The sequence below is a fragment of the Sturnira hondurensis genome, unplaced genomic scaffold (genome assembly GCF_014824575.4).
Source record: "Sturnira hondurensis isolate 20B ecotype Veracruz unplaced genomic scaffold, ASM1482457v3 Scaffold0014615, whole genome shotgun sequence".
Lineage (NCBI taxonomy): Eukaryota > Metazoa > Chordata > Mammalia > Chiroptera > Phyllostomidae > Sturnira > Sturnira hondurensis.
In genome coordinates this window covers 1,166,175-1,306,832 of record NW_028087246.1, presented here as the reverse complement: position 1 = coordinate 1,306,832, position 140,658 = coordinate 1,166,175, and the positions used below count along the sequence as shown (strand labels likewise).

The window sequence follows — 140,658 nt, the reverse complement described above, 5'->3', positions numbered from 1 at the left end:
AGGGCTCTCCTCGAACCTGGGGCCGGCCCCTACCTTGGGAAGCCATCCTGCAGGCCTCATCTTTGCCAGGGGTACATCTCGGGCAAAGCCATCGCTAATGGGCATAAGAGAATATACAAAATGGTGTACAAAGTTCGAGAGACTATCAGGTCGGAAATAGATCTCTTCACTTAACACAGACAGATGACACCGTCAGTTCGTTTGTTGAGGGACCAACAGGAGGAGAATGGACCCTCAGGAGGGCAGGTAGCTCAGAGGTGATGCCCCTGTGTTGACAAGTCAGCCCACCCAGCTTAAAGGGGGGCAGGGGTTGGACACCTAGAACGTAAGAAGATTTGGAGTGTCAAAGCCACAGCCAGTAAAGGAACGAGGCTCCCTGGGCAGGGCGCAGTCTCTGGGTGCGCTCCTCCGCCCTGCCCTCAGGATAGGGGTTTGGGATCATGAGCAGGTATATGTTTCAGAACACCCTTTGGGATGGGAGAAATGCAACTTTTCTTCTTTGTGGAGTTCAGAACTGAACAATTCTCAAAGGGATCCACTCACATCAGGGTGGACGTGCCTCATTCATTTAGGCTGAGGGACAGTAATGCAGAAGCCTCCACCCCTCCCTCTGTGGAGGGTCCCCACGCATTCCAGGGCTTTCTGTGGGGGCAGCGGGGAGCTCCAGAACAGAACCGGCCGGGGAAACTCTTCTAGGGCCAGTGCAAAGGAACCAGCATGGGGCAGAAGGCAGAGGGGAAATCCACAGAGAGGGAATCTGGGGAGGGGGTGCCCCTCGGAGCACAGAGGTCCTGGGTGGATTTATCAGTCAAAGTCAAGATGAAGGAAAGGCCCAGCTGCATAAACATCAAGAAAAAATCGGGCCCTGGCTAGTGTAGCTCAGTGGATTGAGCACGGGCGGCGAACCAAAGGGTCACCGGTTTGATTCCCAGTCAGGGCACATGCCTGGGTTGCAGGTCCCAGGTAAGAGGTTCGGGGTGAGGTAACCACACACTGATTTTTCTCTCCCTCTCTCCTTCCCTTCCTCTCTCTCTAAAAATAAATAAATAAAATCTTTAAAAAAGACAGATAAAAAATTGGGAGCAGAACAGATCGACTGGAAAACATGCAAGAAAAGTCATTTTTTAAAAATAGTAAATCTGAAAAATGCCAGATGCTGGTGAGGATGTGGGGGGAAATGGATACTTTTAGGCACTGTGGTTGGGAAGTACTTCGGGACCACTGGCTGGCTGCCTCCCACTGAAGTGCTGGCACAGGTGTTCCAGAAAACAAGTACAAAGATGTTTATTGACATAAACAAAGAAACAAACAACAAGTGTTGGAGAGGTTGTGGGGAAAAGGGGACTCTAGTTCACTGTTGGTGGGATTACAGACTGGTACAACCACTATGGAAAACAGTATGGAATTTTCTAAGAAAACTAAAAATGGACGTGCCTTTTGACCCAGCAATTCCACTGCTAGGAGTATATCCTAAGAACCCTGAAACACCAATCCAAAAGAACCTATGTACTCCGATGTTCATAGCAGCACAATTTACAATAGCCAAGAGTTGGAAGCAACCTAGATGCTCATCAGTCAATGACCGGATCAAAAAACTATGGCACATTTACACAATGGAATTCTATACTGCAGAAAGGAAGAAGGAGCTCCTACCCTTTGCAACATCATGGATGGAACTGGAAAGCATTATGCTGAGCGAAATAAGCCAGGCGGTGAAAGACAAATACCATATGATATCACCTTAAACAGGAATCTAAACAACAAAACAAACAAGCAAGCAAAATGTAACCAAAGACACTGAAATACAGAACGTGCTGACAGGGTCCAGAGGGGAGAGGGGAGAGAATCACAGGGGAAAAGGGGAAGGACTCACATGAACAAGTATAAAGGATACATGAACAATAACTAAGGTGGGGGGCGGAGATGGGAGGGAGGTGGGGAGCACTGGGGGGGGCAGGGCTGGGAATACAAGACAGAAAACTGTACTTGAACAAGAGTTAAATAAAAAAATAAAAATAATAAAAAAAGATGTTTATTGAAGCACAATTTGTAACAGAAAAAAGAGTGGAAACAAAGGAAGGACAAAATTAACTCTGACTTGCTCAGAAGGCAGCCTACACTGCAGTTCGAAGGAACAGGCTGGATCTTCCAGGAGTCACACGGATAAACGTATGACAGATAAGCCTCAAAAACGTAGTTGTAAAAGCAGGTTGCAAAATGGTTCACATGGTGATTCCTTTCACATAAAGTCTCAAAACAGCCCTGGCTGGTGTAGCTCAGTGGTTTGAGCGCGGGCCTGCGAACCACACGATCGAGGTTCGATTCCCACCCAGTCAGGGCACATGCCTGGGTTGCAGGCCAGTTCCCGGTAGGGGACACACCAGAGGCAACCATACATTGATACTTCTCTCCTTCTCTCCTTCCCTTACCCTCTAAAGATAAATAAATAAATAATTTTTTTAAAGTCTCAAAACACACAAAATGCTATTCTGTTTAGAGATGCATTTATAATTGGTAGTAAAGAACAAACACGCATGGGGGTTATTTTCACCAGCCTCAGAGGAATGGCTACCACTGAGGACTAAGGAGGAGGGAAAAGCGACACAGAACTTCAGCCATTGCTATAAAGCTTTACTTTAAAAAAATTGAAGAAAATAAGACAAAGTATTAGCAGCTATCGGATGGTGGTGGTAGGTACAGACGCCAACTCCTATTCCATCTTATCCTGCGGGCTGCAGATCAATGCTCCCCCCGCTACCCCCGGCCCCAAGACGTCCATCCGGGTCCCAATCACCGGAACCTGTGAATATGCTGCCTTATGGGGTGAGAGGACTTGCAGATATGATTCATTTAAGGATCTTGAAAGGGGGAGATTATTCTGGATTATCTGAAAGACCTAATGTGATCACAAGGGTCCAAGTAAGAAGGAGGCAGGAAGGTCAGGGTCAGAGAGAGGACGCAGGACAATGCAGTAGAAGTTACAGAGATGCACTTTGAAGACAGAAGGGGTCACCAGCCAAGGAACGCAGAATGTCCTTAGAAGCTGGAAAAGGTACTTCCAACCTCAAAGAACAAATCTGTGGGGGGTTCTTTTGTTGTTGTTTTGTAAAGATTATTTAGTTAGTTAGTTTTAGAGAGGAGGGAGGGATGGAGAAAAAAAGGAAACATCAATGTGTGGTTGCCTCTCTTGCACCCCCCACCAGACCTGGCCCTCAACCCAGGCATGTGCCCTGACTGGGACTCAAACCAGCGACCCTTTGGTGCACAGGTCCGTGCTCAATCCACTAGCCACAGGAGTCAAGGTCTAGCTTGTTTTAAGTCACTAATTTGGTGGCAATTTGGTACAGCAGCAACAGGCAACTAATGTAGTACTTTTTAAAGACTGTTCATAATTTTAAGGTGTTTGCTTTTATTTTATGCCATTAAGTTAGGAGAATGACGGTAAGGCCTATGGCCCGTCTTCCCGTCTATTCCCCTCCTTCAGAGGAATACTGCTCTCAGCCACCACTGTACTGAGAAGGCCGCACCTTGTGCCCAGCTCCAGCGGGCCCCGGGATTCTGGGAGCCCTGGTTGCTAGAGCATGTCCTGGCTGTTGGGGTGACCCATGCCCAGGAGAACCTCTGGAGCTGGTTTCTGCTCTCTGGTAGGTAAAGCTGCCAGAAGATCATGGAAGTCTGAGGGTGACGGCAGAGACAGAGTGGAGACACGTGAGGGGCTCCTCTAAGGACACTTCTCACCCCTCCGGCCACCTCCTCAAGAGGCCAGAGAGACTGCCTGGGGGCTTAGCCCAGGCAGGGAGAGTCCAGGTGCTGGGTGGCCAGGCCCTCTTCCAAGGCCAGAGCGCCTACGAGACAGGGAGGGGCAGCCCTCTGCTGGGCTTCTGGAGCCCGGACCTGAGTGGGTGGCCTCCCGGTGAGGATCATGGGGGGGGGGGGGGGGGGGGCAGGGAGGGCCGGGGAGGAGCCGGAGATCGGAGCTTGTTGCAGGTGGGGAGTGTCCAGGAAGGGAGCCCATTCGTTCAAGAAACTGGGTGTGNCCTCCTCAAGAGGCCAGAGAGACTGCCTGGGGGCTTAGCCCAGGCAGGGAGAGTCCAGGTGCTGGGTGGCCAGGCCCTCTTCCAAGGCCAGAGCGCCTACGAGACAGGGAGGGGCAGCCCTCTGCTGGGCTTCTGGAGCCCGGACCTGAGCGGGTGGCCTCCCGGTGAGGATCATGGGGGGGGGGGGGAGGGGCCAGGGGAGGGCCGGGGAGGAGCCGGAGAGCGGAGCTTGTTGCAGGTGGGGAGTGTCCAGGAAGGGAGCCCATTCGTTCAAGAAACTGGGTGTGAAAGGAAGGAGACCGACAGGACAGGAGGGTAAAAGGCATCTAAGGATCCTGAGAGAGGTCTTTAAAAAAAAAAGAAATACCTGTGTGTTTGTGTGTGTTTGTGCACGGGCCCGCAGACGATGCACACTCACGGGCCCCAGGTGAAGGGCTGTGCCCGGGAGGGAAGCTGGAGAGAGGAGTGACCCAAGCCACAGGCTGTGGAAGAGGCTGCAGGGCCCAGAACTCTGCCCAGGCAGAGAGGAGTGGTCTGGGGCAGGAGGAGAGCCGGTTCTTCTCTTTCCAGACCTGGCAGGAGATAGAGAGACCACCTGCCCTGGAGTCCCCACTGTGGGAGTCGGGGACAAGGGAGAAGGAAGGGGCTTCGCCCCACCTGGGTCAGCAGTTCTACATGAGCAGTGTATTCCCACATTACTTGTGAAATTAAAAACGGACTCCAGTCTACCAGCCCCTATGAGCAGCGCTGACAGTAGGTGCTGCTCGAGGTCCTCTGCGAAGGCCCAGGCAGGTGTGGGGCTCAACCGGTGAGGGGGCAGGTCAGGGAAGAGCTGAGGGGTAAAGGGAAGGGGTGGCAGGTCTTGAAGGTGCAGAGACCCCCCGTGGCCAGAGTGAGCCCCACTGGGGAGGAAGTGGCAGCTGCGGAGAGGCAGACCAGCTGCCTCAGAGCCTCTGGGAGTCCTGTTGAAAGCCCAACACCCCCCACCCCCCTCCTGCCCCGCCCCCGCCCCCAAGTGTGAGTCAGGAGGCCTGCAGGAGGCTCTGGAGATCTCTGGAGCTTCAAGCTCCCCAGATGATTCTGTTGGGTAACCAGGTAACGGGTCCACCTCAGGAAGGATTCTGTGGGGGCTGGCGTGGGGTGGGGAGGAAGGTTGCCATGTGAGGAGGGGACCTGAGGCCTCACCCCCCTCCAACCAAGGCAGCTCAGTGTTGATGTTGTGCCTGGGAGCAGCCAACACCTGAGTCAGTCGTTGAAAAGATAAAGTGTGAACCCCCCTAGACTAGAATAAGAGAACGGAAGTGATGTCACTTCTAAGGAAATGGGGCCATACCTGGCATGACCAGGCTCCTGATCAGCCAGGCAGCTCTCGAGGCCCCGGGATGAGGAGGAAGAGAGTGGGAAAGAAATGTCAGGGCCAGGAGACGTGTTAGGAGGAGTCTGAGGACAGGACTGACTCCAGGGGCGGCGCAAAGGGGAGAAGGAGAACCACCCCTAGGCCTGCACCCCACCCCAGCGGGGCTTGGTCACGGGGACCTGGGGTGCTGCAGAGGCAGCCACATTGCAGAAAGGGTTCCCAGGCAGAGGTGACAGCCAGGGTCAATCTGCTTTCATGGCTGCTTTCATGGTGCCCTGCTGGGGAGGGGACTGGAGAGCCCTGCGCCATCTGACAGGGGACTCTGGGAGGAGACGAAGGGAAGGAATAAGCTCAGTGAATTGACGGAGGAAAGTTCTAGTGAGGGGGCAGCTTCCTCACAAAAGTATATGCTCCGGGTCACCTTTCCTCGTGGCAATGGTGTGGGACAGCACAGCGCCAGGGTGCCAGCAGGGTAGGTGATGGGGGAGGCAGAGCAGTCTGTTGGCCCGGTCCCCTCCTGTAAAGGACTTCTCACCCCAGACATATGGCTCAGCATCTGGGCTCTAGTTACCTGTAACCCAACCTCCCAGCCACTCCCCGGGAGCCTGCCGCCTGTCCCTCTGCCAACTTTTCTCCACTATGTCCTTGCCCATCTCCCGGCCTCACCCATCCCGGGTCCCACACAACTCAGAGCGGGGGACTGACGGTGAAGGAGGGCCCTTTCTGGGGGTCACACGGCTGGGGAGGGGCCGAATTAACTCACCCCAGGACTCAGCTCAGCTCAGAGTAGTTCTTATCACTGCAGTTTTTTATTAAGGTACTGAAGTACAAAATAACATTCTGGCACAGTGTGCTGAGAATTTAAATAAATATAACATAAAACAGGTCCAGCCCTGGCTGGTGTGGCTCAGTGTATTGAATGCCAGCCTGTGAATTGAGAGGTCGTTGCTGGTTCGGTTCCCAGTCAGGGCACACACCTGGGTTCTAGGCCAGGTCCCTGGGTGGGGGCATGTGAGAGGCAACCAATATCTCACACAACGAAATTTGTCTCCCTCTCTTCCCCTATAAAAATAGAGAAATAAAATCTTAAAAAACAACAAAACAAAAAAAAAAGATAAACACAACAGGCCCAGAAGAATTGGGTATATTCTCAAGAAAGAGAGGGAAAAATTAGAAATGCATTTTTTCTTTTTGTTTTATCAACAGTAATGCAAAGGACATTTTTATAGCTACTTTGGACACCTTAAAGATTCCTTTTAGTAACTTCTAGATGTGAAATTGACAGGCCAAAAAGTACTGGTAATTTTTCCTGGCTGGTGTAGCTCTGTGGATTGAGCACAAGCCTGCAAACCAAAGGGTTGCCAGTTCGATTCCCAGTCAGGGCACATGGCTGGGTTTTGGGCCAGGTCCCCCACGCACATGCCTGGGTTGTGGTGAGAGGCAATCACATATTGATGTTTCTCTCCCTCTCTTTCTCCCTCCCTTCCTCCTCTGTCTAAAAATAAATAAATAACATCTTTAAAAAAACCCACAATACTCTATTTTTTAAAAAGTGCTAGTAATTTTAATGCTTAATTTTCTTCCAAAAGGCTCTCCTGACTGTTGTGCATTCCTGGAAGGAATTAACGAAGAACTCTGTCCCACACTAGGTGTTCAGTTGCCGGTCCGATAGGCAGTAAGAGGAAACCTGATCTCCGATGGCTGTGTTTGGCCTTGCTTCTCATATTAGGGACGTGGAAGTTTTCTCCTTATTGACCCCATGTTTCGTTGTGTTGCTTCACCTGCCACCTTTCTCTTCAGTGCGCTGTGCTTTGCAAAAGCCCCTTGACACCGAGCACATCTGCCTCTGCTGCTGCCTCTGTCTGGAAAACGCATTATATCTCCCATGCTTGTCTTCTGCCTTTTCGATTAGTTTTGTGTGTGGTTTTTGACATGTAGACATTTTATATTCAAAATATTGGATCTAGTAGGCTGTTTTTGTTTATTTCTGTCTTGGGTGAGGCACCCATTAATCTTTTCAGGCATAAACAGTAAGAAAAGAGGAATTTTGGAGGGGGCGGGGGATTTAAGCCCTGGGAGGACAGGCTGAGCATGGGAGGCCCCGGCTCGCTGAAGGTGACTGGCCCCGTTTTACACTGGAGTCCCCGTTGGGGGCGGAGGGGAGGGAAAATGGACACAGGGCAGAAGGACCTGCACAGCCAGCGAGGGCCTGGCCGAACCCCAGATGTAGAAGGAAGAAATCTCTACATGGGTCCTGTCAGGTGAGGGTACTGGAGAGCAGCCTGCCATGGCCAGGGAGACCAGGTTATCTCATCCAAAAACTGCACACTGTCTGAAACGCCTGGAGAAGGGGACAGAAGTGACACAAAGGAGCTGTCCTTGGACTCGACTGAGGTCCCAGCTGTCCACTAGACGGGTAGCCTGAACACCACGCCGGGAGTTCTGCTGACTCCCAAATGAAGTCAGAGATACCAGGTCCAGTCTATCCCCACTTCTAGGAACTGAGGGCTGCTGTGGGGCGGGGGGCGGGGGGGCACGGGGAGAGTCGGTTCCTGATGTTCAGGCCACGCTGCCAAAGACTCCGAAGTTGCTGTGGCTGTTGACCTTGCTGGAATTTTGAGAATCATGGAATGGTTGATCGACTTGCCTTTCTCCTACATCAAAAGTGGAAAACTCCTCCAGCGTGGTGTGTCCCTGAAATTTTAAAATGCCCCTGCAGTTTTCAGTTGTGTGTTTACTGTTTGCGTACTGAATTGGAAGACAAAGGTCAGAGGCATCCTTGGTAACTTAACTTTGGACATTTCAAAAGAGCGCTCTCTGGCTGATACTCAGAAGTTACAGAAATAGACTGTTAGGTCACTGGCTGACTGCGATGGAAACGCAGAGGTTTTCCGAGAGGAAACAAAGGGAGGTAGGGAGTCTAGACTGACTGTTAGAGAGTGAGTGTGTCACTGAGCCGCCTCGGCACCAGACGGGAAGTTCGGGGGGCTTGCCTAGGCGCTGAAGCCGGGTGAGCAGGCGCCTGAACGACACAGCTGTTTTGACACGAGGGCTTTTCCTGCCGGGCCTGTTTGCACAAGGAGAGGGTCTGCACTGAGCTGCCTGGTGTGGGCCCGGCATTCGGTGGTGGGGCAACCCGGTGTGTCTGGGTGTGTCTCCTAGTGCTCTCTCTCTTGCTGGTGTTTCTGAGTCTGGGCTGTGTGCTGACTTCTGAGTGGTGACTGTGCCCACGTGATCAGGGCCGTGCCAGTCCCTGGCCTTGGGCTCCGCGAACACACACACAGACACACCCGTGCGAACGTCGCTGGGGTTCTCCCAGACTTCTTCCTTGGGAGGCCGNCGGGTGAGCAGGCGCCTGAACGACACAGCTGTTTTGACACGAGGGCTTTTCCTGCCGGGCCTGTTTGCACAAGGAGAGGGTCTGCACTGAGCTGCCTGGTGTGGGCCCGGCATTCGGTGGTGGGGCAACCCGGTGTGTCTGGGTGTGTCTCCTAGTGCTCTCTCTCTTGCTGGTGTTTCTGAGTCTGGGCTGTGTGCTGACTTCTGAGTGGTGACCGTGCCCACGTGATCAGGGCCGTGCCAGTCCCTGGCCTTGGGCTCCGCGAACACACACACAGACGCACCCGTGCGAACGTCGCTGGGGTTCTCCCAGACTTCTTCCTTGGGAGGCCCTAGCTGAAACTGAAGTTTCCATTTGGCGGATGGTGTGCAGGCCCCTCTGTGCCTAAGTGTTGGACTATTTAAGGCTCTAGCAGGACCCTGCCTGTGGCTGAGGGTTTAGAGAGGGGAACTGGCCCCTCCAGGAGCTGCACGCCTCTCTCTGGGGGCCGGCCTCTCTCTGGGGGCTGGCCTTGGACATCCGGTGGCTCAGCAGTAGTGATGACACCTGCCTGACACACTAGACACAGTCCTCACAGGACTCTTGTGAACGGGCTATTCGGAACCAGCCTGCAGTATCCTGGCACCAAGGACAGGGACCCTCTGGGCAGGAGGGGAATGTCTGGGGCTGCAATAAGGCCACCTTGTGACACTAAAAGGGGATTCTCAAAAAAACATTTTTTAATATTTCAAATAATGAAAGCATCTTTGAAATAGAGAACTTTCCAGGGCGACTCCTTTAGAGTTCTGTTTGGATTCTTAAGAGACGTACTTTAACATCGGAAAGGTGAGGAAATGGGTTATTAACGGAGATACTTGCTCAGGCCTCTGCACTGGGAGGTGGAGACACCAAGACAAACCTGGGACCAGAACCGGCTCCCCAGGCCCCGGGAGTTTTCCTGGCCTGTTTGTGTTTCTGTTGACATCTGCGTGTCTAAGGGCGTTTCCCCCCTGCAGCCTGCACAGGCCAGCTCTAGGTGTGTCCGGGTGGCTCGCAGTGGGTATTTCTCCACCGCAGGGAAATTCCAGGGGCAGATCCTGCAGTGAGACAGTGTTTCCTTGGGAGGGAACCAGCTCTCAGAGCCCAGGGCCAACCAGTTTCCACTCCTGGTGCTTTGAGGGAGGAGGCAGGAGGGAGCAGGGGGGAGGCTGGGGGAAGGAAAAGGGAGGAAGGAGGAAGGTGGAGCTCTCCTCGGAGAGAGCCCCCTGCAAGGGAGCCGCCCCAGGGCCCATAGTCCCGGGCGCCCTGAAACCTTCAGACACAGTTTAAATTTAGACCTTCTATTCTCATCCTCGCAGCTTGGCCTCACCCTGTTGTAGCCAGTCAGCCTGCCACTTAACCCAGACACAACTCTTCCTGGATCTCGGGGGACCTGGGGGTAGAATGTGGAGTCGGTTTTTCTCCCAGGGGTAAATTGTACCCTAAAAATTGTTTTGTGTGGCTGTGGAATTGTGATATAGAGAGGTCTGGAAGAAAGATCAAAGCCAGAAAAATCCACCACCCTAACTCACATTTCCAAACCGGAGACCTCCCCTCCCTATCCCCACACCCTGAAATGCACCTCTCCTGCAGGTGTCCGGACACCACTGCAGCAACTGCGATGGGACCCACGCAGCCCCATTCACCGAGTGGAAATTCAGACAGGAGACTGGTTACATGGTGGGGAAGGTGCTGTGGAGGGTGCGTGCCAGAGGGCAGGGGGCTGGGAAGCTGGGCGAAAAGGCGAAGGGATGAAGAACTAGAACTCGCGGTCACAACATAGTCCTGAGGACGTCAAGTACAGCACAGGGAATGACACTGTAATAACGATGTCAGTGCTGGGTGGGCACTGGAAATATCAGGGGGACCACTCTGTAAATCAGATCATTGTCTAACCACTATGTGGTACACCTGAAACTAATACAAAATAATACCGAATGTAAACTGTAGTTGAAAAATAAAATTTAAAAAGAGGTTAAAATGAAAAGGAAAGAAAACACTCTGGGGATGTGCAGGCAGAACATCAACACACTGTAACCCTAATAATTCTGTGGAAAGGGGGGCCCGGAAGCTCAGGACCGAGGCGGGGCCCGCTGCCGCGTTCCCCTGCCAAGAGCCGGGAGAGAGGCTGGCTGTATTAACTGAACACTCACTACGTACCAGGGACTATACCCAGTCAGTGCTTTAAATGCATTATCGAATCTTACCCTCACCCGCTGAGTTACATTTTTCTGTGAACTCCCATGCATGTATGTGAATGAAACATCCATCTTTTCTCTGGCTAATCTGCATTTTGCCAGGTAATTTGCAGGCCCCCAAGTACTGCACTTAAGAGGGTGGAGAAAAAGGTGTCCCCCAAAGTCTGGAGGGAGAAGCACTGGTGGTGCCACCCTCCAGGTGGGGGGGGGACCTGACCGGTTGGTGGTGGGCAAGACGGATTTGTGCTGGTTTTTTCTCTACCTGGTCACTGTCTGAGGACACTGTAATTCTGCAACTGAGTTTCTTTTACATGAAGCGAACATGTACTGGAAACTGCTCCCTTAGCCTCGTCAACATGCTTCCAGCTGAAAGAAGGGCCCCACCAGGAAGGGCCATGGCCCAAGCAGTGGCTTGGCTGGCCTTAGGGGGCAAGTGGGGGTGCTTACTCTGGGGAATGCACCGTGGCCCACAGTGCTGCCCTGTGCTCCGTGGGCCAGAGGGGATCCCTGTGGGCAGGACTGACTCACATTACACACACCCATCAAGCCCCGATGTAAAAACCAGCAGGCTCTTTTTGTATTTTACAGAGGAGCCTGTCTGGCCAACCAGATACTCATGCTGGCGGGACAGTGTCTGTCCTGGTGTGTGAGTCCAGAAGGAAACTACACTCTAGTGGGAAGGTTGCTGGGTGGGCTCAGCCTTCGTTGGTGTATCTTGGTGGTCCAAAGTGATGAAGGGTTGGAGTTCCATGACAAGAAAGCCCTTACTTGCCCTGTAGATTGTTAGTACAAAGCACATGTCCTTCAGCTCAAAGCTAAATAATGATAAACTCGGAACTGCTCTGAGTGGGGGGAGAGGGAAGCCTGCCCACCCAGCCCACTCAGGGGGCTCCAGGGTGCAGTCTTAGCATTATTCTTCTCATTTTCTTTTTTTTCAAAATAAAAATTTTATTTATTTATTTTAGAGACACAGGAAGGGAGGGGGAAAGAGAGGGAGAGAAACATCGATACATGAGAGATACATCTGTTGCCTCTCACATGCCCCCAGCCAGAAACCTGGCCCAGAACCCAGACACGTGCCCTGACCAGGAACTGAACTGGTGACCTTTCGGTCTGCAGGCCAGCACTCAATCCACTGAGCCACGCCATTATGTGGGCTTAGCATCATTCTGAGGTTTCCCGGGCCAATGTCTGCTGCCCTGCCCAACACAGCTCCTGAGAGAAGCTGGGAGGAGAGCTGCTTGGTTGCAGGAGGGTTCAGTATTAAGAAGGTGACGTTTTTTAAAGAGACCTCAGGTTAGCTTGGGAGGGTAAGGTGGACATCCAGCTCTGGATAGACAGAGATCCTGGAACCCTAACACCTGGGTTAGGGGACACCACAGATCAAGTCTTCTAGCCAAAGGCCAATCTGTCTCTGATTCCCCTGCCCAAAATTCTACCACGTAGTCATTTTTGGGATTCAGGTACTATAGTTCTGTGGGGCCCCCTCTGAAATGCACACCCAGCTTAAGAGGAAGTGGAACTCTCCTATCCTAGTAACTTTTTCTATCCCAGTAACCCTGCAATTTTGGAGGTGAGTGAATCCAAGCGTTATCCTGAAATTTCTGGCTGTGTCTGGGTGCTCCTGTTTCTCTGGAGAGGCATTCTTTTTCAACAAATTGCTTGGAAATGACCAGAGAAATAAATATAAGGAACAGTAGGAGGGTGAAGTTATTTATATGTAGATAAGGAGCAATTTCCAAGACAGTACTGTTACATTAAAAAAGCCAGGCGCAGACCAGGTGCCTAGTATCTTAGTGTTTAAGTAACAAAGGCGGTGCTCTGGTGCACCTTCGGTTTGGCTGTAAGTGCCGTGCACAGCTCCGGAAGGACAGAGACTCTGGCCAAGTTTGAGGCTGAGGGACAGGGAGGGAGAGAACTCTCTCAACATGTTCTCTTTTCAACTTCTCAGTGTTGTCCCAGATGCTCATTTATCAATCCAAGGGAAAATTGGTTTTCCTGCTCCAAAAATCCACTCAACTGGTTGTCCTCAGAGAGAGGGCGCCTCAGACACTAAGCTGATAAGAACAGATACTACATTTGATCTGGGCCAAAAGGCTGATAACAACTTGTTTTTAAAAATGCATTTGGTCTGATAAGAAACTGCAGATGTTCCGCCTTTAGCTCAACCCAGTTCTCTGCTCTGCCACCGCCCTGCTCCTGGGTACTTGTCATGGGCCGGGCAGAACCGCATGGCCACGGCCTGGGGACCAAAGGACTCTGGCAGGGGCAGGTGCCTGTGGGTGGCATACAGGGTCCTCTGGCAAGAGTCTAAGGCGCTATCAACAGCCTCATTTACACCCCATAATGGCCAGAAGAAATAGAAGGACCACAGCCTTGACCCAGCAGATGGTGCCAGCCACACATGGCACACCAGGAGAGGCCTGCAGGGCCACAGTGAAGGTTCCAAGTGCCCTGGGCAGGCCCAGGAAGGCCCATTCACCCTCCCTGTGCCAGGCCCCTCCAGGCCCCTCTGGAGTCTGGTGAGGCCTCGGGACTCTTCAGAGAGATTTTTTTTTTTAATTTTTATTTATTGATTTGAGAGAGAGAGAGAGAGAGAGAAGGGAGAGACAGGAAGGTGGATGTGCTGTTGCACTCGTTCATGCATGCACTGGGTGGTTCTTGTGTGTGTCCGGACAGGAGATCCTACCTGCAGCCTTGGCGCATGGGGACCGTGCTCTAGTCAACTGAGCTGCCCAGCCAGGGCTCTGAGGGCAAGGTTTCAGGTGCATGCAGCAAAATGCCCAGGATTACAAAGGAAGCAAATTATACTGGAACACAATTGCCATGTATGATTGGTAACTCTTTTTTAGTGAATTAAATCAGGACCAGATCTGGTAACAGGCCTGATAATTACTGATTTTGAAATCACGGTGAGTAACAGAAAGCAGAGTTTACCACCCCCAAATACGCCTTTTAGAATACTGATTATTTGAAGATATTATTTTCAAGAAACAGGAAGAACCTTTGACGTCCCCCCACCTGCCTAAAAGAATTTAGATGGAGGACCTGCTCCAGGAGGGGAGCTCTCATCACAAGTAACTGCAGTTTAATGGGAGCTAGTGTGTGACAGGCAGGAAGGAGCCTAGCAAGGGCCCTCTGATCGAAGTCCTCCTGGTGTCCCCTTGTTAAAGATGGCCCAGCAAACATTTGATTACCAAGCATTTGCTTTTCCTTCTCCATGTGAATTGCTTTCTACCTTTCGAAGTCCCAAACCACACCCCCAACCCCTGTTTCTTCTTGGCTCAAGGGGGCTTGTAAGCCCCAACTGCTAGATTTGTCCTAGGGTCTCACATTCCTATGGAACCCCCATATGTACATACGTAACAAATTTGGACATTTTCTATTGTCAACTTGTCTCACATGAATTTGAATCATTAGACAAGCCAGAATCATTTGCCTTCTATAGAGGAATAAAAAGAAAATTATTTTTCCTCCCCAACAGGAGAATAAATGAGATTTAAAATATCTGCCACAACTGAGGTGTGACATGAAGACAGTTGTGACTTCTGTTGGTGACTAAGTCCCAGGAACCACCTGTGACACTGTGGGGCGAAGCGTATGCGTACAGCAGAAGAAAATGTCCGACTTTGCCGAAAGACTGGGGAAGACAGACGTCAATGCTTCCCATCCAAGTTCACCAACCCCTGGAACCTTAACAGCAGGCAAAGAACCTATGGAGTGAATGTTTGAAGCGGCACCGGATTTCCAGGCCATCCCCGCAAACCAGCATTTACTTTTTCCGTCCACGTGTATCAGACACCTGCAGCGGGGAGCAGGGGCAGGGGGCGCAGGGAGACCTGGGGGCTGGTCTCGGACACTCTGCCCTGGGAGGAAGGCCTTTCACAGGAAGGGGGAGGAGATGTTTGGGAAACACAGGCTGTCCTGTTATGCAGGTGAGTTTCTCAGGTACAAAGGTATCTCTGGTAACAGCTCTCTTCCGGCTCCCTTTCCCATGTGAGTTTAGACAGACGAGCCTCTCCTGAACCTGCTGGGTTTGGGTGGCCTTTAGCGCAAATGATTCTCATACCAAAGTGACATATTTTGAAGGGTAAGTTCTGTTCCCCTTCAGATCCTGCATTTCAGGTGTGCCTCCCCCATCTGTGGAACAAACCAGCCTGTCAGGAATTGAAAACAGGGATAAGTGTGGTGGGAGGTACACGGGGAACCATACTCTTCTGGTTTTCTGTATGTTGAAAATTTACTTAAATTTAAAAAAATTGAAGCAGCTTGTTCTCAAGGTAATGATCCGAAAAGTACACGTATTGAAAGAGTCCCTAGTTCGTCATCACAAACATGGGGAAGTCTGCCGAACTACAAAGCCCTAAATGCCCAAGAAAGGCATAGAAACCACCATTTCAATTCATTCCCTCTGAGTCAGACCTGATTGTAATCTCCAGTTTTAGGAAGTACCCATGCAGGCACTGGAAGATTCTAGAATAAAGGTCAGTGTGCTCACTAAGAAGTCAATAGGGGGGTCTGCATCTGCTGGCCCTTCTCTTCCTCTGCAGTGACAACTGGACCCTGACCAGGCACTCCTCCAAGCCCTTTAAATATATTAGTTCATTCACTCATCAATCCTAGAGAATTACTACTACTGTCCCCATTCATGAGAGGACAATATGAGGGGTGAAGAAAGTGACCTGCCTGGTTGCACAGACCGTGACGGCAGAGCCAGGTCGCCTGTGGGCATTGGAAGCTCAGAGCTTCTCACACCATGACCAGACCCTGGGCACACTCCCCTCACAGGGATGGAACTTGTGCTTGTTGGAGTCTGAGACTCTCACACAGTGGAATGTTATTCAGTCACAGAAAGGAATGGAAAACCGATACATGCTACGACCTTGAACCTGGCAGCATGGCTCGGTCGGTGGCAGCGTTGTCCTGTACATCAAAAGGCTACAGGTTCGATTCTCAGTATCGACACATACCTAAATTATGGGTTCCATTCCCAGTTGGGGTGCATATGGGAGGCAACTAATGGATGTTTCTCTCTCACATTGGCATTTCTCTCTCTCTCTCTGAAAATCAATAAAAACATGGCCTCGGATGAGGATTAAAAAACACGTGAAGTTTCCTGTGGATTCCATTCATAACAACATACTGTGGAGTCCAGAATAAGCAAATCTGCAGGGGCAGAAGACAGTGGAGCTGGGGAGAGGGACGGATGAGGAGTGACTGCTGCTGAGTTCTAAGTTTCTCTTTGGGGGTGCTGGAATGTTCCGGAATTTATGCTGGTGGTGGCTCAATTTCATGAATATGTGAAAAACTATTGAGTTACATACTTTTAAAAAAAGATTTTATTTATTTATCTTTAGAGGGGAAGGGAAGGAGAGAGGGAGAGAAATATCAATGTACAGTTACCTCTCTTGGGTCCCCTGCTGGAAACTGGCCTGCAACCCAGGCATGTGCCCTGACTGGGAATCGAACCGCGATCCTCTGGTTCGCAGGCCTGTGCTCAATCCACTGAGCTACACCAGCCAGGGCTATTTATTCTTAAATGTTAAAATTTCAGTCACCTTCAAAGTACTCTCCATTTGATGCAATACACATATCAAGATGTTTTTTCCACTGTTCAAAGCAGTTTTTGTACTTGTTAATTCTGATGCCTTTTAGTTCTTCTGCCATTTTTTGTCTCATGTCTTCCTCATTAGCAAAATGTTCCCCTTTGAGGATTTCGTTCATCTGGGGAAACAAAAAAACGTCGCTCGGGCAAAAGATCATGTGAACAAGGAAGGCTGGGACATGGGGTCGTGCTGTTTTTGGTCACAGACTGCTGAGGACTCAGCGCTGTCTGGGTGGGTGTGCTCATAAATCACCCATCATGAAATGGGCAAACACACTGAAGGAGTCTTCAAAAAAACATTATCCCCAGCTGGTGTAGCTCAGTGGATTGAGCTTGGGCCTGTGAACTAAAGGATCATGGTTTGATTCCCAGTCAGGGCACATGCCAGGGTTGCAGGTCAGTTCCCAGCACAAGGCAACCATACCTTGATATTTCTCTCCCTCTCTCCTTCCTTTCCTTTCTAAAAATAAATAAATAATCTTTTAAAAAATTCACTGAAGCAGAACGCAGCCTCTCACACCACCGGCTGGTACGCTGACACAGATGGGTTGCTCGAATGCTCACCTAGTGTGGGAACCCTGCACTACATACAGGAGGCCTGCCCTCCAAGGATAATTCCAGGTCTTTGGGGGCGGGTTCCCCCTTGCATTGAGCGCAAGTTCTAACCACCCCTTTGAGTTACTCATCACTGGGTGCTCCCACATGTGATGCACACTTAAATGAACAGTTCTGTTTATGTGTCTCTTAGCAATCTGTCTTTTGTTGGTTTAATTTATAGGGATCCAATCAGAGAACCCAGGATGGGGAATTTTTTTTCTTCTCCTGCTACACTCCTAGAGAAATCTCCATGGTGGGGCTCCTTTCTGTATCTCAGCTCCTGTCTCTTTTGCGACTGAGGTCCCATGCCCAGACTTTTTGGACTTCAGTTTCTCAACTTTAATATACCTTTCCCTCTTCAGAGTCTGAGAGAATGCTGGGCTGAGCCAAAGCATCACCACCTTCAGGAAGCCTCCCTGATCTTCTGCCTGAGTCAAGGCCACTGCCACCTTGTGTAGCACCCCACAATCCGACACTCATCAGCCTGGTCATTTCCTCAGAGTCTGGCTTCCTGAGTAAGCTCCAGGCTCCCTGAGGGCAGGGATGGACTGTTTCACTCACTCTTTATCCCCACCACCAGCATCCAAACAGAAGTGGCACTTACAGATCCACTGAACAGGGCACACAGGGCCCTGTGGCTTTCAGGGAGCCCTGCAGCTTTGGGAGGGCAGGGCTCCTTCCCTCTCCAGGTCCCTTCGGACATCCAGCCCCAGCCTTCAGGCCCTTTCAAAGACGGGAGGGCCCCCTGCATGGGGCCAGTTCACACAAGCCCCTTACTCTTTGCTCCAGATCATGGCTGGGCCTGATGTATCAAACAAGCATGTGGCTTGTTTTCTGAAATAAATCCCAAAGCTGCTCTTTCCTTGATTAAAGTTGTAAGCAGTCCTGGGTGTTGTTTGGAGTGTAAGTGGGCACACAGTTGTGATCTGAAAGGGGCTGCACTGATGTTTTTTAAGGCAACCAGCTGCTGGCTCTGCTAGTTTGGAAATGTAGACTAGCAACTTGGGCGGGGGTGGAGGTGGGGTGTGGAGCAGAGGGGCCACACACTAAACCTGACAAGCTCCGGAGAAGCTGGCATGGCAGCCTTACAGACTTAGGGATTGAAATTAAGCACAAAGGATTGTCTGAAACAAAAACTTTCTGACTAAAAGCAGGTCGTGGCAGGTAGTCCTGTCCTCGGAGGTATCTTGCCAGACAAAGGTCAATCTTAACTGAACCTGCTCATTGTCTTCTTGCATCTACATAACAAACCTTTGGAACAAACTGCCAGGGTAATTTCCTTTATTCAGACCCCTTAGGGCACACCCACTTCACAGGAGCGGAAAAGCCCCTCATTGTTCTGGTGTTAATTGTTAACTGTTAACTCCTCTACCCACCAAGGTAAAAGAAGTCTATTTCGGTTTACTCTGTATCCAATCCCAGAGATTTCTCAGCTTTGCTTTCCCCCCGCCTCCCTAATCTATCACCAATGGATTTCAAGTAACCTCCTCTACCTCCTTCAATGGTTATGTATAAAACGAGGTGCAAAAGTGCCACTTTTCTGGAGTATTTTTTCAGTCCCTTGAGATTTTGTTTCCTGTTAATTGTCGTCAGTTTAGCTCAAATAAACTGATAAAAATTCCCTACAGGTCTGAATCTGAGGTTGACAAGCCAAAAACAATTGCTGACACTTATTTATAGAGCACCTACTATGGTCTGCAGTCCTGCACTTGACAAAAATCATCCTCAAACTCCCCACTTCTGCCCTACTACCAGGACACATTTTTTTATCCACAATTTACAGATGAGAAGACAGGATCAGGAGTTAAGTAACTTGACAAAGCTAGTAAGTGTTCAAGGACGCTCTTTTATAAAATGTAGGAAAAGGCAATTATCTAGAAAGTTTGTCACAGTTGCTGGGACTTCTTTGCTTATTAAAAATTTGTGATTCAATAAGTAGAACAGGGTGTCAGTGTGTGAGATCTAAAGTCATATTCTAGTTTCATTTCTTACATTATCCACCTGTAAAAATTAAAAGCACTTGTTTTCCCACCCTGGCAAGGTAGCTCAGTTGGTTAGAGCAGCATCCCAATATGCCCAAGTTGTGGGTTTGATCCCCAGTCATGCAAGAATCAAGCAACAAATGCATAAACAGTAACACATCAGTGTTTTTCTCTCACTCTAAAATCAGTAACCTTAAAAAATTAAATACGAATAAAAACACTCACTTTTTTCTTCATTAATGAAGTAATAATAAAATAGGTGACTAATTGGTAAAGAGAAAATTCATATTGCAATAAAATAATCAAAGGACAGGTGATTTAATAAGTAAATTAAAAAATGGATAAAAACAGTTTTGATAAACAGATGAAGCCTTAAAGGATTAAGAAGGGGAGTGAGGACCCTGGCTGGGTAGCTCAGTTGGTTAGCACATCATGCCAGTACTTCAGGGTTGTGGGTTCGATCCTTGGTCAGGACACATATAAGAAGCAACCAATGACTGCATGGATGGGTGGAACAACAAAAAAAGTTCACATCTCTCTCTCTCTTAATCTCCCTCTTTCTCCCTAAAACCCATAAGCTAATAATTTTTTAAAAGAGAATGAGGGTGAGGAATATGCTGGCTGCATACTCCTCTCCTGTTTAGAACCAATGCTCTTTCAGCACACAAGAGAAAAGCACCTACAATTTATCAGCTAAGCTTTGGGATCGCCATCTAGTTAAAGTTTAAACTTCAAAAACCAAGCAAGCACGAACATAATTACAGATCCTACGGAAGCCAAGGACTTGGAGACTGAGGTTGCTAGGCAGCCGCCTCAGCTTGGATAAAGCACCCCTGCTCCACTGTTAATGGATGAACTTGGCCCAGACATATCCCTACATCTCAGCCGCTTCACCTGTGCATATGAGCAACCACTGCGCTGCGCACTCTACCTCGAACTGACTTGACCCTGATCTGTGAAAATGAGCTCCTCAGAGGCCCAAACTGAGCTTAGGCAACTGAAGGCGGTAATAGCCCGAGAATGTGCTATAGTAGGGGAAAAAGAAAAAAGGAGAAAGGCAGGAGGCGGCTCTTCCTCCCATCCCCCAGGAGGGATCGCGGGAGTCGCGAGAACTCTCCGGGATCACTAGAGGCCACCCCGAGAGCAGAGGGCGCCCCCAGCAGTCGCTCTCCGCGCGAGCCACGCGGCCGGGAACCGCGCTTCCGGGCGGCTCCGCGCCCGCTGGCTGCTGGGTCCGCGCAACCACTGCCGCCCCGCGCCCTCCCCCCCACGCACGGTCCCCCAGCAACGCCCCGGGTTACAGCAGTGGTGTGAACCCAGTTTCTTCCCGCACGGTAGACGCTGGCTGCAGCCAGGCCGGCCTAATAGTGGTTGTCTGGCAAGGTCGGCCCCCCGCCGTTTTCTTACTTTCCTGTACTTTTTACTAGTTTTGTGTACTGAACCTTTTGGGACTTCAGTTTCTCCATCTGTACCTGGTTATAAAAATTAAAGCCCTTTAAAAAGGGCCTGGCATATAAGTATTCAGGGAACGTCACTTATTTCTTGCCAAACTGTCTACCAAGAACACGTATGAAAAAAATGTATTATTGCTTTTAACGAACGTCTCTTTAGTGAAGGGGAAAAAACCCACTTTTTTTCCATCAGTGACCTCCCCCGTATCCTAAATCCACATTCCCAATTTGAAGTACCAAGTTGCAAGATGTAATAGTAAATTTGCGGCGTCTGCATTTTCTTTATAAAATCTCTGGAAATCACATTAAAAAACTTCCTAAGGAGCTGCGTCACTCTGCTTCCCAAGCGCTCACACGAAAGACTTTGGAAGAAGGCCTCCGCCTTTCGCAGAGGTAGCCCTTCGCTCCGTAACAGGAAAAAGATCCGCCATCAGGGTGCGCGAGGGAAAATGGAGGGATCCGGCTCTCCGGCGCCGGAGAGCGGGGCGGCCGCCTTATCCGCCCCATCCCATCCGCCCCGCCCCACCCACCCACGCCCGCGAGGCAGTTACGGCGGTTGAAGAAGGGCGAGGGGAGGGGAAAGAGCGCCGCTCCACGCCCCACCCGACGCCGGAGCGCGTGGTTCTGGCGAGCCCGGCTCCAGCCCCAGGACTCCGGTCCAGACCGCTCCGGGCCGCTAGCCGCTCCGCAGGCGCTGGCCGCGCTCCGCGCTTTCCCTCCAGCCCTTTGTGTCCTGGCGCGCTTCGGGGCGGGGGGGGAACGCGGGGACGCGCGCCGCGGCCTGCGCCTGCGCCTGCGCGGGGAGGCAGGGGGCCGCTCCCGGACAGAGTCTGGAGTGGGCGCTGTTCCGGGCCACCCCGCCCTAGCCCCGCCCCTCGTCCGCCATTTCGTGCTCCGGCGCGCAGGGCCTCAGCGTGATGGACGTCCGGAAGCCCAGACAACAAAGGCCCCAGCGCAGAGGCTGAGTGACTGCTGGTCTTTCCGTTGCCCGAGGAAGGAAGATGGCGCCCAGAGAGTGCAGCTGTGCCCGAGTATGGCGGGAAATGGGCGCCTCTACCTTCTCAGAATGGGCCTGCGACCTTGCACACGCTCTAATATATCCAAACTCGAGTTTGTATCTGGTATGCACGAATCCGTGGACTTACACGGATTTCTGTGTGCACGACCTCGAGGATGTTCTTACACTTGAGAGTGTGCGCTCTTGTGTTTGCCCTGCTTACCTTATGCAAATCTGGTGTGCATGGACGCATGTTTGCAAGAACTTACCATGTGCACAGATACATGTGTTCACGAATCTGGTGTATGCACTAACCTGTGCCTGCCTGGGGATGTGCGCCGACCTGGAGTACAAGCTCTGCTTTCCCACGTCTGGGGCACCTGCGAAAACCATCCCGTTGTGGCTTGTTTTGGATTCATTCTCACTCGCCTAGTTTACGTGCAAAGCATAACTATCAGCCCATTATCCTGGGCTATTCTTACCCTTGCTTCTATCCTTTCCTCCTGCTCACTGGATGCCTGCTGTGGCCCCAGCTTTGCACTGGCTGCAAAGGTGACCCTCCGTGGGTGAGGGAACAGACCAAGAACATCGCAGTTAAGGACATAATGATGCAGCTGTGAACCAGGAGTCTGGCCAGTAAAGGTCAAGGAAAGCTTCCTGGAGAAAGCTATGAGCCAAGGCCAGAGTAGGTGGCCTCAGAGAGATTCAGGCTTCAGAGAGAATCAGGGATCAAGCCTGAGAACTTGGTTCTAGAAGGCACTTACACAGGTGCCACCAAATTCACGTTTGTGGAAGGACAAGGATTGAAGCAGAGGGAGCAGATGAGGGGGAGGAAGGCATGTGGGGAAAGGAGGCCTGTTCTGTCAGGCCTGGGGGGGCAAAAGACCTCGGGGAACAGGTTTAGGGGGAAGTGGCCTCCCGAGGGAGGGAAGGGGGAAGAAAAGCTGGATGGGGAACTGTGGTCGGTCCAGCTGTTTACACCTCGGTCTGCTTCTGGTTTTTCTATGTGGCAAGCACTCCTCTCCCCAGGAGAGGGAGACAGACTTAAGCCCTAGCTCTGCCCTTTACCAGCTGGGTGTCTGGGCGAGCACCTAACATCAGCAGGGGTGGAGGGAGGTGCTGCCGGGGCAGAACAGCCAGGGCACGGAGTTAGCATTTGAGCTGGACTGGCTTTAGAAGTTCCCTTGTCTGGCTCTCCTTCCCCTTCCATCAAAACCTCATCTGGCCCTGGCTAGTGTAGCTCAGTGGATTGAGTCCTGGCCTGTGAACCAAAGGGTTCCAGGTAGGGTCCTGGGTTGGATCCTGGTCAGGGCACATGCCTGGGTTGTGGGCCAGGTCCCCGGTAGGGGGCACGTGAGAGGCAACCACACGTTGATGTTTCTCTTTTCCCTCTCCCCCCCAAATATAAATAAATAAAATCTAATAAAAAAGCCCCTCGTCATCTGTGTCCTTTTCATCTCCTTATGGATACCCTCTTGTTAAGCTAGCCCCTTCTAAGTACATTTTAAGGGCGTAAAATTAACCTCTATTCCCACTGAGACCACATTACCATGTCCCCAATATATTGCCAATGACCCTCCATTTGAATATGTCTCATGATGGAGAACTGCCCACTTCACAGGTCAGTCTTACGAACTTAGGATGTGAAGTTTATCTTATTTGGTCCAGATCTTTGCAGTCTGAAATGAAGACTTTTAGAAATTTTTGTCACCAAAAGATATTTTCTGAGCATATGCTTTGTGCTAGGCTTGGGAGGTAGCAGCCAGACGCATCTCCTGCCTCTAGGAGTTTTTAGATCCCAATTGCAAGACATCAGGGTCCAAGAGCAGAAAATAGCTCCGTACTTGATACCATGGTGCCGAAAGTTGATGCACTGTCTTGAATTAAAACTGTAGGGCCTCTGGGGGTGAGACTGGATTTGGGTGCATGGCCCCCTGCCCACATGGGGTGTGACCTTTGTCAAGCACAGCCTAGCTCTCCATCCTTTCCACAGTGGCCCCAGGCTTGGGCACGTCGAAGTCCATGCCCCTGGGGATGGGTGGAGCTGAGCCTCCTATTGGGAAGCACCAGCCACTTTTTGCAGAAAGGACTGTGGGCACGGAGGATGCCCAGAGCTGTCCTTAGGGGTGAGGGATCCTGTGGATGAACCCTGTCAGCAACCACTTCTGGGCAGCCCTGCCTGCCTGGGAGGTGGGGCCTTGAGGGTAAGTAGCCACCCTTTTCTTCCTGTGTCACTCTGGAGCTTCCCAGGAAACAGCCTGAGGTTAATCTAAATCCAGTCTGCGTGACCTGGAAGCTGGGGAGGTGGTCCCACTTTCCCTCCTGCCAAACAGGTGCAGTTGTGCTGGGTCACTGCTGTGCTTGTCGCCCTTTCCCAAAGGCCCTGGGATCGGTGTGACATCATCCTCAAGGGCCGTTTCAAGGAGTCTGTGCTCCGAGCTGAGCAGGGAGCCAGAGCTGCCCCCTCTGACTTCCGGCACTGGGTTTGGGATCCCTGTCCAGGGATTACCTGGTGGGGAATTTCTCTGGCTCCCAAGAGTAAACCACGGGGACCTAGAAGGCCTCACCCTAAGGCAGCTTCTTCCCTCCAAAGAGTTACAGTTAAAAGAGGAGGGATCCCTGGAGAAATGAGACTGTTTGCAGAAGAGTAAATGCCACCTTGTGCCTGCTGATTTCCTGCAGAGTCTGCGGGCTTGTTCAGGGCCTGTGTAAATAATTTAATGGAAAACTCCAGAAGACGGGAAGCCCATGTGAGCCTGACCTTGCCTGCCGCCAGCAGGCAGGTTATAAAATGTTTCCTCTCTGAGCAGTGGCTGGAGAGGATCAGGATACTTCAGTCACAACCCAGAGAAATGAGAGGTTGCTCTGGGCCCCCCAGGAGGACAGCTGGGCAGGCGGGACTTCTTCAGGGAGACCATGTCTCCACAGTCCTGGCCTTAGACTCCAGAACGCAGTGCCCCTGGGACAGCAAAGCCAGGGTCCAGGCTGCCTCAGAAGTGTCCTGCCTGTCCCCCACATGGCAACTGGGCCACAGAAGCGGGGGCTGGGGGGAGCAGCTTGCTGGGGGTAAGGGCGGGGAGAAGGTTTCCAGCTGGCTCCTGCCAAGCCGGGCAGGATGTCCCCCTTGCACAGCATGACAGAAGGACCTCAGAGCACGACCCCTGCCCACCCACTTCCCAGCCCAACCTCGCCCCGCCTCCCTGCCTTCCTGCCAGGCTCAGGGCAGTTGCTCCTGGGTCCAACCGCCCCAGTCTGGCCAGTCAGGGAGGAGGGAGGAGGGGTGGAGCGAGAGGGGAGCCACTGCCCAGACAGCGCTTCGGAAGCACAAACATTTCCTTATGTGGTGGCTCTGAGGGCCCAAGGCTAGGGCGGCGCCCTGGGGGCTGTTGGACACGCCCTGGGTGAAGGGGCCACCCTGGCTCACCCAGGCAGGGCTGCTGTCCAGTGGGATCTCAGCCTCATCATGTGGACTAGACAAAAAGTAAAGCCCCCTGCCCTGTTCTTTGTACCCTGGAGTGTGTCCCACGGGCCGCAGGAGGAAGTGGCCATTGCTTCTCAGCCAGACCCTTTCTCTCCCCAGCATTTGTGGGAAAGTGTCTCTGAGATCTGAGGCTCAGGCAGAGACCTCAGGCCTGGGCTGGGTAGGGGAGGAGGGGTGGGCTGCCTGGGCTCCTAGCCTGGGCCACCATCCTGGCCCCTCAGGGGCCCTTTCCAAGGATGCAGCCTCTTGGTTTGCCTTGGAGCTATATTTGGCTGTGGGGAGAACAGGATGACTCATAGGAGGGACAGCCCCGGGTGGGGTGGACCGAGCTGTGCTCTGGAAAGGCAGCTGTTTGCTGCTCCAGCCCAGCTTCAGGCCCTTGCCCCTCGAGAGAGCTGGACAAGAAAAGGCCAACCAGGCTACAGTGGGGGGCTGCCTTTCAGGGCTCCGGCACCTCCGGGTGCCAGGTGGTGGTGCCCTGCACAGATGTCAGAGCTTCCCAGAGACTGATTAGTGCAGCCTCTGCCTTGACACCCACCTATCGAGGTTCTGGGGTATCTGCTCTGACCCCATGAACGATACCCTAAACTTGGGGGCTGATATCTCGCTTCTCCAATATTACAGCCTTTTAGCAGAATTTAATACCTGATAGGGCGGGTTTCCCTATGGGATGTTTGTAAGTGGGGCTATTAGCAAGCTATTTGCTCACTGGATGAGTCTCCTAATTGCTTTCATTTCAGGGAGCATCACTTGAGGCTGCGTCTTGGAGAGAACTCCTGTCTGGGAGGCTGATGAATGCAGCAGCCCCCCGGCCGGCAGGAGAAGGACTCCCTGTGCCTGGCCCCTGGTCCTCCCCACCAGCTTCCCGGTGGCACCCATTCCTCCTTCTATGGCCTTGGCTCCCCGGCTCCCTGGGGTCTGCTCCTGAGCCACAGGACACTTGTCCAAGCCACCTTCCCCTGTCACTGCCCTTGCTGCCCAACACGGAAAATCACACCCAGCCTCAGCGACCCCCTGGGCTCCCGGTGCACGGTGCACGTGCCTCATCCCGGCTCAGTGGGGAGCAGGTAGCACTCACGTCCCACAGTTAAACCACTCCTCTGTGAGACGCATGGCCCGGGAAGTCCAGAATCCTGTCAGCAAAATGACAGTGGTTGTCCTTGTCCAGAGCACTAAAACATCAGTGGGTAGACCCTCCAGTTTTAAGATTTCTTGTTTCACACTGGGGAGAAGTCCCCAAGGAACCAGAAGAAGGGGGATAGGGAAATGGACCCTCGAAAGCATGAGGCAGTCTGTGACCTGTACACTGACAGACAGTCCTGGTGGCATCCCATTCACCCTGCCGCTGAGAGCAGAACTCTCTTCTCCTGCACGATTCCTGGACTGCTCCAAGTGGCAGGGACGCACTATGGGGATGTGCTGTGTCTTATATGGAATAGAAATCTGCCTCCTTGGACATCCATCCTCACAGCCCTGGTCCGAGAGCCCTTGTTCTCTGAAGGCAGGGTCCCACCGAGTTCTGCTGCCGTCCCACAGCGGTGTTCAGCGAAGGTGGGGCCAGGATGAGTAACAAAGCAATGTTAAACGTTTGCCAAAGTACCTCCTCAAAGCTGTCAGCTCTGGGCCAGACTACACCAGCTTTTCCCACAATCCCACAGGTGATATGGTGTCCTGAACACTCTTCATCCTTCCCACCTGGACACGGCACCCAGGTGGCACTGTTTCTTCTGAGCAGTGGCTCCGAAGCACACTGCAGTCCCCAGATGTGCCCAGCCCAGCCTGGGAGTGGGGCGGGGCACTGTCCCTCGCTGCCTGCTCTGTGCTGTCGTCCCCGAGGCCTGGCCCTGCCCAGCCTTATTTTTAGCATCCTGCTGTGGCTGCAGCTCTAAGCCCCAGGCTGGTCCTTTGTGTGGCACAGCTGTGACTTTAACTGTCACAGTTCTCACAAATAGAAGGGCTCGCAGCGTGTGGCAATGGTGCCTTGCCTTGGGATGGGCCCCAGCTGGCCTCACAGGGGGCCAGGCTGGGGAGTGGGCAGGCCCAGTCCTCTGAGGGGGCTCCTGCTCTTGGGGCCAGGACTCTGGCCGTGGGCAAAGAAGATACCCGAGTGTGCCCTTTGCTCAGGAAGCAAAACCTGCCTTTGCAGCTCTCCCCAAGGCCCAAGCTAAGAGCCACAACTGGGCAATCAGGTGCCTGACCATCTTAGGGCCCTGGTACTCCCAGATGCTGTGGCTCAGCCTTACCTTCCGAACACCGAACAGGCTTGGGGCAGCTGTGAACACACAGCTGTGGGTTAATGTGTTCGTGGGTAAGGGGTGGGGAGTGATCCCAGGGGTGTCCACACCCTGGATACCTGCTTCTTCTGTCCCCTCTGCAGCTTGGGGCCAGGGCAGACCGGCCCCTCTGGCCCTCAGCGAGTGGGCCTGGTGCAGTGTGGCGAGAGGAGGTGCTGGCGCTGAAGCTGCCTCAGGCAGACCAGGAGTCTGGAGGGGACCAGGCCTGGCCTGGCCTGCAGCCCAAAGGCAGGTGGGGAGTAAAGTCCACGAAGTGCCCCCAGGAAGGACAGAGGGGCTCTGCCCAGAGGGCTGTCCTCCCTGAAGGGCTCTGTGCCACACCGAGTGGCCCCCTTCTAGAATGACGTCATCAGCCAGGGAGGGGACAGACATGCTTCCAGGTCAAAGCAACTGATGGTTCAGGGAACACAAGGTGGGAAGAGGCAGGACCCTTGCTCCCACTGAGTCCCACTGCAGATCATTGTGACAAAGAGGAAACCCCAGAAACCAATGAGGCCAGTGCAGGGCAACTGAAAGGAAGATAAAGTTCGCCCGCAGCTGAGAGGAAAAGAGGGCTGTGGAGAGGCCCCTGGGGGGCTCCGATGTGCCAAGGAGAGCAAGAGCCCACACCCAGACCCCACAGTCCCGTCTCTCGCCTTCCACCCAGCTCCTAACACACCTCTGCTATTCCTGCCCCCCCACTGTGGTGACGCTGAGTGGGGGCAGGTGCCTCCCTCCCTGACACTGGTGGGGATCTGAAGACATGCTCAGGCCCAAACCCTTGGGGGCTGTCCCAGGACTTGGGGACCCTAAGAGAGCCCCCTGGAGCCCTGCACCATCTGTCTAAGGCAGAGGCAGGCTGCACGTGTAGGGAAAGAACGCTGGATGGGCTATTCGGGCCAGAGTGAGGTCCAGCTCTGACCCTAGCTGGCTGGACGGCCTTGGGCAGATCCCAGTTCTGCTGGTCATCTTTGTCATTTTCAGAGTGTGGGCCATTTGAGCTGTCCCTGAGTAGGAAAGAGCAGGGAGGAGAAGGCCCAAGCCAGAGCCTGAAAGTGAAATGCAAATGAGAACCCAAAATGTAAATCAGTCAAAATTTGTTCCTTTTCTTCTGACAAGGCCCACTGTGACCCAGATGTCACCTCAAAATTGCTTGTGACCTGGTGCCTGAGTATCCTCACAGAGGTGCGGTCTGCACACTGGGGGCGCCCAGGGGCACTGGCCTGCTGGGGACAGGGGCCCAGATGCAAGCCAGCACTCTGTGGCCAGAGCCCGGGGCCCTTGGTACCCCTGTCCAATGCAGTGCACAGCATTCTGCCCCTTCTGCTTGTCACTTGTGTCCTGTGTCAAAGACAGACTGTCGGAGGAGTCTGTCCCCCAGGCTCAGAGCGGAATGTCTCTCACTCTGGGGCTGAGTGGGCCCTGTGGGTCTGGAGACGAACGCAGCAAAGACCTGTGGGGGGCACCCACTGTATAAAGAGCAGCTGTGGCTTTCAGTGAGGGGGGTCTCTCTGTAGGCCACGCCCCCGAGGTTTTTTCTGCCATGAATACCTTGGGATGGGAGGTATTTATTCTGTCAAGAACGGCTTGTGGCCAAGCTTGGGACCCTACCTCACAGGACACCAGGCACTCAGAGGGTGCTGGGCAGGGTGGCACCGGCACTGGAGGGAGGGGTGGCTGTTGCCTGAGGCTGCGGGCCAGGCAGCAGCTGGGCCACTGGGGCCCTGGGGAGACCCAGATGTTGTCTCTTTTCAGCTCGTTGCTCCCCAAAGTGGAGGGGGGCTGCTGGAGAGGCCACAAAGAGGAGCCAAGGGGTCCCCAGGGCTTACTGAGGAGCAGTCAAGGAGGGAGAGTGGGGGACATCTGTTCCCCAGGCTGCAGGTTGCAGGGACTAGACTGGGCCCTGGGGGGGGGCCTTCACAGCAACAGCATTCGGGCCTCCAGGACTGGGCTCCAGGGGGCCCTGATGGGGGTCAGGTGGGTTGAGGAAGAGGTGGGTTCCAAGACCCCTGCAAGAGTGAGCCCCAGTCAGACCCTGGGATTTGTTGTGGGGGACATGAAAGCAGGGTAAGCCCCCAACGGCAGACAGAGCGTCCACCCCCAGTTCCTTCTGTCCCCTTGACTGCTGGAGGTCCCAGATGAGGCCAGAGGCCCCCATTTTACTGGAACTTTCATTTTTCACCCAAATCAATGAGCCTCAGGTCTTGAGGGTCCTTAGAATCCCCCTGAAGAGCTGGGTAAGGAAGAAAGAGGCATGGGGCTGGGGCTATGAACCTGGGAGGCCATCTCTGGGCACTGTCCCCCCCAAGGTCTGAGCCAGCTGGAAGCTCTTCCCTCCCCTTCTTCCACCCCTCCCTCTCCCTACTCTCCAAGTTCCAAGAAAAGAGAGCCCCTCCCCGCAGGGCAGCCTGCTTCCTGCCTCAGTCACCTGCAAACAGCTCAGATCCCTGTTCCAAATGAGGAAGCAGCGTGGCTTGGGCACTGTGGTGGCTGCCACCCACCCTGGGTCCAGGGCCCCTGACTCCACATTGCTCCTAAATGTTGGGTCCTTCCCATCAACACTGAGACCACCAAGTCCCCTGAGCACCCCCTCCGTCTTGGCTCCCTTTCATCACAGACACCCTCTTGAAAGAGATGTCCCTTCCCCACTTCCTCCTCACTGCTCATTCCTCAGCCCATGGGCCTGAAACTGCTCAAAGGCCTATCTCGGCAGTGCTGTGCCCAGCTCCCCTCCCCTCCAGCCCTTCCTTTCCTCCCTGCAGGTCCTTCTGTCTGCCTGGGTCTCCGTGCTGGAATTCCCTCTCTCCGAGTGGCAGAGGGCAGGGGAGAGGTTGGGCTGGACAAGGGTACTAGCATCAGATGCCCTGGGTTCAAAGAGGCTTCCCTGCCTACCAGCTGGTAGCCGGGGGCAAGTTCCTTCACACTCTGGGCCTCAGTTTCTGCTGCTGTAAAGAGGGGCCACCTCCCCGGCTGTGAAGATTTAGAGCATGCCCTCTGGCAGCCTGGCTGTCGCAGGGCAGCTTCACAGAGGAGCCAGAGGGAGTCTGGTTCTGAGCCCTGCCTGGTGGGCCCTGGCACTGCTGCTCTCTGACAGCAGTGGGTCGTAACCAAGGCCAAGGGCTTCGGGGGGCTCCGGCGGGCTGCAGGCAGCTGGGCTGATGGGAGAAGTTACAATACACACTCTCCCACACCCTGGGTGGTTACTCTTCCTGAACACATTTTGAGGGGCTCGGTCAATTGCAAGGAATACCATGTTTCTGTCCTCTGCTACCAGTGCCCCCAAGGATATCCACCTGGCCCCCCACCATTGGCATCTTCATCCGAACTAGAGGTCCCTGGGGCATAAAGAGTGGAGGTTGGCAACTGATGGGTTAACTCCTGGCCTGGCTCCTGAAAGGGACCGCTTCTTAAGGCACCTCCCCCCTCCACTTCTGGCCTTTCTCTGGTCCCCAGGGTGGTTAGCTCTCCTCCCCTCTTCACAAGTCCCCCTCCTCTCTCTCTGATTGAAGGGGACAGAGGGCTCCCCCAGGTGGCCAAACATGCCAAGGCCAGGAGCTGGGGAGTCTGCCAGGACCCGTTTCAAACCTTTCTCCCTTCAGCCTCATGAGTCTATCTGCCTGGTCAGACCAGGTGATCCAGTGTGGGGTTTGGAAAAGCAGGTCACCTGCGTAGGCATTCATGTCTGAATGCAAGGGGCAACATGTGCGCCTGGTGCTGCACAGTGCACTGAGCCAGGCTGCGGGGAATTGCTGGCAACAGTGCTGACCGCTGGTGGAGGGAGGACTGTCTGCAGGGCCTGGCCTGACACTGCCTGTGTCATGGGTCGCAGGACGTAGAGACATGGGGACAGGAAGCACAGCGCAGAGGCCCAACTAGGAGCCAAAAACACAACAGCACCAGTAATCATCACCATCTATCACATGTCTTCTGTGTGCCCGTCACCCAGTGCCAGGCTTTCTAGTCTTTGTTTACTTCTCACAGCAATGTAGGAAAGAGGCAGTATTATAATCCCCATTTAGCAGTTGAGGAAACTGAGGCTCAGTGAAATTAAATCCCTTGTCTAAAATCATACAGCTAGGTGAGCCTGAATTTGAACTCAAACATGTCTGACTCCAAATTCCTTCCCCTTGCGCAAGCCTGCCAAAGCACAGGAAGGTGATTCGGCACTATAACGAGGAGAGACACGAGCACATGCATGCGATGCTCGTGAATGAAGATCCTTCCTGCCCCAGGAGCACACTTGGGAGGTGCTCTGCAGAAGCCAGTGGGATGATGGCTGGACAGTTGCAGGCACCAGGAACACACACGTGTGAGAGAAAGGGAGAGGCAAACCAGCAGCCCTCCAAGGTGCACACCCAGGCCCAGACACCCACTGATGCGTACAGATTGGGTGTTAGTTCTACAACACAAACATCTGGACAGCACCAAGTTCCAGCAATGGGCTGTAGCTCGCCCTCGGCTCATTGGCAGGCTGAGGCCCAGCTTTCTCAACCCTGATGAGTTCTAGTGACAGCCACACACACACTCAGACACGTGGGCTCGACCACACGTTCCCCACCACACACACATCTTCTGAAAGCAATGTGCCGCCTGCCGTGTGATCTGCGCAGACACGGTTGAACCCTAGGCATTGTGGCTGCACAGCGCAGCTGACACAGAGACACACGGCTCTCAGAAGAAAAAGAAGGCCGAGCTGGCTGGGGGGGCTGAAAATCCCTGCAGCCCCCTAGACACATGGGGGCTGAATCCTGGATTCAGTGTCTGACCTCAGGGAGAAGTCTGCCCTTGAAACTATAGTGTCCAGGCTTCAGATAACAATGCAGCGCCGTCTAATTTCAATTTGATATATGCAGAATTCTTTCTTTTCCAATGTCAAATCCTGAGTGAAACATGCAATAACAATTACCGCCTGGAAAAAAAAGAATGTCTCTCACTTTCCCAGGAAGGGCCTGGGATTGTCTTCACCCTCCCATTCTAAAGGTTGGACCAAGGCCTGAAATGCCCATGATGGCCACCAGGGGGCGCGTGAGCATCGAATAATCCCTCTAGCCCAGCTTCTTCCCCGCAAACCTCATCCATTCATTCTTGTCTGTATTAAATCCCCAATCTGTGCCAGGTGATAGGACACAGAAAGGCCAGAAGTCTGGGGAGGGGAGGGGACAAGAGCGGTGGTTAGGACAGGTGAAGAGGCACGTACCAACGTTTCAGTGAGACTGGAGGTTAGTTGGGGGAAGGTGTTGGTAGGATGGGCTGGGTCAAAAATACCAGCTAGAATGTACTGATCGCCAGCTGTGTCCAAGCTTTTCTAGATTTTGATATGAACTAACTCATTTAATCATAGCTGTATGCACTAGGTACTCGCTCCTATTATTCTATTTTTATTGTGGGTATTGTGGGTACACAGTAAAGCAGGCATAACGAGTTATTTACTTCAGAGTTGTCGTAAGGACTAAATGGATCCATGATTATGTGCAAAGCACTTGGAACACTGCTCAGTCATTATCATCACCCCCTTTCTACAGGCGAGGAAATCAAGGCACAATCAGCAGCATCAGCTCCAGGATTTGAGTGCCAGCAGGCTGGTTCCAGAGTGTGGGCCTACCCAGGTACTAGACACTCTGACAGATCCGATCGGTGGGCAGTGGGGAGCCACTGAAGAACTTTAGCTGGAAGGGACAAAACCTAGTTTGTGTTTCATGCTGTCACTGCGGTACAGCTGTGGCCAGGATGGCAGTGGAGGAGTAGAGAAGACAGATCAGAAAGACATTGAGAAAGCAGTGTGGAGGGTCTTGGTGCTCAATTTCATGCCAGAGCTGGGGAAGGGAGGAGGCAGAAAACCTGTAGATGGTGAAGCCAGTGAGATGGTAGGGGCATGTGAGGCGTCAGAGGTGAGAAATCTGAGGACCTCCAACCTGCCCTCTGGCCTTCACGTGGGAGATGGCTTCAGCTCCTCACCCTACTAGGGCTGAAGATAAAGGGAAAGCAGCCCCCGGTTCCTCTGCCTGCCTGTCTTTCCTGGAAATCCTGGCGTGGTGTGAGGGCCAGGAACCCTAAGCTCTGGTTCCCCTCTGTTCAGGGCCTGCGGGGCTCTGGGCTCCACGGGGAGTGGCACTGCACTAGTCTCTCCTGTCCTGCCTGACACCCTGGCCCTTGCCCACCAGGGCAGGAGTCCTACCCACCCTCTCTGGCTGTCCCCAGCACTGGGACAGAGTGATAATATGCCCTCCCCTCCCACACACCCCATGAAGGCTTCAGTCTCATAAAACCTCATCTGCAGGATCATTTTTAACCCTCACAGCCGCCTGGCAGTAGGCCCTTCTGATCTGTTTCACAGCTGTAGGAGTGGCCTTTGGGGTAAGGGCTTGCTCTGGGTCACACAGCTTGTGCCTGGACCAGCCCTCTGCCAGGACTTTGCTGCAAATCATGGGCTCTTACCCACTTCACTCCCAGCATATCAGACCCTTGGTGGCCATCTTGGGGAGATGGGGGCAGCTGTGCTCTGCTACGCGTCTCTACAGAGCTGAGAATAGGGCTGAAAGAGGGGCATGGTTTGGAGTCACTGGGGCACTTAGGCAGAACCAGGGTCTGTCCCAGCTAAGGGAACCAAGAGAGAAGGGGAACCAGCTGGGTAGGGCAAGGTCCTCCGAAGGGTGGGGGTGGGGTGGGACACGCCTGAGCAGGCAAGTGGGGACAAAGAGGACGCAGCACACCTGGCAGCCCAGCAGCTGAACCCGCCAGCCCAGATTCAAAGCTGAGCTGAGGCTGTGATTGGTGGTCCGGGTCCCTTGCTCCACCCCTTCTCTCTCACCTCCCAGGCCGCTGGGAAAGAGGGATGGAGTTGAGACGGGTCTTCACTCATCCTAAATCCTTAAGCACTAGCAGTGGCTTGGCTGGCAGAGAGTTCAGTTAACTCCCTCTCTGCCCCAAGCCCTGCAGGGACCCTGTCTGGCATTCGAGCGTAGCTATGGCCCAGGGACTCCGCAAGTTGCGAGGCTTGAGTGGCCCAGGCCTCAGGTCATCCAACCACTTACTCTGGGATGTCCTTCAGCCCGCGCCCTTCTCCGCTCGTTACACCTTCAGCCATTCTCCTGAGTATCCCCTGTTCTCTGACCCCCTCTCCCAGTCTAGCCATGAGGCCCTGGCCAGACTCCCGGAAGGGGCCCTAGGTCCTTTCCATTTGGGCATCCTGGCCCTCCCTTGCCTGGGAATCCTGCCCTTCGGGCCTCCCTACCCGGGCTCTGGGGCACCCCACGAGCAGCCGGGGTGGCGGCGAGGAGATTTGGGTGCACAGGTCACCGGGCTCCACAGCAGGCTAAGCGAGGGGGGCTGGGCAGGAACCCGACTCCGGCCTGCGCCCCGCCCCGGGGGCAGATGGCGGGGGCGCGGGCGGGTCCTGGGCCGCCGTTTCGGGCTCGGGTTTCGGCCGTGAGGGGCGGGGCAGGCTCGAGGGGCCCCGCTGAGGTCGCAGCCAATCATCGCCAGGCCGAGACTTCTAGCCGCCAATCACAGCCCGGCTCTGTTGCCCCGGCCCCACCAAGTCCTTTGTTCCCTGTCACCCTGACGGTCCTCGGCGCGGCTCCCACGGCCCGGCTCCCCACCTCGGGTCCTGTGACTTCCGGCCCGTACTGACCGGGTTGTGTGCTAGCGATCCTGTACTTGGTGTGTGCACTCGCGAGTGTGCAGGTCCCACCCCTCCTCTTCCCGGGGCGTTCGCGGCCTGCCACCAGGCACAGGCCTGCCCTTGGCCTTGCATACTCGAATGCTTGCCCCGGCCTCAGGGACCCCGAGAACCTATCCAAAGCCCCCAAAACGCTATTTTAAGAGGCTGAACTTTGAGCACCAGGACCCGGGCAGTGGCCCAGCTCAGGCCCCACCTTTCCTTCCTGGGCTGCAGTTTTCCTCCCTCTCTGGCGCTTCCTCGCCTTTGCTCAGGCTCTTTCCCGGCCAGCTGCCTTGCGGATACATTCACCTAGTGAGGCCGGGTTTTTCCTTCCAGACCTACCTTGGGGGTTGTATCCTCTGCGACGCCCTTGCGGGTCACAGGGACCTGCCTCAGGTGTTCCCCTACCGCCACTCACCTAGCACGTGGTTTCTGTAGGCTGGGTTTGGGCGTGTCGGCAGGGAAGGGAGGCCCTGAGGGACTTGGTCACCCCAGCTCCTGGCGGTGTGTGAGGCTCCATCATTGTCTACTCCAGAGACAGCCACAAGCTCTCAGCCCAGACACTTTGGCCGACACACAGCACCTTCATGCCTAAACTCCGTTGCACCTGAGACAGGCTTGTCCTAGGCCTGTTACAGGATTAAAAGAGCTAAAACCTGTGAAGGACAGAGTGCGTGCCTGGTGAGGAGCCACGTGCCCACACAGGTCACGGCCCCTTCCTCTTCCAAATTCACAAATCCAGTGGACAGTCCTCCTGCTGTCCCTCCCACTCCTTGCAGTCCCCTCCCTTGACCTCTGAGCCCACTGAGGATGTCATCCTCAGCCTCTTCTCCCCGTATTTTCTCCACTTTCCATGAGCTCACCTACTCCCAGACCTCCTATGCCTGGCCCCGGCCTGCCTCCCCGACCCCCTGGAGACTGCAGCCCAAACACCCCTCCAGTATCTCATACCCAGTGTGTCTCAAGCTCAAGGTCCTCACCCTGCGACTCCAGCTTCTGTACCTGTAGAGGACTCCCATCCTCACCGTTGCCCAAGCCAAAACCTGGACGTCATCCTCATGCCCCTTACTGCCCATCCGCAGTGGCCAAGTCTCAGGTCTGGCTGCCCCACACCCCCAGGGCCAGTGCCTTGGTCCGCACGCTTCTACTTTTTGCCTTCTCTCCTAATAGGCCTCCTTGCTCTGCCTCCACAGTCTGCAGGGCCTGCTGCTTGAAAGGTTCCTTCTCCCGTTGCCTTCTGCCGAGCATCCAGTCCCAACTCCTGGGTATAACTGGCAGGAGGTATAACTGGCAAGGCCCCTGCCACCCAGCCTTGCCTGCCGCACCCACATAGAATTCCTTCAGTTAAAGCCCTTGACACAGGCTAGATCTTTCCAGAGCCCCCATTAGAAGGGATGCTAGGCCCTGGGCGGACCGGAAGAACAGTTAAGGCTGGGGAGCAGGCTGGCTCAGCAGACAGGCTCTACCAACAGGCACCCGCCCACTTGGCTCCATTGCTCACCCTCTCTGGACCTCCTGTCCTGTTGGGGTTTTACCTCACTTCTTTGAAGGGTTACAGGAGAACTTCAGACCCAGAGCCAAGAAAGGACAGGGGCCACCTCCCCTCTCAGGTACTCCCCAGAACACCAGCTTCTAAGTCACCTGGGGGGGACAGGCAGGACCCGAGATAGATGAGCCAGTTGGGAGGCACTGGGGAGGAGGGAAGGTGTGGGGGGGTGGGAAGGGGAGGCTGACAAAAGAGACCAGCTGCTGTTTGCACACAAACCCCAAGTTGATAATGAGTAGAGGGGCTGGGGGCGGGGTGGGGCGGGGAAATATCTTGGCAGGAGCCTCTGCCAGCCAAGAGCCTGCCCAGAATCCTGGTGTCCCTCCCTCTGCCACCCCCTACTCCGGCCTTGCTGCTCACACCCACCCACACATCTGCTCCTAGGACTGCCACAGGGGAGGGTGGGAAGGGCCAGCCAGGCTGATCTGGTTCCTTTGGCCCGAGGCTCAGCTCCTCCCCTTCAGGCCCCATACATCCGGAGAGCAGCCGGAGGGAAGCCCCCAGGGAGGGCCAGAGCCGAGGGGAGTCCTTGGGCGTCAGACGACCCGAGGCAGACTGGGGTTCTGAGCTCCTGGTCAGACTGAAGGCCCGGGGAGGAGCTCTGAGTGCCCGGAGCTCTGGAGAAGAGAGGGGGCTCCCAGATGTGAGCCCTGGAAGAGTCCTCTGCCCCTGGGGCAAAGGGACATAACCAGGGCTGGGAGGTAATCCAGGAGGCTCCCATTAGCCCCTTGGCCCCCAGTAATATCAGGAGGGGCCCTGGGTGGCCCAGCAGATAGGAGAAAGATAAACAAGGCCATTAAAGAAGACTGCTGGGATCCTTGGTATCAGGACTGGGAATGGCCATCACCTTTTGGTCACTTTTGCCTGCAGGGTTATGGAAGGGCTGCCCTTGCTGTGGCCCCAGGGCCCTGCTCTGCCTGTGCCATCTTCCCCTGCACCCAGGGTCTGGCTGGCCTGTTGGCATCTCCCCTGGGCACCCCATGCCCACAGCCAGCTCCTGCCATGTGGACTGTGGGTGCAGCTGACAGGCTGTGCCTGCTGCGACGAGACTGTGCTCCCACCGCTGCCATGTGCTAGCCTAGCAACCACTCCCAGGGGCCTGGAGAGGCAGCGTGGGGAGGGGTGGCAGCGCTCACACTCCCCTCCGCCTGCTACCTCCTCTTTCCCTGTGTGCTTGAGCTCCCTGCCGACACCTGCTCCTGCAAGGGGGCAGCCTGGCACCAGGTTCCGAGGACGCAGCAGGACGCAGCGGGACGCAGCATACCGCACATCCCTGGGCCTTGGGCTTCCACGGGCCAGTCCTAAGGAGCCAGGGGCAGAGCTGTGTGGGGTTCAGCAGAGAGGAAACCACTGAGTGGACCCCGAGGCCTGGGCTAGGGCCTGGGGGTGAGGACCACCGTTCCATTTGGTTTCCTTCTCACCTGTCCACCTCTCAAGGCTGGAATGGGAGGGGTGCAGCAGGAGGGAAGTCAGGGCGATCCAGGGAGGTGGGAGAGCTGGGCAGAGTCTCGGAGATGGGAATGCCAGGGGCGCAGGAGCAGAGGTTCACACTGAGGAGGAGGCATTTGGCCAGGCGACAGAGGGGCTGTGACTACCCAGGTTAATGATGGTTTCATCCTGGAGTCCATGGGAGCCACGGAAGATGCTGAGCAAGGAGCATCTTTCTGACAGGGCAGTGGGGAGGCCAGCCATAGTCCAGTGAGAAGAGGCTGGGTGGGTCTTCGTACAAGGGGTCAGGGGCCCTGGAGCAGAGATAACACCAGGGGTCCTAGGGTCAGGCGAGCCTGGGACTCAGTCCAGACCTTGGCCCTCTCTGGGCCTGAGCTCCCTCGGCTGTCAGTTGGGGGCAATTGGATGTGCTGGGGGGGGTTAGTTGATGTAATGCACACACAGCACTCCTGAAAGTGGACAGTTGTCACTAGTGGGAAGGAAGAGTGGCTTGAATGAAGTCACAGGGCGGCCTCCACATGGTCATAGTGCACTGTGGCTCATGGCCCTTCCTGGGGCTTTGGGGAGCAGTGGCATACATGAGGATGTGGAGAGGGTCTCAGGGGGCCTGGCACAGCACTGGCCACGCAACTGGGGTTCAGAAGGGCAGGACGTCTCCCCTGAGCCCAGCACAGCCTGAGCGGGCATGCGGGAGCCACGGCCTGAAGAGGGAAACCGTCTTAGGATCCCCGGGGCCCCCCACGCAAGGTCTGAGTACCACCAGGAAAAGGTGGGGTTGGGGCAAAAAGCCTGCATCCCAAAGGTCCTAGATGTGGCTTGACATAAAAAGGCCACTGGTGCCCTGGCTGGTGTGGCTCAGTGGATTGAGTGCCAGCCTCTGAACCAAAGGGTCACCAGTTTGATTCCGTCAGGGTATGTGCCTGGGTTGTGGGCCGGAGGCAACCACATGTTGATGTTTCTCTCTCCCTCCCTTCCCTTCTCTATCAAAATAAAGAAATAAAATATTTTTTAAAGGCCATTGGTGTATAGAGAAATAAAGCTGAACTTCTCCACCATCTGCCTGTCTTGCCGACCCTGAATGACCGTGTGTTTGGGGACATTTCCTCTGAGCTGGGTTTTGCAGGTGAGCACAGGACCAGCCTCGGCAGGCGCTTCGGGAGCATTGGGCCCTAAGGATGGAGGATGCCCACTACGACCCCAAGGCCAGTGCAGAGGAGGCCAGTCTGTGCCACCCTGAGAGAGGACCAGGCTGGCTGGGGCCCAAGGCCTTGCCCAGCCTGCACGCCCAGGCCCAGGCCACAGAGGAGGCATTGATGGCTGCAGAGGTGCCGGAGGCCGCCGCAGCTGGCACACCACGGCTGGGCCTCGGGCGGGGCAGGATGGCCCCACAGCCCTCAGGCCTCCCTCTGGGCTCCGGGCCCAGGTCTGAGCATCTGAGGTCAGTGTGGGTGTCCCATGCATCCTCGTCCTGAGGAGCTTCTGTGCAGCAGGTGGGATAGCTGGACTCGGTGCCCGCACACCCTGCTGAAGGGGAAACCCCTAGGCCTTCCTTCCCGGGTGCTGGCAGGAGGCAGAGGGCCCCCATCCACTCTCAGACCCCACAGTGGTGGTCTCTGTCCTGCCTAGACTGCTACAGTGACCCTCTACCACCAGGCAGTACTGGGGCACCTGTGCCTGCCCACCTCTCTGGCCTTGCTCTTCACCACTGGACTCCCGGTGGACCTTGTACTCAATCGGTTTGCCTTCGAGTTCCTCTCTGACTCTTCACTCTCTGTGTCATTAACCCATCAGGCCACCCACATCCTCGCCGACCTCGCCTACCTGACCAACTCTCGGGGTTTACCATCCCCCTAAGCCTCATCTCGGGCTTGCCTCCTCTGAGGAGCCTTCCAGGATTTTTTCAGGCCTTACTTAGGCCCTCCTGGGCTCTCCCTGCATTTCGCAGGCCCCTCCAGCATAGTGGTCATCTTCATGGTCAGGCTAGATTATAACTGCTCATGTGCATAGCTCTGTAGGGATGCAGCTCATTCAATATCCTCCTTTCTTTCTCCTCATAGGCAGAGTAATGTTGGAGAAGCCAGTGGCCAACTCTGCCCCTCCCGGCCTCCAGCTGGTGCCCATGTGAGCTTTTCCCACCAGGACCCACTGGCCAGGTGCTTTCAGCTGAACAAATGCAGGTGTTGCAGCTGCCATAAGCCAAAGCCTGGCTCCATTCATACCCCACACACCTGAGGCCGGGCGGACGGACGTGTGCACGGACACGCATACTCACTTCGACACACACCCACACACAGACACATGCACACTCAGACAAGTCTCAGACACACACCCAGATATGCACATGCACTGACACACACTGATGCATGCTCACACACACACAGGCACCCTTGGCACATGCACAGACATGTGCATACACAGACCCACTCCCACTGAGGCATACACTCACAGACGTGTCCATACACTTGCACACACGCAACACACGTGCACACAAAAGCATCCACTGGCACACACCCTGCCAGGCCCCAAGTGCCGGAGGAGGCACCCGGGATCTCGGCCTGCAGCAGCACGGCCTTCCTCCTGGACCCCTCAGGCAGACAGAGGGCACCCGAGGCTCCTTCCCTCCAAACCCAGCCCAGGCAGGAAGAACAAGTGGCCGCCTACTTTCCCAAACCAGGTTTCCTTTGTCCCTCTGCTCAGGAGGCGGCCACCATGCTTGAGGACCACCCACCCAGGGTCCTCCAGACCCTGTTTGGTCAGGCTTGCTCTGCTCTGGAGACGAGAGTGCAGGGACCAAGGCTCTGGGGCCGCGCCAGGCAGGCGGGTGGTGCACACGGGGTCATTCGAGGCCCACTTCTGCTGCTCACAGGTTAGGGCCCTTGGCCGAGTGATCCACCCTTCTGAGCCTCGCTTTTCTCTTCTGTAAAATGGACATCCTTAACTGTCCCTGTCTTGCAAGTGGATGCGAGGACAAACGGGGCAGCGAGTGCAGAGTGTGCCGAGGCTGGCTGTTGTTACTGCAGGGGTCACTGTGTGCGGGGCCCTTTCCTGGCTGAGTCTTTGGGTGGCGTTTGGACCCTAGCAGAGAGCCATTCAGTATGTGCTCACTAAACCCAGGGAAATGCACAGGACAGGGTCAGCCCTGGAATGTCACACCTGTGCCACTGGCAAGCAGCACGTACAGAGAGCACTTAGCAAGGTGCCAGCCCTTGTTTTCCAAGTGGTTTGTTTCTTAGGGACTGGAGTGTCTATTCCTGGTGGGGTTGAGCTCACGACCTGGCCCTGTGCCCTCACTGAATGAAGTTCCTTCTTCTCACAAGACGGGAGGACTAGGCTGGTTCTCCCTGGCCACTTCCCCCATATTCCCTTCCCCATTGTCCCACCATAATTAGGCTGTTTGTGGCTCAGGAGGGGGTGTCTGTGGCTTCCTTTCACCCCCATACTCAGGCTGGCCCAGGGTGGGGGTGTCTTCCTTCTCTCAGGGGCATTGCTGCCACTTCTGAAGGCAGGAGGGGAGCCCGTGGTGGGGGTGCCCGCCTTCTGAAGGCAGGTGGGGGCGCCCCATTGCCCTGCCCTTTGCTCGGTGGTCAGCTGTGCATGGGGCTCCTCGAGGCCTGGACAGGCTGCTCTCATCATTAGCGGTCCGGCCTCACTCCAAGTGAATTAGCTGGTCCTCAGGGAACGAGTGCTGAGGCCTGCAGGCTCCTGGCACAGGCCGGTGATTCATTCACCACAGCCTCATCCCTGCCAGAGGCCAGCCACGTCCCTGCCCCAAGCCCACTGGCCTGGTTGTCTGCTGCAAGCAGGAGGCTGGAGCCTGGAGTGGCCCTGGCTGCTCATCCATCTGCCCCTATCATCCTATTAATCAGGCTGCTCTCCCATCCCTCGGCCCCTCCCACATGCAGGTCTGGTGGCCCTGGATCCGCTCCTGGCCCTGCTTCTGCCAACCTGGCTGCCCTGCCAGGCTCTGTCTCCAGCTCCCCTGGTCTCCTGGGCACCTGGAGTAACCCAAGGGAGGTCCCCTCACCCTCTTTCCCCCTCCTTCTGTGCCTCCCTGCCCCCCTCAACAGAAGCCCTAGGATCCACTTAGCTGGTCTTGATGAAAAACAGAGGCCCTGCCCAGGCACTGGAGGCTCCCACTGACTGCCTGGGGCAGGTCCCTGCCAGCCTTGGGCAGGGTCTCAGCTCTCCGACTAAGGAGGATGAGGAAGGCACCGTGGTCTCTGCCACACAAACTCTCAGGAACCCACACACTTCCCTTCCACGACCCCCGCCTTCTTATTTTCATTTACTCAACAGGAGGTGTTGATGAATGAGTAAGTGAACGAATGAAGGACTGTCCTTCCCCACAGCAAATGTGACTTCTCTTCATCAACTCATGTGACTCATGGCTGCTCAGATCGCTGGGGCACATTTTGCTGTCAGAAGACGGGAATTCTGGACCCAGCCTGTTGTCTAGGAGCCTCAGGGTCTTGAGGGGCTGACCCCTGCCCCTAGGGCTGGCTTTGAGAATTGGAGGTGGTCAATCTGGTTCGGGAGTGGGCACAGAAATACCCCCAAATGGCAGCTGCTGGAATACTCCACTCCAGTGCTCCCTGGGGGGCCTCCCTAGCACCTGTATGTGCAGCCCCCCCCAAATTGCTCTATGATCGGTTGCCCTAATATAGTCTCATCCTAAGAAACATCATCTGCAAAGCAGTTGACAGTTTGCAAACTGTAACTCTTTCCTCATCCCCTTCTCACCTCCACAGACAAACCCTGAGGCTCAGAGAGGTCCCGCATTTCTCTAAGACCACACACAGTGAGGAGGAGGTGAAGCCCCTGGGGCCTGCTGCTCCCCAGCCCACCGAGTCCCCAGCTCCAGGGAGGGCACGCAGTGGCAGCAGGGAGGCTACCTGGGGTCTGACATCCCCAGGCCTTTCACTCAGCACCGGCCCAGGCCGGGTGCAGGTCCGTGCGGGATTGTGTGCTCCCCGTGTGGAACGCTCCCTGCGTTCAGGCTGAGCGCCCCGGCCGGAAGGGAGCTTTGGAAGGATCACGCCTCCTAGGTGGGTTGTGGGCCTAGGTGAGTCCCACAATCCCTTCTGTTCTTAGGCCTAAGTGACTCAGACACTTGCAGAAAAAGACTGGGCCAGATGAGGTGTTTCTGCTGGAACCCAGGGTCCATTCTCACTCAGATGAGCTGCACTACTGTTTGTCTGATTCATGTGTTTTGTTATTGTTGCTGCTTTGGTCAGAACACAGAGAGGTACCCAGGGGCGCACCAGAGGCGCAGCACGGCAAGAATGGGGGAGGGACACGGCAGAGCAAGGGGCCAAGGGAGGGACAGCTCAGCCCAGGAGAGGGGATGGGGACAGGGAGGAGCAATCAGCAGGGAAAGCCCGAGCCCACCTGGAGCAGCATTTCTCTTCTTTGAAGGACCAGTTCAGAAGATGCCTCCTCTGGGAAGCCCTCCCTAACTGCTCAGGGGGAGCTCCTCTCTTCTGGTTCCTGCTGCTGCGACCCTCAGCACACTTAGTGTGGACCTTCCTGACTGTTCCTGTTTCTCCCCTGGGTGTTGAGCTGGGCAGGGAGCCACCCTGTGTGTGTATGCTTATATTCGGGAAGGTTTAACCCCTGCCCCCCTGAAAAGTACAGAGCAGAATGGGGCAAACACCTACACACCCGCAGGGCCCACTTTGTGCTCCAGCCCCTAGATGGGGTGGGGGTTGCTTGCCAGACTGCCGACATCACAGGCACATGTTCATGTCTGCACATGCATGAACACACGTCTCGCCCACACTCATGAAACACATCCCTGACATGGATGGCTGTTCATGGTTACACTTCCAATGCCCGTGCACACCCATAATCGAGATGTGGAAGGACTGGAAGGGGCCTGTTCCAGAGAAGAAAGAAGCTGGGGCGTGGCTGCGGGGTGCTGGCCGGGTGCCCATCTGCCGCTCTCACTCCATGCTCCTGTCTGGATGGGCAAGGCAGGCTCCCTCATCTGTGGGGAGCCCACAGGGAGCCAGCGGGACTGGGGCTCCCTGGCTCTATTTCTTGGGTTTCAGGCTGCCACACTGCTCTCCCCTAGCCTGTCCTGCTGGCCCCTCTGCCAGGTCTGACTGGCAGCAGCAGGAGGCAGCAGGTGGTCCTGCTCCTGGATGACTAGCCCTCCGGTGCAGCCAGTGGACAGATCAGGACTGAGGCCCCTGGAGGGGGACCCGAGGGCGGGGATCAGAGCCTTCAGGGCAGCACTGGGTGACCTAGGAGCCGCCACCACTTACGGCACTGCCGCAGGCTCTTGAAGAAACAGCAGCCTTGAGCCTTGGATGCTGACAGGGAAATTACCACCAAGTCCTAATGTTAAAAATTAGCAGCAAGTTCAAAGTCGTGGTTCACTTGGTCACTAAGATGTGAACGAACTGTCCTGGAAAAGTTCAAATGCCCCCACATTCTGCGGCACAGTTCGGCTCTCTCCACCCAACCCCCAGCTCAGCTCCCGGCCAGCGTCAGCTGGGAGAGTGGGGGCACCACTCACAGAGCCGGGCCGGGGCAAGGCGAGGCCAGTGCTGAGAGGCCGGGCAGCCGGGGATGACCTGTGTCCACGCCACGTGCTTGCTCTTGGGTTCTCTGTTTCCTCTTCTATAAAAGGGGGAACCTACCTGCATGGCCGTGAGGCTTTGGCACCACCTGTGAGACAGTGCTTTTGGTACAGATGGCTCCAGCTGGTTTAATTAATTACCGTTTTAATTAATTTAGGCCTCAGTTCTAAAGTTTATAGAAATACTTTAAGGCCAATAAGAAAAGAAATCACTAAAGAACATGGACTAAGGGGAAAGAGGGTAGGAATCAGAGGCCAGGGTTAGGGTTTGTCTCACCCACCCGAGGTGGGTCCCAAAACCCAGAAGTGCCTTCCAGTGGGTGCTGAGCTTCTGGCAGCCCAGACAGAGAGGGAAATGGAATTGGTTACAAGGTGCGGCAGGTCTGGCCCTGACCAGGATGGCTCAGTTGAGCATCATCCGGCAAGTGAAAGGTCGCCGGTTCTATTTCTGGCCAGGGCACATACCTGAGTTGTGGGTTTGGTCTCCGATTGGGGTGACTGCATGAGGCAACTGAGCGATGTTTCTGTCCTTCTATTTCTCTCTCCCTTTCCTGCTCTCTCTCTAAAAAATCAAAACACAGAGGTCTGGAAACAAAAATTCAACAAGTGATTCAAGAGAAGCCTCACACAGTTGTTACCTAGCCCCGCTGTACAGGTGAAGACACTGAGTTCACTGGGGCTGATCTTGCCCAAGACCCAAACTCTAAGCCACAGATGCAGGTGTGACACGGCGTTTTCACTGGAGGACAGGAGAGGCTACCCAGAGTTTGTGCTCCTAACCACCAGGCTGCACTGCCTCGATGGTGCAGAGGCCCAAGAGACATCGGTCCCGTGGGTCACTGTAAAAGGGACCTGGTGCCTGGGCCAGGTCGTTCAGCTGGTTAGAACATCACCCCGATACCCCAAGGTTCCGGGGTTAGATCCTGGTCAGGGCCTGTACAAGTAGCAACTGATGAACACATCAATAAGCAGAACAGCAAGTCAATGTCTCCTTCTCTCCCTCTCTCTCTCCCTTCCTCTCTCGGTCTCTCTAAAATAAAAATATATACATCAAAAGGGACCTTGTGCAATGTCGTATTTCCACAGCCCAGAGCCAGGCCGTGGTAAATGGTTGCCTAGAGAAACATTCGAGGCAGATGTTACCAATTGTCTTCTGACCATGAAAAAGCACAACAGGACACCCCGAGAGCTCCCGGCTCTTAGGAGGCTGACATTCGGGTGGGCCTTTAGCAACCAACAGACACAAAATGCCCGTCCCTGAAAGTCACCAGGTCCCACCAGAGAAATCTTGCCTCGCAACTGGAAGTCACTTATCTGGGAAGCCTTCTCTGTTGCCCCCCATAACCTGAGAGACATCTGCAGGGGCAGGGCTGAGGGCCTCAGCTGGTGAAAATAAACTCCTTACCAATTAACAGGGGGAATCCCAGGTCCTGGCCTGGCCTGGAGTGGGCTGGGCAGAGGCTGAGGGTGATGGGCTGCTCATGCCCTGAGGCTTTTCCCTTGGAAAGCTGAGGCTGCACCTGCAACTGCAGCTGGCATGGGGGGAGCCTGGCTGCCTGGCTTCGAATCCCAGCTCTGCCTACTTTGGGCCTCAGTTTCCCTGTTGTAAGGTGGGGATACCAGCAAGCCTCATAGGATTGATGAGTTCACGGGTGTCTAGAACTCAGAATGACATCTGGCCCAGAGGTTGCTCAGTGAGGAGCTTCTGCCATCTTCACGCGGCCTCTCTGCCTCTTGTGTGGCAATGTGCTCGCTGTGGCTATGGCGCCCGTGCCCCCCGTGGGGTGGGGTGGGCCTCCAGTGTTCTAACGAGGGAGCTGAGCACCAAGGTGGAAGGGCACACCTGGAAGGTCTCCACGTGGTTGGGCGAGCCAGGCTTCAGAAGTGCCCCTCTTCCCGCTGACACCCCCGCAGGCTCGCGTGCCCACCTGGCTTGCCTCCCAGCCGGAGCTGCCCAGCTCCGGCCCCTACTCTCCCCCTCACATCTCGCCCTGACTCGAGGCTCTTGCCAAGCCCTACTTGCTCCAGGAAGTGCCCCCGACCTCTTTGATCTGCACTGGTCTGGCAGGCTGGTGTCAGCCAGGGCCCCAGTCATTTGGTGAGAGGGAGTGTGGGTGGCATGGAGCCTGGCAGCCAGGGCCAAAAGGGCTCTGTTCTTGGTCAGGGGCCAGCCCACTGGCCAATCAGGCTCCCGTGTCAGGTCCCAGTGTCTTCAGCTGTAGAACAAGGCTCATGCTCTCCATCTGTAGGGGGCTTGCCGTATCTGACTGAAGTGTGTTCAAGTTTTCTCTGCTCCCTGGCACGGAGCAGGCATCAGCACCCTGGGGTGGGGGCTCAGTGGAATGTCCGGCCCATTCCATCTGATTCAGTGCAATTGAACAGTTATTTGTACAAGGCACAGGGCCGCACCAAGTGGGGACACAGCCAGACCTGTCCTGCGTGTGCCCTCACTGCTCACAGCGTCTGCAGGGAGGTGGGCACGCACATGGCTGTCCACACCCAGAACGTCCTCATTCCAGCCCAGGTGTTGGGAGCAAGGTGGGGAAGGTGAAGAAACTTGCTTAGAACCAGTGTCAATCAAGCGTAGGACCACAGTCTCCAGTCCTTCTAGGGTGCCTTCCTGCTGGTGGCCTGGTGAGGAAGAGAGAAAGCATGGGGGAGCCCCGATATTGCCAGGGGACAGCCTTCCCTGAAACTGAAGCTTTAAGTCGTCAGAGAGGCTGGGGTTCTCAGCTAAGGATGTTTCTCACCACTTGCCACTCCCTGGTTTGAGAGCTGCTCACTCACTAACATCAATCATTCATCTCTCACTTTCCTTTCATCTGGTTCTGCAGGTATTGAGAACACATCTTACTTTCCATCGTGATTGCCCTTGAATCCAGACTCAGCCTTGTTTAATAGTTGTGACTTCTGAAGAACATTCCAGAATACATTTTAGTATTCTGACAGTTTTTAATTTTTTTTAAAGTTTATTGATTTGAGATAGAGAGGAAGAGAGAAAAAACCACCAATTTGTTGTTCCACTTATTGATTGACTCTTGTATGTGCTCTGACCAGGGATTGAACCCTCAACCTTGGTTTATCAGGTTGATGCTCTAACCAACTGAGCTACCTGGCCAGGGCTCCTGACAACTGTAATTGAGGAGATCTCCAACTTATCACATATAGCCCAAGAGGGGATCTCAACACCACGTCTTGGCCAAGGACTTCGCACCTCAGGGCACTGTGGCCCTGTGAACAGCCCAGGACAGAGCTGGGGCAGCTGTGCTGTCCTCTCCCTGGGAGCTGGGCCATATTCTTCCCTCCGTTTAGCAAGTGGAAGAACTGGCACCCTGCCAGCAGCCGAGTGCATGGGGAGGTGTCTTTGATGTAACACTTTCAAAGCACCTGAGTGGCAAGAGAGAGTGGCCCCGGGGAAAGCTGCCGGAGCCAGTCATGCCACAAGTCAAGGCCTGGCTGGCCACAGGCAGCACATGGAGGCGTCTGACATCCTCTCAGCCTTTAAACGCAGGGAGCTCGCCCCTCCCTAAAAAGGCACCCCCTCCCCTACCCCCTTCCTTTTCCTTCCCTGGGAGGTTTGAGTTCTGGGCTAATCACTATATCCCATTTTTGAGATTTTCTTACAGAATTGTCCAAGTGAGAGCTTCACTTTTTCCCCTCTGCGAGAGTCTCAGAAAACCTCTTAGGGGAGAGAATATTTCTGAAAGGAGCCTGAGGGATCTCCTCCCCAGCCCCCCACCCCCGTTCCAGAGACTCTTGCTCCCACCTGGATCTAGACACTAACAGATTCCCGTGCTCACAACCGGCACCACACGTGGCAGTTGTCACTACTGCACGCAGCGCCGGGAGCCCGCCCGCAGGTTGCAGAGCTGTTGTCCCCGCACCGTCAGCTCACTCTGTGATGTCTCAGAGCCCTGTACTCCTCCTGCTCTGCTGTGTGCGAACCGAGTTCCCCCCGGGGCAAACAGGAGCAGAATCCGTGTGGGAGGCTGGTTTTGGACCGAGGGTCCCAGGACCCTTCTTCTCGGCAGTGGTTACAGATTTCTTCAGAAATGCCACTCTCCCAGCCTACAAATAAGGACTGGACAGTGTAACTGGCGCGTCCCAGTGTGCCTGGGAGTTTCCTGGTTGTAGCCGTGGGAGCTCTGTGTCCCAAAACAACTCGGACAGCTGGTCACTCTGCCTGTACTCCCCTTTGGTGTGAGAGAGTGAGCAAATTCTGGCTGGGTGTGTGTCCACCAGCCCTGACACCTTCTCCCCCCCAAATAAGACTGGGGGTGACAGGAAGGTAGAAAAGACCTGTTTGAGATGAACAAAGAAGAGAAGCAAGGAAGCTTTGAGACATCAGAGAACCTGCCTCTCCTCAAAGTCAAGCTTACCTGGGCACAGGCACACAGATCCTCAGCTGGCACCCACTCGAGGCCCCTGTCCGCTGGGTTCCTCTGTAGGGCTGGGTGGAAGGCAGTGACGGGTATAGAGGCGCCCAGTAAAATGCCTCCTGACAGTGACAGGCAGGTATTTAACATTTCCCGGGGCGCACTGCTCTCTCCGAAAAGGCGACTGGGTGTGGCCTGCACTCCAGCTTCCCAGCTGGCACCTTCACCTGCCCCCATGCTGCCAGGCCCACACACCCCTAATGGGTAACTAGAGCTTAAGCAAAACACCCACACAGCTAGAGCTATGCAAATAGGCGCTCGCACCCTGGGATGGATGCAGGGAAGGGGGGCCTGGAAGTGGCACAGGAGGCAGAAGGTTCCCGGGGACACCACAGGGGGCACATGTGCAGGGAGCCCAGAACTGGCACCATCAGGGGGTGGGCAGTTCACACACACCTCCCCCAGCTTCCTCTCCTCGTCTCCAATTAGGGCTCCAGTTTGGCATTAGTTTAGGGGCAGGCCCCGAATATCAGGAGATGTTCCCCACCCTCTCCCTGCCAGGCAGGAGCCTCTTGGGGCAGCCAGACCTGTGTGGGTACCAGGGCCTCTGGCACAGCTCCCTAGGAGAATGGGCAGGCTCGGGCGTGCTGCACAAGGCACAGGCGTGTGGGGGGTGGCTCTGACACAACCCGGCTGGGCTCGGCAGGGCGGGAGAGTGGAAAGGCCCCTGGCAGCTCCCCAGGCCCTTGTGCCTGGGCAGAGAAACCACAGCCTGAAACTCCTGGTTTCTGAAGGGCGGGAAGGCGGGAGTTTGAGGCCTGCTCCATGCAGGCTGCCTCCCAGACTGTCATTCCTCTGAGGAGCAGAGGGGCTGCCAAGGATGTCAGCACAGACTTCCAGAAAGTCAGCTAGGCTGGTGCCCTCATTTCCCACCTAACATGGGAAGGATTTGCTGAAGACATTGTTCCTTTGTCTAGGAGTCCCCAAAACACCGTGAAACCAACCCACTTGGGTTCAGAGAACGGCTGGTAAATGGGGTCCTAAGAACACTGATGGTGTTCCTGGAGGTGCCAGACACTATTTTAAGCATGTTCTGAATATTAAGCCCTTCAGTTCTCACCACACCCTTAGAAAGTAGGAACTCTTACTGTTGTCTCCATTTTTTAAAGGCGAGGAAGTAACTTGCCCAAATTCACACAGCTAGCATGTGGCAGGGCTGGGATTTGAACCCAGGAAGTTTTTGGTCATTTGGGAATCAAGCAGAATTGTGAGACTACCATTTAGGAATAGGCTGGAAAGGACTTAGGAGTAAATGTTGCAAACTTGAGGACCTATAGGGCCAGGCAGGTGAAATAAAGGTGTGACTCAGGCTGAGCAGGGTGAGGCCTATGCTCCGATTGCAGAGCATGTAGGCAACCCATAGGTGCCCTTATGAAAATTCCCTGAAAATAAAACTTGCCTGAAGGCCTTCTGGGGGCTAGCTTAGAACAGGGGTGACCTAAGCTCAGTGTACCTGGGGCTGTGAACAGACCCAGGCCAGGAAAATGCAGCCACACAGCCTCAGCAGGGCATATCGACTTATTCTGGGGAATGGTCTGAAAGGCCGCAGAAGCAGCGAAGGGCAGAGACAGATCAGGGAGGAAGAGTGGGGAGTAGCCTGTTACTGGAGGAACAAGGCTCATGGTAGCCTAAATCGAATGCCACACTCCTATGGCCAGGAGGAGGACGTCCAAGAAGGCTGCTTCAGTCAGGGCTCATCTGACAACACAGATCCCTCCATTCTAGGATTTCAGCTTCAGCCTAGTCACTAAATCACTTGGTTGCTCCAGTTCCTTGCTATAATCCCTTGCTTTTCTGACTTGGAGAGTCATATCATATTAAAGGAGAAGTAATATCATATTAGAGGCTGAACCTATACATTTGCTGATTTTCAATTGGTTTTGACCTACAAGAACATCAGTTCATACGATTCAGGCCTATAATTGTCCTACCTACCTTGCAAGGTGCAGAGAATAAATGAAAATGCTCGAAGCCAAAGGCTCACTGCCTTGTAAACAGTAGGCACTCAGGGAGTGTTTGGCAGTGAATGTAAGTGGGGTTCTACAACCAGGTGGGCATGAGCCTTTCTTACTTCTAGCCAAAGCCAGCTGCATGGAGACAGGGTCAGGCAAAGCAGTTCTTTGAGGGAAATTCTCATTCACCCAGCTCCTCGAGGAGGCACCTTCACCACCCCCTTCCCTCATATACACATCATGGCCAGAATCCCGAACAGTCATGTCCACTTTTTAGCTGTGGACACAGAGAGGACTGCCCAAGGCCACTGCCCAGGCAGGGAAGATGACTCAATCGCTCAGATGTGGCACGGACCAGGCTCATGCTGCATCGGGGTTTGAGGACTGCACAATCTCATCGAGGGTAACCAGAGAGATTAATGGACGCGCGGTACGTAGAAGGCGCTGTCCTGCGCTATTTACCATGCCACACAAACTTGTTGGAGAATGAGGCACAAAAAGGGCGGGGGGGGGGGGGCGAGGCTTGCGGCCATTGCGGCCAAGCAGCCCCTTCCTTTTTAAGAGCAGGGAGGCCCCAGGCACGCGTCTTCATATAGACAGCTGGTGAAGGTAGGTAGTGGACTGAACAAAGAGTTGGGACGCGGGGTTCTCGAGGACAACATTGTGAACCCCTTGGATTGGCGCGCGCCGCCCCGGGGAGAAGCCCTCCTCCGGCTGGGATTCTTGGGCGGGGCCGAGACCCAGCGGGCGCCCCCTCTGCTGCCGCTTACTAGGTGTGGTGTCCCCGCCCTGTCCAGCACCTTGACCACGTTTCTACTGGCCAAAGAACAGGGCGTGCGGGCTTCGCTCCCCGCAAAAGACGATTATATCGTCTTTTCCCCGCGGGCCAGTAAGCAGCTTGGCTGATGTGACTGGGGATGCGGGACTGACGTGTGCGGTGAATGGGATTGGGCCCAGATCCGGCTGGCGCCCCGGCACTCCAAGCCTCTTCCCATTCGGGCAGAGGAGTCGGAGGCCCGGGGAGGCAGCCGGGATGGTGTGTGGTAAACTTAGGGGGTCTCGCAGTGGTAATGGGGCCAGCTGGCCCCTGACCTAAGAAAACCAAAAAAGGGAGACTCAGTGTCTTCTCTCGCCAGATCTCAAGCCCTACTGGATTTGGCAACCTTGCCTCCTGCATAATTCCGGACTCCGGGTTTTCTCCATTCCTAGATCGGCCGCCCGAAGAGACAGACAGCTAAATCTGCCAATGGCAGAACGCAAAGCGTCAACTTTGTGTTCGCCCGCCACTCTCAGCCAGTGTGCTCTGGTTTCTCGGGAGACCCGCCTTCCGTGTCGGGCGCCCCCTGCTGGCAACACAGGGATGAACCCCATCTGTCGCCATGTTGTGTGTGGCACAGGTCTTTTTCTGAAACATATTTACACCTCCTTTAATCTTTCCTTCTATACAGCTGGTTTCTTAATTCGACAGCCAAGTGCAGTAGCGATATGGAGGATGAAGCCTACGGGTTTCCGATCGTCGGCGTGGGTTGGGTCGACGCGTCACGCCACACTAGCCGAGCCCAACGCCATCTTGAGTGTGGCGGCTTGATGGTTCCCTCCTCGGGGCTCCGCGTGGTCCCCTAAATCGCGCCGTAAACTTCAAAAAGCTCCCAAGGACTAGCCCAGCTGGTCTAAGGAACGATTACTGTCCCCCCCGCAGTTCATGGGCCTCTTGCAGCCCCTTAAGTGGAATGGGAGATGGGTACCCTAGAAGGCTGAGCGCTGGAAGTTCCTTGAAGCTGTCGCGACGGCAGTGACTGCTCGGGGCAGGCGCTATCCAGAAGCCTGGAGTGCGAAGCCCGCGGGCTGTACTGCTTGAGGGGAGTAGCCTGCACCCGCCCTCGAGGCCCCTCTAAGTTTTAATCAGAGTGTGCTTGGCACGCTGCCTGCTCGTCGGCTAGCTTAGGGGACGCGAGCAGGGGTAGTGGTGGGCAAAGGAGTGACGCCCCCAAAGACTCGGGGTCCTTGGGGGTGTGCAGTGGGTGTAAACATGGTAGAGACGGTGCAGCCCGGGTGCGGGGATCTCGGCCTCGCGCCCTCACCTCTCTTCGTGGGGCTTAGGCCCACTTGTGCTGGGGCAATTCTTTGTCGAAGGAGCCCAGGCACGGTGGTGGGGGGGCGCAAGCAGCTTCGCAGGGACCTCAAAGGGCCCCGCCCGGGGCGAGCGCAGCCCAGCACCCGGCCTTCCCCTCCCCCTCGCTGGCAGCCGTCGTGCGCACAGGCCTCCACCTCCTTTTCCCTCCCCCTCCTTCCCTGGAACCTCGGGGAGGAGTATAGAGGGAGGTGGTGGGTGAGAGGCTTTGCCGCGCTTTAGCTTATTTGCGTCAGCAGCCCCAGCAAAACAGCGGCGGGAACGCGCGCCTGGAGTTCGCGCGCGCGCCCCTCCCCCACAGCAACGGCGCCGCGGAGACCCGGCAAACTTAGGCTGTGAATGACAGTGCGGCCGGCGACTGCGCAGCGCCTGACTCACCAAGGCACTGCCGCTTTAAGCATGCTTGCCCATTGTTCGGATTGGAGCCAATGAGCGAGCACCCGCTCCCAGACCTCAGCCAATAGCATTTGGATAGGGGAGTCCGGGCACCGCCTACTAACCTATATTAAAGGTTCTGCCGCCGCGTGAGTTCCCCACTGGCTGCTCTGAAAAGCCATCTTTGCATTGTTCCTGTGTCTGCCTCTCAACTCGCTGCAGCCACCTCCGCCGCGCGCCTCCTAAGTCGCAGCGGACTCCGGCAGCTTTTTCGCCAGAGTCCTCGAACTCTCGCTTTTTTTTTTTTTAATTCACTGCATAGGATCACCGGCGTGCCCACCATGTCAGACGCGGCCGTGGATACCAGCTCCGAGATCACTACCAAGGTGAGTGGACGCCGCCCGCCCCTTCGGGGTCTGCGAAGTGTTGTCGCAGCAGTGGTGTTTGGCGCGCGGCGCCTGGACTTAGCTGAATCCGCTGTTGGTCTCTCCCGCGGGGAATCCGGCCTAGGCTCCCAAGGCAGCCCACTCTTTGTGTATGTGCGGGTGGGGGACGGGAAGCGCCGCGGGCAAACGATGTCTGTCGTGGAGTGGGTCGGGCGCCGTCGAAGGTAGGGGGAGGGCGGGTGCGGAGATTTAGGGGCTCCGGAGAACACTGCTCTTCGGCTCCGGAAACTTGTTTGTGACTCGTCTGAAGTGCGGCGGGAGGAGAGGGGCCCGGCTAGGGGGTCGTCGGCCCACGGGGCGCACGGAAATAACTTTGAAACTCCAGCGCGTTTTGGAATCGGAAGTGTTGGGGGGGCGCGTATGCGGGCCGGCTGCGGGAAGTGGCCGCTCCGCGGCGAGCGCCCGCCGGCGGCGCTGCTCTTTGTTTGGCGCGGGGCTGCCCGGTTTCGCGCCTTAGAGTGGGTCGGAGGTTTATCTGCACGGAACGCTGATAAGGTGGTGTGGGCGGCGGGCGGGCGGGCCGCGACGTCGTTTGTCTCCGTGGAGGTGTGAAGGTCTCCGTCTCCCTAGGTACTTGGGAAGGCGGGGGTGGGCGTCCTTCCGGGGGCAGTGCGCCGGGAACAGCCGCCCTGCTTAAATAATTCACCAGCGAAGCCGGGCTTGGGCTTGGCTGAGGAGAATGCCCACGCGCCAGAGGGGAGGAAACAGAAAGTGAAGGAGCGGCGCCCTGGGGCGACGATGGGCGCCCCCCGCGGCTGCCCGGGAGCGCAGTGTGGTCGGCCCCTCCGGAGGCGACGCAGGCGAACAAAAGCAGCGACCGCGGCTGGCCGGTTGTGGGGTCGTGCCGGGGGTTGTCGGAGTTCTGTACTAGGGGGTTCGTTGCAGTCCTATGATTCGAGGTCGTACGCGTTTCTGCGCGCCGCGCCTGTCTCGCTGCCGGCCTGGGAGCATCTCCGCCCTTGGCGGGAGCGCGACACTTTAAATCAGACCTGGACCTGTTTTTTTAATCGTTCGGGCCTCGTCTGAGTCTTTCTGACGGGCACGAGTCACCTTGGCGTCTCCTTAGCCCCAGTGCCCCTGGCTTCACCTCTGGCTCTTTCCCAGTGGTGGCTCCCCCGGCGGACCGGAGCTTTCGACCCGGCTTTCCAGAGGTTCCCACTGACCCCCTTTGGGGCCCAGCAGGCGATTGGTTTGGGTGGGAAGATCGGCCCTCTCCAGTACAGGCATACGTCTTGCTTTTCTGAGGTGATTTTCCGCTAGGAGTAGTAAGTAGCCGCGTAGAGCGCTTCCCCGACGGCCTCGGGCTACGCTACCGAAAAAACCCAGCGCAATTCGGGGCGGCCTCCCGCGGGACTTTGCCCGCCAAATACAGAGACGCAAGCCTGCTCTTACGGGCTTGCGGGATGGGGGGTGTCGTGGGGGCTTCCGGAGCGGGGAAAGACTGGCGCGCACCTCTCATGATCGGCGTGGCCAACGTAGCCCGCGGGCTACGGGTCTCCTGGGTCAGGGGCGCACTCGGCGGCCCCAGGCCACGTGCTCCGCGCGCGCGGTGCGTGCGGAGGCCCGCGCGCAAAGCTCGCCGGGCGGGGGCCGCGCGCCTGCGCGGTGCGACCTCCCCGCCCCCACTTGCTCCCTGGGGCTTCATGGCCGCCAGGGGGCGGGAGCGGGCGGCGCCGGGGTCGGCGTTGGGCGGGCTGGTGCAAACCGTGCCGACAGGTGCCCCGAGGCTGTTTTCTGGTTGGTGCCCGGGGCCTCTCGTTACTTGACCGTTGGCAGCAGGCCCAGCCGCACCAGGTGGAAAAAGTTACGGGGCTTCAGGGCGCCCGCAGCGGCGCTGCCCTTTGGAATGCCAGCCCTTCGAGGTGTGCGGGAGGGAGATGAGGCATTTCGGGTGAGGGCAAGTATTACCTGAGGCCGCACCAATTTGCAGGCATTGGTCTGTGCCGCACCCCCCCCCCCAAGACAGCTGTCAGATAATGGGGAGACTGGAAGCTGCTCCGGATTTTTTCAAAGACTGAAAGCTTCTCTCTAGGCCCTAGACTGTCGTGGTTTTGGGTTGGAACTCAGCTATGAGGATTCTGGCTGGTGAGGTGTCCTCCCCAGTTCTGCCTCCCTCCCCCCCTTTCCTGGCTAGTCCGCCCACGGGAATTCTCCCGCAGTGTCAGGGTCCTTCCTCCTTCGCCTTATTTATGGCACTTGTCTGCTGCCTTCCCAGAAGGACTTAGGAGAGGCGGAGCTCTCTCTTGTTGGAAACAAGTCTGACGGGTGTGTGTGTGAGTGAAGTGTTCCCGAGCTNCTGGCTGGTGAGGTGTCCTCCCCAGTTCTGCCTCCCTCCCCCCCTTTCCTGGCTAGTCCGCCCACGGGAATTCTCCCGCAGTGTCAGGGTCCTTCCTCCTTCGCCTTATTTATGGCACTTGTCTGCTGCCTTCCCAGAAGGACTTAGGAGAGGCGGAGCTCTCTCTTGTTGGAAACAAGTCTGACGCGGGTGTGTGTGAGTGAAGTGTTCCCGAGCTTGTATGCCCAGTCGGACGGGTTTGGGGCTGTGCTGCCACAGGGCCTTCTTCTCTAACGGCTGGGATATCAAACGATAACCTGACAACAGACATACTCCGTATATCTGGCCTTTCCTTCTCCCAGTCCCACGTGTATTACGCGGCGCTTTTGACTTGGAACATTCAGTGAGCACCGCAAATGTACCTGTAGTTCTGGGCCCCTTCACCAGTCTGGGTTGCTTAAAAGACTTACTGGTTCCTCCTTCCCTTTTGAAGGACTTAAAGGAGAAGAAGGAAGTAGTGGAGGAGGCAGAGAATGGAAGAGATGCACCTGCTAATGGCAACGCTGTGAGTGTCAACCTTGCTCACGACCCCCTAGCAGCTCCTGGCTGAGAAGTTCTCTTCCCAGGATGACTTGGGGCTTCATTTAGGCCAGGGTGGGGGGCAGACTGAGGAGTTTGTGTATCTAGGTCTCCTGGTGGAGGAGCTTCAGGAGCCTGAGGCTGGAGTAGAGCATCTGGCGGGGTTTGGGGCAAGGGGTGGGGGCAGGAGTGATGCTCTGTCCTTGGTAATAACCTGGTGATATTTTCTGTCGAGGAGAATGAGGAAAATGGGGAGCAGGAGGCTGACAATGAGGTAGATGAAGAAGAGGAAGAAGGAGGGGAGGAGGAGGAAGAGGAGGAGGAAGGTGATGGTGAGTAGCCTTGTCTGTCCCCACTTGTGAAAGGGTATCTGCCTGGCCTTCCACACAGGGCGCGGAGAGTTGGGGGCTCGCAGACCACCTGCAGCTAATGGGGCTTGTTCCTGTGGAGCCAGGACTTTCCTTGTTGGGGGCTAGCAATGTAAAGCTGTGCCGCACACACTAACACTGGGATGGGGAGTAACCAATGATCTGTGGGTTTGGCCTCTCTAGGTACAGCTGCTTGGGCCCCTGGGTCCCTCTCCCACCGAAGACAAGTGTCCGCATGGGTGATGTGGGTTACCCCAATTGCCCTTTGTCAGGCAGCAGAGACTGATCCAGTGGCATGCCACCCTGGCAAATCTTATCCTTGGGAGATTTCTCTAAGGAACTGCAGGCCCAGTTTTCCTGTTTTCTTACTCCTTCTCTTCCAAGTTCTGGCTGCCACTGGGTGGGAGGGTGCCAGGACCCTTCCTGGTTGGCTGAGGATAGCAGGGTGGTTTACCTGGGGTCTGTCTGATTCTCCAGGTGAGGAAGAGGATGGAGATGAAGATGAGGAAGCTGAGGCAGCTACAGGCAAACGGGCAGCTGAAGATGATGAGGTGGGTTCTGGCTTGAGGGGCAGAGGGGCTTGGGGTCTGAGAGAGGCACTGAAGCTGGAGGGGCTGACAGGACTGCATTTTGGGTGCTGGGTATTTGACTTGCTAGATGCCCCCTGAGCTGCCAGGACTGTGAGCTGGGGCTGAGGCAGTTGGTGGGTGAGCCCAGTGGGTTGGAGGGGCCTTGACAGTATTTTTCCTGCCCAGGATGACGATGTTGACACCAAGAAGCAGAAGACCGACGAGGATGACTAGACAGCAAAAAAGGAAAAGTTAAACTTAAAAAAGGCCGCCGTGACCTATTCACCCTCCACTTCCCGTCTCAGAATCTAAACGTGGTCACCTTCGAGTAGAGAGTCCCGCCCGCCCACCGCAGGCAGTGCCACCCGCAGATGACATGTGCTCTCCACACCCAACCAAAACCACAACGTGAATTTGCAACAGGGGAGGAAAAAACCAAAACTTCCAAGGCCCTGCTTTTTTTCTTAAAAGTACTTTAAAAAGGAAAATTTGTTTGTATTTTTTATTTACATTTTATATTTTTGTACATATTGTTAGGGGTCAGCCATTTTTAATGATCTCGAGATGACCAGACCAGCCTTTGGAGCGTTCCCTGTCCTACTTCCACCTTTACTTGTGGTGTGACCATGTTCATTATAATCTCAAAGGAGAAAAAAAACCTTGTAAAAAAAGCAAAAACAACAACAAAAAAACAATCTTATTCCGAGCATTCCAGTAACTTTTTGTGTATGTACTTAGCTGTACTATAAGTAGTTGGTTTGTATGAGATGGTTAAAAAGGCCAAAGATAAAAGGTTGCTTTTTTTTCCTTTTTTTGTCTATGAAGTTGCTGTTTATTTTTTTTGGCCTGTTTGATGTATGTGTGAAACAATGTTGTCCAACAATAAACCGGAATTTTATTTTGCTGAGTTGTTCTAACAAAGCTGTCTCAAGCCTGTTTTTTCTGTTTTGGTTTCTTAAAACTTGGGGAGAGGGCAGTGAGATAGGTGATGGTTGAACTCAGCCCCAGCTCTTTCCTGGGCAGGGACTGGGTTGAAAAGACACCACTTAGGGAGGAGATGGGTGTGCCTTTCGGGCAGCAGGATCCAGGTGAGGGGCCCTGGAGTGAGGGGCCAACTGGGGAGCCACATGCCAGGCTGGTCTCCTGTTGTATCAAGGACCTTCTACTGGAATCACATCATTGAATGCCAAGTGAATCTGGGTGCCCTAGAAGGTGTCTACAGCCTCTGGCACTGGAGGAACAAGTCAGGTGCTCTGGATGCCGCCTCCTAATGGGCCAGTGGGCCTTCCCTGCGCAGGCCTCCCAGGATTAGCTCTCCATGCAAGAGTTAATGGGGTAGCGCCCCCTGGCGGTGGTATGAGGCACTGTCCCTTAGTTCCTTTCCAGGGCAATGATGCAGCCTTGCTTGCCCTCGTTGTCTAATCTCTGACCTGCTGGAGAAACAAGTACCTGGTTTAGTTTGGCAGTCCCCCTGCCCCTTGAGCATAGTTGGAGCTGATAGGTGGGCTGTTTTGACTAACTAGAGAAAGTGGGACCTCAGGAGAGGTGATGGTTAGAGCCCATTAAACTTGGGGCTACACAGATGAGCTCTATTGGCAGAATCCCCAGTGTTCATTGTCCAGAAGGGCTAACAGCCCAGCTGTGGTAGTTTGGGGAATGGGCTGGTTTCAAGGTGGGGAGTGTACAGGACCCACTGCAGGAGGATTGAAAGGTGTGGATCCTGCTCCCTCCTGGTGCCACAACTTGGGTAACCCTGAGCCTCCCTTGTCTCCTGAAAAGCCTTAAATCTGGTGTCACTGTTCAAGTGAGATACGTGGATACGAGGAAAGTGGGAGTGTGGGGAGGTCACTCAACCTGGAGTTGAGAATTTGAAGGGGTGGTTGTGGATTAAGAAGGGGGCAAAAAGCCATGCAAACTCCCTGCCCCCAACACTGGCCATGCGGGGTTCCTTTTCTCACTTCAGAGCTGACTGCGGGCCACAGACCAGGGAATCTGACAGAAGGGGAGGGCTTCCTTGAGGAGGCTCCCTTGGGGCTGCGACTGGAAGGGCCCCAAGGATGAAAGGAAGAGGGGAAGGGCCATGGGGAGGAGCTGGACATGGGCAGGCCACATGCCTGAGGGAGCAGAGGGCTCCCAAGGGCGCGGGTGGGCAAAGGGGTGCGCTGGGGCAGGCACATTCTGTGGGCCGGTTACATTGGTAGGATTAGGGGAAGTTGGGGAAGGATTTTAAGCAGGAAAACTCCCTGGAAAGCAGCGAAGTAACATCTGCACGGGGCGGGGAGGGGGGGGTAGGGCTGGGTTGAAGGGAGATGCTGGGAGGGAGAGAAGTGGGCACATTTAAGACACCACATAGGATAAAGCATCGAGACTCAGGGATTGGTTGGATATTGGAGGCAGTTCCCATGGAGGATACCCCAGCTGTGGCCTGAGCCCTTGGGCACAAGAAGGAGCCGTTTACCATTGGGGTGGGGCTGGAAGTGAAGGTCTGGAGCCGCATCCTGGTGGTAGACTGTAAGAGGCTGTTGCGTGCACAGATCTGGAGGGCAGAAGCGAGGCCTCAGCTGCACCAGAGTAATGGAGGCCGAGGCGTGGATAAAGCAAGCCAGGGCGAGGGTGAAGCTGGGCACTGTCCCTCCCAGCAAGGGAAGCCTCTGAGACCAGGACCCCCTCTCACTCTACCTACACTGTGCCTCACCTCCCTCACTCATCAGCCACATCAGCCTGGGTTAGTTTGGATCCACAGCAAACCTGGGCCTCCCTCAGGGCCTTGCACTTGATGTTCTTACCATGGGAATGTGTGACTCCAAGACTTCTCATGGCTTGCTGTGTTGGGTTTCAGCACCAATGTCATCTTCCCATTTGCTTTCCCAGGACCCCCTCTCTAAGAAGCCCTTCCCCAGTGCTCACCCTTGCCCCAAAACAATTCTCACAATGTGAGCTTTTAGTCACCTACTTGTGCATGTTTTGCCTGTCCCCCAATGAGGTCAGGGGCCCCTTCTTATTTACCATGTTTCCCTGCATGTGCTAAGTATTCTGTCCATTCCATTAGTTTGTTCAATCATTAGTTCACATATATACTGATTGCTTTCTGTGCCAGACACTGTTACAGGCTCCAAGACACAGAAAAGAGCAAGAGAAACAAGGCCCCTTGTCCTTACCTGGCTGGTGGGACACCATGTGCATCCTGTTCCACACCTGTCTCCACTTCTGTGGTTTCTGCCGGATGCCTGCATTCTGGGAAGTTCTCGCCCTTCATAGAGTCTAAAGTTTAGCTGTCCTCATTGGGCTGCTCAGGCCCCAGGACACCTGTTCCCTATTGAACTGTCCCCAAACTGCTGCCAGGGTCAGGGCTTTGGTAGGAGAAACCCTCTGACCCTGTGTGCCCACCTTACACCCCTGCATAGGCTGGGCAGCTGGCTTCTTGAGGCAAGACTGGCCAGCTGCTCTGTGCTGCTGCCCAGGGCAGCAGTCTTGCAGATGTTCCCAAGGCCCAGGGCCCGGGGGGATCCTAACACAGAAGGGGACTGGAAAGGCCATATAGCAGGCAATACCAGGAGCTGGGATCAGGTCTAACCCGCCTTGCTCAGAACTACAATTCTCTCAGAAAAGAAGTGAGAAGCAGCCCCATGCAGAACAGACAGGGCAGTTAATATGGGGCAAGTAGCTATACCTTGCTGAGCCCTAATCTTTTTTTGCACAATGAGAATAGCATGAGGCAAGAGTTAGGGCCTGGCACTGCCTCTCTTGGGATCCTGTATTTGCACTGAGCTCCCTGCACCCTTTGTCCCAGCTATATCCCCTCATTCCACCAAAAGTTTGGCCTGAAACAGCCCTTGCTCCCTTCAGCAGAACCTACTTTTTCTAGTCCTGACCTGGCACACAGTTAACTACTGCCTGGGGTCCTTTCCTCAAGGTCCAGGTTTGCCTCCATCCTCTTTACTCCCAAAGTCCTTTCCAAGTGCAAGGACCGGCGGCACCCAAGGAACCCAAGTTGGAAGATTCATGAGATGGGCGCCCTCTGGTGGCCAGAGAGGAACTGTAGGGAGCTCTCTTGGGTTCTGTTCAGTCCAGGAGTCTTGTGGGGTCCCGCCCAGGGTCAGCCTCAGCCACCACTACCCCCCACAACAAGACCTTCCTCCCTCTTTATTGCTGGAACTGTAGTAGACATGACAGTCAGCGGTCATTTCCCAAGTCTTCCCTCTGGGAAGCTGATGGCTCAATCCAGGGACCTGGTCCTTTCCCTGGGACAGCCAAGGCCTCCCAAGAGCTGAGGCTAGGGTGGGCTCCACCGAGGTCACTGGCCATCCCTGGGTCTTGCCACCAGGGCTCCTCTTACTTAGTTCCATTCAATTGCTGGGTGTGCACAGCGTCCTCCTTGGGCAGACCCACACCTTAGTCATCTCTGGACCCTGTCATGGGATTCCTCACAGTCCTGGCATCAAATGGATCCCCATAGTAGGTGGGTGGGCTTCTTATTAATTTCCCGCTATGCCTTGGGGCTGCCGAAATCACAAACATGGGCTTTTAAGTTTTTACTAAATACTTTATTTATTTTTAGAGAGAGGGGCAGGGGGAGAGAGAGAAACATCAATGTGTGAGAGATACAGGGCTCTGTTGCCTCTCGCTTGCCCCAATTGGGGAGGCATGTGTCCTGACTGGGACTCAAACCAGTGACCTGTTAGTTCACAGGCCGGCGCTCAATCCACTGAACCACACCACCCAGAGCAAGCATGGGCACTTTTTAGACGTGGCATTCCCTGTGGCTACAGGCAAGGTCTTCCTCAGCAAGTGATTGTGTACCTCCTCCCAAATTCACAACTGAGGTTCCAGAATTCTGTGCCATGGCCATGCCATTTGGGCCTGGGAAGGTTTGAGGATCACGATGGTCATAACACCAATTCAGTATCATAAAGAGCCTACTTTTAAGTGAATGTAAACCCTTCAAGAAAAACTGGTTCTGACCTCAGCGTAATTGTACCAAATGAATTGTAGCTTGTTGCTGAGTATCAGCCAATTAAAAGTTGGCAGACATCTGCAGGAATAGATGATTTACATTCCAATCCTTACCCAGGGCTGGGCCCTTAGTAAATGATACGTACAGCCAACAATGTACCACAAAAGAAAATAAATGACCATTATCACCTTCTGTAATAACATAAAACAGTAAAATAAAATCCCAAGTTCTCTACCCAGTTAGAACTGACTGATCATGTACGGCACCGTCACAGAGAGGTGCCCTGTGCACCATAATTCAGATAGCATACTGTTTAGCTCAAATGCACATACATTAGCCCCAAATGAAAGTAATGATTATAATACAAGTTAAAAATTCAAATGACTATCCTTTTATAATTGAGAAGAGCTACTTGGGGGATGATTTGAATAAATCAAGTCACTTAAAAAACCATTCTGAGAAACCTAAGTAAATGTCTCTTTTCTTTGAATATATTTCTTTTAATAAGTACAAGAATTCAAAAGTATTCTGTGGAACCAAGAGCTGCTGAGAGTTCAGAAGTGGATGGCCACTACCTGTTTGTTGCGGCCAGAGATGGTGATGTGTTTCTATCCCCCTGAAAGGTGTATTTTAAAACTAAGGGCTTATTGGAGGTCCCTGAACATTCTCTGTTCACTATATACTTTGTGTCTCTGTAATTTTTCCATTGCTAATTATCTAGGCCAAAATAAATAACTAATAATTCCCTTCCTTAACTAGTTAGGTCCAAGTGACTAAGTATTTATGTCCTAACAGTGGCAGCCATGTTATTTTTTTGGAAAAAAAAAAAAAGCCATCTAAATTGAGAGAAAATGTATTTTTATTTCATTTATAATCACAATGACCTCCTAATGGGGTGTGTGCCTGCTGGGCATAGCACAGCTGCTCGAACCTTGGGATCAGATTGGACACCACCACCCTCATTTCCTGTTCACACTGATGTTTGAAGAGTACTTGCTTCTTATCACGAAGACCTTCAAACATCTGGTTTTCCAAAGATACCTCACCAGAAAGAATGTAGTGCATTCTACCGTTGTAACTGAGCCCTGGCTGTTATGGCTCATTGGATTGAGTGCCGGCCTGAGAAGCAAAGGGTCCCTGGTTCAATTCCCAGTCAGGGCACATGCCTGGGTTGCAGGCCGGGTCTCCAGTTGGGGGTGTACAAGAGGCAACCACACACTGATGTTTCTCTCCCTCTCTTTCTCCTTCCCTTCCCCTCTAAAAATAAGTAAAATCTTTTTAAAAATGGAACTATTTTGAGCTAATAGTTTAAGCAGTGTGACACAGGTGTCCTGTATCGCTGTATTTCCTTTGAAAATTATAAGATCCCACAGCCTCCCTGTAAGTTTACTGTAGAGCCATGGGGTACCTTGATGTACAGTTTGGGAACCACATGTATTCTCCAAATCTCTGCTTCTCCCTTTATTCCATCCCACCCCACAGTTTATTCAAAGCTGTTCAGTTTCAGATAAAAGCCCCAAAAAGAACTACGCCAGAGGATGTCTTCACTCTGAGGACCATTTGGACAGGGCATTTCGAAAGCCACAAAACAATTACCAGGTCACTAAGACAGAAGCTCTAAAATTAACTTGACAATACAGAGGCCTTGGTCAACAGAGATGCATCTTGGGGCTCTCTCTGGTTGTGAAGGACAAATCAGAAAGGAAGGAACTATGGAGGAGGCAGTGGGGATGGAGGACAGTGGGGGACATGTTTACAAAACGAAGTCACTACTGCATTGTGGGGCAGCTCTTCCTTTCGGAAGTTCTCATCTCCCCCCCACACCTGGGCAGATGTTTCCACCCACCCCTCTCACCCAAGGCTGGGGGCAAAGGGTAGCGAGGACATCGCCTCTTTGTCCTGGTTCCTCCTCCTCTCTCCTCTCTGTCCTATACCACGCTGGAAGGGGCTGGCCTTTCCTATCGCACCCTGAGTTCTTTGTGGGAAACTAGACAATCAAGTGTACACACCTGGTTCATGCTTTATAAAAAATAATCTTTTAATGTATTGATTTGCAGGAGTCGGGGGGGAGAGAGAGATCAACCTGTTGTTCTACTTATTGACACATTTATTAGTTGGTTCTTTTTTTTTTAAAAAGATTTTATTTATTTAGAGAGGAAGGGAAGGAGAAGAGGAGAGAAACATCAATGTATGGTTGCCTCTCATGAGTCCCCTGCTGGGAACTGGCCTGCAACCCAGGCATATGCCCTGACTGGGAATCGAACCGCGATCGTGTGGTTCACAGGCCCGTGCTCAATCCACTGAGCTACGCCAGCCAGGGCTTTATTGGTTGATTCTTGTATGTGCCCCGATGGAGGACCAAACCTGCAACTTTGGTGTATCAGAACAACACTCTAACCAGCTGAGCTACCCAGCCAGGGCCTGGTTCTTGCTTTCTTGATAATTGTTTAAAAGATTTAAAACATCTTTTCTAATAGAGCCTGGATTTCCAGGCTGTTGGCTTGCTGGGGTCTGGTCAGCCCCGCTTTGGTGGTCAAAAGCCTGAATGCTGACATCGTTCCGTTTCTTCACCTGCTCACTCCAGACCAATATACTGCCCCACCCTGTCCTCCACAGAGCACTGGCTACTGTCTGAAATTATCTGCTTGCTGTCTCCTCTCGTTAGAATCTAATGGTAGGACACTCATCTTGTCTAGGAAATATCTCCTGTCCTTTGGCCTCGAGCCTTACTACTGTGGAAACCAAAAAACTTTTAATTGTTGGTATTTTGTAAAGAACAGTGAAGGCTACTTGTAGCTCAGAGGCAAGCTCCTAAAACAAGGATCCTTTAAAATTTTCTCTTACCTCAGACTTGAAAGCACCACAGACATAATCACTTCTCTCCCAAATGGGCTTCCGCTGGCCACGGTTTTTAGACTTCCAGCCTCCCAGCCCCTTCCAGGTGCTTCCTCAGGTTCTCCAGTCAACTTCTGGAAGGGCTTTCCTTCATTTTGTAACTTATTCTGTCACTTAGGAATATGAGTCTCTACCAACTTAGAATGTCTACCCTTTCTGGAAACCGCTAAAGCAAACAAGCATTATAAAGGAATGGAAAGAGTTAAAAGCAGCAACAAACCAACAGAGAAAGGACGTTGTGAAAGAGACCACTACATGTCATGTCTGAAAGAGCAGGCTGAGGTCACACGTGTTCGGTCAATTTTATGTTCTTGGAAAGCAAGTGCTGAAGCACTCGGGACCCGCAAGCTCTATCGGCCGGTCTCCGGAGTGACACAGAGTTATGAGCCCGATAAAAATCTTTTTCTCGTCACGGAGCCAGGTTCATAGTCCAGAGAACCTTCCCTCCAGAGAAGGGAGAGATGAAAGCAGTTCCAAGTTAAAGACTGTAGGAATATTTTAATTCATAGGTTTCAATTCATTACATAATAATATCACAGTCTATTTTACAAGTTAAATGTGTGAGAATGTATGAAATAGAAACAGTAGGAAACAGCTAAACGTGGGTCAAGAACATGAATTTTCCAAAGCCAGGGGCCAGAGGAAGCTCTGTCTCCTGCAGGACCCGAGGAGGAGGCAGGGAAGGTGACGGGAAGAGCATCGGCTCCGGTGTGTGTTTGTCCCGTGTTTACCCTGGGATAGAGTTGAGGCACGCCCTCTGCCCTGGTCTGAGGTGGGGAGTTAAGTCTGGTCAACGAAGATGGCAGCTTGAGGGAAGAAAGCCATCTGGTTACCTACACAGAGTTGGTCCCCTGGTGGCTGCAGGTAGGTTTTGTCGTAGAGAGAATTAGGGGTGGAAATGTCAAAATTAAATGCGTGGAGGAAAAAAGTAAAGTTTCCTCCTTCTCCCACAAAAACCCAAATTCTTGAAATGCACATACATTCTTCTCTCAAACGTAGAACAGTCTCACTCTGGATGTGCTTACAAGAAGATCGTCGTCAAAAAACTTTGTCTCTATGATAACATTCCCACTATAAGCAAGAAGAGAAGGCAAGAGTGCTGTGTTAGGTGACAGATTTCATTTCCACCAAATGGTTTCAATCTGGGCCCATGAACATACACCCACCTAGAAGCTTGGCTTGGGGACATTAAAATCTGTGTCTATAATGTGGTTAGAAGCTTAATATGACATTTAACCTATGTGACTACGTTTGTCTTCCTTGCGTTCGGAAGTCAGAAGAGAGAGCATGTCTTAATCCTTGATACACTTAAGGTCCTTCAGAGTGCTCTGCACACAGCGGTGCTTATAAAATATGACTGTCTTTCTGATAAACATGAAAGCCTGCAGACCGCAGGGGTGGTATTTTTCCCTGCAACACCACTGTTCTCCTCACTTTGGGCAACAGCACTCTGCTCTTCTTTTGGGGAACCACCCATCTCCAGTCCATGGGTCAGTCAAGTGCCCTACCTCACCTGGCAAAGGGGCGGACACAGGATGTAATATGGGCCCATCAGACTCTCTTCCCTAAGCAGGACTCTTCCCTAGGGCTGCTCCTTGAGGAGACCATCCACAGATTCCTGCAACCTGCACCTTTCGAGCTGCCCAGAGCTCAGCCCTTTCAACTCTGGCATGGGAGCCAGGGTCAGTTTCTACGGCAACCAAAGAACCCCAAACGATACACCTGTATTGGGCAGAGTAGACTTTCATTTTTCTTGGTGGATATCTCAGTGTTTCAAAACCAAACCATTTCTGAACCGAGTTAAGGGCAAACAGAGGTACTGCCTTTGGGTTCTGAACACTAACATGACTTCGGTAACCTCAATGATGTTACCGTAGACTTACTGGTTTTAATATCTGAAAGAAATCAGGCCTGGCCAAGGAGTCAATTTACGCTTAATAAAACACAAAAAATGCCTTCTACATACTACACCATACTTTCCCAGAGTAATTAATAGCCAGCAGATATATTTTTGCTGGTGATTAATTTAAAAATAGGTAAATAAGGAATTCAAGATCTGAATGGTTTATAGAATATAAAACACTATTTTAATTAAAAATCTACTAAAGATTTATAAACAATCTCTACTTAGAAATTCAACATGACTTTCATAAAGGACCTGTTTAGAGATGATTCAACATTACACAATTATCTGTGTGAATATGTCACTATTAGGCACTATTACTAAAACTTTTGAAAGACTAGCATCTTTTCCCAAGAGAAAATGGGTGGGCGGTTATTGACAGTGTTTTTGGACAAACAATCAACTCATAATTCTTTGAGCTAGAAGCACTGCTATTAAAATGGTAAGCTAGTCTCTGAAAAACTGTACCCAAATATTATCCTCTAAAACAGAACAGGACTTTGCCAGATTCTGTTAAAGGCCGTTTAAAAAGCACCAGAAGTTTGGTAATCAGGAAAGGAAGGAAATGAGCATGGATTTAATACATTATATGCCAGTTTCCTTCCATGTCATCTCACTTTATTCTCACTACACCTCTGTGAGAATGATTAATTCTATGTTTAGAAAGGAGAAAAATAAGGCCCAGAGAGGTAAAGTAGATTGTCCGAATTTACACAGCTAGTCAGGGTTAACCAGGAGTTTTAGTCTAAAGGCCTCATCTAAAGTTTTATATTCTTTCCATTCTACCACACTTTTTTGTATGACAAAAATCAGTCACCAGTAAACTCGGATACCCCAGGGTACTCTTTTACCCTCATTTTCAATGTACGTTGCCTGCCTGCTGAGCGGGAACACAAGCCCCACCTGCCCGGAAGGCCTGCTTCTAGAAACGCCCCCCAGTCCCTGCGGCCTGCTCACTCACGTCAGCACGCTGGCGGGCATCATCTGGGACTCGGGTGCTGCCTCTATCAGGGACTGCCAGGTGTTTGTGGAGTTAGGGATCACAAAGCCAAACTCGAAGAACCACTCTGAGGGAAGAAGCAGAAGCAGGTCAGTGGGCATCCCAGAAGGTGTCCCCAGGCTCCTCGTACCCCTCCTTTACAGCCAGCCTCTTTTCACCCTAAGGACCACCAATGAAGCCACCAGAAACCTCCCAGGGCAGAGGCATGAAAAAGGCTCTGAGACACACCAGACGCCTGTTCCCTATGCTCTGGGGTCTAACGGACAAGGGCCAGTGGGCTCATAGAGTATACGCTAAGTTTTCTGAGAAGGCTGGATGTAAATTATAAACAAATACAGAACAGGCCTTTTCACTTGGAATTTGAGCTCTAGGACACACATATGCCTTCTTACACTTAACGGTGAAAACTCAATGCCTAGTGGTCCTGCCACTCAAATCTGTATGAGAACATGGAGAGCACTGTACCAGGCCCTGATCAGCAGCTTCCTGTGACCATGTTACAATACCACGCCAGTGACAAAGCAGGCGCCAAACTCAGGCCTGCAGTGTCAGAAACCCTTTTTAGGCTCAAAGCCCCTGCTAGTGACAACTTTGTTCTCACTGGGGTCCCCGATCTTGCAGGATGTAGGAATCCCGTCACAAACTGATCTGCAAAACGAATGTGATCACAACAGTGCTTTAGAGTTCACTGGTCTTGCCTTTTGTCCCTGTCACCCTAGCCTGGATTTCAGGCATGGAATACCTTCTAGGCATTGCCCTTTGAAGTAAACTTTTTGTTCCAGGCGGAATTTTTCCATTTGCTCTGCTGAAGAGAAGTTCAATTCTCGAGATACTGCCTTGCACTTGAGAATTTTCTTGGGAACACGGGCTGGTAAAGAAAAAGAAATATTGAAGCCAGTCTAAACAAAAAACCACATGACTGTGGTGCTTCAAGTTTCTGGAAGCTGATTTAGAGCACCCACTATCTATGTTAAATTTTAGAGAATGCCTTAGTAACAGAACTATACTTTTTAATTAGAGAAGTCCCCAACTGGTCAAGTGTATGTGACTGAAAGGTCTTCAAGGAACATCAGCTGTAGTGCATTTGAGGGCCTTACCTAGCTACTCTCATCAGGAAAGGGGCTGAATGGGCACCTGCCCTTTATGCTGTTGTATTGGTTTTAACCCCTTAGTTTTTCTTTAGGAAGGGAAGGAGAGAAGGAGAGAAACATACAATGTATGGTTGCCTCTCGTGAGTTCCCTGCTGGGAACTGGCCTGCAACCCAGGCATGTGCCCTGACTGGGAACCAAACCGCGATACTCTGGTTTGCAGGCCCGCGCTCAATCCACTGAGCTACACCAGCCAGGGCCTTAGTTTTTCTTTTATTTCAGGAAAATAAACATGCAAGTTTTATTTTGGAAAAAAAAAGTTGAGATCTTTGTATCTTTGGGTATATTCTACTGCTAAAATTTTAACAAAAGTGGGTTTGGGAAAGTGGGAGACAGAAACTTAAGAAACAAGAAGTCTTATTAGCACATGTGGGTTAAAGTGCTGTGCTGCCAGGACTCACCCTCTTGTTAGGTCTGTATTAACTGGCCTCCCTGACACTTTGGCCCTGCCCCCCAGACATCACAGCCCTGGGCAGACACAGGGCTGGAGGGTACCTTCATGTTCCACTCCAGGGATGGACAGGTCTTCTGTTCCTTGCCAAAGTATCTTCCCTGTCTCAGCATCCCGAAGGTTCATCCAATTTCTGATCAGATACGTTGAGGAAAATAAGACACTGAAAGTGACTCCTACTTTGTCCTTCACCTAACTACAAGTGCCATGTAAGCAAATGAGAATGTAGGAGAGTCCATAAGACATTGAAAGGAAGAAGCACAAAACCACGAGGAAGTATTTTTATCTACAACATAAGAACCCAAGGCTTGTACACATTTAGAAAGAGGTAGAAAATGAACAGTGCAAATTTAAATTTTCCAACAGAATATGACCAGTTAAGATAAAAGACCTAAAGCAATAGGTATGAGAAGCATCCCAGGAAACAATTCAGGCTGATCACTGCACAGCGAAGAGCACAGTTTATAAGTTTTACTTGAGCAAGTCCAGAGCTCTCAAGTAGCTTTTCATAGCCTGCTCTTAACTATGAGAAAATAGCCAAGGATCACCAGCAGCTCAAGAAAGCATTTACTATGAAAGACAGACCAAAACAAAGAGAAAAAAGCAACGTAAAGGATAAAAGAGACTATAAAGGAAGATACAAATTTTTTAAAAGGAGCATTAAAAACAAATAATCAAACTACCACAAACAACATAACCCTTATAGACACTAAAAATTATATACAGCTCTGGCTGGTGTGGCTCAGTGGATTAAGCACAGGCCTGCTACCAAAGGGTTCTATTCCCAGTCTAGGGCACATGCCTGGGTTGCAGACCAGGTCGCCAGTAGGGGGCACATGAGAGGCAACCACACATTGATGTTTGTCTCCTCTTCCCCTCTGTCTAAAAATAAAATAAATAAAATCCTTAAAAAATTAAAATTAAAAATTTTATATATGATTGAATTTTGTATAATTTTGGTGATTTTCTCTGACTCAAGATTACAACTTTTGAGGCTGGTCAATTGATAATTTCTTTCAGTCAGTAAACACCTTCTAATATAAGTAATTATATTTTCTAGCTTCTATACTGTTCAGCATACAATAAACGAGTCAACAATACCAATTTAAAAAAAAAGAATGCTCAGAGAACAAAAGGAAGTCTAGAAAATACACCTTTTGATAGCAGAACCAAACAATTCAAAGCAAAGGTTGGAAAACAAAGTTCAAGAACTTTTTCAGAAAGAGAACGACAGCAAGGATAGGAAACAGGACATTAAAGATATAAAAAGCAGATATTAGTCCAAGAGGTTGACATCTAATAGAAGTTTGAGAAGGAACAGAAAAACCAAGAGAAGAAGTCATCAAAATGAATTAATTCAAGAAAACTTCCCAGATTAAAAGGGTTGAACAAGTGTCCAAGTCACATTGTTGTAAACTTGCAGAATGTCAAGATTAAAGAGAAGCTTCCAGAGAGAAAACAAATCGTCACATAAACAGTCAAAATCAGAAGGGGAAAAAATTTTAGAATGAAACCGGTTTTTCAACAGGAACTCTGAAGGATAGAAAAAAATGGAGCAGTGCTTTGGAGATTCTTAGGGAAATGATTCCAAAAAATATAGCCTTCTCAAGAAACCAACAATAATATGCTTCTTCAAAAACAACAAGGAACAGGCCGGAAGGGAGAGAGAGAAAGCCAGAACAACTGAGGACCAGGGGGAAAAAAAAAGACAGGGGCCACCAAGGAAGGGGATGACATTGGATCTAGAAACAAGGGACCTACAACAAGAGACAGGTGATGGTATCCCTGGAGTGACGGTGAAGGAGAGACCCCAGAGTTCATAGGTCTTTAGCAGGCCTGGAAGGTGACTGGGGTTCCAGACACAGCAGGTCAGAATGCTCAGGGATTTTCTCTTAAGAAGATGGAATTCATAGAATGTATTTATATGGAAAGTAGAATTATACAATTAGGGGAGATGTGGGGATTATGGTACATTAGTGTGCAAAGGAATAAAAAGACAATTATTAACATCAGGGACAAAACAAGCAAAGGGGGCACTGGAAGTGAGCAGCAATCACAGCAGACTTCATGGCTTCACCGCAGACGGGGTGGACAGAGGCACAGTGACAGAAACACAGGCTACGGACCCAGTGCAACCATCCTGGGAGGCTGGGGGGAGAAGACCGTGCATGTGTGGTCAGGTGTAAAGTGTAGAGAAAGAATAAAACTACTTTCCATAGTGGCAGGTCAATAAATAATGCCTAAAATAAAAACATTAAGACAGTCAGAGTGTGCTATTAAGAAATAGCAAGGTAGCGCGGGCCTGTGAACCAGAGGAAAGCGGTTCGATTCCCAGTCAGGGCACATGCCTGGGTTGCAGGCCAGTTCCCTGCAGGCCAACTCCCAGCAGGGGATGCACAAAAGGCAACCTCTCTCTCCCTCTCTTTCCCCTCTAAAGATAAATAAATAAGTAAAATCTTGAAAAAAAAAAAAGAAATATCAAGGTAAGTAGCAAGTAAATCAGCTAGAAAGAACTGAAAACAATTTGCTCTGAGAAGTAGAAAACAGGAGTGGGAGGCATACTCTTCATCAGAAACTGGGTAGAACAATGTACACACCCAACTTTGATAAAAATATAGATTAAAGTGAAAAAGACCCAAGTTTTATTGCTTATTTTTAAAAAACAATGGACAAATCATTAAAGGAAAAGAAAATTAATATTAACTATGCATGGAGGGTTAGTATGAAAGATGGTTAACATTTGTGAAGAGATTGAGCTTCAGATAAATAGTGGATGTAGCTTATGTCTTCCTTCCTTTTTTTTTTGCTATCTGGCAAACAAACCCTCTTCCCAACCAGTACCCTGTGGCCTCCATTCCCCAATGGGAGGCAGTGACTGCTTTGCACTATAGCGGCTAGAAGACCCAGAACCTTCTTTACTGGTCCTGGTGCAGCTGGAGGCAAGCACATGACCTAGGCTTGGACACCTGTGTACCTAGTTCTGGGCCCCTGAAACCATAGTCACACAGGACTTGAAAAGTCAGTGGTTCTTCAGGGTGGGTAGCAGATAGTGCCACCCCGACCTTTCCCACAGTGTGGCCATGGCTGCGGGCCCTTGTCCTCCACTGCCAGTCAGTTTTCAAAGGTCCAGGAGAGCCTTTGAGCCTTTCCCACTGTTTGGGTAGCTTGCAGTGGAGAACCCTGAACAACACAGTTTTTTAGAATCATTATGTATGCAATGCTACTGCACTTAACCCTCTGGAAAGATTCATTCTACATTTGGCTGCTATGTAAGAAAAGTCGCAGAAGATGACCAAAGGTTCTCCAGTAGAGTGCCTTCAATGTGATGGGTACACTAGCTTCCTGTGCCCTCACCCAGCTTGTGTGCCCCTGCGCAAACCTCCCACTGCGCTGAAGTTGCACTGGCTGTGCTGCTTTCGGCCCGGTTTACACAATCCTCACAAACCCTCCTTCTGCGCTCATTATATTGCCAGGTACTGCTGCTCTTCTGCATCTAGGTGGTTTTCTCTCCTCTGCTTCATATTGCTAAACTCCACTTAAAATAAAACCAAAAAACTAAATTCTAAAGCAAGTCAAAAGTATACATACTTGATTAGGTCATGTCTTACAATTCTAACTACTACAAATATTCTTACCCATCCTAGGGCCTCCATGTTAAGAGGAAGCTTCCCCAACTGGAGAAATAAATAGATACGGCTGCTTTAGCAAGGCCACTCTGAGCTCAGGTCTAAACAGAATGGCCTTAGACATTTAAGCCCAAGCTTTTCAGAAGACACAATTATTCATTCAACCTCCTCGGTACATGCTTTCATTCTCTCTACAGATGTCTTTAATGTACCAATACAGCCACAATGGATACCAGACTTTCTTAAACAAAACTAAAATGACTTCTGAAGTTCCAGGCTCACGTTCAAGTGGGGTATTCTAGCAAAACTACTGTGATAAAAGCCTTGGAGAAGGGGCTCCCCTCACAGAGAAACAGCTGGGTCAGACACAGCAGCTTCTAGAAAAGTATTACTACCACTGGACTGGGTCAGAGAGAAAAGCCTTAATAAATAATTCAGAATTAGAGAAATAAAAACAGCTCCATCCAACGATGATGGGACAGAGGCTACTTACAGCCCATCCAAGTTCTGTAATTTTAGGGATGAAAAAGAATGCTCTTAGTCCATGGTAGAAATGCTGCCATTTGGGAACAACTTTATAAATCATAAAAATACAAATCCATGATAGCCTATGAGTAAAAATAAATAAAAATTATTAAGGTAGGTGTCTTAAAATAAGAAAAGCTGGTTCTCTAGAGAGGAGGCATGTTTGGCTAAAAATGTTAGAAATGAAAGACAAGCTTTGATGGCTGGTCATTAAATGGCTGAAAACATTTCTGTTTTAACAGCTTTTTGACAACCAGATTTTTCAGAGGAAAAGAGCCTGAGTTTCAAGACTCAAAGGTCAAGTCACTTCCAATCTTGAGAGAGGAGAGGATTAGGTGGACAAGCTTTAAGGAGGGGGGTTGGAGGACTATTTATAAATACCACCTTCTGGGTCATCCAGGTCTTACGGGACCAGATTACCTGGCATTCATCACCCAAACCGCCTGACACCCAATTGATCAGCATCCTGGATCAACCGGGAATGCAGAACTGATCAGTCTCGAGGATGTGACTTTACTATGAGAATTAGCAACTTTCCTTTCTTCTCAGAACACTTCTGGATTTTTGCCTAATTGTGTTTCCAAACTCTAAGGTCCTTGAATAAATCTTTGTTGTTTATTTCTTAAAAAAAAACAACAAAAACTAAAACAACGAAAACCTCCCTTGCGATTTATGCACAGGACAGGCACAAAGGAATGCTTCCTCACTAAGGGGCACCTGGGCTCAGAGGAGAGCTGTCCTTGGTAGCCTTATTTGCAACCAGGCAGACAAAAAGAAGCACTTTCAGATGTAAAAGTACGACCATCTTAAAAATAAGCTTCAGAACTAAAACCATAAACTTCAGAGCAAAATCAATAGTTTGTAAAGTGTCAAGTCTTAAGAAAAATTAAGAAAGGAAACGAAGATAAACATTATGGAAGAATGAGATGCTTGGTTCACCATGCAAAGTTACAAAAGTCCTCTTACATTTTAAAGAATACATGTGGTCCGGTGTGGGTTAGGTTCAGCTCAGGGCAGGAGCTGACCTGAGGCAGAGAAGGCATGTGTGGAGGTGGTGATGATGGAGTGGGTAGGGAAGGCTTGGGGCTTGGAAGAAACCAGTTAGATGAATGGGGTATTAGGGAAATTTCCTTGAGAGATGTCAATGCAGGAACTGGGATAAAATATTTAAAATATTTTGTAGCAACCATCTAGAAGCATTTTGGAATGAGTACACAGGCTCTTGGAGTCTTAATTAGTTTTAAATGGAAATGGTCAACACTGATATTTATATATTGAACAGAACAGATTCACGGTGGAGGCCAGTACCTCACTGGCCAGTTGAGGGCGGAGGGAAGAGAGAGAGGGATATTAGGGGAGGGGAAGAGTCAGTAGAGACAGGGAAGAGGGAAGGCAAAGATGGGAAAGAGGAAGGAAAACAGAACACACACAAACAGAGGGATAGAAAGACACAAGGGAGGGAGTAAAAGGAAGAAAAGTTACTCAGAAAAAAGAGACAAACAGAACCAAGAGCCAGAGCCAGAGCAGAAGGCAGCAAAAAGGAAGAGCTCAGGAACTTTAGAGATGAGAATCCAGTTTTTTCCTACTTTAACACTGGACATGAGTTGTGTTGATTACTGGCTTTCATAGAATGTTTTAGAACTGATGGATAGAGGAGGAAGGCTGTGCACGACTGTTAAGCTCCTCTGAAAATGCTGACTGGCTGATTCATAGTTCCCTGTAATTTATCATCCAAACTGTGGTAATTTTAAGAATGAAAGAGGGTGCTAACTGTACTGCACACTTAAATGAGCTGGTTATGTGAAGGGTTTAGAACAGTGCCTGGGTATTGAGTAAGCAGTGTGTTAGCTGTTACTATTACGGTTAATTCTTTATCATCTTTCTATCAGCCTCCTGATATTTTTCCTTGCTTTTATTCTTGCCTCCTCCTCCAACCCATTCTCCTCACAGAAGAAAGTGGTTTCTTAAAACTGTAAATTAGATGTCAAAGCCCATTTTCCTTTGTATTTAAAAAACAAAACAGTTCTTTCCAGTTCACAGGGCCCCCCTGTCTCAATGTTCTAGCCACAATGAACTCTTTTTCTCCAACACACTAGTCTTTTCTGCCTGAGACACCAGCCCAACTGCTCTTGCTCTCCACACCCTCAGGTCCTGGCTTGTGGCACCTTCTCAGGGATTCCTGGGACTACTCAGTCTGCAGTGGTCCCTGCATGCGGATCTGCCTGACTCCTAAGAAAATCACTAGAAAACAATGGCCTTTCCCCCTCCTATTGGCACTTGCCATTAAGCTAGATCTCTTAAGGTACCTATCTTTTTGAATTAGTGTTTTTGTATTCTTTGGACAAGTACTCAGAAGTAGAATGGCTGGGTCATAATTTCTCTTTCAGAATCTCTCTAGAGGCCCAGGAATGTTCATTTTGAAAAGCAACTCTTTTTTTCCCTCTTCACTTAATCCTCATCTGAGGACATGCTTATTGATTCTAGAGAGGGGAAGAGAGGGAGAGAAACACCAATCAGTTGCCAGCTATATGTGCTCAGACCAGGGACCAAGCTTCCAACCCAGGCATGTGTGCTGACAGGGAATTGAACCCCTGACCTTCTGGTTTACAGGACGATGCTCCAATGGACTGATCCACACTGGCCAGGGACTATGCAGCTTTTTTAAAAAAAATATTTTATTTATTTATCCTTAGAGGGGAAGGGAAGGAGAGAAGGAGAGAAACATCAATGTATGGTTGCTTCCCGTGAGTCCTCCGCCGGGAACTGGCCTGCAACCCAGGCATGTGCCCTGACTGGGAATTGAACCGCGATCATGTGGTTCACAGGCCCACGCTCAATCCACTGAGCCGCACCAGCCAGGGCGACTATGCAGCTTTTTTAAACACGGGGTCAGATTTACCAGGCCACATATTTGTATCTCCTGGCTAAAGCAGAATGTATAATTCTACCTCCCTAAACCAATCAACAATTAAAAGTCAGCTTCCATTGCCAGATGGCCTCTCTCCAATTCCTATTTCCGGTCTGATTTTCTAGTACTGCTCCCCATAACACTTCCCTTTATTCTGAACTCTCATGATGCTTCTCTCGGGCATTTTGTGTATTAGTTACCGCCTTCCTAATTTGATTCTGGGTGTCTTGAGGGCAGAGGCTGCAGTCAACTCCCTCCATGAAGTTGACTGCAAAAGCAGGGAAATCTCTGGCTGTGAGAGCCTGGCATTTGGTCACATCAATCAGTAACTTTTCCATTGTATTGAAAGTACTTAGCAAAGATTTTTCTTTTGGGTGATATGGCTAAGAAGGATGAACAATTATTAGAAATTATTACGTTTAGGGTATTATTCTATTTAAGGATAGTCAATATTAATGTTTTATAGGGTATATTTTCTTAGAAAGATTTTCATTTTAGAATTGTCTGAAGGCAAAAAAAGAACTAATTTTTTTTTTTCAGGAGCACGATCTTTATTTACATGCACGGGCCCAGAGGAGGGTGATCTCCAAATTCTGAGCCAGGAACTAATTTTTTAATGTTTATTTTTATTTTACACTGTAAAGTTCAAACTAACTTATCTCTTTTTCATGGCACTTTTTAACAGGTATTACAGCAGTGATTTTCAAGCAGTATGCCAGAAGAATTTTTAAAAAATATTTTATTTATTTATTTTTAGAGGGGAAGGGAAGGAGAGAAGGAGAGAAATATCAATGTATGGTTGCCTCTCATGAGTCCCCTGCTGGGAACTGGCCTGCAACCCAGGCATGTGTCCTGACTGGGAATCGAACCGAGATCGTGTGGTTCGCAGGCCCCTGCTCAATCTATTCTATTGCTTTTGGATGGCATGTTTTGCCTATACCTGTTTAGTACATCTGNGACGGGGAATCGAACCGAGATCATGTGGTTCGCAGGCCCCTGCTCAATCCACTGAGCTACACCAGCCAGGGCTGCCACAAGAATTTTTAAAACATGCAACACCTGACTATTTAGTCCGGGGCACTGTTTCCTTCTCCCTTAGATCATCAAAATAAAAAATGACAACAGCCAACAAAGCAATAGCCATGAATCAAAATTATACTTTTTTCTGTGTGTCAGATAGGGAAAAAATACATTTTTTGGTGTGCTGCAGAACTGAGTAACTAGTTTATGTGTTCTATGAGATGAAAAAGGTTGAAAATTGCTGACTTAGAGTTATTGTATAGTTATTTATCTAGCACTTGAATCTTACTTTCTGTCTATTTAAACAAATAACCCAATTCTAGAAATAATCCTTTCCTGCCATTTTAAAAACAGTTTAGAATTATAAACTTTGGAAAATGGAAATCACTTAAAGATGCTGCAAGGTCAAAATGGGGGCACATTCCTAAAGCTGTGCCAGAGAAGCGAAGATCTTCAATTAGCTCTGTCATCATGAAACTGGCCACATGCGAAAGCATCATTTTTAGTGGGAGATTACTGTAAAGAAACAGCACAGCCAGTCTTCTTTATGTCTTCATACTACTTTTAGAGATTTGCCAGCTTTTAAAAATAAATGAGTATATCTGTTTGCTGGTCATCCGAATGTACACATTTAGCTAGAAAAAGGTAACACATCTAAGTTTATGTGAAGTGCTTTAATGTAAAAGCCCAGAGAGAATGCTTTTTTAAGTGCAGGTGAATTTAATTTTAGCAACTTGAAACAGTCATATTAAAATAAAGATTTTTTTGTAACTTAAACAATTTACAAAGCTCAATACCAATTTACTGTTTTAAAGGTACCAAACAAGTTATCTTATAAATGAGTAACTTTTCTCTAACATTAACATTTAAAACCCTAATTTGAGAGTTGTAAGTGAATTTCTGCTATTGTAATTTCTTTTTTTAAAATATTTTATTTATTTATCTTTAGAGGGGAAGGGAAAGAGAGAGGAAGGAAACATTAATGTATGGTTGCTTCTTGTGCATCTCCTGCAGGGAACTGGCCCCTGCCAGGAACTGGCCTGCAACCCAGGCATGTGCCCTGACTGGGAATCGAACCGCGATCATCTGGTTCACAGGCCCGCGCTCAATCCACTGAGCTACACCAGCCAGGGCTGCTATTGTAATTTCTTAAGGCAGGGTATAGCTATAAGCCTTCATTGTGACAGGGAAGAATTCCAGTCACGTTGGATGACAACAACTTCTAAAGATAACACCGCATTTAGACATACTCACATTTCAGATAATAACCCCCCTAAAAAGCCAGAATTTAGTTTGTCACACCACAGCAATATATCTTTCCCTGCTGCATAAAACCTCTCTTAAAAAATTCCTTTGATGTCTTCATAAAGTTACTTTTTTTCCTCTTTTAAAGCCAAAGACCCTGGAATGCATCACTGTCATATCAATGGCACCTTATAATAAGTGTACACTTTCAACATTGCCTCAAGCAAGGCTCAACATCAAACTATGGGAAAGGAGTTCTAAGGTAGCACTAACCAGGTTTGACCAAGAGAACCTAAAATTCGGTGCCACATTCCTAACTGCTGGCAGAGACAGCTGCTGTCAGCTTGCTCCTTCACAGTTTTCTTTTGTCTCAGTCAGAAGCCACAGGGGAGGGTGACAGGGTTTGCTTTTGACTGGTAACAACAGCAGAGGCTATAGATTCCCTCCCCTGCCTAACTTGACTCCAGGCTCCTCCCCTGGAAACAGGGTAAAACTGGAGATAGAACATAACAAACAGGACAGGCAATCTACTATTCCATGAAACTTGCAGTTGGCTACGTGGGGAACATGCAAATATCTGTTGGAAGAAACAAAAGGAAATTTTGTGCAGTGGACTTTGACAAGAAAGTTCACAAGATTCCCTGTTACCCTTGGTTCTTTGCTAACACCTCCTAATTTTTTTAAATACACATCAACTGAGTCTGGCTTTAAATAAGACAGCTGAAAAGCAGCTGGTTGGTTACATGACTGTTTTGCATGGTTATTCACTAAACGAACTCTCAGGGTAATTCTACAACATATGTTATCTAGGTTAAAACAGTAGTTAATGGTATTGTATCAACGTCCACTTCTGATTTTGATAATATACTATGGCTGTGTAAGATGTTATCATTGAAGGATATTGGATGAAGAGTACTCACTCTTCCCATTTTATAACTTAGAAACTCACTTAGAAACTCACTGTCCCATATTACAACTTCTTATGAGCTACAGTTTTTCAAAATGAAGTTTAAAAATAAAAAATAGACAAAATACCCATATGTACATCTACACTACTAGTTTCTAAGACAACATTTAAGACTATAAAGCTATGCTTTTCTTTATGGCCTTCAATATTCCATTGTTGTTTCATTTATGTTTAAACTTTATCCCTTAGGTTTTTTTCTTAGTAATATCAGAGTAGGCCTAGCTGGGTAGCTCAGTTGCTTGGAACGTCGTTGTCCAATACATCAAGGTTGTGGGTTCAATCCCAGATCAGGGCACATACAAGAATCAACCAATGAATGTATAAATAAGTGGAACAACAAATGAAGTTTCTCTCTCCTTTCCTCTCTCTCTCTCAAATCAATAAATTTAAAAAAATCAGAGTAAATGATATTCTAATAATATTACAAAAATTTCAATAGGGAAATAAGGAAAAGAGGCCAGAAGTTTTCTTGTCCTCCTTTGACTGGGAATTTATTTCTCACCTTGAGAATTACAGGTTTCAAGGTGGGGAGAAGATGCAGAATAGTTAACAGTTGTGGAGAGAGCTGCTGTGCTATAAATAGCTGGTGGTGATTCTGAACCAGAGTAACTAGAAAAATAATGGTACTTTATAAAAATTAAGACATTTAAGAGAGAAAATTGATTTTATTAGAGAGCAGAGGAAAAGAGTTAGTAACAGTCTGGTGAAGGAGGATGCTTACTAGAAAGCTCTTCAAGAACCTCAAGAGTGAAATGAAAAAAAAAAAAAGAAGTTAATATAGACCATGCAGGTGTCAGAAGTGGTAAGTATACTAAAGTACACTTCAGGCCACAATAATTAGCACAAAAATTTGCAGATTGATATACTAGCAAACCTAGTTGTGACCTTAGCATACAAGGTCTGTCCAGAAGGTATCTAGTCATGTAATATGAAAAATAGAGACATTTATTGAAGAATATACAGAAACACTGTACAAAGGACAATGATGACTCAGTCCCCTTCAAAGTAGGCACCTTGGGAGCCCACACTTTTAGACCTCACAGTTCTCCCAATCACCATCATCCGCCCTGTCATATTTTCTGAATCTCATGGATGGTCTGAAATCTCTTCCCTTTCAAAGGTGATTTTAATTTTGGGGAAAGGCAGAAGTCACAGGGTGCCAAATCTAGGCTGTAGGGGGGCTGAGTCACCTGGGTGATTTGATGTTTCGCCAAAAAACTCTGCATGAGACCTGAGTGGGGGCACTGTCACGATAAACCTGCCAATCACCAGTTGTCCATAGCTGGGGCCTTCTGAATCATACAAATAGTTTCCAGAGAGGAATGTTCGAGCTTCACACAAAATGTGATGCAGGTTCATTGCTCTCCTTCCTCAGTCATTTTGAATGCGACAGCTACACAGTGCACAGGCTCACTGAATGACATCTACCACCCCCACTGACCAGTACAGTGAAATTGTGATTGTTCACGCATGGGCATTCCAGTCCACTCTCCTTGGCTGCCAGGTTACATTGATGTCACCCAAACTGTTCTCATTATATTAACAATAGCCAGACTTTTTCCAGACAGACCTTGTACATTAAGACTTTGATATATGCTAAATTCCAAATCAGTGAAGAAAAATGGTTAATTATCTCACATTGCTTACTATCATATAGTCCAACTGGCCTCAAGATTTAGAATATAAAGAAAATATAGGTGAGTATATTTATACCACCCAAGGATGAGGAAGGCCTCTCTAAGCAGAAAAGCAAAAGGAGAAATCATAAAAAGTCTGAAGCATGTATAATTTCAGAGAAAAAGTTCAGAACCTGAGTTGTTTCAGCAGAGAGGGAGGACACTGGGGTGGGAACAGAGATCATAAGAGACTAGTTTAGGCCCTGGCCAGTGTGGCCCAGTCAGTTGGGGTGTCGTCCCACAAATCTAATCAAAAGGTTGAAGGTTTGATTCCCAGTCAGGGCACGTGCATGAGTTGCAGCTTCGGTCCCCAGCTGGGTACATATGAGAGGCAATGTTTCCCTCCCTGTCTCTGTTGCTCCCTTCCTCTCTTTCTAAACATGATCTTGGGGGAGGATTAAAAAAAAAGACCAGTTTATTCAAATTGTTTAAACATTTTATAAGAAGAATATATTTGTGTATTACCTGCATTAAATTTAATTTTAAAAGTATTTCAGAAAGTAAAAACAAAGAATACCTTCTATACTTCAAAGTTACCATCAAGTCAAGCCAAATGAAAAACTAGAAAAATGTTTATAATACAACAAGCAAAGGGACAGGTCTTTCCCATGTAAGGAGTACTTATACAAGGGGGGACCCAAAAAACCAGAATTATTTCTGGAGGGCAAGCCCCTTTGTAGTACAGGCTTCCCACGCTACATGAGTGTTCTAGAAACCCATATGTACCAGGTACCAGTTCATGTTGTGAGAGGCAGTGTTTGGATATAGTGAATTTTTTTTGAAGACTCTTTCAACACATTCACCCATTTCATGATGGGTAATTTATGAGCGCACCTGCCCACACCAGTCGAGTGTTCAGCAGTTTTTGATCAAAGACAGCATGACCCCCTTGCCTGCCCCCTGCCCTGACCAGCCATTCACCGGATCTCGCCCAAGTGACATTTTTTGCTTCCCCCAATAAAAAAAGTCTCCAAAGGGAGACGTGTGGCCAATGTGTGTGTGGGGGAACCCCAAACAAACAAAAGAACCTGGCAGAAGCACTAAAAGGCATCAAAATCAATGAATGTAAAAACTGTTTTGAGCAGTGGAAAAAATGTCTTGACAGGTGTATTGCATCAAGTGGAGAATACTTTGAAGGTGACTGAAGTTTAAACATGGTAAGAATAAATACACACTTTTTAAAAAAATAAATTCTGGGGTGTTTTTGGTCCCCTCTTGTATAAAGAAAAAGATAAACCAGCTCAAGAGAACACTAGGGAAAACATAGGAGAAATGCAAATTTTCACCTGTCAGACTGGCTCCTGAACCTGGCGCTTAGAGTAGGTGAGGAAGAACGGGCCAGCGCCCCGCCCCCTTACAGTTCCTAGGGAACTGGGGTTGGGGGGCACGGATCAGGTTTCAGTGAGGGAGGCAGAGGGGAGGGAGGCTTATCAAAGGGCTCTCGGAGGAGGAGCTTTCTGACAGGGTGGTGGTGGGGAGAACTGAGTGAGTGGAGAGCTAAGGGAGGAGACTACCAGAAAGCTGGCACTTGGAGGAGGTACAGACAGTTTATAGAAATGAGAGTCACGGAGTCATTTATAGCCTATTCTCCAGGTTTCCAACTTTGATAAAATTGTTTTGGTGCCACAATTGTTCGAGGGCTTTGTCTCTTCAGGCCAACCTTCGTGACCACCAAACCCTTCTTGTTCAGTCCGTCAGCAAGCCCTGCTATTTCTTCCACTGGAATGCATTTTCACGCCCCTCCCACCCCCACCAATCCCACCTGCACACTACTGCCACACTGCTGTTTCTAAAACATCACTTGGATTATGCTATCTCCATGCTCAAAAACCTCTCAGGTCTTTCACTGTCGCAGGCTCAAGTGCAGACACATGCCACTGTCTGACACCCTTAACTGTGAGGTGTCTTCAATTCTCAAGAGCCACTTGCTCCAGCTAAAGTGGTTCAGCCACTGACCTGTCCCTTTATGTGACACCATGCCTTGAAGCTTTGTCTGATGCTTTTTCAAGCCTCATTTCCCACCCAAAGCACCCTTTCCTTGCTACTTCGCCATGCTCTGCCACGCTTTCGCACTCACTTTCAGTCCCCTCCTGCCGGTGCACAGTGTGCTTGAAGCAGAGGCCTGGAGTCTCACGGCCCTGGTTGCCATCCTGGCTCTGCCGATGAAGGGTTCTGCAGCCTTGGTCTTAGTTTAAGGCTCAGTTTGACACTCCAAAGTGTAATAAATATTCATGTAATTTTTGTGAAGATTTCACGAGAATTAATGTATGTAAAACTATACAGTGCCTGGAACACACAAAGTACTCACTAGATTAGTGTTAATATCATTGTCAAAATCACTCTTATTTCTGAGCATGAAGTCTTCCTTGTGTGTGCTATTGTTTTATCTCTTTTTTAAAAGATTTTATTTATTTATTTTTAGAGAGAAGGGAAGGGAAGGAGAAAGAGGTAGAGAATTGTCACTGTGTGGTTACCTCTCACGTGCCCTCCACTGGGGATCTGGCCTGCAACCCAGGCATGTGCCCTGACTGGGAATTGAACTGGTGACCCTTTGGTTCCCAGCCCGTGCTCAATCCACTGGGCTATACCAGCCAGTGCATATCTCTTACATTTAAACACTTTATATTTAGGTCTTGTTTCCTCATACTTTATATACTTCTCATTAACATTCGGTGTGCTAAAGCCCTGTATACAATGTTTTACAGACATAAAACCCCATGAGTTAGGTATTGTGACCTCGATTACCACTTTTTGGGTGGGAAAGTTAACTTTTAAGGATATTAAAAGCTGTACCTAATATTAAACAGCTAGTAAACAGTGGGATGAAGATGCAGGTGATTTTCTGATTGACTGAGCTTTCAGAGTGCAAGTCACCTAGGATTTCTATGATCACTGAACAGTCCTAATGAGCCCGTTCTGTCATCCTTCCCTTACCAGGGGAGCTCCCTCGGGGACAACTGATCTCTGTCACTAGATCTGGCTTCAACATCACTCTCCAAACAGCCAGAGCCTGTGCCTGCCTCCAGGGACTGCCATGACCCTCTGACTTTCAGCCAGAAAGCACACTAGAAGCCCCATGCTTTGTTCTGAGAGAGAAGATCATTTCCAGAGTGAGAACTCATGCCATCAGGCATCAAAAACAAAAACCAGGTTTCCATCAGCAAAAAGCATTCTTTATCTTCCTTTAGTTTTCGGAGGGAAAAAACCGAAAGGCTCTTTCTTAACAGAAAGAGCCAAGCCTTCTGAGTAGAAAAGAGGCCAACTTTTCCCAAGGGTAACATTTAAAGGAGTGTGGACCTTAAGAGTCAGAAAGAAAAAACCCTAAAGGGCATGGGAAGGACAGACCCCACAATTAGGCTTCTTTAGGAGCTTATAATTTACAGACAGAAAAATCATGGCCTCTGAGCTAAACCTGCACATTTTATCTTGGTAATTCTCAAATTGTTTTGGCTGACGAAGTTTAAAGAACTCCTCCAAAACAGCCGAACAAAAGAAACCAACAGCAGTAAAACAAAACAATAAAATCAAACTTCTCATGTCCAGGACAGTTAAAGGCTCACAGGGTAAAAAAAAAAAAACCAACAAGTTCATCTACTTAGGAAATAAGCATGCCTCTCCTATTCTAACCACCTAGGATGCTTTTGAGGTTAGTAATGGAATATACATTTCCTCAGTAGGGGACAGTCCACGGTCTGCCTTTGGAAACTCTGGCGTGCATTCTCTAAGGCGCAGTGTATGAAACTCCCTGAGTTGGAAGACTGGAATTGATGGATAACTGACAGGGGATCTGAGATGCCCCTTTTGTTTATCTACTTGTCAAACTCTCCCCAGAGGCTCTTTACTTGTGGAAGGACAAAGAACTACAATTTAAAAAAAAATGTTGACTTTTTACAGAGAAAAAGGGATGGGGGGAGAGAGATTGATTGATCTGTTGGTCCACTTATTTATGCATTCATTGGTTGTTTCTTGTATGTGCCCTGACTGAAGACAGAACCTGCAACTTTGGCACATACATAGAGCTCTAATCAAGTGAGCTACCCAGCCGGGGAGAGGGTAAAGAACTTTTTTCTTTACAACACTTTTTGTTATTCTCTCCAACAGGTCAAAAAAGAATTACATGAATTGGACTAGTTAATATTGTTAAGATGGCAGTACTTCCCAAACTGACCTACATATTCAACTTAATCCTTATCAAAATCCCAGCTGGTTTTTTTTCAGAACTGACCAACTGATCCTAAAACTTGTATGGAAATTAAGGGACTCAGAATAGCCAATCTTAAGAGAATAAAGTTGGAAGACGGATATATCCTGCTTTCAAAACTTACTATTGTACAAAGCTATGGTAATCAAGACAGTGTGGTACTGGCATAAGGAAAGACAGGTAAGTCAATGGAATAGAATTGAGAGTCCATAAATAAACCTCACATTTATGGTCAATTGATTCTTTTAACCCTCACCAAAGGATATTGTTTTCATTGCTTTTAGAGAGAAAGGAAGGGAGAGAAACACTGATATGAGAGAGAAGCATTGATTGGTTCCTCCTGCACATGCTAGACCAAGTATTGTATGCACCCAGACCAGGGACTGAACCCTCAACCTTTTGGTTATGGGATGATGCTCCAACCACTGAGCTACACCAGCCAGTGCTGGTGGTCAATTTGACAAAGGTACCGAGACAATTCAGTGGGAGAAAGAATAATTGTTTTTGAATAAGTGATTCTGTAACAATCAATATCTACATGCAAAAAAATTAAGTTGGACTCCTAACTCTCACACCATACATAAAAATTAACTTATAGATAGTAATGTAGTAGCAAAAATTATATAACTCTTAGGAAAAAATAGGAACTCTGCAGTTCAGACAAAGCCTTCTTTTTTTTTTTTTTTTTTTTTTAAATATTTTTTTATTTGTTTATTTATCTTTAGAGGGAAGGAGAGAGGGAGAGAAACATCAATGTATGGTTGCTTTTTGTGCGTCCCCTGCTGGGAGTTGGCCTGCAGGGAACCGACCTGCAACCCTGGCATGTGCCCTGACTGGGAATCGAACCGCAATCGTCTGACAANGCCAGTGCTGGTGGTCAATTTGACAAAGGTACCGAGACAATTCAGTGGGAGAAAGAATAATTGTTTTTGAATAAGTGATTCTGTAACAATCAATATCTACATGCAAAAAAATTAAGTTGGACTCCTAACTCTCACACCATACATAAAAATTAACTTATAGATAGTAATGTAGTAGCAAAAATTATATAACTCTTAGGAAAAAATAGGAGGAACTCTGCAGTTCAGACAAAGCCTTCTTAAATATGACAGACAATGAAAACACAAATGGCCAAAGAAAAAATAAATTGGACTTTATCAAAATTAAAAATTCTTTATGCTTCAAAGGACACCATTTAAAAAGTGGAAAGGCAACCCACAGAACGGAGATATTTGTAAATCACAGATTTGATAAGGGAATTGTACCCAGACTATACAAAGAACTCTTACAACTCAATAAAAATACAATCCAATTAAAAAATGGGCAAGAATCTGAATGGATGTTTCTCCAAAGCAAGAATCTGAATGGATGTTTCTCCAAAGATATATAAATGGCCAAAAAACACATGAAAAGATGCTTAAATCATTAATCATCAGGGAAATGCAAAACCACAAGAAAATACCATTTATACCCTAGAATGCATATTATCAAAAAGACAATAAAACGTGCTGATGTAGATGTGGAGAAATATCCCCACACACTGCTGGTGGAGATATAAAACGGTGTGGCCACTCTGGAAGCCTTACTCAAAGGCTGACCATTTGGCCCTGCTGTTTCACCCCCCCAGGTATATGTGCAAGGGAAATGAAAACATATGTTCCCACTAAAACTTGTACATGAGTGTACATATCAGCATTACTCATATATACAACTAAAAAGGAATTAGGTGCTGACGCATGCTACAACACAGATAAACAGTGAAAATACCACCTTAAGTGAAATGAGCCAGTCACAAAGACCATGTCTTCTATGACTCCACTTATATAAAATATCCAGAAAGACAAAGACAGAAAGTAGATTAATGGTTTCCCAGGGCTGGAATGCATACGGTTTATTTTGGGGGTGATGAAATGTTCTAAAAGGTTGTGTTGATGCTTGCACAACATGGTAAATACACTGAAAACATTATATTGTACATTTTAAAAAGGTAAATTGTAGGATATGGTGGATTATGTCTCAATAAAGCTGTTATATATATTTAAGGAATAATTGTGATATCAAGAAAAGGCCTTCAAAATTAATAAAAGAGTCATGAAATATTTTAATAGGCAAAAATGTAATAAAAAATTGGAGACACTAAGCATGTAAAAAAAGGGTATGTAGGAATACAACAAATAAAAAACAAAGATATAATATACTCTTAGTCTGGATCTAGTCTGAAAAACAAAAAACAGAAACACCTTATATGTCAATTATACCTCAATAAAACTGAAAATAGAAAAACACCACTAGGGAGTCTAACAAAACCTGTTTCATCTTTTTTTGCAGTTTTATTTTACAAATGACAAAAAAAGTCTGGTCTGCATATGGATTCTGTAGATATATGAAAAGTTTAATAGTATTGGGTTGGCCAAAGAGTCTGTATGGTTTTTTCCATAAAGTAAAAGACATTTTTCATTTTCACCAGTAACTTTATTGATTTGGATATTCTGATTATGTGGTCTGTCGCCTGTATGGTAAAATGTTGTTTTTTCTCAATCAATGTTTCCATTTGATCACTATCCACTTCAGCTGGTCTACCCCACAGTGGGACATCATTGTTCAGGGAGAAATTTCTAGGACGGAACTTCACAAAGTGCTTTTGACAGATTCGATCAGTCACAGCACCTTCTCTATGCACTGCACAAGTCTATTTTTTGCATTTCAGTTGTTTTCACCTTTCATGAAATAGTAAAGCATAATATGCTGAAAATGTTGCATAATTTCTTCCATTTTCAATATTAAAATGGCTGTACAAAAATTTACCAATTTTGATGTGTTTTTTCAAATGCACACTCATATGACAGATGTCGAGATGCAATCTAACAAAATTGTTTCGAATGAAGTTAAAGACAGCTAAGCGATACTCAAGCCACCTTACAGAAAAAAAAACCAAACTCTTTGGCCAACCTAGTAGTTATTTCTCATGCCCAAATACACTTTCCACTCTAATGTTTTCTAAACCACTGTTTTAATAATAATATTAAGAAATACAAAATTAGGCTATTAAATCCACTAAGACTATCAATGAAATTCATTATTCATTTGCACAGCACCTTTAAGTTTATAAATCACTTTTACACATATTATCTCAGCTGACACTTTTGAAGCAGGCATCACTCCCCCTTTTAAAAATGGAGAAACACCCTCAGAGGTATAAACAGCATTATTTAAAGCCTCATAACTACTGAGAGAAAAGAAACAGATTAGAACCTAGGTCTTTTACTGCTAAGCAACTTTCTAAATTTACAAAGAAATCACTTTTTTTAATAGAATATTCCTTTATTTTACTACAATTTTTTTTGGTGAATTTTTCTTACGTGTATTTTCTGAAACTAACTTTATGTAGTAATTTGATATATAATGAAACATAGCTTAATATATAGCATAACAGTCTACACTAATTTCAATCATATATTTCATTTTTTTAAATAAAAGAACTGTTACTCAGAATGAACAAACTCCAAACTGACTATCACAAGTAGTTTTTTAGTAATAGTTAAAAAGTCAAAATAAGGCTTTAGGGCCATACTAGGCATCCAAAAATCGAATGTGTCTCATCCATTTAATTTACTTATTATAACAGTGGCCAGAGAAATATTTTTTCTTTAATTTCATATCTTATTTAAGAGTTAAGGCATTATGATATTTTGACTATCCTCTAAAACATAGTATCATTGTGAACATAAATGTGCTCTAAAAATTTAATTCCTAACTTTGATGTAATTTTAAATAGGTTTCATAATTACGTTACCTCTAGAATGCATAGAATAGTTATCTACTTTATAATTTTCAAAAGCGTTTATTTATTTACTTTCAGAGAAAGGGAGGGAGAAGGAGGGAGAGAAACATCAATGTGTGGTTGCCTCTCGAATGCTCCCCACCTGAGGACCTGGCCCACAACCCAGGCACGTACCCTAACTGGGCATTGAACCAGCAACCCTTTGGTTCGAAGGCTGGTGCTCAATCCACTGAGCCACACCAGCCAGGATTTTATAACTGTTAAACACTGGTGTTAAGTAGCAGTCAACTTTCAATTGGTTAAAAAAAAAAAAAAGAAAAAAATCAAGTTAACCTAGATTTGAATATGATCAAAGAGTTTCAGATTATATCAAGGCTGAATTGAACATTTCATTTGTTCAACATTTACTGAACATTATGAAGGGTTAGGTTTAGGGCTAAGATATACTATGATTAATAAGACATGATCCCTGTGCATGTTCGCTGGAGTTCTCCTCCAGGTAGAGAAAACTACCAGGTAAAAGAATAATTACAATGCAACGTGAGAGGGACTATCTATACCAAAGTCTTGTACAAAGTAGTATCTTCGGCTTGCTTGTGATCCGGTCTTGTGAGATAAGATAAGTTATCAGTGTCTAAAACATGCCTCTAAAGCTGAATATACACTCACAAACCTGTATCACTTTTCAATACTGTGCCATACCCAGGTGTCTGGTCTCTTCCTGATTTGCATATCCAGACAAGATAGCCAAGGTCGATAGCATTACCTTCTCAGGTTAAGGCACAAACTCAGATCAAACACTACTCCAAGGGAACACACACTTCTAGTCAACACTACAGCTCCTGAAGTCTTTAAATCGTGCAGTGTCTCGTAATTTTTCTCCTTAGAAGAAATAAGTTTAAAAGCTCTGTTGGTCAGAATTACAATTCTGTAAATGAAATATTAAGCTTATTTTCTGAAACTAAAAACTATGTATTTCTTTTTAAAATTACTTTGTAAAAGTTTTTAAAAAGATTTTACTTATTTTTAGAGAGAGGGAGAAAGGGCGGGAGAAAGAGAGAGAGAAAAACATCAACGTGTGGTTCCCTCTCACACACCCCCTACTGGGACCCTGGCCTGCAACCCAGGCATGTGCCCTGACTGGGAATTGAACTGGCAGCCCCTTGGTTGGCAGGCTGGCACTCAATCCACTAAGCCACACCAGCCAGGGGTAAAAACTGCCTATTTCTAAATTCTTTTTTTAAAAAAGATTTTATTTATTTGTTTTAGAGACGGGGAGGGAGGGTGAAAGAGAGGGAGAAAAATATCAATCTGTGGTTGCCTCTCATGTGCCCCTTGTTGGGGACCTGGCCTGCAGCCCAGGCATGTGCCCTGACTGGGAATCAAACAGGAAACCCTTTGGTTCACAGGCCAGTGCTTGATCCACTGAGCCAAACCAGCCAGGGCTATTTCTGAACTCTTTATATACAGATTCTGGCAGAGAAAAGGTTAAGTGAGATAAAAAGGTGACAAACAGAACTTTTCTCCTACAGAGTAAGCTACTATGCATCTTAAAAAGGTTCCCCAACTACAGAATGTATCTCCTTTCATAGGATTGTAAAGAGATCATTAACAAAATTATTCTCTTCCCATAGAATGCAAATGGACTGGTTTAAGGACAGAACAGTTTATAGGCAGATGCTCTTTAAAAAAAAGTTGTGGGACTGAAATTTATTCCCAAAGTTTGAGAAAAGAGATGTACATAACTTTCTTTGATTATAACATAGCTTGGCCAACTACACGTCATTAAGGTTCTCTGAGGGTTTTCCAGCTTGTCATGTCATAATGTGCACATTAATACAGAGGGAACTGTAAGAGATACTAGCTGTCTTGAAACACGGTTCCAACTAAACCAAAAAGGATTTGAAAGGGAAGTGTGAAAATATAATTCCCTCCAACAGGACACACAGGTTGCAATCCAAACATCATCAAGAATTCCCTGCGGTGCAGCATCTTCTGGGACAGTTAAGTCAAGCTCTGTGTGTTAGGTTTAAGAGCTCACACAAATGATAGCACTCAATTGACAACAGTTGGGAAACCTCTGAGAAGGTCTGATACGACCTCACTGCAGTTTTGACATCTCTATCTAAACATTTCCCCTTCTGTGGACAAGGAAAACTTCCAAACACTAAAGGCTTCCAAGAGTGAATCAGTCGCTTGAAGATCTCAGTCAGTTTGTAAACATACTTTTTAAGGTAAAATCCAGTCATCCCGGGTCTGTATTCACTTTAAGCCTGTGTAATAATATTTAACGGTATGAGAAAATATCTCTAATATGCTTATATGTGAAAACAGAATAAAAATGTAAAAAAAAAAAGTTTACAAGACATACAGAATGTGATTACATTTACTTAAAAAGGGTGTTTTTAGCCCTGGCTGGTATAGCTCAGTGGATTGAGCATGGACCTGTGAAGCAAAAGGTCACTGGTTCTATTCCCAGTCAGGGTACATGCCTGGGTTGCAGGCCAGGTCCCCAGTAGAGGACACATGAGAGGCAACCACACATTGATGTTTCATTCCACTTTTTCCTTCCCTTCCTCTCTCTCTAAAAATAAATAAAAAAATATTTTTAAAAAGGGTGCTTTTACTTCTTACACATATGAAGATTCATAACCAAAAGAATTCACAGGTATTTTAGAAAGTTTAGAAGATAGAAGACAAAAAAATAACTATAATCCTATAACCCAGAGATTACCATTTCACATTTTGGGGTCTATATTTCCAATGTTTTTCTATACATATATACATCTTCCCAATAAACATAATTGTAAAAAGTATAGCTTTTTCATCATTAGTCTTGCATTGATTTATACATAATGTTATTCTAAGAAACTAGGGCAAATTATAAATTTAGGCACAAGAGTGATTCTCAACATTGGATGCACATTAGAATCACATGGGGGACGTTTAAAACTCCCAATGCCTGGACCACACCCCAGGCCAATTATATCAGAATCTCTTAAGATGGAACCCAGGCACCAGTCTTTTTGAAAGTTCCTCATGTGATTACACTGAACATCCAGAGTTGAGAACCACTACTTGATAGTTTTTCCTCCACTGAGAAAGCTTACAGCAGTGCTTTCTTTCATTTTTTAAAAATTTATTGACTTTAGAGAGTGAGCAGAAGGGAGGGAGAAACAGAGAGATACCAATTTGTTGTTCCACTTGTTTATGTATTCATTGGCTGCTTCTTTGCATGTGCCCTGACCAGAGATTGTGCCTGCAACCTCGGCACATGGAGATACACCCTACCCAACTGAGGTGCCACAGTGCTTTCTCAAACGTTCATGTGCATACAAACCAAATTTGGATCTTGTCAAAATATAGATTCTGGTTCAGCAGAACTGGGGTGGGACCTGAGATTCTGCATTTCTAACCAGCTCTCAGGTGATTCCCATGCTACCGGTCCAGAGTACTGACTTTGAGTAGGTAGCTTCAGTGTTCTGGGATAGAAACCCCTTCAAAGAACAGAAAGAAAAAATTATAGATGCTGAAGCTCATATTCTACACTACCAACGGGGAGGGGTTGTCTATAGTGGATAAACAAAGAACTGATTCCGGGAGTTAAGAGATGTTTCCAGGAGATAAGATTTTATAAAACCGAAAGGAAGTTTGAAATAACAACACATTTTTCAGGGGTAAACAGTCATTGAATCTAAAATATTTTGTGTGCACAAAGGAGGAGAGGCAAGCATGGGGGAGAAGAGAGGTGGGCAGTGAGAGAAAAAGACCATAAGTCTAAAATATGTGGAGAAAAAGTAACCCTTGGCTACAGAGCTGAAAAGGGATAGACAAACACTGTAAGGGGACTTGCAGAATTTCTCTCTCAAAAACATGTTTGGGAACTCATACAGCTAATAAACTTAAGTTGGTGCAGATTAATAACCGCCTTCCATCAACTCCCTCCTGGGGACATGAGAGACCCCAGGAGTGTAAGTCTCCCTTGGCAGCACTTTAGGAGCCGGCAACAAACAACGGCCTATTTGCCCACACGCTTCTTTTTGTGTGCAGAGAGAACAAGAAGTAGCTCACAGATGGGGTCTCTTTGCAGCTTCTTGGCAATATCTTGCTTCAAATTTCTAAACTTCACTAGAGACATAACCAAAAAGGAAGAAAAAGGCAAAGATGTTTTTTCCCTGAGGCCTTTCCCATGGAAATGTTTAGCATATTTTTAGACCGACAAAGTAAATATTTAAAAATATTCATGAGTCCTTACCAGATCATCACTCCTCCAAAATAATTTCTAAAAACAATAAAATAGAAAAACTTTCATATAAAATTATCTGGAGCAATCCTATGAATTAGACATTCCTTATCAAAGTAAATTTGTTTAAATGAACAGAAGAAATTAAAAAGGAAGACTTTTCCAAGAAACGGAAAGAATCCTGCTGTCGGATGATTCATGTTACACATCTCTAGGGTGTAAGAATCTCTGGCAATAACAAGCACAACAGTAACTACCACTGGCCTTTATTTTCAGCATTTATTTACTGTACAATGATGACTAATGTACTGAATGCAAGATATTGGCTAAGTGCTTTATACAGACCAAAATTAATCCTCACAACTGTATGAAATAGGCATTATTATTATAGCCCTTACATGGGTGAGGAATCTGTGGTTTAGGGATGGCAAGTAACTCGCTCAAAGGTCACAAGGACAATAAGTCATACACACACACACACAGATATTTTTTTTCCTAGAGAGGAAGGGGTGGGGGAGATAGATAGATAGAGAGAAACATCAACATAAGAGAAACATCCCATCAGTAGGCTGCCTCCTGTACACCCTGACTGGGGATCAAACCTGAAACTGTTATGTGCATGGGATGAGGCTCCAACGAACTGACCCACACCAGCAAGAGCCATAAAGTTGGTTTTTGACTGCCTGATTTCAACATCTATTTTCTTAACGTTTATATAACAGAATCAGCTATCCTGGATGCCCAGGGATGTACCAGGGAGAGACTATACTGAAGACTCGGGGATAAAAGATGAATAAGTCATGATCCCTAAGCTCACGGTCCAGGACAAGTAGTCCTTCCAGGACATGAGGCTAGAAAGGCTTTTCCAAATACTGCAGGATACAAGATGCCTTTTGATGGTGTGGAATGCCAGCTCAGACTATGCTGCTAGTGTATTCCACAGGTCAGAACTTGTTCATTTTTAGGATTCCTGATTTTTGGTCTTTTATTATATATCCTTGATGGGCAAAAGACATATTTACACAGAGGACATGTTGCATGACTAGAGACACTATTTTGTAGTTTAGATAAGCTTTCCAGAAATTACGGAACCACATCAAATTGTATAAAATCAATAAAGCCACAGTAACGTTAAGGTAACAAACAGATCTAGTACCAGATGAGGAGCTGGTCTCTTCCACATTCAAATGGTTAAGGGATGTTGTCAACGATCAGTCCAGTCAGGACTAGGAGAACAGGTATTATTAGCTCAAGACTCAGGGTCTGCTATCTCTTTTGAGTTTCTAGAAAATCTCCAAAGGCTATTGTATTAGCCTAACGATGACTATAGAGTTCAATAATTATTGCATTTCTCAGAGCTGGCTTCCTAACAGTATTGTTTAACTTGATAACTGTAGACAGTATAAGGCCAGGGAAAATGTGAACGATACTTCCAGCCCTATCTGACTACATTCATCCCTTAAAGCTAGTCCTCAAAGAAAGAGGCAAAGTAAATGAACTAGTATTTAAGTACCTAAATTTGATACATATGCTAAGCACTATACTAAGAGCCCTTTTTTTCTATTTTTCAACCTTATGTCATTTAATACTGACACCCACATAAAAACAGTGGTGTTCTTAGAAGTTGAATACCTTGCTCAGAACTCACAACTAGTAAGTAACACAGCATTCAGACAGAAGTCTACCTACACTACATACTCTTGGAAAGAAAGTGGTTTTAGGTAGCTGGTCCTCAGTATCTTTGCAAAGACATGACTCTTGAGCTGGAAGAGCTGAGGGAACCGATGAGAAGGTGAAAAAGGCAGGTAGACCATCAATTACACCACAAAAATGGTTCTCTTGCCCTTCCTAACCATGTTCTTGTGGGATATGGTTAGTATAGAATGAGGATGAGGTATTGAGTTACTGATGCTGTAATGATCTGCAATGGACACAGGATTCTACTTATAATAAGAAAACTTCCCTATTATAAGTTGCATTCAAATATTAAGTTTATGTATTTCAAAATAATGATCTCCTTCAAATGCAGCGATGTGTTTGAATGTTTAAAAATAGACAGTCATAAGCCCTGGCTGGCGTAGCTCAGTGGGTTGAGCACGGGCCTGCGAACCAGATGATCGCAGTTCGATTCCCGGTCAGGGCACATACCTGGGTTGTAGGCCGGTTCCTTGCAGGCTAACTACCAGCAGGGGACGCACAAAAGGCAACCATACATTGATGTTTCTCTCCCTCTTTCCTTCCCCTCTAAAGATAAATAAATAAATAAATAAAATCTTAAAAATAGACAGTCATCCTCTGAATGACACCACGGCGACCTTACAATTTACTTTTTTAAAAAAATATTTTATTTATTTTCAGAGAGAGGGGAAGGGAAGGAGAGAGGGAGAGAAATATCAATGTGTGGTTGTCTCTCATGTGTCCCCCACTGGGAACTGGCCTGCAACCTAGGCATGTGCCCTGACTGGGATTCGAACCGCCATCCTTTTCTTCACAGGCCCCCGCTCAATCCACTGAGCTACGTCAGCCAGGGCACAATTTACTTTTTAAAAAAATTTTTTTAAAAGATTTTATTTATCTATCTTTAGAGAGGAAGGGAAAGAGAGAAGGAGAGAAATATCGATGTATGTTTGCCTCTCATGAGTCCCCTGCTGGAAACTGGCCTACAACCCAGGCATGCGCCCTGATTGGGAATTGAACCATGATCGTGTGGTTCCCAGGCCTGAGCTCAATCCACTGAGCTACACCAGCCAGGGCACAATTTACTTTTAAGAACTGAAAATTTGCAGTGGTGTAAGCAATATAAAATTATCTTAATTGACAATAGAAGGCGTGTTTGTTACAAAGTTTTTGATAAAAAGACTTCTTACCCTATTCAGCTAATCTGAGAAGACACAGAAGGGAATGAGAAAAATCTCAGGCAGCGAAAGCATTTGGCAGCACCATCCACATAAACATGTAGAGATGCTGATTTTGAAGAGCAGAGGTTAGCATTTGAAACCAGGCCTAGCCAACCACAGACTGGCTTGTGAGAGCTAGATTAGATAAATAGACTGACGTTTTTCTGCAGATACTTAGAGTAAGTCTTACATATTTAGCAAGATCAAAATGAGCATTTCTCAGAAATTCACACAGGTGATTTGCTAGTACATATTTGCTTCACTAGAGAGCTAAAGAAAGTGATGAGAAAAAGTTTGTTTGACATGGAGGGTAACATTATTATAGTACTCTTTATTTTCTCAATCATTTCCCTCCAGCTCTCCAAAGAAAGTTGCTACTGTCATTCCCTCTTCCTACTACTATAATCATGCTAAACATCTCATTCACATATTTATTCCTGAAACACGCACTGAAGTTCTACTGTGTATCAGGCACAAGTCATGTCGGGGATTCCACTGCTATGCTGCTCAAAAGGTGGTCCACACACTGGTGCTGGCTTGCGAATCCATTTGTTACCAGTCTGTGAGAAGGGAAGCGTTTAAAACTTTAATAGCATTTTAGCAGAGTAATTTGTTATTGATTTTAATAATAAAATTTCTTGACTTTTACTTTGTATGTGATTTTTCTAATATTTCATTTTCATTTAATTTCTAAAAATACCAGTCTGTGAAGGATTAGAAGTTAAAACCTGGTCTTTACCAGGGATAATGTAAGAAACATTGTTCTAGAGGATAGAACGACAAGACTCTTGTCGTTAAACTCTTAAACGGTCTCAGTTTAAGAGTCAAACGTTAAACGTTAAACTCTTGACACGGTCTCAGTTTAACCCTATGTGAGTGTACAATAAAAGTCCTTCCATCCTCAGACATAGACATTTCTGAGGAACATATAAAGTTCAGGCTTTGTAAATAGGTTTGGGAATGTTGAATTTTTTTTAAAGAAAAGGGTTTTAAGTTAATAGAGAAGGGTGAGATAGGAAGGTAGTGTCAAGCTGAAAGGATAATTTGACACAGAACAGAAAATCAACAGGTAATCAGGAGGACAGCAGGTATAAGACATCACGATAAGCCTGGGGTAAAGAAGTCAAGAGGGTAAATCAAGGTTTATTGGAGGGAGGAAGACAGTCTAGTTTCTGCTACTCAGTCTATTCTTCAGTCATCTCTTACCCCAGCCACCAGATATACCCTATCCACCAGCCATGCCTAACAGCTGCATTTCCTAAAGACATTACGTTCTTGTATTTCGGTGCCTAGCGTAAGTTGCTCCACTCTGCTTAGAACAAGAATTCCACTCTCCAGTATGCTCCCTAATGACCCAGTGCTAAGTCAACCACAGCTCTGATTGTGGTCCCTGATACACTCTGAGGCAAAGCTATTTGATCCTTCCTCCAGTGCACCTGCATACTTGTTTACACCTGAATCATGGTACTTATCAGAATGTACTGCACATATAAATTTGCAAGTCAAATTCCATTGGTACTATATTATTTATCCTTCTTTGCCAGTGCTCAGCATGTAATCAGCATTCAAACGTATGTTGAACCACACTGAGTATCAGAGGGCAAGTCAGAGGGGTTAATTAGAATTCTTTTTGGCTGAGCAATCAGAAAGTAAGGCTCACTACAGAGTGTCTGAAAGCCGAACCAGGAGAGCACCTCATTCAGGGTTCAGCAGGCTGTAGAAAGGGCAACTTAGAGCTGGAGCTCGGCAACACACAAAAAGCAAACCAAACAACCAATTAAAAAGAAAGCATGTTCTCTAAGGAGACCAGCTCAGCCAGTCAGCCAAATTGCAGGTAAAAACATATTAAAATTTAAAATCTCATTCTGCATTAAGTTGAATTCATGACTTGGCAGAGTACCCATAACTTATATTTGGGCATGTGGTTTATTACCTATGGTCTGAGGAACTTCAAGGTAAGTAGAATTTTCAGGCCAAGTGGCCAACTGAGCACATAATAGTGTATGCTAACGTCTACCATGGCAGACCAGAGCAGTATGTGGCAAAGCTTCAATCCAAGGTCACAGGCATGAAGAAAAACCTCTCCCTTTTCATTCCTTTGGGGTGGAAGGAGCTACGACTAGCAATAAAAACAAAGGGAGTTTCTATTTAGTGGCATCCTGAGCACTTTCATCATAGAAATGCCTTTCTTTGCTTTGCTTTCCTAGTTTTGTTGTTGTAGCTTTTCTTCTTCTTGGTCTCTTTTAACACTGTCTTTATGATCTTTCCTCTCTCAAGCTCTCTCTACTTTGTTCACTTTTGGGATTTATTTCCTTTTGTTATTCTTACCTTCATTAACTTTTTTTTAAGAGAGGAGAAGGGGGGGAGAAACAGAGAGAAACGTTAGTGTGAGACAGAAAGATCAATTGATTGCCTCTAGCACGCACTCCAACTGACCTGGGACTGAGCCGCAACTTAGGCACGTGCCCTGATCAGGAATCGAACCAGCAACCTTTTAGTTCGTGGGATGACACCCAACCAAGTGAGCCATACCGGTCAGGGCATCTTCATTAATTTTTAAATATTACTTCTGTCAAAGCTCTTCTAGGCTTCTTCTTGCACAAACATTGGTTATACAGAGCATCCTGTCTTTTGGTACATTCTTAAGAACCAATTTGAATTCATGAACATTTAAACATCTGACTCCAACAAGAATTTCCCAGTAATTTTTCTTTTGGTCTTTTTCCTATTTATGAGGGGACAAGGTGAGAAAATATAAATGGTTTCCCTGAGAAACCAGGTTTCAGTATCCTTGAAACTTAATATGCAGCACTGTAATCAGTGGTGAGATCCCTGTGAAATAATACTCTGGCCCTGGCAAAGGTACTGTGCTTGGAAAGCATACAATCAAAATTCAAACTGGCCTGGGAAACCGTCGAGGTAAGTAATTTAGTAATGAGAAAAAGATCACCATTTGAAACATAACACAGTCTTCTCCCTAGCAAAGTCAAACAATGAAACAAACCTTTCTTTCTCTAGTAGGTCTATTATTCTACTGATATGTGCTGTTATGTGCCTGAAACTGGTCAGAACCAAGCTAGAATAGACATATCCAAAGAGATTCTTAGAGACTCCCATTTTTATTTGCTTCCCAGAACCTCCTGACTGAAGAAGTATACAAGGCCCTTTCCCAAGGGCATGTCCCCGAAAGGATCAACCATAGTTTCTTATGTTATTCAGAGGCATAGGGATAGTCCCTTGAATTCTATCAGAATCCACAGTCAGGGATCCCTGAATTTTACCTAGTTTTAAAAAATGTTCCAGTACTAAGAGGAAAATCAACTTCCTAAAGTTATAACCCTCTTAATAAAAACAAAGCCAAAGATGATTTTGGCTTTCAAATGGGACATCTGTGTCATAGAGGGGGCTTCCCTTGCTATCACTCCAACAGCCAGTTACTTCCCAGAATGGTGAAAAAAGCCTTCAGATGTCTAAGCTGGAATAAAAAATAATCACTAAGACTCTGGCTTTAACAACACACTGAAATGTGACACCTGTAACCCTGAATCTTATTTATTTATTCTTAATCCTGATGTGAAGATATGTTTTTATTAATTTTAGAGAGGAAGAGGAATTGAGAGAGAAAAAGAGAGATTGGTGCTTCCTGTATACACCCTGACTGGGTATTGAACTCGCAACCTAGGTGTATGTCCTGACTGGAAATCAAACACACAACCTTTTGATGTATGGGATGACGCTCCGACCATCTGAGCCACTAGGCCAGGGCAGAAAGCAACACTAAACTTTAAAGATAAATAATTGTTAATAATGTAATGGTAAGCATAATACATTTAGAGCACTATGGTTTTTAAAATGAGTTGGCATATATTTCACTTATTACCAACCATTACCCTTCTTTGAAAGATGTGAAGCACCTTGCACAAAGTTGAAAAGCTTAAATAAGTGATTTCATTCTTTAATAAAATCTAATCTATCTATTCAAGCTACTCCCCTAATCTCTGCTTTCTTAAGTCACCAAATTTCCTGAAAGAGTAATCTATTCTTGGTGACTTTATTCTATCTATTATCCATTTTCTAATTTGGGCAGATTATAGTTTGTTTCTTTAAATATCTACTATTCTCAAAGAGATCACCAATGGTCATATAAGGTATCAGAGGACTCTCAGTAGAGTCTCAAATATTCTTTGAATGATCAAAATTTTCAGCAATTCCATGGACTTATTTTTGATCCTTATTCTTGATCCCAATTGCCCTCTGAAACACTCCTCATTTTTCATGCCTTTGCTTTCCTTCCCTGTCAAATGATAATTCTGGTATCTTCCACAATGCCTCCAGCAGTAGTCACTCTTTTTTTCCCTTCAAAGATTTTATTTATTTATTTTCAGAGAGAGGGGAAGGGAGGGAGAGAGGGAGAGAAACACTGATGTGCAAGAGATACGTCAATTCTCACACCCCATCAACTGAGGACCTGATCTGCAACCCGGGCACGAGCCCTGACTGGGGATTGAACTGGCAACCTTTCGGTTCACACGCTGGCACTCAGTCCACTGAGCCACACCAACTGGGACAGCAGTCACTCTTCCTCTGAGGTCCCACAGTACTTTATACTACTGGGCACTTATCACATTTTATTCTGACTGTTAGTTTCTCTTTCTCTCTCCCTTATTACACAAGTTATTTGAATATAAAAACTGGTTTATCATTCTGCACCTGGTGTTTAGCAGATTACTTGGCAGTTGTGGACCCTGAAAACAAATGTGTGAATGAACCACCAGCAAAGTGGTAGCACTATAGCCAGAGTTCTCTGCCTTTGTTCTTCGCACAGAAGATGGCTCAAAGCAAAGGCTTACAAGTTAAAATTTTCACCTCTTATTCCATGGAAATTGTCAGGCCAGATCCTCAGATTTAGTCCCTTTGTAAAAACCTTTCATTTAGCAGCGACCTGCCCATGGACCATCATTTCCAAACAGAACTGTCACCCAGATAGCAGTGCTACACATGGTATAGTTAGACTCTCCCGTGACTTGCCCATCCACTTTTTCTCCACTATGTGAGGACAAAGGGAAGAAGGTGGCCGTCTGTAAGCCAGGAACTGAGCCTCTGCTGAAAATCAAATCAACTAGCACCTTGATCTTGGACTTTCCAGCTTCCAGACTTGTCGAGAAACAAATGTCTGTTGTTTAAGCCATACAGTGTACAGCATTTTGTTTTAACAGCTCTAGCTAATATATGCTGTTTAAATACTTCCTGGAAAATGTCTTTTCTTTAGGTAACTCTAACTGTTAGAAAATCATTCCTTATCTGAGGCTTAATTTTGTCTCCATATCTGAAATTTGAGGGAAAACCAAGAAAATAGAGGATATGAACACAACAGAAGAGAATAATTTTCAAGGAAAAAATAGACCTGTGATTTAACACTGAAGAAAAATTTTAAACTCAAATGCAATAACACAGCTCTGGCTGGTGTGGCTCAGTGGATTGAGGGCCTGCTCGTGAACTGAAGGGTGGCCAGTTCGATTCCTAGTCAGGGCACAAGCCTAGGTTGTCAGCCAGGTGCCCAGTTGGGGGGCGTGCAAGAAGCAACTGATTGATGTCTTTCTCCCACATTTATGTTTCTCTCCCTTTGTTTCTCCCTCCCTTCCTTCTAAATATAAATAAATACAATCTTTTAAAAAAGTATCTAACAGTGGTATGAAAAAAAGGAAATAGCTTGCTTTAATTGCCCCAAACCACAGGAAATGTTTTGCCTATTTTATTATCTTTATTTTTTATCATGTTTCTTCTTATATGTATCAAACTCATACCAAACAATGAGTTCTGGGTTGCAAAAGAGAATTTCTGCACCTGTATGTAGTCTTTGCCCACAAATTAAGCAAAAACAAACACAAGTGCTATTATTTTGCCTATTTTAGGGTAGTACATATCTCAACAGAAATACCTGCTGAAAAGAATCCTTGTTAACCAAGGAAGGTTGTTGCCAAATCAAAGAACTGCAATGTTGGAAAAGGACTGTAGTTCTCGGAAGATCATCCGCCCTACTGCCTTATCTGATGCATACACACTTTCCCTCCGTAATACTCTTGAAACAGGCACACATATGGTGCTTAAAATACTTTCTGGAAGATGTAGGTTTACTGCAGGTAACTCTAATTGTTCGAAATTGGACTACATAAACTCTGTCCCCTGTAACTGCTACCCTTGAGTCTTGTATTTCTCTGACAGCCACACAACACATTTAATTCTTCTTCTTTAGAAGTTTTTTTAAACTTTAGAACATTCATGTCCCTTGCTCAGTTCTTCCTCTTTAGGTTAAAACTTCTCAGTTGTCCAATTATTGAATGTATCACACATTTCAAGTCCCTCTCCTCTGGACCAGGGCCACTTAGCTGGACACTAAAGTTCCTCACGTTCTTATATTGGGACTATCACCTTCTTTGCCATAAGCAGTATGCTTCTTTAGTCCAATCCATGGAGATCTTTATGGACAATGGACTATAGAAAAAATATATATGCTTTTCCTCTCAGCTTCAAAATCACCAGCAGGTCAAAAAGAAGAATGCTGCTCTTAAAATCTTGACAATTTGAGTTTTAAGCAGTCAAGCAATGGTTGGAACAGTCAGATTACCAGATAAGATGGCCGTTAAAATACCTTCCAATGATGCTGAAGCTCAGGAATAGGGACAAATCTATCCATTCCAAGGTCAAGTCCTTCTCTGTTGTGGGGATTTGTGAATGCAGCGAGGCAAAAGAGGCCTGTGAGGCAAAAGTGAGGTCAAGACTAATAATAACCTAGAGCTGCCAAACCTCAGCACCATTACTAGCTCTTTATCAAATACAGTGATGCTATAACCAGAATTTTCCATGAGAGTCTTGCCATGTTCTGTTCCGTATCTCCAGAAGTTACTATAATGTTTCACCATAAACCAGATACACAATCCTGGAAAGAAATTTAGAAGGTCTGAAGAAGACTATAATCATCTAATTATACTCTAAATTCCTCCCCAAAACTCGAAAGCAGGAATGCCTGTTTAAAAATCCTAAATAACACGATTGATAGGACATTATATTCACTTAATCCATTCAGGGTAACAGTAACAACTTCTCAGAATCCATGCATAAGTGTCCTGGAAAACAAACTACCAATCACAATTTGCATGAAGTTGTGACTGGGCAAGCTGTGACCGACAGTGTTCACTGGCTGTATGGGTGGTATGTTTTGGTTGCTTACCCAGAACTTGGGTTGATAGACAAACACTGTATTTTAGGAAATCATAAACCTCAAGCTCATTTATAACACTTGGCCAAGGCATCTATTAGGCATTACTGACATTCAAGAAAAGTCCAACAGTCTGCTATTCTTAATAAGGAAATTCAAGTGAATAGAAGATGTAAAGCCAACTCTTTTTGACTGGAAGTAAAGTCAAAGGTCAAGGTCCTGTGACAAAGAGGCTATTGGGGCCCAGGGTCACACTATGGAGAGAAATGCAAGAACACAAGTGAAAGGTGCTTTCAGAAACCTTCTGAGCCAAACTACTTCTCCATCGGTCACACATTAAAATGTAATTAATTCCTAGAAAACAGATAAACAGTAGGTACACATTAATGCTTATTAACTGAATCATTTCTTTAAAGAGGCAAAACAGAAATATTAGCTTTTCTCATTGAGAATAACATGAAGACATTGGTTATACCTCAGAAAAATAAGTGGCTTTATAACATTACCTCCACTGTTATTATTAATATTAATAAAACAAATAATAACAGCAGTTAACATTTATTACTGTGTGCCAGACACTGTACTAAGCATTTTATATGCAGTCTCATTTAATCCTCATGACAACCCTCTGAGGGAATGATATGGATACTGAGTTTCATAATGTGAGTGCTCTGCCCAGGGTCACGACAGCCCTATGAGATAGTGCTGTTTTCACCCCCATGTACAGATGAGAAAATTGAGACAGCAGTCACAGAGGCTTCTCAGGGACACAAAACCAGGAGTGCAGGGCTGGGAATCCAACTCGGGCAGCGTAGCTCTACTGTCCAGGATGGCTCGTAACTACTATGCTGTATTACCTCCCCAGGGACCTGGGGGTCCAGGGAAATACACACTAAAGCAAGATATCATTTGTTGTCCAAACTGGCCAAAATAAAAAGAGTAACATGGTCAATGTGGGAAAGGGGTACTGTCAGCACTGTTGGTAGGAGAACATAATGGCAAAAACTTTTTTGTAGTAAAAACAATTCTTACAGAAACAGACACCCTAAAATTAGAAAACAATTTATCCAATAAAAGGTGGATGACAGTTTCTTAACAAAACATTGATTTTATGTTCCCGAAGGCAGTAGCAACTCCCAGAACTCCTTTCCTTTTCTGTTAATTCTCAGATGGCAATAAAGGCTACCAGAAGATGAGCATTCCACTGCTTCCATGCTAACTTTTAAAAAAAATATTTTCTTTCTTTATTTTAGAGAGAGGGGACAGGAAGGAGGAAGAGTGGGAGAGAAACATCAATGTGTGGTTGCCTCTCATGGGTCCCCCACTGGGGACCTGGCCTGCAACCCAGGCATGTGCCCTGGTTGGGAATCGAACCCGGGACCTTTTGCTTCACAGGCCTGCACTCAATCCACTGAGCTACACCAGCCAGGGCCCATGCTAACTTTTTAAAATGTGGCTGCTCCCTCTGTAATTTAAACAGCCCAGATCAAACTTTCCCTGAGAGTGTTTCTTGGCCCACTAACACCACCACTGACTTGGTTAACTCATCTTCCCTTCCAGTGGGCTGACGGAAGTTCTGCTTTCCACTGTTTTCCATGTTTGCCTCTTAGCCTCTTTCTCAACAGGTTTAAGAACCAAGACTGAAGGTGAAAAGCTCGAACTTTCCCTTTCCGCTATGTTCAAAAGACCCCCTCCTTGTTTCCAACAACATGCTAATTCCAGTCTGACAAAAATGTTACCTCTGAAACCTCATAATTCTCCGTAGTCTCTGGTTTACTGTCTATACTATACAAGCTAAGTAACAATATAAATTACTTAAGAAAAAAAAATCCAAAATCCACGTCACAGCTTTTCTAACACTTCAGCCATTCTATTCTACTTACAGGTGCCATTACGAAGAGAAACACGGAAAGGTGCATGGAGCCGAAACGGAGGCTGTTACTAAACTTCACTACCTAAAACTACCAAATAAAGTTTATCACAAACGGCAGTACATAAAGGTGATGATCCCTTCCGCGTTTTAAAACAAGCATAGCAGGTCAGCTTCCACGGGGAAAATTTCATTTGCGCATCCCAAACATCCGTAACTTCTTTGCTCTTGTGTGCTAAAATTTACTACCAACTTAGTTTCTGAGTGTGACAAAGCCACTAAAACTTGCAGGGTTGAATTGGGCACTGTCAAAACACGCCGCTCAAAGAACAGGGGAGGAGCCCTGCAGTGGGGTCTCCGTTTTCACGGAGAGGAATCGGAGGATGTTTCATACTGTACGCACAGTGCGCAAGAAGAGATTAAGGTCAGCCGGAAAACGTAAAATTGGGATGCACAAGACTGCGTCTTTTCCACCCGCATTCATGGGTACAGATTACCACTCTATTAAAACACGAAACGTCCTCACCGCATTAAGGACAGCAGGTTGCACGAGCCCAGCCACCACGGGCCCGGGGCCATGATTTCCATGTCCTACCGCCGCGCGCCCCACCGCGTCCCCGACGGGATCCGGGGACCGCTGCTGGACAGCTCCACCGCGACAACGCGTCACCTGCCAAGACGCGAGCGAGCCGGGACCCCTGCGCCAGGAGTCCCCGAGCGAGCCCACGACACCGCAAGGCACCTCGCGCACAAGTTCGCGGCTCTCTTTTCGCCGGGAGGAAAACCGAGGGGCCGAGGGAGCCGCGGCACCGTCGACGCCTCCGGAGGCCCAGACGGAGTTAGCATTAGGGCGGCCTTGGACCTCCCTTCCCGTCTCCTAGGCTCCATCCCTGGAAGGAGCCACAAGTGAGGAGAAGTTGTGGAAACCAGACGGGGGAGGCGTGGGATGCGCGAACCCAAGAGAGTTTAACAAAAGCATATGCGGCTGTCCCACACGAGGTCCCCCGCTCCAAGTCACTCTGCCCTGCTCCCCGGCGGACTTCCCGCCAAAGAGGCTGCCGCGCTGCCTCGGCCCTTCCCCGCGGGCTGCGGCGCCGCCCCGGCCTCCGGGGGCGGGCCGGAGCTCGGACCCTGGCCGGCCTCCCCGACGCCCGTTTCCGACGGCCGGCGTCTTTCCCGGACCACTTCCAGGGCTCCTCCGCCTCCACGCCCCCGGGGCTCCCGTCAACGTCCCTGGCCTCCCTCAGGGTGCCCCTTTCCCCGCCTCCAGCGCCGGGTCTCGTCAGGGACGCGGGACGCCGTTTCTTTCCTCCCCGCCGCCTCTCCTCGGGGGCCCACCTGGCGCAGCCCCCGTCCTTGGCCCTTCTCCTCAGCGAGCTGCCACCTCCCAAGTCCTCCCGGCCCCGCCCCACTCCCGGGCGGATACAGTTTGAAGCCCCTCAGGATCTCCCGGGCACGCTCGTCCTTGGCTGACATGATGCGGCAGCCGCCGCCCGCGGTTCTCCCACGTTGTCCCGGCGGAGCCTCGCAGACGATGCCCCGGAGCCGACAACTGAGCCACAGCCGGACCTGGAGACCTCCCGCGAGCAGCGGCAGCGGCCAGACCCGGACCGGTTTCTCCCTTCCCTCAGCTCCCGCTCCTGATCCCTTCTCCTTCCCCGTAGCTTCGGAGTGCCCGCCCCCAAGCCAATAGAAAGCCCGCCCCGGCAATTGGCATCCTGATCAGCCAATAGAAATACATAGCGGCTTCGCAGGGGAACGAAGGGAGCCGACGAGAAGGGCCCTCCCCGGGAAGTCCCGTAGGACAAATTTTTCATTCGTTGTTGTTGCCCAGAGTTTGTCCCCGCGGAGGATTGGCTTTAAATCTGCAGAGGCTCCATGGGCCTGCTCCCGCCGCTAGGCATACTAGGGCTCGGAGGTGACTGCAGGTTGCACTGTGCGATGTGGTCGAGACTACATTTCCCAGCATTCCAGGGGTGCGCCGGGGAATCACTGGTCCCAACGCGCAACAAAGAGGCCCTGGGACTACAAATCCCAGCATTCCGTAAACCCTATTTCTCTGTAACTTAGACTCCAGTGTGCCGCGCTGTGTGCGCAAATTCTTAAAGCCTCCTTAAGGTTCGGTGGTGTCTGAATCCCGGGAGGTAATATCAGGCAGGAAGACCCTCTTCACCCTCAAAGAAGATGACAGCCCAACAGAGAGGTAACTTCTGTTTACATGGAACTCAGAAATCTCCTGCAAATCATGGTAAGGCTGCAAACAAAAACACTGATTAAACCATGAAAGACAGTATAACAAAATGACTCCTTCAAGTCATGCTGGTGTGTTGATCAGGGGCGCCTTTTACGTGTTTTCGGGGGTTTCTATTGTGCTCCTGCGCTGGACTGAGAGAGATCGATCGTATACCCAGAATACAGGAAGGGACTTAAGAGAATTTGCTAATCAGACGTCTGTTTTACATGTGAGGAGACTGAGGCCCACAGAGGTGAAGAGATTGTCTACCGGTCACAGCAAGTTGGGGTAGAGTTAGAATTAGGTCCTAAGGCTCCTGACCTGCTGTCCGGGCTCTTTGCACACTAGGCTGGCGATATTTTTAGCAGCATGGCTGGGTGATTATTATTCTCCTTGGTGAAATTGCCCCATCTAGGTTGAAACACCCAGGATGGGTAAGCATTTATTGGGTGGATTTCTTCTAAGTGTGATGTTTGTTTATCTTCACTCTGGGTAAGGCTTGGTGTTTTGATTCATTCTTTGTTGCTCAAGGTGACATTTAATGTGATTTCAGGAAGTAGGTAAAATTGTAGTGTAAGCAAAGGTTTCCTTGGAGATCTCCTATTTGTTTTTCCAGCCTTCCTTCCTCTTTTTGTTTCCCTTTCACCCATATGGGCACTGATCCAATTTTTCCTTTCATGTAATTCAACAGTTTTCTTAGCTTTCCTTATTTGCCAGGCTTTCTGTCAGTAAAAGGTAAAAGACATGGTCACTGCCCCCAGGAAGATAATCATCTAGTTAGGGAAATAAGAAGAATCCACTGAGATTCAAGATGGACTGTGATAAATGGCATAGAAGGAAGGACATCAGAATGCTACAGAGGCTGTAATGAAGAAATGTATTCCAGTGGCAAAACTTGATAGAGAAGGTGGCATTTGAACTTGAAGGATGGATAGGATCTTTTTTGCCTCTGTTAAAAATTTTTATATTTAGATTTTTAACATACAGTAAGGGCACAGTTTTTGCATTTGTGTACACCTGTGTCCCCACCCCTCAAATCGAGGTATGGAACTAGCCCAGCACCCCTTGTGCCTCTCCCCAGTCAGTACTGCAGTCTCCCATTCCGATCGATGACTGCTCTTCCGACTTCTATTACCATAGATCCATTTTGCCTGTTTTTGAATTTCATTTAAATGTCACCATACGGTATGAGTCTGGCTTTTTGATTCATTAGTATTTTTGTGAGATTCATCTGTAAGTATGTAGTAGTAGTTTTTTTTAATTGCCGGGTAGTATTCCATTGTATGTATATAGCACTGTTTACCTGTTCTACTGTTGATGGACGTTTAGGTTATCATCAGTTTTTGGCTTTTATTAACAAATCTGCAATGAGTATTCTTATGTTTCTTAAGGTGGACTTCTGCATTTATTTATAGGAGAGGAATTGCTGGCTTGTACGGTGGGCCCATGATCAGCAATAGTAGATACTGCCAGTCTGCCAAGTGTGTGTGCCAATTTTCACCTTCACCAGCAATGTAAGAGTTCTAGTTGACTCTTATCCAACACTGGGTGTTGTCTTTTATTTCTAGCTATTTTTGGCTAAATGTAGCGTCTCATAACCTATAGTTCTTATTTACATTGTCTCTGGTGATGAGGGCCATGTGCTTATTGGCTATTTGAATGTCTTCTTGTGAAATGTTCGTTCAAGTCTTTTGTTTTCTTTTTAAAATTGAGATGTTTATCTTCTTATTGATTTATAGTTATTTTATAGTCTGGATATGGGGTTCTTTGTCTGGTATATGCTTGCAAATATCTTCTCCAAGTCTCTGGCTTGTTTTTTCACTCTCCTTACTAGTGTCTTTTGACACACAGAAATTCTTCATTCTTAGTTCCAATGCAGTAGTTTGGTGTTCTCTTTCTTTCTTTCTTTGTAGATTTTTAAAAATGATTATTTATTTATTTTTAGAGAGGAAGAGAGAGAGGGAGAGAAACATCAATGTGTGGTTGCCCTTTGCTTGACCCCTACTGGGGACCTGGCCCACAACTCAGGCATGTGCCCCGACTGGGAATCAAACCAGTGACCCTTTGGTTCACAGGCCAGCACTCAGTTCACTGAGCCACACCAGCCAGGGCCCGTGTTTTCTTTTATGATTAGTACTATTTCCATAGAGTTTAAGAAATCTTTGTGTACAGAATCAGTAGGATTTTATTTATTTATTTATTTAACCAGTTATCTTTTATTAAGCACTACATGAAAGGATTTTGAGGTTCTGGACAAAGGTCATGGTCAGGAATATGGAGTCCACATTGGATCTTCTTCAGTGGTACTTGCATCATGCACATGTTTGAGTTCCTCATAGAGCAGCAGTAGTTGAAAAGCATGTAACTTGCCAGCACCATGGAAACCCCAGCGACGCTCCCTTTCTTCTCATTGACTTATTTGTTGTAATACTGGCAGTAACCTCTTTGAAATGATTCAGCAATGCTTTTAGGGATGAAATCCCACATCAGTATCCAGCTTGGCAACTCCTCTAGTTTGACATCCATGAGTTTCTCCTTCAGCGCTACTACTGACACCATTTTGGAATCTGGGGTGTTGTTGGTAGGAAATATGAAGAAAGAGATTTACAAAGAAGAAGACAGAGAGCAAGTTTGAGGCCCTGCTGTGAGTGAGGGAGGGTGTAAATTGTTCTGGGCATGGAGTTTGGGCTGTAAAGAGGGTGAGGCAAGACAAAGCTGGGAGGGTAGACAGGAGCCATACTACAAAGGGCTTTAGCTGCAGCCTTGGAGTCTGGACATTGTTCTAGAGGAAGTGGAGGCACTGCTGGAATATTTGTGAACTTAAACAGAACTTAGTTGTCCTCCTTTCACCACCTGATTTACCTGTCCTCTCTGCAGCCCTGTTCACTTATGACCACCTCCAGGTAGCTGTGCCTTCCCTAGCCAGAATCCTGGGTGATATCCTCCCTTCCCTTTCTCTGCTTTCAACTGGTCACAAGTCTGATAGCTTCTATGGTCTAAATGTCTCCAATAACATTTCTTCTTTTACATGACCAACCGCCACTACCCTTGTTCAAGATCTCACAGTCTCTTATCTGGAATATATCAAGTCACCTCAAGGGTTTCCCTGCTCCGGTTCTTTCCACATCCAAGCCATTCCTCTAGCAGCCGGTGTGATCAGTCTATAGTGGCAATTACTCATACCTCTCAACAGCTTAAAAACCCTAAGGAGCTCCTCAGTACCCTTAAGATAAAAGAAAAACTCCTTTATATGGCTTATATCCTTTGCGATTTGCTTGCTTATTCTTCCAGGCTGAACTCAAGCCTTACCTCCTCTAGAAGCCTGCCTTCAATCACTTCTTCCCAGGGAGAGCCTTAACCTGTACTCTTAGGTGCCTGAGGCATCTGTCTGTCATAGCCAGATAGACCTCTCTCTCCCAGGGGGCCGTGAGTGCTCCTAAGTAAGAACTTTGCTGTATTTACTGGGCATGGTGCCAGACCTGTGGTTTCTAAGACCCAGGACGACCTGACCGAGTTCTGTAGCCCTCACTTCTGAAACCTTGGTTCCAGCCATTCTGGGTGTCCTTTCTGCATCAGTATGTGTTGCACAGTGCAAGCCTCTGTGACTATGATCACTGCCCCCTTTCCTTCCCCCCTTTACCTAGAAGATGCCTGTTTTGTTCTTCCCCAACATACTCTCTTCTGTGCTTCCAAAGTTTTGTCTCTCATAGCACTTAACACATTCAAGCTTTTTGAGGGCAAGGACCTTGTTGGGTTTTGTTTGTTTTTTTTTTCCATATAACCTTCATGTAATTTTCTAGGTGCTAAAGACATTTTTGAATAAATGAATGGGTTGCACTTAGGCTCCTTTGCATCTTTGCTGACTGCTTTCTGCACTCTAAAACACGAAAGGCGAATACAGGTCTTTTCCTCATCTTCAGGACCCTTCAGTAATTCCTTAGCCATCTTACTGGAGAGTTATTAAGTCCCAAATCCAGCCACGAGTATCATTTTGGTCACAGAGGCATTGTTGGCTCCACCCAACAATGCTTATTTTTGTAAAAAAAGTGGTCAAGAACATGGTCTTGGGCTTCATACTGTCTAGGTTCCAAAGTGGACTTTGCTACTTACTGGGTTTGGGATTTTTATACTTAGTTATTTCACCGGAAAATGGGGAAAATGGGAATAATATTACAGGCCGTAGAGTTACGAGAATTCAACAAAACAATGAATGTTACTATATGGCTTACTATATGTCTCCATTCCCCGGGTAGACACAGACGCCAAAGGGAGCTCTTGCAAGGTAAAGCTCTGTCAAAGGGGTGGATTTTAGGTCCAGGATGGTGAAGATTTAGGCCCCAGTACCGCTTAAGCTGTATTCCCTCTCCCGGGCCTCTCCCCACCCCGATTCCTGGGCTACAGTCCAGCAGGAACCCCTTCTCCTGGCCGGGCCCCAGGGAGATGTGAGGCTGTGAGCACAGCGAGGGGAACCTAGTGTGGGCGGAACTGGAATGCAGCAGCGGGAGGCTTCTAGGGGAGCGGTAAGGGCGACGGGTCGGCGGAGGTAGAAAAGCGTCGGACGCCCAGCCGATCATGGACGCTTGACAACCTGCGGGCAGGCGCCGGGAGGCCGAGACAGCGACCTAGAGGACGGAGAGGCGGTGAGGACAGGTAGGGGCCAGCGAGAAGATGGGACCCGGCCAGCCAGGTTCGTTCGGACTGTCCAGTTTAGCGCCGGCCGCCTGGAAAGCCCGCGGCCACACCGCCCCGCCCCCGTCCCGGGGAGCGCGCCCCGCGGCTCCCCACTCCGCACCCGCCGTCCTGTCAGGGAGCAAGCCGCGGGTCCGCTCTCCCTGAAGTCCGACCTAGCCTGAGACCCTCTGCTCCCGCACTGGGGCTGCTCACGCTTTCCCACCCCCAAAGGCTGCCTCTTTGCCCCTCGGCTATCTATCAAAATAGCGCCCCCCACGACAGGAATTCATCACCCGGGTGTCTCCAGCCTCCTCCTCGGGCCCTCCCACTCCAGAAGAAAGCGATTATCAGCGCCTCTTTATCTCCTTTCCCCCACGGGCTTTGCTTTTTAGGCAGAGATTTTTTTTTTGAGACCGGAATTTCTGTCCATTTGTTTAATCCTTCTCCACCCCCAGGCCTTTCCATTCAATCTGTTCACACGTGTCCACTTGGAAGGGAGGTTTTCGTACCACCTCCGCTTTTTCCCTCCCATCCTCTTCACTCTCCTATTACCTCATCCTTTCTCAGTAATCTTTATTCCCTGGCACTTCACCTTTTCATTTCCGACAAGACCTTAGAACCCTAAGTGAGATTACGTACTTGTTTCTCTAATACCGTAGAAGGGCTGCAGCCCTGTGTGCTTGACTCCCCAGGAAAACTTAGTTTCTCTTGCATCAAACCATCCTTCTTTGAATTGTTCTGTGCTTCAGCTTACTAAAATTTTCCTCCTTCGTTTTGTTGTACTGCCCCAATATGTACCATCCTTGGAGGAGTTATCTTTTCTGATGCAGGATGCTGGACAGTGGGTTTGCAGTGCTGTGTGTCCACATACGCTCAGCATGTGATTAGATTACATAGTTGAGGGACTCTCCTGTCCCTAATGTCTTCAGGATGGCAATATAGTATTTTCATTGTTTTCTCAGATCTTATTGTTTTCTTGAGGATTTATATAAATTCTGAAATCATGTTTGGTAAAATGTCACCTCTCAGTAGAAGGACAATTTGAGGGATATTTTTCATGGACTTACGCACCATGTATTTTCTTAGTTTGAATATGTTGCTGCTTATCTTTCAAGATGATTTACTCCCTTTTTCTATCCTTAAATGACTTCTTTCATTGAATGAGGCATCTTTCTTGTCTGTTTTTTGTGTCTTTTTCTTATCTGTACCTGGCGGTAGATGGGAGTCCGTCCTAAGACACTCTGGAAGCTGTAACCGATTGCTTTTTCTTGCATCAGCCACCTCTGTATGGGCAAGATTCTCTTTTTCTTAACCAAAGTCTGTAAATGAGGTGGATACAACACAGCTACTGAGAAACTCCTGTGTGTTTCTTTAGGTCTTGGGTAGGCTTAAGGGCTTAGAACATGCTGCCTTTGGGAGAGGGCCAGAGGGTGATTAGGGGGGGTTTTACTAAGGGTGTTTCAAACCTCAGAATAAGGACAAAATTTCTTTAACTCCAGGCTGAATCCTACCCATCTCACAAAGTGAGTTCCCTGGACTCAGGAACTGGTTTTTCTTTTTTAATACTATAAAATTATTCTGATACCTGATTCAGCATTAAATAAGCATAGGCTTTGCAAAGGAGAAAGAAAAATGATGGGAACACTTTTCTTTTGGACAGATCTTAAGGCCAGAGAATGGCAGGTGAACAGAAACCCTCAAGTAACCTCCTGGAACAGTTTATTTTACTAGCCAAAGGCACTAGTGGCTCAGCCCTCACTGCCCTCATAAGCCAAGTCTTGGAGGCGCCTGGAGTGTATGTCTTTGGAGAACTGCTGGAGCTGGCCAATGTGCAGGAGGTAAGGGCAGTTTCTAAACAATTTCTCTGTCTTCTCTGTGCTAAGCCTTCCTTTGAGTCTCCAGGTTTCCAAGGAATTTCAGTGCCAAAGCATTGCAGACCTGTGAGGTGCCCTGCTGAGGGAGGGATGGGAATTCGTGGGACAGGGGGAGAGAGCGAGAATGATGTCCTGGACTCCTTCCAGTCAGCATTTTCATCTGAACTTGAGGTAAAATTAGATTGGGTAGCTAATAATTTGAAAGAGGGAAAAGTGTAGTTGAACCTAGTAAATTAGAAATGAGGAGTATAAGCATGGACTGATGTTTAACAGGGGTAGTTTCAAGCACTCTTAGGGACAAAAACCTCCAGTGCAAATATTGACCAGGAAGACTGGTCAGGTAGGTAGGTAGCATGGAGTGATTGCTTCTGAGCCTGAGGTGGGCATGAATCAGGAGTGTATTGTTCCTGGGGAAAAGGGCAATGTTGAGTAGGTGTGGAAAGGAGAAAGGATATGACTGACATGCTGGATAGTAGTCCTTTTTGCTTTGTTTGCTTCTTTGTTTGGTTGTAGTTATTAAAACCTTGGGTATCCAGTTTTGGTTGTTATGCCTTAAAAATGAGATGATGCAGTGAAGAATGACCAGGTGGAATAAAGAAATAAAAAGCAGCCTATACTTTTCAACCTCTCCTTTCCACTTTGGATAGTTTTTACAGTTGACTCCCACTATCCATAGGGCATTGGTTCCAGGATCCCCCTCTGATGCTCAAGTCTGCTGTGTGAAATAGCATAGTATTTGCATAAACGGTAGGGTATACCTACACATCACTTCATTCACATGTATTCAGCATACTGGCTAATTCAAGGTCTGCTTATTGGAACTTCCTGAGATTGTTTTTCAGATATTTTTGACTCATGGTTGGTTGAATCACCAATGTGAAATCCGGATACACAGGTTGACTATATTTACTTACTGATTGGTGCTTATATATTCATTGACTGAGATGGATAGAGATCTGGTGACATTTTTATTACTTTGGAGGTTGTGTTCAGGTACCCTTGGTGGGGTAGGTCGACTTCCTTTTTACTATCACAGCTTCTTTCTGGCTGCCAGGATGGTGCTGGTTCTGAATGGCTTTCACCTGCAAATCTGAGTGGTACTTGTTCTTGGGGATCATGTGCATGATGCTGCTGAGGGTGGCCTGGCGTTCTTGGTGGTGGCCCACATATAGGAGGTGGTTGGCTTTTGCTGGCCCCTTCTTCACTTCACAACTACTAGGACCCTTTGCTGTTGGCTGCTGGCCCCACGCCCACAGCTCTGTGGTATGTCATCTCGTTCTAGTAGGAGTTGCAGGCTTTCCAATGACTGGTGTTGCGGCTGTACCTCTGCTTATTCCTCTTGATTAGGAGACCGAAGCACCTTCCCATGACCGTAAATTGCAGATGTGAGGACATGACATCCTCTCTTCTCCCTGCAACAGCCGAGATCGAAAGAGCTGCTATTATTTTTTTAATTGTGAACTTTAAAAATTTTTTATTTTAAAGATTTTATCTATTTATTTTTAGAGAGAGGGGAAGGGAGGGAGAAAGAGAGGGAGAGAGACATCAATGTGTGGTTGCCTCTCATGTGTCCCCCAACTGGGGACCTGGCCTGCAACTCAGGCATGTGCCCTGACTGGGAATCAAACTGGTGACCCTTTGGTTTGCTGCCCGGTGCTCAATCCATGCAGCCACAGCAGCTAGGGCTAAACATAAGTTTTTTTTATTGTTGTTCAATGACAGTTTCCCCATTTCCCCCTCTAACTAATATTAGTTTTGTTTGCTGGACAGTATGTTCTGTTGTGTTCACTGTTGTTTCCTTAGAGGTTAATATGTGGACTGACACACAATTGGGCTTTCAGTCCCAATTTAATGTGTCAGATGGAAAAGGAATGCTGTAGGGAAAATTGAAGAGAACTGGGTTCTTTTAAAATAGATGTTATTTTGTAGAGCAGTTTTAGAGTCACAGCAAAACTGAAAGAAAAGTAGAGGTTTACCATGTACCCCTCGCCCTCACACATGCATGGCCTCCCCTGTTACCAGTGTCCCTCCCTAGCATTGAGCCTGCTTTGACACATCATTGTCACCCAGAGTCCATGACTTGCCTTGGGTTCACTCTTGGTGTTGTACATTCTGTGGGTTTGAACAAAAGCGTAGTGAATGGCTTGTATTCAATGGCTTGTATTCCACCAATGGCTAGTACAGTATCATGCTTGCGAGTAGTTTCACTGCCCCCAAAATCCTCTGTGTTCTATCTGTTTATCGCTCCCTTCCTTCTAACCCATGGCAACCAGTAATTTACTTTGTAGTTTTGACTTTTCCATTATGTTATAGATAGAATCCTGCAGTATGTAGCTTTTTTAGATTGGCTTCTTTCACTTAGTAATATGCATTTGAATTTCCTCTATGTCTTTCATGGCTTGATAGCTAATCATTTCCACAGAAGAGATGACTAAGAGGTAATATGTTCTTCAGGTTCTCCAAAAGCCCGAGTGAATATGCCAACTAGTTGTTTTGTCATTTTGAGATTAGCTAAGAGGAGACAGATGAAAATGGAAGCTGGAGACACCTTATTGATTTGGGCCAGTGGGAGAAGTTTCAGAGTATCTGCTTTAGAGAAAGTGGTCTGTTACAGCTAGTTTTGTAATCATCCGTCAGAAACCGGGGCTAGATTTGATGATCTGCTTTCGATTCAGGACTTTAGGAGGCTGTTGACGAACCTGAAAAGGTAGACTGGAGTGTTAGGGTGCCTGCTCTCATTGGGGTGCTTAGCAAATCAACTCTATCTCCCCACAGTTTGTGTTTTCCATATGTAAGCTGGGAATAAGCTAGTTGTCTTTCTGTGGTCTGAAATTACGGATGTAGTTCTTGGAACCTTTTTAAAAAGGTAAAATTGGGTAGTATTACCACTCGCGTTCACAGAATAACTTGGGTACTCCCGTTTAGATTTTACTGAGTTTGTTAAATTGGTGAATAACGGGTCCATATTTGTGAGTAAAAGAAACACCCAGTTAAGATCATTGAGAGCAGAGCGAGCAGTTAAGGCAGAACAGTGTCTCTTTGTTTTTCTTGTGAAGATAGCTCCAATACCAGTGTCAGGAGTAGGTAATTTTTTTTCACATTTTTTTATTGTTGTTCAGTTTCTATTCCACCTCCTGACTCCCCCCAACAGGAGTAGGTAAAAATCTTTTTTAAAAAAGATTTTATATATTTTCAGAGAGAGGGGAAGGGAGGGGAAAAGAGAGGGAAACATTGACATGTGAGAGATACATCCATTGGTTGTCTCTTGCACACCCCCAGCTGGGGACCTGGCAGGCATGGGCCATGACAGGAAGTCAAACCTGTGACCCTTCAGTTGGCAGGCAAGTACTCAGTCCACTGAGCCACACCAGCCAGGGCAGAAATAGATAGTTGTAATGAAAAATTTTATTTGAGGTAGCCTGATACCTGGTTTTCTGTCCCAACCTGACTCCTCTGTCACGCCTTACGCTGTGCCAGCCTTTCCCAGCGCCACAGCTCACGCACAGTCCTGAAACTTGGAACCTGCCCTGTACTTTGTTCAGTTTGGACTGATAGTGGCTTGTGCTGCAGGTGCTCCAGGCTGGTGTGTGGACAGGGTTGCTCCAGTGTTTGTCTTAATGCTGGGGGAGTCTTGAGAAAACTTGAACTATTTCCAGTACTTACTGTTTTGTGTGCATGTGTGGAAGCAAAAGCATTCGCTTGGGCATGCTGTATATAGCGTAAAATGTATTCCTGGGAGAGAAAAGTTAAATTGGGGGCTTTAATAATCTTACTGATTTTTTCCCCAAAAATGAAAGCATTGGAAGAGACCAGCTAGTAAAGTAGAACTGTGGTGTGCACTCACCTGCCCTCTGCTTGAACATTGCGGTGGTCGGTAGACAGCTTGGTCTGTGAACTCTTTCCTTTCCTCCTCAGCTGGCAGAAGGAGCTAACGCTGCTTACTTGCAGTTGCTGAACCTGTTTGCATATGGAACGTACCCAGATTACATAGGTGAGTTGGTTAAGATCCTCCAAAGACTTTTCTTGTAACGAACTATAGAAATGATCCCTGGAAGTATAGTCTTAAGACTTTTCCTGATTATGTCCCTCTGTTCAGAGGTTTTGTCTCCGTGAGGATCGCTGGGGTTTGGGATAGAAAGCACGGGGCAGGGTCTTCTTGACCTGACTGCTCCCCAGTGCACTGTGCTCTGTAGGCGATCTCACAGGAGGACTCTCCCTTCTCCCCTTTTACTTCCTAGGGGTTGGCATGGGGACTTTGTTTATGTTCTTCCATGAATGCAGCATGGTGTGTTTTCCAGATGAGACTCTCGAGAACTGGTGTTTGTAGAAACTTTGGAAAATAGGGAGGAAAAAAGTAATGGTTGCACCAGCGTTCATGAAACTACTGTTTCGCATCACGGTGCTGGATTTTCCCTCCTCTGCTTGGGATTTTCATTATGTAGGTGTAGTTAGATTATGTATACAATTTTATATTTTGCTTTTTCCACTTATTTCATAGGCATTTATCCATGTTTTGAGTCTGTATATTCATTTTAGTGTTCCATAATCTAATACTCCATAATCTACTTAGCCCATTCTCTTTTGTAGTTCATTTGAGTCATTTAAAATTAGAATCATAAATAGCATGTCCTAATGCTAACTTACCTTCCACTCAGGCCTTGTTCGCTCAGCTTCCCTGGTTTATTTTACTGGCCTGACAAAAGCCTGGTAGTTTATTTCAGTGGTGTGACCCAGGACCTTCCCTGCTATATCCCTGGTTCCCCTCTTTCCCTCTTTATCACTGTCTTTCTTGCTGGGCACTCCTACTTTTTGCCGCTATCAGACTGGACAGTTCACCACTTGCCGGTTCTTTTCTGACCTTCCCTTTGTTCCAGTGAGTGTATCCTCTGTTTCTATTCTTACTAAAGAGGCAGCATTGCACAGACTCCGGGACCAGGGTCTACATTGTATTCTAGCTCCCGTTCCACTAGTTGTGTCTTTTGGCGCATTAAATAACCATCAGCATCTCAGTTTCCTTCTCTGTAGTAATCCAGGTCCACAGTCCTCTGCCTGCACTCCTTGGGCTAGATGTTTCAGAATCAACTTGGGGAAATCTAAACAGGTAATGTGCTGCATATGCCTTTTAGTTAACACCCTTGGAGGGTGTGGGCAGCACCTTTAGTCAAGCCGTCATAATTTTGCAGCAAAACAAATGAATATTCACAACAAGTGGGGTAAAAAGCCCGCCTTAATTCAGGTCAAGAATTGCTACCAGGTGAATTTTAGCACCGTATCAAGGAAAGAAAATCAATTTGGATTTACCTTTTTGGAATCCAGCATTACGGATAAGGAATTGAAAGCTTTAGAATCTGTCTCATGGGGTTGTTGTGAGGACCGGCTGGGGGGTGGGCGTGGTGTGGTGTGTGTGTGTGTGTACACCTCTCTGTGGGTCTGTGCCAGGTAAAGCTTTCCCTGGGTGTTACGTGCAGCTGCTGCCATAACTCTGTTAGCATCATTGCTATTACTGAAATCTTGCTCATCCTTCAAGGCTCATTTCAAACTCCATATTTTTTCCCCCTCCTGTATCTCCTCAATGTGATTGGGCTCACTCGCTTTCTCTCTCTCTCACTCCTTCTCCCCCTCTTTCCCTAGCTCTCTCCCTTTCTCCCTCCCTCTCCCCCCTCTCTTTCTCATCCTTTTGCTCTCTTCTGGTAGTTTGTAACTTTCTTCTGTTAGTTCTGTCTTGCATTTATAAGACAGTGCCTAGCACATAGCAGATGCCCAGTGAAGATGTGTTGAACTTGATTGAATGTCACAAAGGGCACAAATAGTGTTCCAGTAAGATAACTGTCAAGTGTATCCATGCCTGGATTTTCAGGAGATTAAGCTCTTTGAACAGAGAGGCTACGTCTCGTCTCTGGAGGCACAGGGCCTTCCAAAGCAGACAGGAGGAACTCGTGGGACATTTGCCTCATGAGAAGCGGAGTCATGACAGTGTCTCGGCGGTGGATTTGGTGGGGAAGTGCTGTGCTTATTCCATAAAGGAATCCTAATTTCATTTTGTGTCTTGATTTTTGTGGTGGGTGGGACCGAGCAGCCAACAAGGAGAGCCTGCCAGAACTCAGCACAGCGCAGCAGAACAAGCTGAAACACCTTACCATTGTGAGCCTGGCGTCGAGAATGAAGGTATAGCCTTGCACCCTTTCCTGTCCTCCTCACCTCAGGGCAGGTCTGTCGCTGGCATCATTGTGGAATTGCCAGCTACACACAGTGGAGTCAGAGTGCAAATGCACCAAATTTGCTCGGCAAAGGACAAAAGAGGAAAAGATCATTGAAATAGTGTTGACAGTTACTCACCCTCCCATTTAGGAAAAATAGGCCCAGGAGTGACTCTGAATGAGCAGCCCCCGGCTCTGGCATGCCAAGGTGCCTGATGGTGTGAGCACTTTCCCTTCTGAAGGGACACTGCTGTCCAGAGAGAGGTGTTTTTTAAAACAGCAGGGCATCTCAAGGCAACTTAAGCACTTCATTTGTTGCCCGGTGTACAGGGAGCTGTGGTAGTGCCGGAGGGAAAACTTGCTGTGTTGGACTTACTGCGAAGTCGATTTTTTTTTTTAAAGATTTTATTTATTTATCTTTAGAGGGGAAGGGAAGAAGAGAAGGAGAGAAATATCAATGTATGGTTGCCTCTCGTGAGTCCCCTGCTGGGAAGTGGCCTGCAACCCAGGCATGTGCCCTGACTGGGAATCGAACCACAATACTCTGGTTCGCAGGCCCGAAGTCTATTTTTAATATGTTGCCTTCTCCTGGGGATTTTCAAGGTTAATTTTACTCATTGGAATTTTTGCCTTGCATGTTGGCTTTAGGCCTGAACCTTCTGTAAGATGTCATCACTCCACTATGTGTGACTTCCCTGCCCCCCTCAATTGAGAAGCAGCCGTGCAAACAGCTGCTCATAGTCGTTAACAGAGAAGATCCAGATTCAGTTAATTTATAGTTGATTTGGCACTCTGCATAGTCCCAGCCTGAGTTTTAGGGACTGTGCCTTTGAAAAAGTTGCTTTTTGCATTTCCCCTCTGTGATTGAGCTCGAGAGGTATGTGTTTCTTCTGTGATGTCTTTGCTTGGCTGAAATCACTGTATATGATCTAATCACAAATTTCTGACATTTCAGGTGGGAGGCCTATTTTGTTAGGAAATGAAGACCTGACCTTTTTTTTTTTGTCCTGATCATGGACTTCTCCAGTGTAGTAAAGAGTAGGAGTAGGTTTTTCCTTCATTCTTACAACCTGACGTTGTAAGCCCACTTGCCGCTCCTGGGTTTTAGACCTTTAATCAGAGAAAACCCTGCTAGGTGTGTTTGCTCTTACTCTCTTCTGTGCATGCATTTTCCTCCTATCTGTTTTTGCATATTTGGTCACTGTGTTAATTTCCAGACTAAGAGTAATGTGTCAGGATTTGCAGAAAACTGGATATGTAGATATCCAGTTGTCTCGGAGTCGTGCAGAACGACAGTGTAGCCCAATAAAGGACTGTTGTTGGGGATTGAGAGTGGTTGCAAAGAGTCCAAGAAAACCACTGTAACCTTCAGGGTGACCTCTGAGCTGGCTGTACTACTGGCCGCCTGTGGGTGGGTGTGCGAGCCTGCATGTGTTTCTGCTTGTACTCTGCCAGGTAAGCCCCCAGTTCCTCCTGGCCAGTGTCTGAGATTAGAGTTTTGTGATGATCTGGCATTTCATGCAAAGTCTGTAAGCTTCCAGAAGGTGGCAGAGTGGCATATACCAAGTATTTCCTTTTCTGTAAAGAGTTTAGGGCCTCAACGAGTTTGTTTCAGGGCATGAAAGCTGAAGGTAGGGCAAAGTCCAGGAGGCGCAGAATCTTGGAGAACACATTCCCAGATGCTGTGGGTCCTGTTTGGTTCCCACAGGTCTTACAGCTCATTTACCCGTCTCTTGTTGCTATAGATGATAATAATAATCACTACACTGCATTTCCCAAAGCCCTGAGGCAGCTGTTGGCTGTGTTGGTAATACCTGCATTTCTTTAATCTTTGCCAGCGGTTTTTGTAAACATCACATGCCCTTGTCTGCAGTGTATCCCCTACTCCGTGCTGCTGAAGGACCTGGAGATGCGGAATCTCCGGGAGTTAGAAGACCTCATCATCGAGGCTGTCTACACTGACATCATCCAGGGCAAGCTGGACCAGCGAAACCAGCTGCTGGAAGTGGATTTCTGCATTGGCCGTGACATCCAAAAGAAGGACATCAATAATATTGTCAAGACCTTGCATGAGTGGTGAGGCTGGAAGTTGGAGGGCTCTCTTCTCTTTAGGGAGAAAGCTATCTAGCCTCTGTTCGGGAAAGTACAGGCCACAGGTTTAGCTGGAGTTGCCCAGGGAAACTTTGCCAGAGAGTGAGGGGCTACCTCTGTGACAGTAGCTGTGTGGCAATAGGAATCATTTCAGGCCTCCTCCCGCCTTGGTTGTAGAAGAATTTTTGTCCCAGCGCATCTGGGGCAGTTTAGCGGTGGGCTATCAAATGCCCAGAGTTGGCAGACGGAGCCTCTGAAGCGTAGCTACGTGACACCGATCCTGTGCTTTGGAAACCAGCCTCCGAGTTTGACCATGCTCGGGAAGCTGGTTTGGTAAGATCTTTGGGTAAGAGAATCTGTGCTCACTCAGCATTGGTAGCATTGGGCCAGTGTCTATAAAACATTGTGAGGGACAGTGAGGACAAGGAGTGGATCGTTCTAAGTTGGAACACAGACTCATACTACATTAATAAAACTATATTCTGGTATAGGAAAGGAGTGGGATGTTTGCATGTACTCTATTTTAATAGTTTTAATAGAATTTGATGTTTGCAAGAGCTGTTTCAGGTTCTGTAAGGGTTTGTCACGAAGTTATTTTAATGATTTGGGTCTTATAAAACCAGATGGACTTAATCAGGGATGAGGTTTTAGCTGAGTTTTGAAGGAGGGCCAGGGTGAGAGCATGGTTGGAGGTGGGGAGAGTATGTTCCCAGGCAAGCCCATGGCAGTTTGGAGGTCAGGAAGCAGAGTAGGCAAGCTTTGTGTAGAGGGGGAGAGAGACTTTTCTGTAAAATAGATGGAATTTCTGGCTTATTTCCAAGATGAGTGTATCTCGGTTTGACCCCTGAAGTCTATGCCCCACCCCCACCCCCCCGCCAGTGCCCTGGTTTCCCTCACCTACGATTGGCCCACCTCTCACCCCAAGTTCTAGTCCAGGTATGACCCCTCCTTCCCTTTACAGCCTCTGACCAAAGCAGGAACTTTCAAAAGATTGTAGAACTCTTAAAGGAAAATAAATGGGAAATAACTTAGAAAATGCCCCTGATATGAAACTGGTCTGTCGTACCAAGTCTGGCTTCCCAGAAACCTGTGGAAGCCGGCTCTCTGGTGCCGTTTTGACACGGTGGACGCATTTTTCACGTCCATAGTCTGGCTTCCTATTTTTAGCCCCCAACAAGTTTCCACCCAGAGGTGCCATCCTAACCCCCATCCCAGGAGGTTTATTAGTACAGATTCTTAAAACTTTGTTGAGGCATTGGAGTTCAAATTGAAACAAAATTGGGATGTAGAGTGGTCCCATAAATAGGGCAAAATGTTCACGTTATTGAATCTTTACTGAAGGATTATGTGGGTATTCATTGTACTATTCTTGCAACAATTTTTAGGTTTAAAATTTTCAGAATAAAAAGGGAAAAGAAAATGAGGGGGGAGTGACAGGAAGTAACTTAAACTTCTGAGAAAGGGGGCAATCTTCAAAATAGGATGCTTTAAGGAAATAATTTTTTTTGAGAAAAAAAAGTTTTCCCTTAATTGCTTTTACCTTACCGTGTGTAAAACTTCCCCGTGGCAATGCAGAGGATGGAGATTAAAGCTGTGTTCTAAGAAACTACTCCACATACTCCACGTTTCTCACCACAGGCCCTGTGTTATGTGTCTTGTTTAGAAACGCTTCTCTCTTGGAAGGAGTGCAGGGGCCAGAGCCCGGTGGAGGGGGTGCTACAGAAAGACCCACCCCGTAAGGAGTCGGGAAGGGAGGTTTCGGAGCCAGGACGAGAGCTCCCAGGCCTTCCTGTGGCTCAGGACCGGTTGCCTCCTTTGCAGGTGTGACGGCTGTGAAGCAGTTCTGCTGGGCATCGAGCAGCAAGTTCTGAGAGCCAACCAGTACAAGGAGAACCACAGCCGAACCCAGCAGCAGGTGGAGGCAGAGGTAAGGGAGGGGACTTTGTCCCCTGCTCCAGAGGCGCCCTGTTTGCTCCTTCGTCTTGTTGGTCTTGTCCTAGATGAAGTAAGCAGTTATCAACAAACAGGCGTGGGGTGGGGCGAGTGTGACACAGTCTCTTTTGCTCTCTGTCTCCTTTCTGCTTGCAGGTTGGCAGAGGGCCGGTAGGCTTAGAAAGCCGAGAATGTTGTAATTCCTCAGTACATGTGCACTTTGTAACTGAAGAGCAAAAGACACGAGGTTGGGGGTGTATCTTAAAGTTGGATGGGAGGAGGCACCAGTCTAAACTCTTCTTAGCTTTGGGGAACCTAGTTCTGCTCTAGAGCGTTCAGCAAGATGTCAGCTTCCCTGGTTCAACTTGCTTTGGACAGCCTTATGAAGCAGACCTGATGTGCCGCTTGAACTGATAATAAGTCAGTGGGGGGCCCGAAGTTGAGCCCTTGAATAAACCGCACAAAGGAGATTCCAGACCCCTGCAGCCAGGTTGTAGCAAGAAACATGTCCAGGGAAAACCCTCAGCTGTCTCTTCTTTGACTTACGGTGGAGACAGAACAGCTGTTTTGAAAATTAGACTGTAATCAAATTCAGGAATCAACACCATCAGTGTTACAGTTTTTTGGAAAACTAGCAAAGGACTGAAAAAGTTTTCTATGAGGGGATAAAATATTTTCATATTGTTTTATTTTAAGATTTTTTTTTTTGAGAGAGAGAGGAAGGGAGGGAGAAAGAGAGACAGAAACATCAACATGCGGTTGCCTCTCGTGCAGCCCCTACTGGAGACCTGGCCCGCAACCCAGTCATGTGTCCTGACAGGGAATTGACCCAGCAACCCTTTGGTTTGCAGGCCAGCACTCAATCCACTGAGCCACCCAGCCAGGGCTAATTTATTGCATTAGAAGTAGATTTAGAATAGTTGACGATGCTGTAGACCTTTTTAAATTTTTTATTTTACTTTATTATTTATTGATTTTAGAGAGAGAAACATTGATTAGTTCCACTGATTTATGCATTCATTGGTTAATTTTTGTATGTGTCCTGACTGGGGATCAAACCCCCAGCTTTGGCTTGTTAGGATGACACTCTGACCAACTGAGCTACCCGGCCAGGGCCTACTATAGAACTTTTCCTGGAGATTTATTATATATTTGCAGGAACGTAAAGAATGATACTTAAAACAATATCTTTAAAACTCTAGCAATCCTAGGTAGCCGGTAAAACTTAAAACTTTGATGTAAAAAGGGACAATTTTTCCTTTCACGTCATTTTAATTTTTAGAACCAATAGAATGTCATAAGCTATGTACCTTTTTCAATTAAAAAATTTCTTGCTGAGGAATAATACGAGTTACAGAAAACAACAACAACAATAGTTGGCTGGAAGGATGGTGGTAGCAGGCTCGGGGGTGGGAGGGTGCGGTTGGGCAGGGCGCATGGGCTTCAGGCCCCTGGCACCGCGCTGCTCCTTAAACTGTGTGGTAGGGGCAGTGTTCGTTATTCTTCTCTAAACTACATATGTGTTGTAACCTTTTGAAATGTGTGATGTATTTCATACTAGAAAAAGAAGAAAGGGAAAAATTTGGTGGGTGAAATAAATGCAAGTGAAGATAAAAGTGTGACTGGTATTCACGGCACCTGCTTGTTCAGGACACTGGTGGCCTCTGGGCAGGACACAGACACCCGCCGTTGGGCCAGCAGGCGTTGTGTGTGAGCTGGTAGCCTGGGCTTTGTGTAGTGACCTCGGAATTTGTGTAGAGCCCTTAAGCTCCAAGTGCTGGCATTGGAAGTCTTCTCCTGATGCGACGGGGCTTAAAGTGTTGGTGGCACTTCACGAGTTTTATAAATCAGGTGTCCTGGAGTGTGGCAGAGTGGGCCCAGAATCACAGCTGAGGAACAGTAAGTTGCTGTGCCTTTTGAAGGGGAATTTGTGAAATTTGAAGATTTCCCCTCTTTGTTACATGTATCCTTGAAGATAAAGCCCGTGTCTTTTGTGTCTTTGTAAGACCAGCGCCTAGTCCCATGCCTAACCCGTAGTGGTTGCTCTCATGTGTACTGAACTGAGTGTTTCTGGCACAGCCTGGAAGTGTATGGCTAAACTCTGCTTTTCATGAACTAGAGTGAATTTATTTTGGATACACCCACACTACCTTATGTACTTTACATTCCCACTCTGTGTGTGTGCAACCCATCATTGATTTTTAACTCTAAGCCAAAGAAGTATGAACTACTTTTAATTTAGCTTTAGCCAAAGATAAATTCAACTATGAAAATAAGCCTTGTGTTTCTGTAATAAGCTGTGTTATCATCTTCATGACTATTGTGGCCTCTTGTCTGCTCAGTGATTGATGCCTGACAAGCAGGAAGGGCTAGTCACTGTATTCTCTCTGTTGATTCTAACCTGTGAACGAAACCCGTGAGGTTTGGAGGTGAAGTGTGCCCACCTGACTGGGGCGGCCTGCATGAGACGAGCCATCTTTAACCTGGTTGGAAGAGCCTGACCACTGCTGGCTGCCCCGTCATGCCTGGTCTGTCGTCAGTTGTGTTAGGCTAGGGGTGGGCTTGGATTGTGGTACTTGGCCAAGAGGGATGAATGACACTAGTTTCAGAATTTCGAACAGTTCAAGTTTATTCCATGGTGAATGGCATCTACTGAAAGAAGGTAGATGTGAACATCAGACACTTGGCTAATGTTGAGGCACAGCCAATACTTAGACAGCAGTGTGGGCAAAATGTTTAAATTAGGATTATTTATTTATTTATTTATTTAAATTAATTTTTTAAAAGTTTATTTAATTATTTTTCAAGTACAGTTTTCTGTCTATCACTCCCATCCCATCCCACCCCCCATGCTCCCCCCTCCCTCCCATTTCTACCCTTCTTAGTTGTTGTCCATGTATCCTTTATATTTGTTCCTCTAAATCCCTCCCCTATTTCCCCTGAAATTCCTTCCCCTCTCCCCTCTGGTCACTGTCCCCCTGTTCTCTATTTCAGTGTCTTTGGTTATATTTTGCTTGCTTATTTGTTTTGTTGTTTAGCTTCCTGTTAAAGGTGACATCATATGGTATTTGTCCTTCAAAACCTGGCTTATTTTACTCAGCATAATGCTTTCCAGTTCCATCCATGCTGTTGCAAAAGGTAGGAGCTCTTTCTTTCTTTCTGCTGCATAGAATTCCATTGTGTATATGTACCATAGTTTTTTGATCCATTCATTTACTGACAGGCACCTAGGTTGCTTCCAACTCTTGGCTATTGTAAATTGTGCTGCTATGAACATTGGTGTGCATAGGGTCTTTGGGATTGGTGTTTTAGGGTTCTTAGGATACAATCCCAGCAGCGGAATTGCTGAGTCAAAAGGCAGGTCCAATTTTAGTTTTCTGAGAAAATTCCATACTGTTTTCCATAATGGTTGTACCAGTCTGCAATCCCACCAACAGTGGACCAGAGTCCCCTTTTCCCCACAGCCTCTCCAACATTTGTTGTTTATTGCTTTTCTTATGATAGCCATTCTCACCGGTGTAAAGTGATATCTCATTGTGGTTTTAATTTGCATCTCTCTGATAGCAAGTGATGTTGAGCATCTTTTCATGTGTCTCTGGATCCTCTGTATGTCCTCCTTGGAGAAGTGTCTGCCCAAGTCCTTTCCCCATTTTTTAATTGGGTTAGTTGTCTTCTTAGAGTGAAGTCGTGTGAGTTCTTTTAAATTAGGATTATTTAAAAAAAGAAAAGAAAAAAGGAAAGAAGAGGAAAGGAAATGGAAAGTAAAGGGGAGAGAAAAGTAGAGAAAAGAAAAGAATAAAAAGAGCCAGGGAATGGATTTGTAATCAGTGGCTCACTGGTGCAAAACAGGTATGGATACCCCTGTTGGCAGAGCCTGACACTGCCACCAGGTGGCAGTACCAAAGAAGTCTGCTGAATTAATAATTATCTAGGCCCTGGCTGGTGTGGCTCAGTGGATTGAGCATTGGCTGGGAACCAAAGGGCCGCTGGTTTGATTCCCAGTCAGGACACATGCCTGGGTTGTGGATCAGGTCCCCAGTGGGGGCCACACGAGAGTCAACCACACATTGATGTTTCTGTCTCTCTCTTTCTCCCTTTCCCTCTCTTTAAAAATAAATAAAATCTTTAAAAAATAATCATCTAGAAAATCTGGAGCGGAACACTGCCAAAGCCAGAGCCTTGTCAGTTTTTCACTCAGTAGATGGTGATCAGACCGCTGAGTGTAGGATGCCGATAACCTCCCGCAGAGGCACCCTAAATATTTGTGACTGGAAAAGAAAATAAATCTGCAAAGAACAAAACTGTAATTTTGTCATATTCTGCTGGTATTTGTGCTTCTGTTGCACTTGACCTAACGTTTTTAGTCATTCTCTCAGTCAGTTGGTGATTTTTTCTTTTTTGTCCTTAAATTAGATTGCTTTTCCTCAGAGGGAAAAACTTGATGTTTCCTTTCCCTAAATTAAAAAATTTTTAAATAGCAGCTTCCTTTTGGTGAGTTGTAGCCTCAAGAGCCTTCCTCCTTAATTAAGCCAGCTCTGTCACTCTTTACCTAAGAGTGTTCGCTCCGTTTCTCCTTTCACCGAAATAACACACATCATTTAGTTACAATTCCAGCATACCTGGGGAAGATAGAACAATAACATTATGAGCTGTTTCATTATCTCTGAGCAAGCACCCTGGAAGGGAGGTAATGATTGTTTGAAGCAACATAAAGCATGTCTTCATTCATATTTGATTTTAGAGCGTGTTTTTCTTCATATTAGAATGTGCCTGTGCCTGATGTCGGTGAAATGTTAACATACAGCTGTCGCTACATTTACAGAGTAGGCTTCGTTCGAGTCACGTAGATGATAGAGCACAGTTGGACAGAGTAAGCTCTGTTTCCCTGGAGGTAGAAACCCCCCAGGGGTGGAGTTCGTGCGTCCTGAGGCTCGTTGGCTGTTAGAGTGCGGGACTCCAAAAGGGTGTCTCCCGGCTTGTCCCCGCTGTGCACTCTGCTTTCTGATGTCTGCCTTTGCCTCGCTGCACAGGCAGGGCAAAACTCCACAAACTCGAGTGGAGTTTCCCTGCCTGGGAAGCTCTGCTCTCTTCTTTTGCCTGAATATTTAAGGTCTGGTAAGCAAGGCCACGGTTTTGTCAGCAGGTGCAGTGCCACCTGAAAATTCCTGGGACCTATGTTTCAAAGGACTTAATATAAACTCCAGGTCATTTCAGGTAGTTGGGCCACTCAAGTAAGAAAATTAGTAGGGCCAGCGGGGTAGTATTTGTCCTCATTTGAAGGGTAGCTCTGTGGAAGAGGAATTAATTGGACTTCTCGATATTGTTTCATGAGGCTGAAACAGGTTTCATTGGTAGACCTACCTGGGCAGCCTCCCTTGGGTCTCAGAACACACTGCCTGCAGTTAGACCTACTCAGCTACTGCAAGAAGCTAGTTGACTCTTAACTCCCCTTCAACTATGGGAGTGCTTGGTTTAGCAGTCTCTTTTGTGAGTTCTCTATGTTTAAAGTGCTAAAGATCAAGCCGACTTGAGCAAGGCGTATCTGTAATAGAACCCTGTATGAGGGCCATGTCGCTGCTCCTAGCCAGGCTGATTCTTTGTGAAGGATAAATGGTCTCATTTCTTAGGCTGAAGGACACCTGCCCAAGAAGCCCTGTTTCTCTCTAGAGGCCTTCCTTTCATTTCATTCTGGATGAGCTAGATCTGAACATCAGAAACCTGAAGGAGACAGGCATGTGAGGCCATATGAGAGAGAGGTGCTGCCAGGCAAGTACCGGCTGAGGCTGGGCAGGTCAGTGTGGGCTAGAGTGGGCAGGGCAGGGTTGTGGCAGAAGTGCTGGACTCTACAGGGAGGGGAGGGTCTCGCTAAGGAGGAGACTTACCCAGGCTGGAATAATAGGGCGCGGGTTATAACCAAAAAAATGGTTATAACCATTGTTTTGAACTCTGCATCTGGTAGATTGCTTATCTCCATTTTGTTTAGTTCTTTTTCTGGAGTTTTGGTTTGTTCTTTTATCTGGAGCATGTTTCTTTGTCTCCTCATGTTAGCAGCCTCCCTATGTTTGTTTCCCTGTATTAGGTAGAGCTGCTAGGACTCCCTGTCTTGGCAGAGTGGCCTAATGTAGTAGGTGTCCTGCAGGGTCCAGTGGCTCGGCCTCTCCTATATCCCAAGCTGGGTGCTCAAGGTGTGCCCATAGTGTGGGCTGAGTACACCCTCCTCTTACAGTTGAGCCTTAGTTGCTGGCCGCAGGTCAGTGGAGGGATTTACCCAAGCCAGTAAACTGCAAGGATTGGCTGTGACCACTGACCACCGATATCTGCCCTCCGTGGAGGATCAGCTATGCAGGGGCAGGGTGGTGTTGCTCTGATGTGGTCTGTATCTGTCCACTGGGTTCGCCGGCCCCGAGGTCTCCCCGGTGGTACAGGCCAAGGTCAGGCCCCCAGTTGTGTTTTACCTGGGGCCACCCTGCCTGAGTTATAGAGCAGTCTGAGGTGGCTGCTACTTGTGCTGGGTTTGGAGATTCCCAGGCGAAGCCAGGCTGTGAATCTGGGCAGGCCAGTTAGTGCTGTGCCTGGGGCTCACTGAAGCCAGCTGTTGCTTATTTGAGAGGATTTAGGAAGTTGTGAAGCATGGGCCAAAACCAGTCATTCACATGGAAAAGCCACTGTTAACAGCTATAAATTGGGTGGGATAGAGCCTTAGGGGATCTCCAGGGTGGGACAGTCAGTGCTAGCCAGGTTGGTGGAGCCTCAGGTATGGCACCAGCCTGCAGGCTCTGTGGCTCTGTGGCTCTGTGGGGAAGGCCTCAGAAAAGGGACAGTGTCCTTTGTTGTCTTTCTGTTTGAGAGAAAGCTGTCCCCCAGCCTTCACCTTGATGCCAGACACGTCAGTCCTCCCTGTATGCCACTGGTGCCTTTCAGGCTGCCACTCTGATGCGGGAGCTCAGAGGGAGTGAGTGTGAGTGAGTCCATGTGCGGGTTCTTTAAAAGGAATTACTTGGGACTCCAGAAATTTCTTTCACCGACTCAATCCTCACTGGTTTTTACAGCCATAAGTTGTGGGGACTTTTATCTTCCTGACACTGGAACCCTGGGCTGGGAGGCCTGGTATGGGGCTGGGACTTCTTGCTCCTGAGATAGCCCTCCTGAATTTTTATCCACCACACGTGGGTGTGGGACCAACCCATTCCCTGTCTCTCTCCCTCCTACTGGTCTGGGAGGATGTGGTTTCCTTAATTCCGTAGTTGTTAGACTGTCATTCAGCTTACTTTCTGATGGTTCTGAGTGTTGGTTATTCTGTAATTTAGTTGTAATTTTGATGTGATTGTGCAAGGGATTGAGCTGTGTTTACCTATGCTGTCATCTTGACTGGAAGTCTAGGCCTTGTATTTCTAGTGTTTTATTTAGATAAAATTTTGCCAGCTTTGGGGAAAACTTTTAAACAAATCACTCAGGCAGTGCATCCCATTTACTGGAAGTATGGGTGTGAATCTTGTTTTCTTTCATTGTCTTATGTATATTTTTAAGTTGCAGTATCTTTTAACACATTGGAAATCGGAGGTAACTGGCGTGCAAAGAAATAAACTTGTGCTGTGAGTTATTGTTAAGATCTTAATTAGTTTTTCTCAGAATACTTAGCATCAAACTGGAGACGCCTTGGAATGCTTTTATAAGCATTTATTTTAAAAGTCGTGATAACTGAGAAATCACATTTCATTCTTTCTATTTTTAAAAATGTTTTTATTTATTTATTTTTAGAGAAAGACAGGGAGGGAGAAAGAGAGAGAGAGAAACATCCATGTGCAGTTGCCTCTCGTGCGCCCCTTCCTGGGGACCTGGCCTGGAACTCACTCCACTGAGCCACACCAGCTAGGGCAGAAATCACATTTCTTTCTTTTTTTTAATTTAAATTTTGTTTTATTAGAGGGGAAGGTAGGGGGAGAGAAACATCAGCATGTGATTGCCTCTCTCATGTGCCCCTTACTGGGGACCTGGCCTAGAACCCAGTTATGTGCCCTGNTTTACTGGAAGTATGGGTGTGAATCTTGTTTTCTTTCATTGTCTTATGTATATTTTTAAGTTGCAGTATCTTTTAACACATTGGAAATCGGAGGTAACTGGCGTGCAAAGAAATAAACTTGTGCTGTGAGTTATTGTTAAGATCTTAATTAGTTTTTCTCAGAATACTTAGCATCAAACTGGAGACGCCTTGGAATGCTTTTATAAGCATTTATTTTAAAAGTCGTGATAACTGAGAAATCACATTTCATTCTTTCTATTTTTTAAAATGTTTTTATTTATTTATTTTTAGAGAAAGACAGGGAGGGAGAAAGAGAGAGAGAGAAACATCCATGTGCAGTTGCCTCTCGTGCGCCCCTTACTGGGGACCTGGCCTGGAACTCACTCCACTGAGCCACACCAGCCAGGGCTGAAATCACATTTCTTAATCTCTCCTCCAAGGGTATCAAATTATGCCTTGGTATGAAACAAACAAAACCAATCTCTTTTTTAAGAGAAAGAGTATCAAGCCATCTACTTGCTCCAGATTTTTCACTCCTTGTCTCTCCAAGTCACTACTGACCAGGACATCCCAAGCAGCAGTGAGCCGCCGGGGTTCGGGGTGGCGAGGTCTGAGATGGCACTCCTTGGCCCGGCAGGACACCCTGGTAAACCCAGACTCGACTTAGGCAGCCCTCTGTTTCACTGTCTCAGCCCATAGTCCCCTCTGCTCTTTTCAGAAAGGTTTCATTGTTGTTGGAGGCGACAGCAGTTTGGGGCATGGTTGTTTCTGTATCTCAAAACAGCAACAAAAATCAAAATTAAAAAAATGACCTCCAATCTAGAGGTCAGTGAGTTGAGGCTTGTTCTGCAGATGTTAGACCTCCTCTGGGAAGGACATTTTTTTGTCCCATTCTCTCAATGTAGTTTCAGGTCTGCATGTGGACTGTCTCTTACTCGGGCTTCTGATACTCTGAAGAGGACTTTGGCCCTGACCACCCCCGTCTTGCTCTGTGGAAGCCCAATCCCAGAGCACATGGAATCAATCCCCTGGCTTTCTCACCAGCAAACTCATACCACCGTGCTCTACACCACCCTTCTCTTTCTTCTGATGATTTTTAAAAATGCTGCCGCTGCTGCCGCTGCTGCTGCTGCTGCTTTTCTTCCTCTCAGCTAGCTAAAGGGCAAAAGCATCAAAGATCCATTCAAACTGGTGTAGGGGAATGTGTGTGTAAACACGCATGAAGTTGGTACATTCGCTTTTCAGAAGGCAGTACAGCAGTAGTTATTAAACTGAAATGTGCAAGTCCTTTGATCGGAATGCTCACTTTTAGTAATATGTCCTCCACACGTGTTCCCCAAAGTATGCAAAGGTGAACGTCAAAGGGCACCATAGGAGCTCCGTACCTGGTGAAAACAAGCTGGGAGCTAATTGAAGATTGTGGAACATTCCTAGTGGGGTGGCACACAGGTGTTACATAAAACGGGTGCTCTGATGCGGGGCAACGTTCAGGAGTTGGGTAGGTATATCTGAGCCCCTCCTTTGTTAAGTGAAGAAAGGTATTCTGAAAGCAGGAGTGTGATGGCATTGTGCCTTTTTCCCCCTGCATTTTCATAGTTCATCGCTTAATTGAATCATCCTCTAATTGTTTAGTCAGGAAGGCCTCATGGAGCTTGTGAAAATACTTGGTTCCATACATGAACAATAGCAGTTAGCTGAGCCTGGAATTCTTGGTCACTCTCTTTTTCTTTTCTTTTGTTAATTTTTAATATTTTATGTATTTATTTGAGAGGAGAAGCATTGATTTGTTTTTCAACTTATTTATGCATTCATTGGTTAGTCTTGTATGTGCCCTGACCAGTGATCGAACCCGCAACCTTGGCGTATTGGGACGAGGCTCTCACCAGCTGAGCTGCCCAGCCAGGGCTGCCTCTTCTGCTAAGGCCGTTTTGGTCACTGCTTTCTTTCACCTTTGGTGGTATGCCTCTTTGCCAGATGGTCTGCTTCCTGCAGCTTTTGCCTTCCTTTCAATCAAGCACGCATTTGTTCCACTTTTCTGCTTGACTCATTTCCACGTATCTTCCACGAATAGCCCCTGCTTGTTTCTCCGCATGTGGGTTTCTGAGGATAATCTCAGATTTTCTTGCAGAGGATTCTGGCTTTTTCCCTCATGGCCCCCGCAGTGATGAGAGTGCATTTCGATGGGCTTCTGGTGCTTACAGACTGAGCACACATGTTCTGTGTCTCCTCCAGGTAACCAACATTAAGAAGACTCTCAAAGCCACGGCGTCCTCCTCAGCTCAGGAGATGGAGCAACAGCTGGCCGAGCGGGAGTGTCCCCCTCATGCTGAGCAGAGGCAGCCCACCAAGAAGATGTCCAAAGTGAAAGGTCTGGTCTCCAGCCGCCACTAGGGCCGGTTGGGGCAGCTGGCACTCACCAGGCCTGGGGCAGCTGGGGAGGGGACACCAAGGGCCTATTTCCTCCTCTCCCTACCTTCAGTGAGTTCCAGACCTGCCCGCCCCTCACCAGCGCCTCCCTGCCCTGTTGGTACTGTTTCAGAGGAACCGTTACATCCTTGCCCTGCCCGCTCCCACCCACCCCAGTTGTTCCCTTCAGACTCAGGGGCTCCACTGATGCCACCCCAGCAGGGTCAGACACTGCCCAGCTGCCCTCCCAGAGCTCTTGTCTCTGTTCAAGGGCTTGTCTCCCTCCCAGGTTGTTTTTTTTTTTTTTTCTCCATGTCATGTTGTCAGGCTGGTCATAGCCAGAGGCAGCTTTAACTGGCCCACGGGGATGACAGTGAAGGAGGCTCCTCTCTGAGTGGGGCTGGGCCTCCTGCAGCCCCGCGGATCACAGTGCCCACACGGAGCAGGCCCTCTCTAGCCAGGTAGCCCAGTGCTTTGCTCCCTCTCCTGCCTTGTCCCTCATGGGCAGTTCTGGTCGGATCAGGCTGTGGAGGGATGTGGTGCTGGGCTGTGTTTACCAAACCTGCGGGTTTCTAGCCTCTTAAGCCCAGCTCCGATCTCTCGCTGGTTGGGCACACTGGGTTGACCGACAGCCGGTGTCTGAGCCCCAGTGGCGGGCTCTGTGGGCCTGCTCAGTGGCGGGAGCTTCGTCCAGCTTGGTGTTCCCTGCTGCCTCTGCCCACTCAGACCGGCTTCGCTGAGAAAGCCCTGGCTTCCCCTGGGGCTCTGCCAGCACTTGCTCCCCCAAGACCTTTATTACTCCCACTGCGTCCGTGCTGGGGATGGTGGTGCCGAGGCCCCTCTCTCTGGGGAAGGACCTGTTGCTGCTTCTGTCCTTTCAACCCGCCCTCCGTGGCTGATGACCCAGAGCCCTCTGATGATGGCATTCTCCTGGCAAGAGGAAAGGACTTGACTAGCCTTTCTGAACTTGAACAGTTTCAGGTTATATTTTGATTTTTTTTGTACAGGTTCTGATTCTAATACATTTCAACATGCCTTTTTCCCCCTTGTGTCAGTATTTGTGGTGGACTAATTGAGGGGACTTTCCACCTGGGTGGCAGGGCACGTGTGTATGTGTGCGTGTTTCTTTTTAAGGGGAAGTGGAGGTCTGGACTAACACTAAAGTTCGCTGAGGGAAAAAGCACATTTCAGAACAAAAAATAAAAGCGTAGACATACTGTGGCTGGCGTGCAGGGTTGCATGGCTGGTGGATCTGGAGGGCCTCGCGGGGAGGCGGCTTCAGGGAGCTGCCCGCGGGCTCCGGACCTGGGGAGGGCGCGTTTCCTTTTCAGACACGTCTGGCAGCGGCCTGCCGTTGCCCTGATGTCGACAAGTTGGTCTCGTTTCCCCTCTAAGCTGGGCCCTGCGCCCACGTAACATGTCCACTGGCAGTTTGATTCCCAAAGCGGGTCTCACCAAACCCCTTGACAGAAGCTCTGTGGGAGGGGGCTCGGTCGTTAGATAAACCTTGCATACCCTGCACCCCACGTCCTCACTGGAAATTCCCCTGAGGGCCTCAGGGACGGCTGGGGGGGGGGAGCCTCTTCCCACACTGACATCAGCACCCAATCCCTTTGCCGATACCTAGTGGAACATGTTTTGGGGAAGTTGTTGGAAATGTTGTATTTCCCAGAAATACCTCCCAGTCTATAGGTTTTTCTTTACAGTCATGTGTTGCTTAATGATGGACTGTGTTCCGAGGAGTGTGTGGTCAGGCGATTTCGTCCCGGTGTGAACATTGTAGGGCTAGACCCCCTTCTCCACACCACCGAGGCTGGGTGGGGTGGCCTGGTGCTCCTGGGTTCCGAGACCGTACAGCACACTGCTGCACTGAGTGCTGCAGCCGTGGAGAAGGTCCAGAATACTCGGGTGACAAAGGAAACGGTGGGGCGCCTGTGTAGGGCACGTGCCCCGGGTGGAGCCTGCAGGCCAGAAGTCGCCCGCAGGGGGCAGTGAGTCAGTGAGTGTGAGTGAGGGCGCGGCCAGGCCCGTCCTTGTCCAGGACTGCAGACTGTGCTCACACTGTACGCCAGGCCAGCTACACTCCCAGAAACCAGTTGTCTGTTTTTAACTAAATTAATTTTAGCTTACTGTAACCTTTTTACTTGAAGAACTTTTACATTTTTGTAAACTTTTTTGGCTCTTTTGTAATTACACTTAGCTTAAAACACACCAGTACAACTGTACAAAAATATTTTCTTTACAGTATAAGCTTTTTTGTTTTTAAAATGTTTTATTTTTCTTTGGCTTTTTTTATACTTTTTTGTCAAAGCTAAGACATGAACACACAAGTTAGCCCCAGCCTACACAGGGTCAGAACCAACATCACTGCCTCCCACACCTTGTGCCCCTGGAAGGTTTTCAGGGGCAGTGACAGGTGTGCAGCTGTCATTGCTGTGACAACAGTGACTTCCTCTGGAACATCTCCTGAAGGACCTGCCTTAGGCTCTTCTAGGAGGGGAGTCGCTCTTTTCAGAAAGTGCTGAGGCCGAGACAGCTACATGGCCACTGGGCAACCCGAGTTTTCCTCTTCTAGTCTTCCGAGACCACCGTCCTGCGAGCCGCGTGCCCGCCGTTGACCGAGACGGTGTTGTGCAGTCCATGCCGAAAGCAGGCACACCTCCTCTCCACAGGCCCTTCCCCTGGGCTTTCCCACCGGCGAGCAGACCGGATGTGTGTGACTCGACTGGTGGGAAACGGGTGGTCATTTGTGATTTGTCCCATGGCCCTAAGGAGCTTTGAGTTTGGTCTTCTCCACGGTTCGGCCACTTCCTTGAAAGTAGAGTGGCAGTCAGAACATGTTTGTGAAGTGCTCTGCGAGGTGACCTCCTGGACAGCAAGTCATTGAGTCCCTTCCACCCAGCCCGTCTGCTGAGGATGGTAAGGGTATGTGTACCTACAGACATGCTCACTTCACTTGTGAGGAAGTGGTGACCCGGATTCAAAATGTCCCATGACGAGTGGCCCGGCGACAACTCCTGTGTCTGCTGACTGGCACGTCCTGCCACTTTCTCTGTGTCCCCTTCCGAGGGGGAGCCTGCCCTCCCCACACTGACCTTTGGTGTCCCGCCTGAGCCTCTGACGGCTCATCTCACTTTTAACCGGCGCTCAACATACCACAGTCTCCTTCCCAAACCCACCAGCTGCTATAGGAAGTCGGGCGTGCAGGGCAGGGCTCTGGGAATTGTGAGAACAGCTGGGATGCCCTTCGCTCTGTTGGGATCTGGTGGAACTGAACAGTGTTAAATACGCCTTCAGCTTACGCGTACGGGAAGTAGCTGTTCAGGGTGACCCCCAAGTCCTCTGCTATGGTGGGGTGAATTTTTGAGTGGGTGAAGATTGCCCTTAAGGTGACCTGCCTACTTTGCAGGATGTCTAGGAGTTACGATCTGCCTATTTAAAAACATGTATAGTATTAAATATGACTATCTTGAGAGTAGCACTGTGGGCTGGCTCTGGCCACCTTAAACCCCCTAAGCTGTCTGCTTCCTGACGTCCTCCTTGGTCTTCACGGTTTGTCCAGGTGAGAGAGGCATTAGGGTTCCTGCTTGGGTAACGTTAGGGAGGTGGTCAAAACCCTCAGTGCAGGCTGTTCTTGTGTTCCGAAGCTGAGATCACCAACCATGGATAGTAGGGTTCTCCCTGGAAATGTTTTGAGTCAGGAAATGGGGTGAGGACCAAGGAGGCAAAGGTGACAAACAGCTTGCGATAATTTTATGTCTGCAGTTTTCTTCATCTCTGATGTGCTGGGTTGCCTGCAGTCCGCAGGCAATCAAACCGCACTCCAGTTCTGGTGCATAGAGTCATTATTCTAGCAGCTTGAAACTTCAGATGTTTTTTTTTAAGATTTTTTTTAAAAGATTTTATTTATCTTTAGGGGGAAGGGAAGGAGAGAGGGAGAGAAATACCAATGTATGGGTGCCTCTCGTGCGTCCCCTGCTGGGAACCGGCGTGCAACCCAAGCATGTGCCCCGCCGACTGGGAATCGAACCACGATACTCAGGTTCACAGGCCCGCACTCAATCCACTGAGCTACACCAGCCAGGGCAAAACTTCAGGTGTTTTTAACACAACACTTGGTTGATTTTTGCTGGGCCCTCAGGGATGTGGGTCAGCAGTCCCCACTCTGCGGTTGCACCTGTGTCCTTCTGGGGAACCTGTATAGCTGCAAGCATCTGACTGCTTCAGTAAATCTTTCTTTTTTTTAGAGAGAAGGGGAAGGGAGGGAGAGGGAGGTAGAAGCATCGAGTGGTTGCCTCTTACACCCTGACCGGGGACCGAACCCACAACTTAGGTGAGTGCCCCGACCGAGAACACAACCGGCCACCTCTGCTTTACATGGGAACATTCTAACCAACTGAGCCACACTGGCCAGGGCCAGCCCTTTTCTTGTAGTTATGCTTGAGATTTTACAGATTGAAGTACACTTTTTATTACATACACATTTCGCTCTACATCTCCAACACCTCTTGAAGGTGTTAAATTGACCTTTTGTTTTTTTTTTAAGGTTTTATATATTCATTTTCAGAGAAAGGGAAAGAAACATCAATGTGTGGTTGCCTCTCGTGTGCTTCATACTGGGGACCTGGCAACCCAGGCATGTGCCCTGGCTGGGACTCGAACTGATTTGCAGCCTGCGCTCAATCCATGGAGCCACACCAGCCAGGGCAAATTGACCTTCTAAACTTATGGCTGCTGGCTCGGTCATGTCTGACTTGGCTCAGCTCAGAGCTGCCAGGACATTCTGTCAGGTGTCCTTTAGTCAGCTCACACTCATTCCCTACAGCTGTCACAAAGTCACCGTTCTCTTACCCACCCCTCTCACTCTCAGGGGCTGTTTTCCTACTTCATAGTGTCTTCCACCCACAGAACCACCCACCTCCTTTGTTCTTACCATGGGAGAAGGCGTCCCTCCTTCCTGTGCGCGTGGTTGTCCACCTGTGCCGCATCAACCCACCTCACC

General features: G+C 48.6%; 3 protein-coding genes, 2 non-coding genes and 2 pseudogenes across 15 annotated transcripts; 3 read left to right on the top strand and 4 right to left on the bottom strand.

The window, feature by feature from the left end:
• Positions 1-12,938: 12,938 nt before the first annotated feature.
• On the bottom strand, positions 12,939-13,059 carry LOC118999176 (uncharacterized; annotated as a pseudogene).
• A 40,547-nt stretch (positions 13,060-53,606) lies between these two features.
• PTMA (prothymosin alpha) lies at positions 53,607-58,626 on the top strand. 2 transcript variants are annotated; one of them, XM_037063541.1, is made up of 5 exons: positions 53,607-53,854; positions 56,683-56,754; positions 57,004-57,100; positions 57,614-57,687; positions 57,892-58,626. In XM_037063541.1, exons 1-5 carry the CDS (start codon positions 53,810-53,812, stop codon positions 57,937-57,939), a joined length of 336 nt encoding a protein of 111 aa, XP_036919436.1. In that variant the 5' UTR covers positions 53,607-53,809; the 3' UTR covers positions 57,940-58,626. The 2 variants fall into 2 exon arrangements, with proteins under 2 accessions (XP_036919436.1, XP_036919437.1); XM_037063542.1 differs by having other exon boundaries at positions 53,608-53,854; positions 57,007-57,100.
• A 7,406-nt stretch (positions 58,627-66,032) lies between these two features.
• PDE6D (phosphodiesterase 6D) lies at positions 66,033-107,900 on the bottom strand. Of its 5 annotated transcripts, none has more exons than XM_037063537.1 (6): positions 107,659-107,900; positions 70,102-70,190; positions 69,200-69,325; positions 68,419-68,524; positions 66,535-66,625; positions 66,033-66,405 (listed from the first exon to the last, which is right to left on the bottom strand). In XM_037063537.1, the coding sequence occupies exons 1-5, from the start codon at positions 107,706-107,708 to the stop codon at positions 66,544-66,546; spliced, it is 453 nt and encodes a 150-aa protein (XP_036919432.1). In that variant the 5' UTR covers positions 107,709-107,900; the 3' UTR covers positions 66,033-66,405; positions 66,535-66,543. The 5 variants fall into 5 exon arrangements, with proteins under 5 accessions (XP_036919432.1, XP_036919433.1, XP_036919435.1 ...); XM_037063538.1 differs by having other exon boundaries at positions 66,033-66,360; XM_037063540.1 differs by lacking the exon at positions 107,659-107,900 and adding exons at positions 81,046-81,048; positions 85,091-85,101 and having other exon boundaries at positions 66,033-66,625.
• Positions 102,919-103,039, bottom strand: LOC118999184 (small nucleolar RNA SNORA40). The gene has a single exon (XR_005069061.1). It is a non-coding gene; the product is annotated as a small nucleolar RNA SNORA40 (small nucleolar RNA).
• A 161-nt stretch (positions 107,901-108,061) lies between the features above and the next one.
• Positions 108,062-136,697, top strand: COPS7B (COP9 signalosome subunit 7B). Of its 6 annotated transcripts, none has more exons than XM_037063532.1 (7): positions 108,069-108,435; positions 114,797-114,974; positions 118,926-119,001; positions 121,087-121,175; positions 123,081-123,283; positions 125,120-125,225; positions 135,483-136,697. In XM_037063532.1, the coding sequence occupies exons 2-7, from the start codon at positions 114,813-114,815 to the stop codon at positions 135,639-135,641; spliced, it is 795 nt and encodes a 264-aa protein (XP_036919427.1). In that variant the 5' UTR covers positions 108,069-108,435; positions 114,797-114,812; the 3' UTR covers positions 135,642-136,697. The 6 variants fall into 6 exon arrangements, with proteins under 6 accessions (XP_036919429.1, XP_036919427.1, XP_036919428.1 ...); XM_037063528.1 differs by having other exon boundaries at positions 108,071-108,480; XM_037063529.1 differs by lacking the exon at positions 108,069-108,435 and adding an exon at positions 112,531-113,115.
• On the bottom strand, positions 118,988-119,074 carry LOC118999186 (uncharacterized; annotated as a pseudogene).
• Positions 136,698-138,943: 2,246 nt separating the features above from the next.
• Positions 138,944-139,091, top strand: LOC118999185 (U12 minor spliceosomal RNA). Its single transcript, XR_005069062.1, has one exon. It is a non-coding gene; the product is annotated as a U12 minor spliceosomal RNA (small nuclear RNA).
• Positions 139,092-140,658: the final 1,567 nt, after the last annotated feature.

What these genes read in the sequence shown, in the direction of transcription:
- PTMA (XM_037063541.1), top strand. Translation starts at nt 53,810, where the DNA reads ATGTCAGACGCGGCCGTGGATACCAGCTCCGAGATCACTACCAAG. An exon ending in CACCTGCTAATGGCAACGCT is followed by an intron (nt 56,755 to 57,003) that starts GTGAGTGTCAAC and finishes TTTTCTGTCGAG; the next exon opens with GAGAATGAGGAAAATGGGGA. An exon ending in GGGCAGCTGAAGATGATGAG is followed by an intron (nt 57,688 to 57,891) that starts GTGGGTTCTGGC and finishes TTTCCTGCCCAG; the next exon opens with GATGACGATGTTGACACCAA.
- PDE6D (XM_037063535.1), bottom strand. Translation starts at nt 107,708, where the DNA reads ATGTCAGCCAAGGACGAGCGTGCCCGGGAGATCCTGAGGGGCTTCAAA. An exon ending in CCCTGGAGTGGAACATGAAG is followed by an intron (nt 69,326 to 70,101) that starts GTACCCTCCAGC and finishes TTTCTTTACCAG; the next exon opens with CCCGTGTTCCCAAGAAAATT. An exon ending in ATGCCCGCCAGCGTGCTGAC is followed by an intron (nt 66,626 to 68,418) that starts GTGAGTGAGCAG and finishes TCTTGCTTATAG; the next exon opens with TGGGAATGTTATCATAGAGA.
- COPS7B (XM_037063532.1), top strand. Translation starts at nt 114,813, where the DNA reads ATGGCAGGTGAACAGAAACCCTCAAGTAACCTCCTGGAACAGTTTATT. An exon ending in GCCTGGCGTCGAGAATGAAG is followed by an intron (nt 121,176 to 123,080) that starts GTATAGCCTTGC and finishes CCTTGTCTGCAG; the next exon opens with TGTATCCCCTACTCCGTGCT. An exon ending in AGCAGCAGGTGGAGGCAGAG is followed by an intron (nt 125,226 to 135,482) that starts GTAAGGGAGGGG and finishes TGTCTCCTCCAG; the next exon opens with GTAACCAACATTAAGAAGAC.